At 38.0% G+C, this 135,762-nt stretch overlaps 4 protein-coding genes and 1 long non-coding RNA gene across 5 annotated transcripts in view; 2 read left to right on the top strand and 3 right to left on the bottom strand.

Moving 5' to 3' along the window:
- The first annotated feature begins 11,123 nt into the window (after nucleotides 1-11,123).
- Nucleotides 11,124-11,949, top strand: LOC129757429 (complex III assembly factor LYRM7). Its single transcript, XM_055754654.1, has 4 exons — nucleotides 11,124-11,288; nucleotides 11,358-11,501; nucleotides 11,625-11,706; nucleotides 11,768-11,949. Exons 1-4 carry the CDS (start codon nucleotides 11,268-11,270, stop codon nucleotides 11,872-11,874), a joined length of 354 nt encoding a protein of 117 aa, XP_055610629.1. The 5' UTR covers nucleotides 11,124-11,267; the 3' UTR covers nucleotides 11,875-11,949.
- A 6,970-nt stretch (nucleotides 11,950-18,919) lies between these two features.
- On the bottom strand, nucleotides 18,920-20,255 carry LOC129752432 (gustatory receptor for sugar taste 43a-like). The gene is made up of 4 exons (XM_055748212.1): nucleotides 19,731-20,255; nucleotides 19,210-19,275; nucleotides 19,056-19,145; nucleotides 18,920-18,997 (listed from the first exon to the last, which is right to left on the bottom strand). Exons 1-4 carry the CDS (start codon nucleotides 20,253-20,255, stop codon nucleotides 18,920-18,922), a joined length of 759 nt encoding a protein of 252 aa, XP_055604187.1.
- A 2,984-nt stretch (nucleotides 20,256-23,239) lies between these two features.
- LOC129755446 (gustatory receptor for sugar taste 43a-like) lies at nucleotides 23,240-82,616 on the bottom strand. The gene is made up of 4 exons (XM_055751946.1): nucleotides 82,538-82,616; nucleotides 23,585-23,650; nucleotides 23,431-23,520; nucleotides 23,240-23,372 (listed from the first exon to the last, which is right to left on the bottom strand). The coding sequence occupies exons 1-4, from the start codon at nucleotides 82,613-82,615 to the stop codon at nucleotides 23,295-23,297; spliced, it is 312 nt and encodes a 103-aa protein (XP_055607921.1). The 5' UTR covers nucleotide 82,616; the 3' UTR covers nucleotides 23,240-23,294.
- An 8,503-nt stretch (nucleotides 82,617-91,119) lies between these two features.
- LOC129755447 (uncharacterized) lies at nucleotides 91,120-93,191 on the bottom strand. Its single transcript, XR_008739261.1, has 3 exons — nucleotides 92,274-93,191; nucleotides 91,928-92,210; nucleotides 91,120-91,799 (listed from the first exon to the last, which is right to left on the bottom strand). It is a non-coding gene; the product is annotated as an uncharacterized LOC129755447 (long non-coding RNA).
- Nucleotides 93,192-107,593: 14,402 nt separating this feature from the next.
- LOC129752431 (uncharacterized) overlaps nucleotides 107,594-135,762 on the top strand; it is a 33,655-nt gene continuing 5,486 nt past the window's right edge. The window contains exon 1 of the mRNA XM_055748211.1: nucleotides 107,594-107,938. Coding sequence (XP_055604186.1) covers nucleotides 107,594-107,938 — 345 coding nt within the window. The remainder of the gene's footprint in view (nucleotides 107,939-135,762) is intronic.

Genomic DNA, 135,762 nt, shown 5'->3' with positions numbered 1-135,762 from the left:
AGGTCGGAGATATCACTGTTTTACAGTGGAATTGTCGTAGTCTCATTCCTAAAATGGATCCGTTCAAATTTCTTCTTCATGAAACTAGTTGCGACATTTTTGCCCTTTCTGAAACATGGCTTTCTTCTCAATCAAACATCTCATTCCACGATTTTAACATTATCCGTCTGGATCGCAACGATTCTTATGGAGGGGTGCTTTTGGGGATCAATAAGCGCCACTCCTTTTATAGAATCCACCTCCCTTTATCAGGAGGAATTGAAGCTGTTGCATGTCATATAACTATAAGAGGTAAGGACTTATGCGTTGTCAGTTTGTACTGGCCTCATAGAGTTGCAGTGGATCGAAATCACCTAGAGGACCTGTGCTCAGTGCTTCCTGAGCCAAGGTTGATCCTGGGTGACTTCAATTCACATGGAACTGTCTGGGGAGAACAAACAGACGATTGTCGTTCTACTCTTATTTATGACATTTGTGACAGTTTCAATTTAACAATTTTGAACACGGGTGAAAAAACACGGGTACCTAAACCTCCTGCAAGACAAAGCGCAATTGACCTCTCACTCTGCTCAAATTCACTATCATTGGATTGCCAGTGGAAGGTAATCCCTGATCCCAATGGTAGTGATCATTTGCCTATCAAAATTACAATCACCAATGGGGTCAGCTCTTCGAATTCTACGAATATGACATATGACCTTACAAGACACATCGACTGGAAAAAGTACTCGGACGAAATAACAACAGCCATCGATTCTATGAATGTTTTGCCTCCTTTAGAGGAGTACCACTTTCTTTCACGTTTGATACATGAAAGTGCACTTTGCGCACAAACAAAACCCATCCCAGATTCATCAGTTCCTCGTAGGCCTCCAAACCCATGGTGGGACCAGCAGTGTTCCAAGCTTTATAAGGACAAATCAAAAGCATTCAAAGATTTTCGGAAATATGGAACTCTCGTCCTTTTTGATGCTTATGTTACCCTTGAAAATCAGTTCAAAAAATTAATCAAAGGGAAAAAGAAGGCGTATTGGCGGAATTTTGTGGGCGATTTATCACGGGAAACTTCCTTGAGTACCTTATGGAAAGTGGCACGAAGCATGCGCAATCGATCATCTACAAATGAAAGTGAAGAATATACACATAGATGGATATCCAACTTCGCACGGAAAGTCTGCCCAGATTCTACACCTGTACAAAAAATAATCCGGAATGTGCCTCCAGATAGGTGTGGTCTGGATTCCAGCTTTTCGATGGTCGAATTTTCACTTGCCCTCCTCTCTTGTAACAATTCAGCTCCGGGAATTGATGAAATCAAATTCAACTTGTTGAAAAACCTTCCGGACGCCGCCAAATTTCGCTTGTTGAATTTATTTAATCAATTTTTGGAAAACAACATTGTTCCCCAAGAATGGAGACAAGTGAGAGTTATCGCTATCCAAAAGCCTGGAAAACCAGCGTCCGATGCGAATTCGTACCGTCCAATAGCGATGTTGTCTTGTATACGCAAATTGATGGAGAAAATGATTTTGTTTCGTTTGGATAAATGGGTAGAAGCAAATGGTCTCCTTTCAGATACTCAATTTGGGTTTCGAAGGGGCAAAGGGACAAACGATTGTCTTGCTTTGCTGTCTTCAGAGATACAAATGGCGTACGCAAAACGTGAGCAAATGGCTTCAGTGTTTCTAGACATAAAGGGAGCTTTTGATGCAGTCTCAATAGAGGTGTTGTCAGACAAGTTGCATTCCAGAGGTCTGCCTCCTCTATTGAACAACATCTTATACAGCTTGCTTTGTGAGAAACATTTGAACTTTGCTCACGGAGATATTGCAGTTAGAAGAACCTCTTACATGGGCCTCCCACAAGGTTCATGTTTGAGCCCACTTTTGTATAACTTTTACGTAAGTGACATCGACAGTTGTATCTCTGAAGGCTGCACTCTAAGACAACTTGCAGATGACGGCGTGGTGTCTGTCACAGGATCTACTGAGTCTCATCTGCACAGACCTTTACAAGATACTTTAGACAGATTGTCTTCCTGGGCTTTGAGGCTTGGGATTGAGTTTTCCCCTCAGAAAACGGAGATGGTTGTTTTCTCTAAGAAACATAGACCAGCTCAACCTAAGCTTCAACTCCTGGGCAGAACGATCACTCAATCGAGGTGTTTTAAGTATCTTGGGGTTTGGTTTGATTCCAAGTGTACCTGGAGGGCCCATATTGAGTATCTGAAAGGAAAATGCCAACAAAGAATCAATTTTCTTCGATCAATCACTGGCACCTGGTGGGGAGCCCATCCAGAAGATCTTTTAAAATTGTATCGAACAACCATTCTCTCAGTGATGGAATATGGTAGCTTCTGTTTCCAGTCAGCTGCCAAATCTCACCTCATCAAACTCGAGCGTATCCAATACCGTTGTCTTCGCATCGCTTTGGGCAGTATGCCAACAACGCATAACATGAGTCTCGAAGTTTTGGCAGGAATACTCCCACTAAAAGATCGATTCAATTTATTATCACTCCGGTTCCTCATCAGGTGTGAGGTCATGAACCCATTGGTGATTGTAAATTTTGAAAAGCTTCTTGAGCAAAATTTTCATACCAGATTTATGTCTATATACCATGTCCTCATGTCAATGCAGGTAAACCCTTCTTCGTATTCTCCAGCTCGTGTTTGTAGCCTAGACTACGATGATTCTTCTGTCCAGTTTGATTTGTCTATGCAGCAGGAAATTCGTGGAATCCCGGATCCACATCGTCCACTTCTGATTCCAAGAATTTTCGAAGCTAAATATAGACACGTCGATCCTGATAAAATGTTCTTTACTGATGGATCACTTATAGAGGAATCAACAGGATTTGGAGTGTTCAACGAAATATCTAGCGCCTCTTACAGCCTTGAGTCACCATGCTCTGTATACATAGCAGAGTTAGCAGCAATTCATTGGGCTTTGGACAGTATCGCTTCAAGGCCAGTTGGGCACTACTTTATTGTAACGGATAGTCTGAGCTCTGTTGAAGCAATGCGCTCGATAAAACCGGGAAAGCACTCGCCGTACTTCCTCGAGAAGATACGGGATATATTGAGTGCTCTTACAAGATGTCGCTTTATCATCACCTTTGTTTGGGTTCCCTCTCATTGCTCGATACAGGGTAATGAGAAGGCAGACTCTCTGGCAAAGGTGGGAGCGATGGAAGGCGACACGTATCCACGTGAAATCGTCTTCAACGAATTTTACTTTTTGGTTCGAAGAAACTCTCTTGTCAACTGGCAGCGCAAATGGGACGAGGATGAGGATGGTCGGTGGCTCCACTCGATTATCCCAAAGGTAAGCCTTAAACCCTGGTTTAATAGATTGGACCTGAGTCGGGATTTTATTCGTATATTTTCCCGTCTCATGTCCAATCATTGTTCCTTAGATGCGGTACTCTATCGTTTTGACATTGCTAGCAGCAATTTGTGTGGTTGCGGCCAAGGTTACCATGACATCGAGCATATTGTTTGGTCGTGTGAGGTCCACCTTATCGCCAGAACGAATTTTATAGACTCCCTTCGGGCCCGAGGAATGCCACCCAACGTTCCGGTGAGAGATGTGCTGGCTATGCTTGACTTGGACTACATGTTCGAAATATATCTTTTCCTTAAAGCTATCGATCTTCGCCTATGAATCTTTTTATTTTCATGTTTCCCTTTCTATCTCTCTTTTCCTCAAAAATCAAAGTGTTAAGCTAAGAAATAAATTGTTAAAAAAAAAACGAGTTTGGCTCCTTAAAGCCTTAAGGTATGAGCCGTTTCAAATAAAGGATTTACAAAAAAAAAAAAAAAATGGACAATTCGCCTGATGTGAGACTGCACTGAACCAAATCTGGAAATAAAATCTACTGGGTCATTTCAATAATTTTTAAAGTTTATCGCTCAATTACAAAGTAATGATTTATCCTGTACAAGTTATTGGAAAATTCAATAAATTCTGCAAGTGTATTTTGTTGATGAAAAACATACTAAAAAGTATAGGAAAATCTAATGAATACCATGAGCCTAATAATCCTAATCAAATGTATTAGAAAATCCATTAATTTTCAAATGTTTATTTTAACATAGAATTTATATTTTGCATTCATGTGTATTCATGCATTTTCGTGTAGTGTCTTGAATGACTGAAAGAGTTCTGCGCATCAGCTTAAAAAAGAAAAACTAACGATTCCGGAAAACTCCGGGAATTGGACCGGAAAAACCTTGACAGCACTGAAAGATTTTCACACCGAGGCCGACAACAAAGAGAGCGATAAAGGTAAGTGAAAAAAAACTGTTTTCAGCAAATAATTTATTTATTTCTTAACCCCGTACAGCTCGACAAACTCCATCATCCGACCGGACAAAAATCGGAGCAGTTCCAGCGGAAACAAGGTGAACACTCCGCCGGAACAACCAGCACCACATCATCAAGAGTCACAGCAGTAAACATACTTGGCGGAAGAAAAACATCGTTCAAATTGTGTTTTGGTTTTGTTCAAGTGAGCAGAACACACGACTTCCTGGATCGCACCAAAAGGAACCTCCGATGGCCCCTAAATATTCTTCCGAAGTAATCTCTAGGCATTGAAACAGGTAAAGTTTCGCAATTTTCCTTACATATTTTGTTTTTTCTTCAAAAGGAGCACCACGGGCTACGAAATCAGGAGAATCGGACAGAAGAAAAAGCAATGCCTTTACGGAAAACCCGAACGTTAGGAATTCCGTGAAAAAGTGCGGATAAAATGGTTTTGTTCATTCTCCCGAAGTTACCATCTGTTGACGGTAAAGTTGTAAATTTGTATTATTCAATCATATTTGTATACTATAGTTTGTTTTTGTTTTTCAAGGTTGCATTTCGCCGGATCAGCAGAGTCGGGTAAAAAAGCTCTTACCATTCAAGGTGGTCAGTGGTTCAAGAGTCCCCGGAATAAGCTTCAATGGTTCCGAAGACTATCGCGTAGTCCACCTTCTGGTATTAAATTTGTAAATTTTAAAATCTTTTTTGCTATTTATGTTCAATTTTTTTCAAGGTAAGCTTCCGACGTTGCGTTGCTTGATCGACTTTGCCAGAAGCACCTTCATTGATACAAAAAGATGATGGCAGCAAAACTCTAAAACAATTTCGAACACTTGCTCTGGGATTAATGCTGCAGGGGTATGTAAAAATTTTTACTATATATAACCAAAACAGTTCTCTATCTTAATCCTAAATTTGAATTCTATTTCTAAATTTTATTCTTATATCTCTCTAATGTTTCGTATTTGATTTGAATCCAATATAGGAATTTCAGAGATCAGGGGCGGGATTATGGAACTCGAAACAATCGAGTTTCGTTCGATTCGAGCAACTTTGGCATTACAGATCTCGATTCGAATGGAAAGTTTCGAGATGATCTACTACCCGATTTACTCGAAATCTAGTACATTAAAATTTAGAACTCGAACGAGGTTCGTAATACTGATTCTAATTCGATTCGAGTTCAACTCGAAACGGGTAACTCGAATCGAATAGGATTCATAATTTCACCCCAGAATTAAATATGAACAATCATGATTTCAAAGTAGTCGATGATTCCTTTGAATTCAGTCACAGTATTTGAAAAACCCAAATACTAGTATTTCACTAGCTACTTGCTTGCATCCTCAGTGAGTTTCGTTATTCATTATTTGATTTATTTACTGATCAGAGACGAATTAACTGGAAAAGTCTCTCTAATTAAATTAAAAAAAAAAACATTAATATTAGTATTTGGGTTGTTAAAATACTGTGGCTGAATTCCAAGGAATCATCGACTACTTCGAAATCGGAGTTTCATTCAGCTTAGAGTTTCTTGAAATCAGCTCTTTGAATATAAATAAACAATCAGAAATCAGATGGAATCTAGTACCGTTTGTATACTTTTGAGTCCAAATTTAAAATTGACGGTTCTGAACTATGATAAATTTACTGTAATCTGTTATTATGATTAGAAAACTGAGAATGGTTCTGTAAACATATTGGAATTAAAGTTATGTCCCAGGAATTTATCATTCAATTTGTAAATTTATAATTTTTATGTCGTTATTTTTATTTCATTTTATTACTATCCAGGTTCACTATGATCGTTCTGCTATGTAGCTTTTCTCTGCTCTTCGAGTTTTTTTACACCAATCTGAAGCAACAAAATCAACGGCAGCTGCAGCTCCGCATCAACTACGCGTCAGGTTTTCCGCAGTCATCATATCTGATGGTAAAATGTGTCAACTTATCTTATTTTGTTGTAACATAGTTTTTCTTTTTTAGGTAAAATGGTTAAATCTAATAATGCTAGTCATGGCCACTCAACATCAAAAAGTGGTTGGAAAGCCCATTGTTCAGATTTAGAACGCGATTTAAAAGATTTCACATGAAGTCTGATGTATCTAAGAGAATCTGTAATCGTTTTCAGATGCTTCTGTTCAAATGTATCTGTAATCTGCATCACCCTACACACAAAATTTTCGAGGCCGAAAATTAGCAAAATTTTGCTCAAATTTGACCAGCTAAAATCTTAGCAATCATTTTAGCAATTTTTTTTTACTAAAATTTTAGCAAAATAGCAAAATGTGTCCTGACTGAATGTTTACTAATTTTCAAGCAAACAAAAACCTTTGTTTGATAACATTTTAGCAAAATTTATATTTCTAACGTTTGCTATAATTTGAGTAAAATCCAAAATTAAATTATTTTCAATGGAAAGGTTTTCAAATATTAAAAAATGAGGTTTGATTTTTTTTTTTCTTCTTTTTTATTTTTGTTCGCATCACTTCGCGAGTTTCGAAAAGTGTATTCCATCATCGTGTTCTTGAAGCATTTACTATACATCTTCACCAATTAAATCTGAAAAACAGAAATAATTTAATTTAGTGCATTTCATATTAGAATCTAGAATAGAAATAAAACTATAATAGGTAGACAGTCTATTTTTTTTTTGTTAGCTGATAGTTAGAAACACTGACCACCAAACAGGTAAACCACACCACCCGGTGGAACCACTACTGCTGCTTCCGGGTTCGGTTTTGCGCTTCACACTTTTCTTCTCCTTTCTCGTTATCGTGTACCGGTATGGCAGCGTTGGGATTCCGTAATTTTTCCACTGATTACCGAAGCGGTAACCGTTCCGCTGGAGGGAGAATGCGGCTACTTCTGCAGCATTCCTTAACACGAGCTGCTGTTGATACTGGAAAAGTTCGGAAACCTGGTTAGTCGATGCCGATTTGAGGATCGGCAAGCTAAATTTTCTCTGCCTTTTTTTCTCCTTTTAACTACTATGTTCTACTTACCAAATTCAAATTGAAATCAAACGACGAAAAACAGAGGAGCGAAACAAAAATCTTTTTACCCGCGCGCGGTGCAAAATAAAAACAAGAACAATCTGACAGGTTCCCGCCTGTGTCGCCTTTCTAAAATTTGAGCACATAAAGAACGCGGTTTGAGCACAGGCTAAAAGTTTGAGTCCATGCTACTTCAAATGCTAAAATTAGTAGTAAATTGGTTATTTTTACGAAAATTGAGCAAAAGTCATGACAATTTGGGAAAGTGCTAACTCAACAGTAAAAAAAAAAATTTGCTAACTGAAAGTAACTGCTCATTTTTGCTAAGTGGAGCCTCGAAAGTTTTGTGTGTAGGAGCTCTCTCTCATCAACATCATTTATCAAGCCTAGTGTAGTTTTTAGTGCCTAGTGAGTTTTTCATTCAAATATCGGGATTACATACAATTGGATATAAACAGAGATAGCTATAGGAATACATTGGTATTAATTTTATATAAGAGCGGATGCGCCAAAAAGGTTTTCAGTAAATCGCGTTTTAAGTATGACAGCTCTATTACCCAGCAAAAATATTATTTTATTTCCTCAATACTTACTCATTCAACCATCCGGCTCCGGCAACGTTAGGAGACCTACTTTTTAATTCAACACGCTTGTCAGTAGGTCTTTCACTTAGCTAACAACTCGATTTTTTTTTACATTTGGCGCATTACCAATTTTGAATGAAATTTAAATAGAAAAATGATTTTTAAAATGTTAATTGAGGCTGCTTTAAATTTGAAATTATTAAAAAACAATTCCATAATAATGTTCGGAATTATTTTTAGATATGGATTTATTATTTAAGTTTATGAATTGGAGCTAAATATAATTTGTTAAACTGAATCTTGACTGTGGAATAAAAACTGGAAGTCTCAGATCAGCCAGGTCGTTATAAAAATCATTCTCTTTGAGGTAGTGATAATTGTTGATAATTTGATTTGTTTTTAAATTTACTTTTTGGCAGTGTACTAATAAAAGTTTTTGTGATCAATAAAATATTATGATGCTTCAAGCCCAGATGTTTCATTTTTCATAACAAATCAATTTAAAATCGGTCCTTACACGCAGAAAAATATATTTTAAAAACAATAAGATTTCGGCCAAAAATAATAAAAATTTTGGTTGGGAAAAAGCACAAATGTATTTTTGATAACACTGACAAAAAACGTCGATTCGAATTAAAGTTATCGTTTGATCGAAACTAAAATACACCTTTTTTTAAAATGAATCAGAATATCTGTCAAAACAATAAAATAAAATTGGATTGAGAATTATAAAATATATTTTTTTGGAAACATAAATTATTGAGCGTTCCAAAATAACAAAACTTAGTGCTGAAAATATTTTTTTTTATTTAAATTCATTTTATGTTGATTTGAAGAATGTTTGGATCAAGAACACATCTATTCATTATTTTCTTTATTCAAAGTACCATAATGAAATTTCCCTTTTAAAACACAATTGGAACATAAATCAATTCCACTCCAGCTGGAATTTGGAACAGATTCCGTTGATCAGGTCGAAAAAGGCATGCTGTGCTTCCTGGAAGCTGGATAAAGGGCCCTACTCGCTTCCATAAACCCCTCCGCTTCCGAGTACTGCTGCAGTACACCATCATCTCCGACAGCTAGTTTTCCATTACAATGAGTAGGACGATGGTAAGCTTCGCCTTTGCCGGAATAATGTCCTCCCGCCCGCTGATGTTCTTTCCTAGGTTCCTGACGCCTTATCCGGATGGATGTCTAAATTTCCCAACAGGACAAGGGATTCAGGTTCCGGGTTTACGTCCATGACTATCTATTCAGGTTGTTCCGATTCCGGAGAGGGTAGATTTGGCCGTAGCATCTACAATAGAAAAAAAAAATGCTCAGCAAATTGTATTCTCCCAGCCAGTTTTGAGCATGCAGTTTTCCGCCTAGTTAAATTTTAAACCTACCTTAAAAGCTGTTGGACCGAAACTCTGATGAACATTTTCCCAGCTGAATTGTTGTTCGAATATGCTCAAATAGAAAAAAATTTATGATATTTGAGCCATTCCACCTGTTCTGATGATTGCAAGACCTCTGACACGTATTCCGTGACTGGTTGTTCGGATGCTGGAATTTTTTCATCACTTTTTTTTTTCTTTTTTTGGCTTATCGTTTTTCAATAACCCGCTTATCGAATAAACGCAATATTGGTTTCAAAATAAACTAAATTTTAATTGTATACAATAAAAAATGAGCGTGCAAAAATAACAAAATTTTTCTTTTATCTAAAATCAAAATTTTCGTGAAAATCATCCAATAATCTGCTTTTGAAATACAAAATAAAATAACAAAACGTTTTGTTGAAACCAACCCTCATTCTTTTTCTGCGTGTAGAAGGAAATTTCCAACACTTCTGACTAAACAATAAATGAATGAGAAATTTTCTAACGATATTACATTCTGTTAATTCTACGTCGAACTCGCAGTCGTGAATGATAGACAACCCCTTGAATTTTTTTTTTCTATGGTTTGTTACGGACCTTTCGTAGGGTCTCCCATTGATTTCATTCAGTCTTAAAAGTCTGTTTTAAAAAATAGCACCAATGAACAACTAGCGGCATCTAGCTGTGGTTTGTGGATCATGCGTGTGAGTTTACACGGAAAATAATAAAAAGGTAAAATTTACCGAGTTAGCAAAGGTGAACGCTCGTGAAAGCCAAAAAGGTAACTTCTACCTCTTCGAGGTGAAACTCACCTCACAGTGAGGTAAAATTTACCTGAATCGAGGTTTGAAAAAAGGTACAATTCACCGAGAAAAAAGGTGAATCCAAAAAAGGTTAATCTTACCTCGTAGCGAGGTGAATTGAGCTCGATAAAAAAGTATAATTCACCTAGAAAAAAAGGTAAATCCAAATAAGGTAAAACTTACCTCGTAGCGAGGTGTAATTGACCTGGATTGAGCCAAACAAAACGGTACAATTCTTCTAAAAAAAAGTAACTATTCGCCGAACCCGTTCATTGAGGTTAAGCTGTTTTGTCATTCTAGGAACAAGTTTTGCTTTGTGCCTAATATGTGAAAATCGGAATAGAATGGTAAGTGTTCTTAAATATCATTTAGTTCTGCTGGTTCTCGTCATAATACTATTGATTTTGTTTCAGATCGGCCCATAGAGCTTTGAGGTGTATTCCACGTCATCCTCCAGCCGGAAAAGCCGAACCTGACCGGATTAGTCGAACGGAGGAGGCCATGAATGTACGCAACGCAGGTGGATTCAGCGGCCATAGCGACTCAGAAGAACGCGAAGCCGAATTACCAGTCCCTATTTATCTCCAATAAATATAATTTTTAAAAGAATTTTGTATTTTTTTAATTCTTATTGAAGAAAACAATCAAACCAACCAGCATTTACCTTTTAAATGGGAAAAACGTATTATTTACTATTTTGCTAGGTGAATGCGAAAAAGGTAAAATTTACCTTTTTGCTAGGTAAATTGAAAAAAAGGTAAAATTTACCTTTTTGCTAGGTGAAGGTAAAATTTACCTCGAAAGAGGAGTGGAAAAAATTCACCTCGCAAAAAGGTAAATTTTACCTTTTTTTTATTTTCCGTGTATAAATCCCGCCCGATTGGGATTGGGCCTGCTAAAAAGAATAAGGCCTGCTCTTTACTCTTACACAGATTTCCATAAGAATGACAGTTAATCGGAGTGAAATTGGAGTGAAGGCTATTTCTCTCTCTGTTTAGCACACGAGAAATCGTATACCGGGACCGCGAGCGCGCCCATCGCCCATGAAACTTGGTGATCAAAACAGATCAAAACAAGCCGGGTGATGTAAAACTCAAACTAATTTTAAAATAACAAGTGAACGTACATAAGTTGATTCGGTATTTCAGCTAAATTTTCGTATATTTAAACTGGAAGTTGTATAGGTGTCCTATCCTAATAATTTAAGATGAATGCTTTAAGAAAAGAGGTATTTTATGGCCATGTGTGCGAATTAGAAATTTGTTTCTCAAATCTCGATTCTAATCTTCTAACACAGGCTCTCCATTGGTACAAAACACTTCTACGCACCCGGAACCATGTATTTGCAGGGGATTGTCGAGCTCTTGAAGCGGCCCGGCAGAAAATTCGAGAAGAATTCCTCAAATGCAAAGATATGACCGATGCAAAGGCAATCAAAGAGGTAATTCATTTGAATTTACACCGAATCAAAATTTGTAAACTTATTAGTTTGGATAATTTATAAGATTTCCAGAATAATTCGATACTTGTAGACATCAATTGACGACTATTTTTTTCATTTCAGAGACTTTTTCTTGCCGAACAAGTTGACATCGAGTTGCGAAGCTCGGTCGTACAGGCTGTAAGGGTCGAGGAGAACGTCTATCGTAAGCAAAACAGTTTGAAAGGTATTGTTTCAATATTGAACAAGATAATTTTAAATTTCAGATGCAAATTTCACCCCCGATACAGCCAAAATTGTAAATGTACCTTTCGACCCCAACGCTAAGCTGCCTCCGCCAAGAAGCAAGAAATGTGGAGATGGCGCGAAATAAACATGTCGTTTTGTTAGTCAACATTTAGCGTGTAAATACATTGAGAGGAGAATAAAGGACAGTTTAAAATAATCATTTAATACCGATTGAGTTGGAGAAATTGAATGTTGAGACTCAATAAGCTACTGCGTTGAATTCCGTGAACCTTCCCTTTTTTCAAGGGAAGTCAATCTTTGCTAAAATGAAATTTATCCTAAAATTTTCAACAGCATTTCTGCAACTTGGCTAACTTCCTCACAGTTTGACTCTATCCTCACTGCTGTTAAAGAATAAATAAGAGACAAGCACAACTAACCCCTCCGACCTTTAAATATTGGCTTCCCGGTTCGACGGCTCTCCTCTTCCACAGCATTTCAATAATTTTCCGGCTCGTTGATCTTCCAGTGAATTATGATCCGACGACCTACCAAGGGACTTCGACTTGACAAACTTCCCTTGCGCCAGTTCGACGACCTCATGTTTTACTGAAAAAATATCGTAGTGAAGTTTTTAATCAGCAATGTGGCTGGAAGAAGGCCATAAAAATTTACTAAGAACGTGCTTTCAGCACTTAATCATCTACCTGTAGAGAATATTGGTAGGATAATGAAAATAAAACATCTGAACCGTAATATGTATGTCAAGATTTATGGTCCACCCCATATCATTCGAATGCGTGATTCTCTCTCGTTATAGTATAGTGCTTGTATGTTCAATACTCACAATTAAATATTAATGTGTCCGTGTGTTTGGTTAGGAAGTCGAGAGATGTAATTATAACAGTTTTTGAAGAGCGAGAAAATAAACGTTGAAGAGAGAGATTGAGAGAGTTAGTAATGCCGATTGGAATCAGGCTTCAGTTCGTTAAGAGATGTTAATAAGTATAGTGGATTCGCGTTTCATTTTCTGAGAAGAAAAAACGATCAGTTACGACACTACCGATCTACCGAAAACGAAACTCTACGAAGTATAAAAAGTACAAAAATATCTCTATGAAGTATTAAAGTTTGTAAACTCTACGGAGTATAAATGGATACCGTTGGTCAAATTTTTTCGCTGAATTCCCAAACCGGAGTATTCGTCAACATCAGCGACGGCGATATCTCTGACGACATTGCATGATACATAGACGGAGTCCCGGGTCAAGACCCTATTGACGCCATGACCTGATGACTACCTAGATACAATAAAGGTCAGTTGTGTTAGCGATTGCTCACCATCGCTTACATATTTCTTGGCTCTCATATACTCTGTTTTAGCGTGTGAGCAGAGGCATATTCTAGGATGCCACACTATCAAACATCTTCCAAGTGTAGACGGACCATAATAGGAGCAGTTCCGAGTCGTGCTAAAAATAGCATCTGCGAGTAGAATGAGAAGTAGAAGAACTTGTCCCGAACTTTTATCCTCCGGCTTACTAATCGTCGCATACCGCATTACGCAGAACCAACCATGAAGACTGCGGCGTGTCCCTCTACAGAAAAGAAATATTATATGTAGGAATAAACTTTTTTTTTATCTTTTCGAACCAAACATGAAATCGTCCCATTAAACCATTCTACCTTTTACCTTAGGGGCTGTAAGGAATTATGGGAAATGGCTGTCTATAAGAAAAACAAAAATAATTTCAGGTCAAATAATCCGCCATTACTCTTCTACTTTTCCCGTTAGCAGTACTAAAACTTCAGTTTGCCTTTATTCAGCAAGCAAGCTGAAACAGCAATCAGGCTCTCTACCTCAGCATTTGTTCAGCGAGTTGGCGGTTTTAATCAGCCTTGAATGTTCTTGAAACTTCTTCAAGGCAGCTCTTGGCGGATTGTGAAACTTTCGACACGATTTCCGTGGCGTCGATGATATTTGGTCGGGATTCGACCAGACCGAACTGAACGCCATCAGCATTTTTTCGAGACACTTGAACTTTATGTGAAAATATTTTCATCTAGGAACAAAATCTCAGATGTTTATGAGCTAGAATGAATAGTTAATAATTCAAGGAATTCATTTTAGGCAAACAGATTCGTGGGAAGTCATCAGGCCTTATGGAGGGACGGTCTACGACGGACCAGATATTCACATTACGGCAAATCCTCCAAAAATGCCGTGAACACCAAGTCCCTACGCACCATCTATTCATCGACTTCAAAGCCGCATACGACACGATCGACCGTAACGAGCTATGGAAAATCATGGACGAGAACGGCTTTTCCGGGAAGCTGATCAGACTTATCAAGGCGACGATGGATGGAACGCAGTGCTGTGTGCGGATCTCGGGTGAATTCGAATCGCGCAGGGGGCTTCGACAAGGTGATGGTCTATCCTGCATGATGTTCAACGTGGCGCTAGAAGGTGTTATTCAACGAGCGGTGGGCGAAATGCGGGGCACGATTTTCAACAGATCCAGTCAACTTATCTGCTTTGCCGATGACATTGATATAGTCGGCAGATCATCTGCGGCGGTGGAGGAGATCTACCGCAAACTGAAACGCGAAGCAGGAAGGATTGGGTTGATGATTAATACGTCCAAGACGAAGTACATGCTGGCCTGCGGATCCGAGACCGACCGAACCCGCTTGTCCAGTAATAACAGGGTCACGATCGACGGCGACGAGCTGGAGATAGTCGAAGACTTTGTCTATCTCGGCTCACTGGTGACCGCAGACAATGACACCATCCGTGAGATCCGGAGGCGAATTATCAGCGGAAGTCGTGCCTACTATGGACTCCACAAGCAACTGCGATCGAGAAGACTTAGCCCTCGCACGAAGTGTAACCTGTATACGACGCTTATTAGACCGGTTGTTCTCTACGGGCACGAGACATGGATATTGCTCGAGGAGGACCTGCGTACACTCGGAGTATTCGAGCGACGAGTGTTAAGAACAACCCCCTGGCAACTTGACGTTTCCCATACAAATCGCGTGTGCCAGTTTTTTCTGGTTCTCTGGTTCTGTCAAATCGAAAATCGAGATACTTAACATGTCGGAAGGACGCATATTGAAATATGTTTTCTGCAACTGATTCAATAACTGAAAAAAAGTTTTGAATTTGGAACTTTTTGCTATGTTTTATGTCAAGTGAATCTGTTTTATAAAGTTTAGTCCAAGGCAACGAGTAGAGCGTTAATTTGTGTGTTCAACATAAGGTATTAAAGTTCTGGACTGCTTTAGCTATTTACTGATATCCGGCAGTTTTATGGGACAAGTTTACCTTCCACCGAAACTGTTGAAGACACTCAAGCACAATAAATGTAAAATACAACATTACCGCATCAATCATTAAGTGATTGCCATAAGCTGCGAGGCATATGAAAATTTAAAATGACAAAACAATCACATTATAGCAGAACTTTTGCCATTTTATAGAAAAACGGTTTCTACACAATACATAAATCGGTAGGATATTGAATAAGATTAACAATTTCGGTTAAAACTTTTTTTTATTCATTCGAAAGTTTTGAATTTGCCTGATTCGCACCACATTTATTTGTGTGCCCTTTCCATATGCATGACTCGAAAAGTATGTAAACAAGCGGCACACAAGCGACATCTGCGATTTTGAAACAGACACGCGAAACTCGACTAAACTGTCAAGTTGCCAGGGGGTTGGTTAAGAACCATCTTTGGCGGCGTACAGGAGAACGGAATGTGGAGGCGAAGGATGAACCACGAGCTCGCGCGACTCTACGGCGAACCCAGTGTCCAGAAGGTGGTGAAAGCTGGCCGGATACGCTGGGCGGGACATGTTGCGCGAATGCCGGACGACTGTCCTGCAAAACAAGTGTTCGCTACGAATCCGGTAGGAACAAGACGAGCAGGGGCGCAACGAGCGAGGTGGTTAGACCAAGTGGAGCGTGATCTGGCGAACGTGGGGTGCCCGAGAAATTGGAGAACGGTTGCCATGGACCGAGTGAATTTTAGGAATTATGTTCGTCAAGTTATGTCGTAAGACGGAATACTATGTAAATAAATAAAAATCATTTTAGTCAATTGTATTCAGTTTTGCGATCTACGATATGTATTACTCGAGATTTAGTTTCGAACAACGTTGTGTTGAAGGAATGAGTGTGCAAAACACTTAATGAAAAGGCTGTTCTTGCTCCGTACTTGGCGAGCTACCGATTGGAAAAGCTGGAGAAGCGCATACTCACCCTTATTCTTGTTTTCGATCGAATGGCATTCGTTCGAAAGTTAGGCAATTTCGTATTCTTGTTTTCGTTCGAACGAATGAGAACAGTTCGATCTTTCGAACATTGTTCGTTCGAACGAATGGTTGCATTCTCGTTTTCGATCGAACGTATTTTTGCTATGTTTTATGTCAAGTGAATCTGTTTTATAAAGTTTAGTCCAAGGCAACGAGTAGAGCGTTAATTTGTGTGTTCAACATAAGGTATTAAAGTTCTGGACTGCTTTAGCTATTTACTGATATCCGGCAGTTTTATGGGACAAGTTTACCTTCCACCGAAACTGTTGAAGACACTCAAGCACAATAAATGTAAAATACAACATTACCGCATCAATCATTAAGTGATTGCCATAAGCTGCGAGGCATATGAAAATTTAAAATGACAAAACAATCACATTATAGCAGAACTTTTGCCATTTTATAGAAAAACGGTTTCTACACAATACATAAATCGGTAGGATATTGAATAAGATTAACAATTTCGGTTAAAACTTTTTTTTATTCATTCGAAAGTTTTGAATTTGCCTGATTCGCACCACATTTATTTGTGTGCCCTTTCCATATGCATGACTCGAAAAGTATGTAAACAAGCGGTATGTTTACTACTGCCCAACAAACGCGAGTCAGATGCTGCGAACCGGGAGCGTTTTTAAAGTTGAAAATGGATGAAAACAAGTTTTGTGGGTAAGTCACTGAATTTCATGCTTCGAAAAAATTGGGTATTGAATTAAAAGAAATTTCTTTTAAAAAATGTTTTTTTATTCGAACGATGTACCAATTATTTTGTTAGCGGGAGTGTTTTTTTTAAATAACAGCAGTATGTACAAATAGCGACATTGCCACCATTTATACGCTGGCATTTAGGGTATATTTTTGTGATCGGAGACCATCTGAATGAACAACATTTATGTCGAATAGTGCTTGTTGATGCTGCTTGCGAGTTGCTAGTTGACGATTAAAATTTGTTGACGGTATCATACCCAGCCACTGCTAATGTATTGAATATTCTCCATAAATTAACCGACATGTTCTACCTGGAAGGAATCATCATCCAGTGCACCTAAAATTCGCCTTTTCGGTCGTGACATCTCAAATATTTCCATTCGCTGCCCGATAAACAAATTTCCACACGAGAAAACACTGTAATGTTTACGCCAAGAACTGTCATTTGCCGGCCAAGGGCTGCCTAGAAATTTCGAACTTCATCGGGTAACACCAACAGCGAACGTATCGCATTCGAACGAAAACAAGAATAGCTTTTTCGAACTCGATCGAAAGTATCCGTTCGAACGAAAGTCAGATACGCCGTAAACAAGAATAAGGGTGACTATTGCTGAAAACTTGATCAAACCTTGTATTCAAGAAGTAGTCCGTAACATGGTTGATAATAAAACAGTGGAATTGGTAAATTCGATTCCCATGTCTGACAACACGGTTTCTTGGCGAATTTGTGACATGGCTGAAAATTTTGAAAGCGATTGAGAACTTCAAAATTTGACATGCCGCTTGACGAATCCACAGATGTAGCTGGACTAGCAATTCTGATGATATTTGTTCGCTATCAAGGTTCTGAATGTTTCGAAGAAGATTTGTTCCTTTGCAAACCGTTGCCAACTTCCACCTCGGGGGCTGAAATTTTCTAGCTTCAGGGTTATTCAAGGCATAGTGCGAAGAGATGGTTAGCCAACCTTCCACGCTACTTCTTCATACCGAAGATCGCTGGTTATCTCATAGAAAAACGTTGTCTCGCCTGTTTGAATTAAGAATGACTATAGTCTTTCAATGCTAGGTAAAGGAATAATAATCTTCGAGTAAAACGGCAAAATCATCATGACTATCAAGAGAAAAATCAAATTTTGAGCAGAATCACTTAAAAAGCGCAACCTGGACAGTTTTCCGGATTTAAGAAGCATTCAATCAGAACCTTGAAGTTATCATCCGAAAATTTCCAGATTTCCGGATTTTTCCGGATTTAAGAAGCATTCAATCAGACCTTGAAGTTATCATCCGAAAATTTCCAAGAATTATGATAATCACAACACTTTTCGTTGATAAATTTATTTATGTATTTCTTGGTATAAACTTAAACTAACAGGCTCACGTGCCTAATAAAGTCATTTACAATTACAATGTTTTGCCGCAGGATCTGTTGAACAGCGTCCAGCAAAATTCCAAAAAAGATCGAAGACTTTAAATGAGTGGAACAGCCTATTTTTATGTTAATGAAACCAGAATCATTAACATCGCAAGAATATGAATCCCTGATAGATATGACATCGGATTCAAAGCTTCAGGAAAGATTCGTATCAAATAAGTCGTAGGAGGAGTATTGGTGTCAACTGATAAAATACATTTAAAATTTTGTACGATATAGCAAAACTTATTTTTCTGCCGTTTTCCACAACTAAGCGCGGAACCAAACGTCAGGCTACAACTGACACAAATTCAACGAAACTTGTTACAGCTTGAAAAATCGAAAAAAGCGTATTCGTTCTATTGAAATCATTAATTTTTGATGACACATATTTTGTTAATAAAAACAAGACTATTTAAAGAGTAGCCATTCATTACTGATTTTATTGACAACGATGACTAGACACATCTTATTTAAACGATAAATAATATCAAGTTTTCAAAACTTGGGTTTTTCATTCTTTTAAAAATGCAGGTGCTCCGCCAAAAATTTTGGTTTTAAAAAGTGCTCCGCCGAGCAAATGATCTGAAAACCCCTGGCATAGACTAATAATAATTCAAACCGTCATTCAAAAATAACTCCAGAAATGTTCATGTAAAAGCGTAAATTGCGATGTTCAATCTGTAAATATTTTCTATGAATACTGCGTGCGATATTCGAGGTTTGAATAGGAAAACACGGGAAAGACCGTTAAGGATTAATTTTTGATATTATTTCGTTATCGAACTGTATCAGTATAACCATGTAAGTACTTAGCGATGCGATCATCTGCAAAGGAAAAGCGATTATTTTTATTGAACTTTTTGCGAAACAGAATCAATCTTACCGATACCAACAATGCCATCCCAAGGTTCAACATTCCACAGAGGGAGAAGATATTTTTCGCCTCATTCAACTGCTGCAGGAATCGATCAATCTAGGAATGTGTAAGAAAAGGTTAGTTTTTCTAAACCAGTAACAAAAGGGGACAAGAAAATTACCGAGCTGTTCAATGTAGGGTCCTCCGTTTCATCAAATTTGCAAAGTATCAGAGCTGTTTTGTTGTTCTTAAAGTAAAAAAAAAGCATGCATAAATTCAGGCGTTTTCTTAAGAAAGAAATCTCAAGCAGAAATCAATGCATAACAAACCGATAATCTATTTGGAAAACTTAACAACTTAATTTGAAAATAATCTTAAGGACATTCTTTTCATTTTAACCTCTGAATTGACCAAACTATTCGGAACTACGATGGAGAGTATAGATATCCAACTCGTTAGAGCCAGAGAGGCAATCATTAGAAAACCTCTGGTATCCCAATAATGGCTGGTCAAGATTTTGAACATACATGTTCCGTCAAGTTCCGATAGCAGACAGGTGCTTTTCAGGTGCAACTGTCGATGTTCCCAAATGACATCTGGACGAAAAAAATGTCCCTGTTAAAATTTATCACATTTAATATAAACTAAAGCACTTTATTAAAAACCCCAAAACTTTGTTAAAGAAAAAAATATAAATCTTACCTCGGATCTGACCAACCCGGTGGGAATGACTGTGATCAGCAGACAGCAAAAACGTAGGACTACGTAGATAGCGATCGAAGTATGTGTTCCACTCCACACTGCCGAAGATCGATAAAGTACGAAACAATCGATATTCATGCCACAAAATGTTGAAGTTATGATTAAAATCAGTACTAGACCGAATGCTCCATTCAGTTGCGAAAGCAAAATGGTCATTTCCAAATGAACTTTTCGAAGTTGTTTGACACGTTCCGCAAAGTTTGGCAATTCCCAACCCAACGATCCTATCAAGGGTGGTTTTATGGATTTCTGATTTGAGATGTTAGTAAACTTAAGCAGGTTTCGATTGATTTCCCACAGCAAGATCAACCCGAGTGACACGTAGTATCCATAAAAAGTCACAAAAATAATGTTCAGGGTTTGTGGAATGTTTCTTAAAGTTAAAGTTGGAATAAGTAGTATGGTTTTGTATTTGTATATCGTCGAGCTCAACAAAGTTATTTGTACCACGATCTGGATTATCATTATCGCAGTAGCACAGATGCCCAGCTTAACGATTGTTATCTTCAACGAGTTAAACTGCTTTAACGTTTCACAAATTCGTTGAGTTATTGATTGAAACTGACTTCTTTTGAGCTGAGTTCCAATGGTGATCACGAACATGAAGAAAACATCGCTTATATTCCTCAAAACGTAGAATATTTTGATGAAAGGAGTATTCCGGTTCATGACAAGGTGGGGCGTGCAGAGATAGAGTGTTAAGCGGGCCATAGACTACACAAATTGGCCTGTACAAATTCGATGATTCCGCGTCGATTGTTTGATCTATGCTCGCCCACACACTATACAAACATATTTCACGCGAACACAAATGATTGCTGGCGAAAACAGCAACAGCAACAAAAAAACCATCTCCACCCCGGGTGGGAGAATGTTTTGTACAAAATATTTCGATCCCGACCGATTTTACTCCAACCGTTTGGGCGCTCATTCAAGCAGTGCCATACACTATGCAAATCGTGCTCACAGCGACAAAATTTCATCGAATTTCATCGCATTTGTACAAATGTTGTGTAGTCTGTGGCCCGCTTTATGAGCGCTGCTACGGTGGTCGAAGACAGTAGACAGCCTATCAAAATTTGTATTATTTTGAAAACTTGCAAAATAGAATTCTGCTCCACTTGAACATAATGAGGAAACGGTACAGCAGCGAGAACCTGCCCCAAACGATAAACTGGTTCAATCGTGCGGGACAAAACTTGCCGTAAACATTCGTTTGGGTTAGTAGAACGAATCATTTCGATAATAGTGTACTTTTTGCAATAGATTTATCTATTGTTTTTAGGCTTTGATTTTTCGAGACACTGATATATGTATGTTGCATGTGGATAATCACCTTGAGTTTAATATTATCGATATTATCTAGAGCATTCGTTCATTACATATAATGATTGTGGAAAGTGATATAACTGTGTTAGATTTTAATCACTACTGACTGAATTATAGTGATAAACAAGCCACTTAAGCAACAATTTAAACTCCAACTTGTTATGTACAAGAGCATTTCCACAGGAATAAAAAAAATCCCATTACATACCGCCTTCTGTTTTCATTTGAATGACTTGATGAAACATGACTATTCCACATGTGTCTGGCTCATATTTGACCGAGCGAAATTTTTGAAAACATAAAACAAAATCTTATATGTAAAAATGGAGACGATTTCTTTGTAACACAATCAAGTGTAAACGGACAGTCGGAATGAAGTGAAATTTGGTATTCGAGGGTTTTTCGCGTCAGAGATGGTTTGTATAATAGCCTCGAGAATCTCACTGTTTATGGAAAGGGGAGCTCCCATACAAAATCAACTTGAAATGGTACACAATTCGAACAACTTGAAGATGATTTTCATGAGAACTGATTCACGAGCACGAAGAAGTTAAAGATGTGTAGATGAATTAAAAATTTTCTAACGATTTACTAAGTAAAAGGTAAAACGACGTTCACCGGGTCAGCTAGTTTATAATAGAATGATGAAAATCAAATCTAAAGATTTTGTCTTGGAACATTTCCTACCTGAAATTTATCAAATTTTCCATCATCATCTGATGGAAACATGAGGATCAAAGAAAAGGAAGAACATAAGCCGTAAATATCATAAATTTCTCGAAAAAGATACAACGGTTCACCGACGCTACTCAACATTTTCAACAGCACTCCTGCGACTTGACTCACTTCCGCACGATGATCTTCCAAAGGTTCTTGGTCTGACAACTTTTGTTTTCTAAGTTTGACTCTATCCTCACAGCTCTTAAAGAATAAATAAGAGATAAGCTCTCAACATCAGCGATAGCTATTGTTAGCACAACTAACCCCTCCAACTCCGATCTTTAAATATTGGCTATTGGTTCGACGGATCTTCGGTTCTACAGCATTTCAATAACTTTCCGGCTAATTGATCTTCCAGTGAATTATAATCCAACCACCTACCAAAAGCCTTCTACTTGACGAACTTCCCTTGCGCCAGTTCGACGCAAACGAACGGCCTTTCAATAGCTTCCCATTCGGACCATCTTTCAGTGAATTTCGGTCCGACGTCTTCGTGAAGGCTCCACTTCCATCCCAAGAAACAATTTTAGTTCTTGAGGAACCTTCAAGAGCGCTATAAAACTTCTCAAAAATCAACACCAAGTTTCATGAACTCCTTCAAAACATTCCTAGAGCGCTCATAAAAGGTTAATATATATGTAGGTTTTGTAAAATATTTCAAATAACCTCAGGAGTATTTTATTTAAGAGTTCTTCCAGAGTTTTTATAGCAGTACAGAAGGGCCATTTTAAGAGGGTTCTGTTTAAAATACACTTTTCTATAACATAAGATTTCATAAATTTTGCATGAAACAGAACCATTCTTTCCCTTATAAAACATTCATATTTCAGTATTTATATCGCTCGAAATTAGAAGAATAATAAGAGCATCAATCATAAATCTTACTATAAATGTCATAATTTTGGTGAATCCGTGCACTCACTTTGATATCACAACCAACATTTTCCTTCATATATTTATTTGAAGAAACAAATATGTAGGTTATATTTGTAATTTCTGCTCATCTTTGTTGATCGATTTGTGAAAAGGTCAATATGGATCTTTAAGACATTAGTCTGGAGAGAACTGTCCCGGGTCAGTGAAATCACCAAACCTCAAACGCAGCTCTTTGTGGATTGTAAAACTTTCAAAAAGATTTCCGTGGCGTTGATGATCTTTGTAATTTTATAAGTCAGTCCAACAACGCTAAAAATAACCACGTGTAGCACATTCACGGACATTTCTGGATGCTGGATATCAACTCTCATCATTGGACTATTGAAATAAATGTTTCTTTATTGCATAAATTTCGAATTATTTATCAAGCAAGCATTCAAAAATTAATTCCAGAAATGTTCGTGTAAAAGTGTAAATTGAGGTGTTTAATCTGTTAAGAAACAGTAGTTTGCTTTTTTTTTTTCTATAAATACTGCGTGTGATAATCGAGGTTTGAATAGGACAACACGGGAAAGTCCATTAAGGATTCACTTTATTGGTTGTTTCGTTATCGAACTGGATCAGTATAACCATGTAAGTACTTAGCGATGCGATCATCTGCAAAGGAAATGCGATTATTTTTATTGAAGTTTTTGCGAAACAGAATATACCTTACCGATACCAACAATGCCATACCAAGGTTTAACATTCCACAGACGGAGAAGATATTTTTCGCCTCATTCAACTGCTGCAAGAATCGATCAATCTAGGAATGTTTAAGAAAAGGTTAATTTTTTTGAACCAATTACAAAAGGGGACTAGAAAATTACCGAGCTGTTCAATGCAGGGTCCTCCGTTTCATCAAATTTGCAAAGAATCAGAGCTGTTTTGTTGTTCTGAAAGTAAAAAAAAAAATAAATACAACACTTATTAAACCATTGAATTTTGCTCCAAATGTTGATATTGATTTTTTTTATCGTACGTTGTGTTCAATATTATCTAGTTATCTAGATGTAAGTTTTTGAGCATGCAATTCAGGCGTTTTCTTAAGAAAGAAACCTCAAGCAGGAATCAATGGATAACAAACAGATAAACTGTTTGGAAAACTTAACAACTTCATTTGAAAACAATCTTATGGGCATTCTTTTTATTTTACCTCTGAACTGACCAAACTATTCGGAACTACGATGGAGAGTAGATATCCAACTCGTAGAGCCAGGTAGGCAATCATTAGAAAACCCCTGGTATCCCAATATTGACTGGTCAAAATTTTGTACAGCAATAGACAATCGATGTTCATGTTGGAATAACTTGAAATCATAACCGATACCAAAACCGGACCACATGTCCCGTTAAGTTCCGATAGCAGACAGGTGCTTTTCAGGTGCAACTGTCGAAGTTCCGAAATGACATCCGGACATTTTTTCAACTGCTTTTTTGAAGGTTCTACCATCCGTATATGAGTTCTGGGTTTCGAGCTATTCAACTGGGTCAGTAACTTTCGATTGATTTCTTTATGCAAAATGAGTACAAGTGAAGCGTAATAGCCGTATAGGGCCACGAATGATCCTGTTAGAGTTTCAGGAATATGCATTATCGCTAGAATCGGAATAATTTCAATGTCTCTGCTGAGGTTGATTTTCATGAAAACGGAAACAGTTTGGATCATCAACTGAACGATCAACAGTGTTGTAACGTAGAATCCTAATTTGTCGATAGATTTCTCAAATGAACTACACTCCTTCAAAACACTGTAAAAACGCTGAGGTACGCACTGCATTTGGCCCCTAATAATTTGAGTTCCGATTGTAGCCAGAGTTACAAAAAAGATATCGAACGTGTTCGCTAACACGTGAAACATTTTAATGAAAAACGGTGCATTTTTGGTCATGTTCAGTTCAGAATTGGTGACTCTTAGTGCAACGACCGCAGCGATAAGGGTTGAGGTCAACGAAACTGCTACGAATCCTTGTAGAATGGTAAGACATTTCAATTTCAGACTCGGTTTATCCGGGACATCGTAAGGATACGGTGCCGAACTCAAAATCTGCGCCACGGTATAAACTGGTCTAATGGAACGGAACATAATCTGGCGGGAATGTGCGTCTTTGTCACAAGTCGGAATCATCTTTGAGAGCCAAACTACTAGAAACTTGTTTATCCCCTTTCACTTTCCTTCAAAGATAAAAACCCGGAACCAGAGCGGAGCAATTCGGGTGGTTTATCGATTTTCGATAACATAAGTAATGGATTAGTTATCGACTAAAGGCTTTTTCGGGGAAGCTTTTGATTGATTGGTTTTTGAGAAGTGCCTTAATGGCGGAATCAGCATTGATAAAAAAGTAATTTCCTAAATTTAGTTTAAGGGCATCGTCGCGTTGTTTATTTATTGACGAAATAAGATTTTTCACGTAAATATTCACTTGAAGTGTAAATGGGCCTTGACCAAACGGGTTTGATTGTTTCATTTGCTCCTAAATTTATGCAATGTTTTGCCATCCTGATAGGCAGCGAAAAGATTCTTTGTCAAACTTCGAAAAAAAGGACCAAATAGGCATATTCTCACTGAGTCCACAAATCGAAGATTTTTCAATATCAGCACCGGCGACATTCATTGTCCAAGTAACATAATTCAAACCATTTGACTTTATTTAAATTAATCATTGTTTTATGGAGTTTTTTTTTCTATGTATTACAGTTGTATCACAGCTTTGTAAGAACTCTATAGATTGCTCGACATATTTCATTTATCGTGTTTTTTTATACAGGTTTTTGAAGTTCAGTTAAAGCTTCGATAAATAAATCATTCTTAATGTATTTTAAAACACCAGAGCTCTGGTAACCTTTTCGCGCCGTTCGGGTCAATAGGGTGGGTGTTCCTAATTTGGCATGTGTACCCAATGTTAACATACCGTTCGATTTTGACAGATTTTAATGTTATTTTCACAACTTTTCACAATTATTAAAAAAAATGATAATGTAACGGATCATGAGAACTTTCATTTTACATACAAATTAGTTTTCTAACTCACAGGATATTTCGTAAAATCCAGATTGTTTTAAAGATTGTCTTAATTGAATGGAATTGTTAGCTTATTTCTTAAAAACACCTCTTTATAAATGGAAGATAAAAGCTGAGTTTGTCAACCAATTTTTTTGAAATTTTTTGTCGGATTGTATTTGTATCATGATTTTAGTAATAAGTATGTTAGAAACATGTTTTTTTCGTGTATAAACTAAAAAAACCTTAGGTCCACAATTAGGAACACTATTTTCAATGTTTTCCTAATAATGGACATTGTGTTAACAGTTTATCACCGCTGGTTTTTATGATTTTAATTTAATGATTAATGGCATTTTGGTGAATTATACATTCTAATAGGAAGAATTTCAAATGAAAGTAATGAAAATTATAGACGGATAGATTAGATTAGGAAGCATGAAAGGTGTTGAAAATGAGCCAAGAGCGTGATTTGAGAAAACTTCTTGCCGCACAAGACCATTTGTCCCACATCGTATTATTGTCTAGAAGTTGACGGTTACTCAAATGCGTGAAACAATAAAAAGTAGTAGCGCTGCCGTGCAAACAACGAACACCCGAAAACAGCTTACACATCGATCGAACCAGCTCTCGCAATAGAAAACTTCATTTGAGCCGGCCGTACATTTCCTTTTGTCCGATCGGGGTACGAAAAACACGTGCTTCGATCCATCCATGTATCATTGTATAGATCAATGCAAAGTCAGCCTATCGACTTTGCTTCTTCTAGACAATAATACGATGTGGGACAAATGGTCTTGTGCGGCAAGAAGTTTTCTCAAATCACGCTCTTGGCTCATTTTCAACACCTTTCATGCTTCCTAATCTAATCTATCCGTCTATAATTTTCATTACTTTCATTTGAAATTCTTCCTATTAGAATGTATAATTCACCAAAATGCCATTAATCATTAAATTAAAATAATAATGGACATTGTCAAAGTTTTCCAAACTATATCAAAGTCATTGAATGTATTTGAAATAACTTTTAACTTAATTTTCAACAATCTGTTAAAATAAATTGTTTTGAGTCAATAAAACATATTTGATTTTTATTTTTATTTTAGTGTTTTTCAATGCTAAAAATAAAGAGTGATACGGTCAAAATTTGGTCAAAATCAACTTGACGTATTTCTTTCAATTTTGCATTTAAAAAACCTGAACACCCCTCATTTTTAAGGTGTGTGTGTAGAATGTTGCTCATATTTTGATTTTGGAATTCACTCTTCAGTTGTCAAAATGCCGTCCAAGGAAGAAGAGCAGCATATCAAAATTTTGCTCGCGCATCGCGAAAATCCGAGCTACTCGCACGCAAAGCTGGCAAAATCGCTAAAAGTTGCCAAATCAACCGTTACAAATGTAATTAAAGTGTTTGGGGAACTTTTGTCGACAGCCAGGAAGTCTGGATCGGGGGGAAATCGAAAACCGGAAGCCGCTGAGACGACAACGAGAGTTGCCGGTAGTTTCAATCGAAACCCTAAACCTCTTTCTCCGATATGCCGCAAATAAGCTGGGTGTATCGTCTACAACCGTGCATCGAGCCAAAAACGAGCCGGACTATCGACTTGCAAGAAGTTAGTGACTCCAAATCGCGATGATAAACAAAATACGACGGCCAAAGCGCGATCCCGGAGGCTGTACACGACTATGCTGACGAAGTTTGACTGCGTGGTAATGGACGACGAAACCTACGTCAAAGCCGACAACATGCAACTTCCGGGACAGGAGTTTTATACGCCAAAAGGAAGGGGAAAGGTAGCAGATATTATCAAGCACATGAAACTGTCAAAGTTCGCGAAGAAATATCTGGTTTGTCAAGCCATCTGTACCTGTGGCTTGAAAAGCAGCATTTTCATAGCTTCCGAGACTGTCAACCAAGAAATTTACGTGAAAGAGTGTTTGAATAAACGTCTGCTGCCTTTCCTGAAGAAACACGGTTGTTCCGTACTGTTTTGGCCGGATTTGGCATCTTGCTATTACGGTAAAAAGGCCATGGAGTGGTACGCCGCCAACAACGTGCAGGTGGTTCCCAAGGACAAGAACCCTCCCAACACGCCAGAGCTCCACCCAATTGAGAAATACTGGGCTATTGTCAATCGGAACCTAAAGAAGACCAAAAAAAAACTGCTAAGGACGAGCAGCAGTTCAAGGCAAACTGGTTTCTGCGGCGAAGAAGGTGGACAAGGTGGCTGTACAAAATCTGATGGCAGGGGTTAAGCGTAAGGCCCGGCAATTCGGATTTGGAAAGCGGAAGCCTAACTGAATATTTTTCCTGAATTTTATACTAATTAAACTGGAAAAAGAAATTTAATTTGATTTTTTAAATAAACGATTTCACCGATTTACACGCGTTTTCCCTTGACCAAATTTTGACCATATCACCCTTTAATGAAAACATATTTTTGCCATGTTGTGAAGAACGAGCCCAACGCAACAGGAAAGGAAACTATCAAGTTACAGAGAGCTTATCAACAAGAACAGAATCGAAAGAAAAAAAATTAAAGAAAAACCAAATGAAATATGTTGTAAACCGTCACCTGACGCAAAATGCAACACTTTTCAACTTCAATGGCTTCTAAAAACCTAATGTCTACAGATAATCATACCGCTTGTACATCAATAGTTTTAAGGTTAATGGGACATTAAACTGACGTAGTCAGAAAAATAATTAGTTTCACCAGTTGTTTTTAAATTTACAAAACTATGCATTTTTCACCCTACTAAGAAAATGGGGTCAATTGCAAAAACCTTTGTTTTTAATGAAAAATCAAATGAAAAAGTTTGAAAAGTTATAGTTTTCGATATATGTGTGTTTTTGCTACGCATAAAGCAAGATCTGCAGTTATTTTTGATTTTGTTCGAATTCAATTTTTTTTTTTCTGTCAATGATTTTTTTTAGAGAAAGCATAAAGATAGTGTATACATTTAGGGGTAAAAATGCTACAAAAAAAAAATTAAAATCATATTCCAGCATATGGAAACAAGTTTTAAACTCTGAATCATTGATTTGCATGTTGATGCGTTTTAGGCAAACTGGTAACGGAATTTTAAAAATATTTATTTAAAATATTGAATGATTGTCAGTAAAATATTTATACACCTACTGTAGTGTTGATATAGGATAATAAAAACAGTATAAAGTTTGTAGGGGATATCATTAAGCCAATCCGTCATACTGTGTAATGTTTTTTACGGCATCGAAAAATGTAAAAAATTCTTTTTTTTTTATGAGGATCAAAAACTTCAAAAAACTATCTCAAGATTTGAGAAACTATGGCGTCATCATTAAAGAAAAATTTTATTACATTATATTAGAATAAAAATTGAATAAGTGTTGGGGTACACAAATGTTGCATCTAACCATGCTGTTGCAGGATGCTCTGTTTGACAGTACTTATTTGTATCCACTACAACAAATTTTCTAAGGAAAAGGTAAAGTTTGAATTTTCTAAAGCTCAACATCCACTACTTTCTTCAAAACTAGCGTTAAGGAATATTGTGTAGCATTTTAATAGGACCTTTTTACAAATTTTATAACGTTTTTGGAATATGAATAGAGAAATAAGGAATTATTTCTCTATTCATGTTCCAAAAAAGTTATAAAATTTGTAAAAAGGTGAGTTTCGAGATTTTTCTCAATAAAATATTTAAAAAAACTGACCCATATGCAAAATCAGGAACAAATAGTGTAATATTTGGTACGCGGATACATTTTTCCTCATATCTTAACATTAGGAACACCCATATGTTAACATTAGGAACAATTAGTGCCAAATTAGGAACATCGACACACTTTATAAAACATGATATTTTTTGTAAATTAAAGCTCGAAATGATTATCTCAAACCATAACAGAATTCAGAAAAAAATGGAACTTAGTTACCAAAAAATTTAAAATCTAAGAATTAAAGATTTGGCCTACTAATATCAAATCTAAAAACCTCTGACAAAATATAGCGAAATTAGGCTCACTTACCCTATTATTTTATTTATTTTATTCAAATGTGGAAAGCCTCAAAATACACAATCAGTAGTACCATATAACTTCCGGTGACCACCAAAAATAACCCTATGAAAATATTGACCCGAGCTCTAGCAATCGTTACCATGGCCACAAAAGTTGATTGATTTTGATGATATGGGGTAAATTTTGTAGGTAATTTAATCTTGTTTCTTCATAAAATTATTATAAAACAAAGTGTTTTAGGAATTCACCAGTTGCCTGTTTTATCAAAACACTCCAAGCTGTAAGATATAAGAATGAGACAAAGTATTACACAACACAACAATATTACAAATGTTAAAAATATTACACAACACAACAATATTACAAATGTTAAAAATAAATTGAGCGATCTCTGGTGGCTAGTTTTATGGAAGCTTGTAAATGATCTTTATACGTATGTACATTGTAGATAGGTATTAATAAACGCTGTACAAATAGTCCTACATATTGAGGCAGCTTTGCTTAAAGCATAGAGTGCGCTGGTGGCTTTTGAAATAGATTTAAGCGAGAGTTCTAAGGAAGTTGTGCAAGCTGGGATAAAGTTAAAATTGTTACGACATTTCATGTTGACCAGACATCTAGCAAACATCTGTCAAGTGTCGGTACCAGTACAATAGAAAGTTTTGCCGATTGCCGAGGTGTTTGCTGCATATATAGACTGTTCCAGAAATTATAAGGACACCTAATGTTAACGGTCATTTTGAATCGATTTTTTTTCGAATTCTACTGGCTGCGTCCTTTTGTTTACACATTTCTGTACGTGATAACATCAGAAAAACGTTTAGTTTGTGATTACATTTCAAAATACGTGGCCTTACTCTGGAGAAGAGAAAAAGTATCGTGCACAAGTGGTCTACTATAAGTGGAATCTCTTTGAGAAAATTTATTAAAGAAGAGGATGTGAGCGTCGGAGCGGACAGCTATCAGAAAAAGGTGAACATTGTAAATTTGAAGATAAACCGAGGAGTGGTCGAAAATCTGGTCTTGTAAGTCCTGCTATCGACAAAAAGATCAGGGATGCCTACAAACAAAAACCATCGGCTTCGGTTCGGGATGTGGCGAGAAAAGTTGGGACCTCGACGTTTAACGTGATGCGTGCTAAAGAGCGACTTGGGCTCAAGACGTACCGGAAACAGAAAAAACCTAAAAGGAACCCAAATCAAGCCGCTTCTGTCAAACCAAGAACCCGGAAACTGTATGATTCAATATTTTGCAAAAGTTCTGAGTGCATTATCATGGACGACCCTTCCTGCCCCACAATACTTCACTGTACGCAAGGACTAGGATATCCTTGAAACGGAGAAAACCATTTTCTTCGAAAAATTTGGCAAGAAGGTGATGGTGGGCAGGCAATTTGCGAGGGCGCGAAATATCTAGTCCGTATGTCACATTGGAAACAATTGGAAACACCCAGAACTATTTCAAGAAAAGCCTTCAGAAGCGTTTATTGTCGATGATCAAGCAGCATGATGGACCGGTTATATTTTTTCCCGATTGGGCATTATGTCATTACGCCAAAGACACACTAGGGTGGTACAAAAGCCAAAACGTCTGTTTTGTGCCAAAAAACATGAATCCGCCAGGCACGGCTAATCGAGACTTTTTGGGCTTTTACCAAAGCAAAGATACGAAAATACATAAAACCAGCTGATGACATCGGAAAAAACTGACCTGTACAAAATTTCAGCTCATACGGACTTAGGGGTACCTCAGAGCGCTCAAAGTTTCGACTCAAATAAATCGACTAGAATTTTTTCAGAAATTCTTTGGCTTCTACATGAAATGTTTCAGAGTTGCCTTAATAAATAATGCATAAAATGTTTCCAACAACATGTTAACCATTGGAATGTTTATACATAATCTTATACATATTTAATGTTTCACAAGGATGATTCAGTCATTTTTCAATAGTGGGATCGTGAAAATAAATTATAAAAAAAAAGAAAAAAAGATCGATAATGACAAATTAGGTCGAGCTGTGAGGAAAATAAAAAAAATTACAATAGTAACAAAAAAGTCCAAAATGATGAAATGATGCATGTTATCATGTTTATGTCTTAACCTCAAGAAAGCCAATCCGCAGTTATTGTCATTTGATTTGATCGGTTTATTACATTTCTTTTATGATTTTTTGCTCTCCCCCCGTTTCTCTTTTGGTTACAAAATAGGCCCGTGTCCCGAGCCCAAGAAGTATTCTGGAGAAAAAAATAGTTATTTTTCTTAAATAATTGTTTGTTTGAGCCCATCCACCGCTTTATGATAAATGGAGACGAAAAATTGTGTTCTGACCAGAAATTTACCGGCCTATTCGACGCTGTTCTTTCCCGGGTCGTTTTGGTTCCATATCAGGGAGAGTCAGGCTCGGGTTTAGATTTTTGGAAGGCGAATTTAAAGAGTCCAAAAATAAAAATAAAATAATTAAATGACCAACAGACTAAATTTTTAAAATTTATTTTACGATGAGGAATTTCCATGAACTACCGGTAAATTGAAACCTAAATAAAAACAAAGATATTTCGGTAAAGGCTACTGGTTGTTCGTTAAAAATTGCCGAAAAATTTACCGTTTTTTCGGTTAACATATCTTGCGTTTCAGTAAAAGAATAGTTATTTAAAAATAAATAAATAAATAATTATCAATTATCTGCCACACTGACACTGACAGAACCTTCACAGACCCATTCGGTTAAATCGAATGCTCTAGGAGTGGATGAAATACCAATCCGTCTAATTAAAATTACTTTACCATTCATTCTACCTGCACTTAGTCACATTTTTAATACCATTATAAAAACTTCCAAATTTCCATACCAATGGAAAAAATCTAAAGTAATTCCAATCCCAAAAAAAGCAAAAGCTCTTGAGTTGGCTAACTTGAGACCTATTAGTATACTGAGTGCAATTTCAAAATTTTTTGAAAAATTAATCAAACAACAAATGACACTCTACCTTAATCAAAATAATATGTTATATGAATTTCAATCTGGTTTTCGCTCATCTCACAGCACAGAAACTGCACTCATGAAAGTGCATAACGATATTGCGTATAGCTTAGACAAAAAAGGAATTGCTATACTTTTGATGATAGATTTTGCAAAAGCCTTTGATCGTGTTTCACATACTGTAGTTATCAATAAATTTATTTCCAAATATAATTTTTCCAGTTCAGCTGTAAAAATGGTGCAATCTTACTTAAAAGGCCGTTCTCAATCTGTTTTCTTGAATGGATGCAACTCTGAGTTTGTAACAATCGAATCGGGTGTTCCTCAAGGATCAATTCTAGGGCCTTTGTTCTTTTCGCTCTTCATTAACGATCTCCCTTCCGTTTTAGAACATTGCTCTATTCATCTTTTCGCAGATGATGTGCAAATTTATCTTTGTTCTAAACGCAATTCAAATATAAATGATTTCTTTGATAAAATAAATCACGATCTTGCAAAGCTGAATCAATGGTCTTATACAAACCTTCTCCCAATCAATCCATCAAAAACTAAAGCCTTGTTTTTTGGTAAACAATTATCTACTTCAGTTTACCCGCAACTTATCCTCAATAATAGTGTTATTCAGTTTGTAGATTACGCCGAAAACCTTGGTGTTGTTTTTAACAGAGATCTGGCATCGACATGTTAATGCTCAATGCGGCAAGATTTATGGTGCAATAAAAAGATTAAACCTAATAACTAAACATTTAGATTCAGCTACAAAATCAAAACTTTTCAAGACTTATGTTTATCTTTTATCTACAGTGATTTTGTTTATTTGAATGCATTTGATAGATCTGTGAATAAGTTGCGAGTAGCCCTCAACTCCTGTGTGCGATATATCTTCAACTTGTCACGTTATTCTCGAGTTTCCCATCTTAAAAAAAGTTCTCATTGGTTGTTCATTCGAAAATTTCTATAAATTCCGATCATCAGGGTGGCCACTCAAAATCAATTTTTGATTTCCCGCATTTTTCTTGTTTTTTTCCCGCATGGTCTCACGAAATTCCCGGTTTTATACAACAGGAAAACCAAACAAAATTACGAAAATTCATTTTTGAATCCATATAAACGAAAATCGATTAAGCTTTCTTTTAGTGGTAAATTTAAATGGTTTTTGTTTCAATTATTTTTACCAATTAACCTACAGATCATTAGATTGATAGGCAGGATTTTTTTTTAATTTTTAAAACTGTGTCACTCAAGTCGAAGATGTTAAACAAAAGAAAAAGGGTTTATTAATTAAAATATGTTTGATTAACATTTTTAAATTTTATTTGTACCTCATAGTCATATGTTTTTAAGTATTTTAAGTTTTTGTCCATCATGCTTGCCTCTCTCTAAGCGTCGGAAAGCACCTTCAATTTTTTCGCTTCCAGTTCCTCCTCCTTTTCTGCCTCTCGCTTCCGTTTCGCTATAGTTTTTCTTCATTTTTTTTGCTTTTAAGAACTCGACATATCTGGAGTGAGAATTGCGGACATACTGGATTAACGATTCCGTTACCGTTACAGTTGTAACTCCCCCTGACATGTTGATCCCGTCGTATACGATACGTTGGGCTGTCAGACTCTCCTCGGTTTGGATTTCAACTAGGCATTTCGCGTTAACGGAAAAGCCTCTTTCCATCGACGCGTTGCCATGAGACAAAATTAGAATTTTCTTCAATAATGTCGCCAAATTGAAGAACTCCTGTTTCGATTCGCCAATAAGTTCCATCCAAAAAATGTCCAATCGTTGGGTTGTTCTTCGATATCCCGAAATGATGTTTTTATAGAAGGTATTGCAGATAATTGTCCGAATTCGTCCTTAATTTTATCGGCACAAGCTCTACTTAAGTGTTGCTTGTCAACGAGTACTTCTAGACACAGGTCTAAACGTTTTTTGGCAATAATTGTATAGATCACATCGGGTTTAAGGAAGGTTAAATACCGAGTGATGGGATAAGACAAGGGGGATCGTATAGCAATTTTATTCAAAAATCCAAAATAAAACGAACGACAGGTATTTCTGAATACAAGGATATCCTTGTCAGAAACATGACCAGACTCTTTTGCTTTATTAATTGCCGATTTAGTTGAGAATCCAATTTCTATGCTTCCTGGAGGTAGAAAATTTATTTCTGAGAGTTAAATTCCAATAATTGTTTTTGATTTTACATTTAGTCGTTCAGGCATTTATGCTCTATCAATGCTCAGGCACAACTTCCTCCATCAATGCTCTTAAATACAAGCCCGGTTAAATCATCGAGGAGAAACGGAACTCAACAGTCGAAGTGGCCGTAACAAAAAAAAAACTCAATTTTGGTCCCAGCAAGTTATCATCTACAGCTTTAACAACAATGTCAAATACCTTCGACCGGGAAATTGATGGAAAACTTAAACGTTGGAAAAGGAACGCTTAAAATTTGGATGGTTTTCCTTAATTTTTTTCTCCTCTTTTTTTACCTCGTTGACAAACCGTTTGAGGTATGGAAGCATTTTGGCAGCACGTTCTACAACGCGTTCATTTTCCACCCAGCGAAAGTCACAAAATTTTAACGGAAATAAAGTTGAACCCGTTACTGCAGTATAATCTGCCCTTCTAAGAGGAATGTTTTTGAACAGGCTATACAACGCCTTCTAAAATTCATCGTTAATTCCATTCCCTTTTCTCAATTCCTCCTTGAACGAGTTATGTACAGTGTGGAGTCCACAGCTCCCAATGGTGAGAATCTTGACGCCGGATTCGAAACAAGTTCTTGAACATCGCTAGTTAGTTCCTTGAGCATTTTCCAATTTACAGCTGGGCCATCCATGGAACACTGGATCACTCGTTTCAGTAGATCAGGATTTTTCGAAAAACATAGTTTCACGCCATTCAGAAGGTCATTCGAGCGCGTCGACGATGTAGAACCAATAAACCTTGCCTCAACAAGGTTTGTGATTTGGCTCCGGAAGCGCACACCAATATCCATTTATTGCTTCTACACAATCTTATTTAACGTTTCGACAAATCCTAATACGAACTCGCTGCAATTCTGTAGTAAATTGAAATCTTCATTCAAAAAATAGGGAGCAATACCGTGTGAAATCAAATAGCTTATTTTTGTTCTTCCCATTTCTATTCGATTAGCAATCTGGCTGTCCGGGAATATCCTTTTGTTGTTCAATGAAGCAAGTTCAAACTAATCGAAACCGATCCAGTTCGGCAAGAGGATTCGTTTCGACCTGGTAGAAATCGGTCGAAGTCAATTGCAAAGAAACTGGTGATCAACTGTTAATCCTTTTTCACTTGTTTCGAACTATTTCGACTAAACTTCATTGAACAGACTTTCAGTGAGCCAAAAATTCCCGACTTTTCGAAAAAAATTCCCGGCTTTTTCTCGCTTTTTTCCCGTTGGATTTCAAATCCCGTCTTTTTCTCGAATGGGTTGCCACCCTGGATCATGCATGGTGATGCATCGAATTATCAGCACTGGAAAGCCAGATTATTTGAAAAATTTGCTCACTCCGCTAAGAAATTCTTGCACTGGAAACATACTCATCCTTCCGCACAGCTCCTCTTATTATAGCAGATACTTTTTTGTTAGAGGCATTGTAAATTGGAATAGTCTCCCAACTAATTTAAAACTAATCAACAAGAAATCAGAGTTTAAAAGAAGTCTGCTAGAAGAATATATGGAGTAAAACGACATGATTTAATTTAGAATTGCGAAAATGGAACGATTTGAATATTAGTTTAAAAAAAACAAGAAACATCCACCACATTGTAACAGTTTAAAAGATTGTAATCTTACGTTACATAAATAAAACAAAGTTATAATAATAATAATAATAATAATAATAATAATAATAATAATAATAATAATAATAATAATAATAAGGTGAAATATTTACCGAACTCGGCGATTCCCGTTTACTGTGAAGTTTATTTTGTTCTGAAATTTATTCCTAACGTAGAGCAAATTTTAAACTCCTTTAATTACCTCCGAGTTGATTAAACTGTTAGGAATCACTATGATGAGCAGGCAAAACACGCGCAGAGCGAAGTACACGGCCACTAAAATGGTGTGTCCATTCCACATGCTGTTTTGAAATATTTTATACATCACCAAACAATCGATGTTCAGATAGGTGAAAGTCGAAACGACGATCGAAACCAATACCGGCCCACAGGCATCGTTCAGCTCCGAGAGTAAGTTGGTCGTCTGCAAATGCACGCGTCGAAGTTCGGCAACAGATCGATGAAAAGTCTGCAATTTTCCAGGGTAAGGTTCGATGAATGACGGACTTATGGAATTCTGCTTAGAGTGACTAGCGTAAATCAGTAGAACTCGATTGATTTCTCTATGTAAGAACAGTATGAGTGTCGCGTAGTATCCATAGAGAACCACGAAAATCACGGTTATAGTTTGCGGGACGTTTATCGTAATCAAAATCGGAATAACTTCGATAGAAGGCAAGTGTCTGAAAGCGATGAAAATTCCAATGGCCACAATTGTAAATTGAAACATCACAAGAGAAGTGGAGTAAAATCCAATTTTTCCGATAGGTTTCTTCAATAACGGAAAGAGCTTCATCGTATTGAAAAATTTTTGATGCATCGATTGCATTCGACTTCTGATGAGTTGAGTTCCGTTGGTAGTCAGCAGAACGCACATGAACTCGAAAAACTGACCTAAAGCATAGAACATTTGAATGAAAAACGGCGATTGATTGGTCAAGTTATGCTGAGGTGTGAGGACTCGCAGAGCCACAATCGATGCTCCGGTGATGAATGTCAGGAAAATTCCGATCAGAGCTTGTATTATTTTTACAACTTTTAACGTCCAGGTCTGCTTGATGGGAACATCATGAGGATATGGGGCCGATGCCAGTATCTGGGCGACCCGAAACACTGACCTAATCGAACGGAACACAATTTGACTAAAGTATTTGTTCTTGCTGGAAGTCGAAACCGTTTCAGGAGAAGCACTATTCACCAATTTCTTGAAGTTTTGATCTGATTTGAGCGATGCAGAACTTGCTGTGTACATGATAGCTGAGTTAACTATAACTTGTAAGTCTTCATCGTCTTGATAGTCAACAACTTGAGGGGTATCCTAAAAGCTTCAATTGATTTTATTATTCAGTAAGTTGTAGCTAACAATGACATCATCGATAGAGACATGTCATGTCATATTTGAATTGAATTGCCAAAACGATGTTTTGTATCACCAAAATGATACGTCAAATTAGAGATTCTACTAATAAGTTCATTACTTCAAATCAAAAATTGTAGGGGAAATAGGGGCATAACAGCAGTGCTTATTTAATCATACAAATTACTTATAATCCGTGAGTTACATTACTGAATCGTGTTAGAGCACTCAAAGAGTTTATTTCCTATCCACTCGGAAATTTTAAAAGTTGATAGTAACGTTGAAAAATGCATTTTAAAATCTTGTGCCAATAGCTGAAAGTCAATCACTGTGTGACCTCGGTTGATAACCTACTGGGGCATTATAAGCACCAGAGATGTTAAAATCGCGAGTCTTCATACTCGCACTTTGCCCTTCTTTGCAGAACGATTTTATTTCGTTAAACTCAAACCGCAATGATATGCTATCGATAGTTCAATTCGGAAAGCATCAGGAAGGAAGCTTCGGGTAAACTCGGCAGGAGTAAACAGCAATCGGGGGAAACATCAGCGAAACGATTAAACGAACGTACAGTTATGAAAAAATCGTTTTCGTTCGGCAGCCGAACACATCAATCGGACAACGCATGGGGGCGTGGCTAAAAGTGATAGATACAAGGGAACGGGAAACGAGCGAGAGAAGGGTGCGAGGAATGTTAACTCGGTCCGTCGGGCAACGATCGCTCGTGTGCATTCGTGTACGGTCAGCTTCGTTCTGTTGTTTCGTTGTTGTGATTTTGGCCCTTATTCTGCGCCGCGCGTGACGTGAGGGTTGTCACTTCACCTCGGAGTCACCGTGAGTTTTGTCACCTTATTCCCGGAGTCGATCCGGGTAAAGTGACAGAAGTTCATTCTAGGTGAGCGACCGAATGAACTCATGTTTCAAATTTGCTCGGTTTGTTTTTATTTCGTTCGCGATTCCAAATGTTAAAATTAAATTTAAAATCAAAATGTACAAATTTCGGTACGCAATCGGTCACTAAAGGATTGCAAGGTTTAAGCAAGCAGCTGGAATAACTTTTTTAGCTTCGAATAAAGCGAATCGGACAGAATTTGGTCTTATATGTTTGGTTCCTGGAGCTGCTTGGAAAAAAACATCCAACAAAATAGCGGAAATCGACGGCTGCAATAAACTGGTCCTTTGCATACAGATCAACACATGGGATACGACTCCTCGACGTCGATAAACAATGGTTCAGTACAGGACTTCAAATCTGTAACATTAATTTGTTCGAAAACAACATTACCGGGTGAAAGTGAAAAATCCCCCCGCGACGGGAATTGGATAAGATGAAGTGAAGTGCAAAAAAAAATTTTTTTTTTCAAACTCGTTGCATGTAAATGAAGTTGTATAAAATGAAATTATAACCTTTTTCAATTTTATATGTTTGAATTTATTTCCAACGTCTACCTAGTAAACTTTTTTTTTTTGCTGTACAAATGATTGAAAAAATCAAAAATTGAAGTGATTTTTGTTTTGATTGATTCTTAAACTATCATACTTTAGTGTAATTAAACGTTTAGAGCCTAATTATTCCGTTTTGCATCAATTTTTCTTTAAATTTTTATCCCGTCACCACCTGAAAAGGTACCGACAATTGTCACCTAAAATTGTCACCCGAATCCGACGATTCTCACTCACGGTGACTACGAGAATAGGGTAAGAACTCACAAAGTTCATCCGAAGTGACAATCCTCACCTAAACCGACTACTGGAATAGAGTGACTTGGGTGACTCGACTATCATCACGTCACACGCGGCGCAGAATAAGGGCCTTTATTCCTGCGAGGCATGGAAAACATCAATGCAAAACTGTTTTCTTCGTTTTGTGCACATTGATGTGATGATTGAAACGAAGATGAAATCAATCTGCAAATAGCAAGTTAAACTCGGAAGAAATCAGCCGAATGATTCTTTCCGAGGCGAGTCTACGCATCTCTGATAAGCACCATTAACCTTCCTTTGTGGTTAAGGTCTATATCAAGGTTGCCGAAAAAAACTGTGTTTTTGACAAGGAAAATTCTCGACTTCTGTGATTTGAATCTAAAATTCGGTGACATTTTTCTGTGACGCTATTTCTATGAAGTTCAATGGGAAATCAAGAGAAACAACAACATATTGGAAACTACTTACACATTTAATAGGAAAAAATTAATTTATATTATTTACCTTGTTTACATATTTTCATGAATTAGGCCGGAACAAATTTCAAATCCTTCTTTTGTCACCCGCAGTTGGAACATCGCGAGGGGGGGGGGGGACAATAAAAAATAATGCGAAAAACAAATAAATTGAAATAAATTGCACGAAAGCTTGTGTGCAACCAAATTGCATACTATATAATTGCATAAAACCTATAAATCAAGTATTTTTTATATCGAAAAATTCAATAAAATTAAGAATACAAAATGTAATTAACTTTCATCTTCCAAAATTTGGATCTTGGTCTTGTAATCTTTCGGATATTTGAATTTTTATTTGAAATTTACTTAAAATACTTCAAACTTTATTTATTCCCCCCTTCGGGATTTTGGAAATTTCGAGGGGGGGGGGGGTGACAAAAGAAGAAATTGATATTTGTTCCAGCCTTAAAGTCAGAAATAAAACGTTGAAAGTGGCATAAAAATTTATAATTAAGGTAAACTGAAAATCCTGTTACCTGTGACACAGATTCTGTGAAAAAAATTTATCTTAAAATTCTGTGATTATACAGATTTTTCTGTGATTTCGGCAACCTTGGTCTATATGACCCGATCTGTCCCTTCTTGTTGCGATATTTCACACGCAAAATAATATGGAACGAAAATATACAGGATTTTTCTCGTAAACTGAGCTTTTGATGTATCTATATAACTGACACATGAATTGAAATCAGTTTGTTGCAGCATTGTCATGGGTGTAGTAGTAAATTTTTATTGGAAAAGGGAATTGTTAGTCAGCTAGCTTGGTTTTTTGTTGTGGACGGTGGTCGCAGGACGAGCAGTATCGACATTCGGACAGCATTGTACAATGGTTTATACAATGTTTCTGAACCCTTCTAAAAATATATCGCATATGAACTAAAGCACTTTATTATAAAACAACAAAACTTCGTTAAAATGAAAAAAAAAAATCATACCTTGGATCTAACCAACTCGGTGGGAATGACCGTGATGAGCAGACAGCAAAAACGTAGGATTACGTAAACAGCGATCTCAGTATGTTGTCCCCTCCACCTTGCCGAAGATCGATAAAGTATGAGACAATCGATGTTCAATCCACAAAATGTGAAAAGTATGATTAAAATCAGTGCCAGACCGAATGCTTCATTCAGTTGCGAAAGCAAAATGGTCATTTCCAAATGAACTCGTCGAAGTTGTTTGACACGTTCTGCAAAGTTTGGCAACTCCCAGCCCGAGGATCCTATCGAGGGTGGTTTAATGTACTTCTGATTCGAGATGTTTATAAACTTAAGCAGGTTTCAATTGATTTCCCTAAGCAAGATCAACCCAAGTGACACGTAATATCCATAAAGATTCACAAAAATAATTTGAAGAATTTGTGGAATGTTTCTTAAAATTAAAGTTGGAATAATTAGTATGATTCTGTATTAGTATATCGTTGAGCCCATCAATAATATTTGAACCACGATCTGGATGATCATTATCGCAGTAGCTTAGATGCCCAGCTTAGCGATTGTTATCTTCAACGAGTTAAACTGCTTCAACGTTTCACAGAATCGCTGAGTTATTGATTGGAACTGACTTCTTTTGAGCTGAGTTCCAATGGTGATCACGAACATGAAGAAAACATCGCTTGTATTTTCCAAAACGAAGAATATTTTGATGAAAGGAGTATTCCGATTCATGACAAGGTGCGACGTGAACAGATAGAGTGTTATGAGCGCCGCTGCGTTGGTCGAAAACAGTAGAAAGCTTGTCAAAATTTGTTTTATTTTAAAAACTTATGTAATAAAACTTTGCTCCACTGTAACATAATGAGGAAACGGTACGACAGCGAAAATCTGCCCCAAACGAAATAGTGGTTCAATCGTGCGGGACAAAACTTGCCGAAAATATTCGTTTGGGTTAGTAGAACGAAAAATTTAGCGTGGGAGAAAAATATGCTTTAAATTAAGGTGCATTTACAACTCTTGTGTACGTGAAAATGGAAATACTTATATTATTCAAAAACTCGATTATACTGCATTTTATGGTTGCGAAACTAGATGGAATAGATGCGGAATGGTTGAAAAAAAAAAAACACTGAGTGATTTACAACTCAAGTGTAATTTTTTAAAATATTTTCTCTTTGTTTTTCTCAGGAAAACACAGGTGAGACTTGTCAACGAAAAGTTTCTGGCTGAAAACCTGCCAGGTAACCGCTAAAGAGTTAGTTTTGCTGTCCATTACGAATATTTTAAAAATATCGCTCCACTAGCAGTCCAAATATGTTGCGCACGATTTGACCACCGTATTTTGTTCATTTTACCTGTGGGCAGCTTTTCTACCGTGAAGAAATGAAGTCAGGCCTGCTTATTATTCAGCTAGACGAACCAGTCAGAAAAATAATCTTTTTCATTACTTCTTCTATTGTTTTTTTTTTCGGATTGAGCTTTAAAAAACCTTTCACATTCCTTAACTTCATGGAATGAATCATATTCAATTTTATTCAATTTTTAGCTCATTGTTAGATCCTTAAGGACTCTTTATACGATTTACCATATGAAATTTGAACGAATACTTGATTTTCAGCTGTTTTAAGGTCTCCCACTGGGACTTTCCTGAATTTTTCTCGATACTGATTAAAAAAATTTGTTAATGAACTTCAGTATTGGGCTCTATCTCAAAACCCACTTGACAGATTGTCACAAAACTTTGTACACATAAGTACATATTACATTGCTAGGTAGCTCAACAAACAATTTCATCAATTTTCATCTATGCATTAACTTTTGTGTTAACAAAGTGTGCATTTTTTTCGAATACACTCCTTATGTATGTATTTTAAGTTTAATTTTTTAAACTCAGACTCGATTATCTGATTCACAACTATCGCATACTGGAGATTAAGCACGCACACAAAACTTTCGGGGCTCCACTTAGCAAAATTTCGCTGTTACTTTCCGTTAGCAAAAATATTTTTTTACTGTTGAGTTAGCAAAAAGTTAAATTTACTTGATTTTAGTAATACAAAAGGTCATTTTACTTGATTTTAGTAAAACAAAGGTTTTTCAGCCGCTTTGTTCACAGACACCAGCCGCCGCGCCAATTTGGAAGAAAATAAAAAGCTGTCGCGATTAAGAGCGGTTCCGGTTGTTCGTTGCTGGTGGTTCTTGTGGTGGCCAACTCCACGACTAAATGGTATCTGAATCGACACCGGATGCTTACAGGTAAGGTCCGATCTTAAAATGTTCAAATTGTTCAATTTTTAAATTTAAAATTTGTGTTTGTTTTTTTTCACCAGGTTAAAACTGCAACACGAAACCCGCAACGGCAATAAAGAAGGACCACAACTGGAAACAAGCTGCATCCGGCAAACACCCCGGTGCTGTACCTTTGATGAAGATGGCATGGGATTTCGCTAGCCAGTAGGTGCGTTCCCTGAATCGGAATTTCCGTTTTACAAAAAGTGTGATTTTTTTTTAAATGTTAAAAATAAATTATAAGTGAATGAAATTTGTGTATTCTACTCAATAATCAAAAATTCCCCTGATTCTCCATAGAAAAAATAACAAAACATTAAATTACGGATCCGGGCAATCTTTTTCTCCGGTTTTTACTAAAATTTGAGTAAAAACAGTGGCGGCTAACTTTTTTTCTCGTTTGCTAAAATTTTAGTTAAAAAATATTGCTAAATTGATTGCTAAGTTTCTAGCTGGTCAAATTTGAGCAAAATTTTGCTAAATTCCGGCCTCGAAAATTTTGTGTGCGCTGAATGTTGTGTACACACAAAACTTTCGAGGCCGGAAATTAGCAAAAATTTGCTCAAATTTGACCAGCTAGAAACTTAGCAATCAATTTAGCAAATTTTTCGAACTAAAATTTTAGCAAACGAGAGAAAAATTAAGCCGCCGCAACTTTTGCTCACTATTTAGCAAAACCGGTGGAAAAAAGCCCCGGATCTGAAATTTCAAAATTTATTGTTTTTTCTCTGCAAATTCCGAGGGAATGTTCGATTAATAAATAGAATATACGAATAACTCAACTTTCAATTTATTTTTCACGTTTTTCGGAACATCATTTACCACTTTTCTTTAAATTGCCAAAGGTCGACCCTCATCAATGAATGCACCTGAGTTGTGCCGGATGCAGCGCGTTGACATGCCAGTAGTGGTTCCTCTTTTTTTCGAACTGTTGCAAAAAAAACCGTCGTGTTTGCCGGCAGTTGCAACCTGGTAGGAAAAACAAACAATTTTGAATTTAAAAATCGGAAAATCTGTTCACTCCAAGTTCGGCCCTTACCTGCAGCATTCGGTGTCGATTTGGCCACCGTTTCGCCGTAGAATCAGCCACCAAACGAACCGAAGGCATCGAATTACCGGAACCGCACAGGATCACTTTGGTTTGTTGTTTTCCCCCAACTGGCGCGGCTGCTGTCTGCACACAAAGCGGCTAGAAAACTTTCATTTTACTAAAATCAAGCAAAATGAACTTTCTTTTTGCTAGAATCAAGTAAATTTAGCTTTTTGCTAACTCAACAGTAAAGAATTATTTTTGCTAACGGAAAGTAACAGCAAATTTTTGCTAAGTGGAGCCCCGAAAGTTTTGTGTGTATAGGATAGTTGAGGGCTCTGATCAGGATGCTGCTGTGAGATTTACTTAACGATTACTGTCAATGAACGAGCCTACAGTCCGATGGCATTGAACACACTTCGGTTTTGATGACAGTTCTCGCATCGAGATACTGCTAGGCGTGAGAAGGCGTGAAAAGTGAGAATTATCGAATAGGCGGGAGAATAGTAGAACGTAAACAAAATATCAATTGTTTTCAAAGCGGATTGCAGCTTAGGAAGTTCTCTGTACAATAGCGGATTGTTTTGATTGATGCTAAGAGTTTGTTCTGAATTTAGTAAGGTAGGCCAGTGTAATTTAATGAAGTATGTGCATATTTAACCGAAGATATTAAATCTTAGACAAATTGCGCAATCGGATAGTGGAGGCACAGTTCCCTTGGAAGTACACGAATGCTACATTGCTGTAGCTTATCAGAGGTGAGAAAGTAATGAGAAAGTTAAGAATTGTTAATTTATTAGAAAATGATTGAAGGTGAAGTGACTAGCGGAGGCTACAACAAGAATCTAGACAGGAGCTAGAAAGGAAAAGGCCACTAAACGTAAGCTAGAAAAGGTAATCCAGATAAGATTGGAATCTAATTAAATTTGTACCGTAGGAATTTAAAACTCGCCGAACTTCGAACGAATAAAGGTGTGTTAAAAATTCGGAAATTGAGCTTTATTGTTACCACAATCCGGAAGTAACAATTTTCACATTTTAAATTCGTTTACGGAGATGTCTGATTCAGCCAGTACCGCAGCCACCGCTGCCCAAAAAGGTAAGAGCTTAGCTAGTAGTACCCCTAAGGCGAAAAGTGATACCCCTTCTCAACTCAAGTCCGTTGCTCTTGGCCCTAATTCGGAGAACGGCAATCCGAAACCAGGTACGACCAAAAATAAAAAGAATCCCTCTTCAGAAAAACATTACCCTATAGCCAACAAAATAACTTCCAATGATATTAGCCATACTTCCTCCGCGAAAACGGTCGTGAATGTCGGTCACAGTTGTCGGACCTGTAAGTCGGTCGATAATAGCCGGATGGTTCAGTGCGACGATTGTGATGGATGGAACCACTTTAGCTGTGTGGGTGTGGACCAAAGTGTGGAGAATAAAAGGTGGAACTGTGAACAGTGCCAGGCGAAGAAAAAGAAGAAGACGGGTGCTACGAAGGCTGGCAGGAGAGAAGGAAGGAAGGTCGAAAAGTCGATACCGGAGAAAACCAGCGACGGAAAGAAGGCCAAGGCTTCATCTACGATGAAACAGATGGAAGATCTTCAGCCGAGGAAAACAGTTAGTACCACTAAACCATCGAAAGCAGCATCAGTGGCGTCAGCAGGATCGAGAAGGTCAGCGAAAGCACATCTGGAGCTGCAATTACAGAAACTTGAAGAAGAGCAGGAATTGCTAGAAGAGAAAAAGAAGTTGATGGAGAAACACTTTAGCATTCTCGAAGAGTTGGTTGATCTGGAGGACGAAGAAGAAGCTGATGAAGGAGAAGTGGACGCAGACACCAAGGTGCAAAACTGGTTAGGCGCCGCTGGCAGAAGGCTCCAAGAAGATGAAGAAGATTCTAGTGCGGATGAAGAAGAAGAGTGCTCCGATGACGAAAAAGAGGAAGTAGATGGAGAAGATTACAGCGATGGCTCCGAAAAGGAAACGGAAGTGGACAGCAGCGATGACTCTACTGAAGATGAAAAAGAAGGAAACAACGATTCCACGTTCAACCTCAAAGGGCGTTCTTCGCTAGCGAAGAAAGGTGAAAGCAAACGGAAGAATGCCACCAGCAACCGGTCTAACCGTAGCCTGACGCGCAATCAACTCGCCGCCCGCCACGTCGTCGCGAAGGACCTGCCCATGTTTTCAGGGAATCCCCAAGAATGGCCGATGTTTTTCTCCACGTACGAGAGCACGACTCGGATGTGCGGATACACAGAAGACGAGAATATGCTGCGACTTAGAAGCTGTTTGAAGGGAGCTGCGTTTGCCGCAGTACGAAGTTTCCTTTTACACCCAAGGACAGTGAATAGGGCTATCGAGGCGTTAAAGTTGAAATTTGGACAGCCGCGGTTCATAATTCAATCGCTGAAGGATCAGGTTCTTTCCATACCTGCTATCGACTCTGAATCGATGAACAAAATCGTCGACTTCGCTCTTGAGGTGCAGAATCCAACCGTAACCATCGACGCTTGTGGACAGAAAGAGCTGAAGCGAGATCCTTCGTTGCTGAACGATCTAGTTGGCAAACTTCCCGGACCAATGCAACTACAGTGGGCGAGACATACCAGAAGTCTTCGCAAGGTCAACTTGGTGACCTTCAGCGAATGGATCTACAGCATCGGAGAAGATGCTTGCTTGGTTTCGAGGCCGCGTCAAACCAAAGAACTGCATCCGACCCAGGAGCCGCGCAGGAGAGCTGCTTTCGTGAATGCTCACGCTGAATGTAGCAGAACATCGACAACTGGCGTGAGGAAACCTTATATCGCAGCGTGCATTGTCTGCATGGGAACTTGCGCAACTCTTGCAAAATGCAAGCGATTCCAGGAGCTGTCGTATGATGGACGGTGGGCGACGATACGTGAAGCTAACGTGTGTCAAAATTGCCTAAAGCATCATAGAGGAGGATGTCGATCCCAGAACTGCGGAGTCAACGGATGCACCTTCATACACCACCCGTTGTTACACAAAGAGCTGAACGCAGAGTCGACTGTGATCCAGATGCCTGTCCCCGCGCCACGGGAAGAGCGGTCATGCAACACTCATCGGTCGAGGTCCAGCACAAGTCTTTTCCGTTACGTTCCGGTCGTGGTATATGGGAACGGGATTGTGATCCAGTGCTATGCCTTCTTGGATGACGGGTCTTCGGTGACACTTATAGACCAAGATCTTGCGGATGAATTGAACCTGACAGCAGAATCACGTCCTTTGAGTCTCAAGTGGACTGGAGGCACACATCGTATCGAAGATAACAGCCAGAGTGTCAGTTTCGGAGTTTCCAGCCTAAAGGGAGAGCGAATCCATCTAGCGGACGTACGAACAGTGAGCGGACTTCAATTACCGTCTCAGACCCTCGACGCGAAACAACTCCAGGCAGAAAACTCCTATCTGCAAGGGATTCCCCTGGAGTCGTACAGCAATGTCCAGCCTCGTCTACTGATCGGTGTGCAACATGCAAACATGACGCTTGTGAGGGAAAGTCGAGAAGGCAAGCCTGGTCAGCCGATCGCCGTTAAGACTGATTTAGGATGGACGATCTACGGCGGGGCGTCGACGGCAGAATCGCTAAGTATGGTACACTACACGTATCACATTGCCTCCTGCGACCACAAAACAGTTAGGGACCCTGAAGAGGAGCTTGATCGTGTCGTGCAATTGCCGAATGGTGAATCGATGACAACCGCCTGTCCGCCTTCCGCTATAAATGTCGCACCGATCTATCAACCAGCCACATTGGCCCGACCGATCGCACATGCCGGTACCGATTATTTGAAAAAAATGGAAGTGGCTATAGGGGGTAGAGTTGAGAAGAGTAAGGGGGGTCCTCTGGTATGTCCTATCCGTGGGGTCTACAAAAAATTAGCTGGCTCTTTAACTTCAAACTTATACAGCTACAGCAATAGGGAAACCAACTTCGTTATCATCGATGACCACAAGATGGCTGAAGAATGTGTATCAGCGACCACCGCCTGGTGTTTCAGTCCTCCGGCAGCTCCCCATTGTAGCCTGCTCTGGTCGGTCCCCTTTAAGCGTATAGCTTTTGCGCCACTCCGTTTCCGGAGACTACACACCACGGTTTGTTTGCCCGGCTGAGACTCTCTTCTGGGCAGGTCCCGAAGATAGTCCGAAATGTTATAAGGACCGATTCAGATAGGCTGACAATGAATGTGGTGTAAAACTCAAGGAAAGATCTTGGACTCACTTCATTAGAATGCCTAAATCACCCCAAGATTCCTAAAAAATATACGGTGAGAAGTCACTCATACCTGAGTTACTCATCATTGGGCCCCAGAAAACTCTAAACCAACACGCTAACGGTCGTGGAACCAGAAAAGCCCAATTCAAATAGACGCACGTGGCGTCGGGCAAGGAATTCGTTACGCGAAAGTGACTGTGGTAGAGTAGAGTTGGAATGATTCAAATGAATATAAAAATTTAAAAATCAATAAGAAAGCACGTAACAAAAAAGAATCAAAATAAAATACCTTTCATTCTGTGTTCGAAGGTCAAAGTTGACAGAAAAGAAATCTCAGTTACAGTTCAGCTATAACACAACTTATTACTTAAATTTATTGTTCAGTTCCAATGAAATACAATAATGATGCGAAAGCGTAGCATAAGCATGAGAACATTGAAGTCAATATGAACACACACATTTCTAAATGAATAAATCAACTTGGTCTAAACTCTTAAAAAAAATAAAAAATAAACACACACATTGAAGCGGGCTTCGCATGCGCCAAGGAGAGGAGAAAGTACGTGATTCTCATAACGATTTCCGGCGAATAAAGTCACGCGTTTGGCCGGTGCATTGATTTGCTTGGAACCTTTTTGAATTCACCACAATGGCGTAGTGGGTAGAGGCATCAACAAGCAAATCATAAAATTTCTGGAGGGCAACATTCGAAATTCTTGAATTGAGCGAGTGCGCGGTGAGTCCAACTTAGTGTGGATTCGGTAAGTCTTAAGTGAAAGAACGCGGTTTGCCCTGGAACGAGAGAAATTGGAGGTGTAGCTGTCCTGGCAGTCGTGTTTCAGTATTAATGTTGAATACTACTTTTTTTTGTTGTAAGATTTACTACTCAACTGCCGATATTGGATAGTACTCAGGGCATATCATTTTTTAAATATTTATCCAACGTGTTCAACCATGTTAGTGAAAAAGAATTGAATTTGAAAAAACATCGCATCTCAAGAAAGTTACGACGACGAAATCCATTTCAAGTTAATCCGCGATTTCGAAGCTAATTTTTGACAGATCGTGTGTGTGCAAGAAAACGTAAACAAATGGGTGGAAATACTAGCCTGTAATAAATTATGATTTTCTCTGATTTGGTAAGGATCTTCAAAAAATTGTGAATACATGCTTAAAGTAAAAGGTTCAGAGATTATTGTGAGCTATAGGAGAAAATCTGTATGTGCCGTGATGCATCGTAAATCGACGACAAAAAATGTGGTTTTTTTACTATTCCAAAAACCTCTTGGAGTATTTCACATATTTTTGAATGAAAAATTAAGCCAAGTGCACATTTTCAATTGCAATTTGTTAAAAGATAAGTCAATTAACATTTCTTCAAAATTTGGAAAAGCCCCAACAATTGATAAGCTAGAAATTTCTATTCAAAAATCCATAGATTTTTGCTATTTTCTACTAAGTTTTCTTCTGCAGCTACATACAATCAGGCGTAATAATTTGAAAGCTGGAGGGTGGATTTTTATATTTGATGGTGGTTTAAGTGAATAAAAACAAGATTCTCGAGCTACTACACAATTTTAGATTACTTTTATGCTATTCAATTGACATCGTTCAATGGTATTATCATGTTCTGTCGTTTTATCGGACCTTATGGTCTGATTTTTTTTTTTGGCGAAACTTATTGAAAATTTAATTAATGCAACCAAAAGCCGTAAAGAATTTCAATTAAGAATTTAACATTTTATACTGTCTTAAGCTGAAACTTCATACATTTTTATATCTAACTTATTTATGAAATGTTATATTTAAACTTAATCCAACAGTTAGTTGATAGTAACAACGTTCATGCATACATACCAGCCAAAATGACATGAAGTTCAATATAAAGATATAATATAAAAATATAGATAACAAATTTGAAAAAAAAAGAAAATCTTGAAAATAGGCGCAAACAATTATTTTACATTGGTTTACATTTTTACATTTGGTTTTTTCTCACCGACTGACTAGTTTAAAATGGATCAATCACAGTAAAATTGACTCTTCAACCGGGCAAATTTATTACGATTTAAGTGGAAAAATAAACTTAAATCTTCAAAGGAGTGTTTTTTTTCATAATCATTTGGATTTATGAAAATTTTACTCAAAAGATTATAAAGTCTTTTATAGTTTATCGTTTACCCAGAATGTTGCTCACGCTTCATCGTACTACTCCAGATGGCAGCAGCGCAGCTTCGAAACAGCGAATTGTGCTGTAAGTGACGCGAAGCCTGACAGCATGGATAAAACGTCAAAATATTTTATGCTGTAAGCTGCCACTGTGTTTGTTTACATTTTTCTCCGGTGAGAAATGTTTTTTGTTAATGCTCGGCGATCGACTGCACTTTTTTGTGTGAATGATTTGCGGGAACTACATTTACCAGCCTTTTTTACAAGAATAATTATTCAAGGAATGTGGAAGCCATGTTTACCAACAGATATGTTCACCAAACTGAATCAGATCCAGGTAAGAGACAGAGAAACCTTTCGGAATTTGTATTCTGTTGTAAGTATTGTATGCTGTTTTGCTATTTACAGGTGAGTCGATCATTTTGTTTATTTTTGCTAAATCCCGGTCAACTTCGTTCAATTGATTCACTTTTCACTGTCTCTCACCATTTTGACTGGGTGACTGTTAGAACGCAAATAAGGGTTGAACACTTAGCATCAAAACTACCAAATCGAGTTGAAAAAAAGAAATCCATTGAGAAAAGGAAAGAAAAAGACTTGTTGATACAACCAGAATGATTCAGTCTTAATAGTTAATATGGTTTATGCAGTCAGGTCACAGTTATAAGTTGCTGCATAAAAAAAAAAAAACTAAATTATCGCTTAATTCATTCTTAAATTTCAAGGTTTTATTGATAAAACTCTTTCGCAATATCGGCTTCGAAAATATATCATCTTGATCATAAAACCGCTGACAGTGACCGTAAGTTAATGTTGATTTTTTTACTATGTGTACAGCTATTTTCAGTAAACGATGATGAACTTGAGTGACTTTTCTGTATGTTATAAATTATTGTAACTCACCTTAACATAAAACTGCCAGGTCGTGTTTTGCTAGCAAGGGAAATTATTTTAAGTAATTTATGGATTGATGAAAGTTGAATATGCTGTGGATTTTTGCATGGTTTTTGTTTTCGTTTTTCCCCTTTGCCTAGGAAAAGAGTCTTCACTTGTTCAAATTTCTGATAATATTTTCAAAAAAAGCGTTTTTCTCATAGAAATCTCGAATATATTTGAAGAAGGGTTTTCCGCAGCAAGTAGACTTATGTTGTTGACTGGTGATGATGAGATGGCGGTCAACACATAGGTACCACACATGACCCGTTCATTCACCAATTTGTAGCCCAATGCTGGATGGTCTGCCGGAACTGGATTTGGCCGAGTAATGGTTGCTGTTTCGCTCATGTAAAGTGTTTGTAATTGAGTTTTTCATTATTTTCTGTATTGGTTAGATTACTTGTATTCTAAATATTAGATTGTGTGAACTCTGAAAAGTGGGCAAAATTCCTTACCTTATCATAGCATTATCAGAATTAAACTTAAAAAAAAAAACTAAGAGGTTGGGTTGTTGGAATCTCTTGTGTGTAAGCATGCGGATCCTTGTGGAGAGAGTATAGTATTGATGCGCGTCATCAATATAGAAAACTCTATGAATTCGATATTTTGGTTGATATCTCAGAGTAATATAGGAAAATTCAGAAACGTAAACAAAACTTCGCCTAAATGAATTAAATTTTCAGAACAGCTTTTCAATATAAAAAAAAAAAACATGTCGATGGTACGGTGAAAATTGTAGAAGTTGAAACATTCGATATTTGTAAACGATGCAATTTTGAGAAAGTCATGTTTCCGCATGAAACTGGTTCAGATTGACAGGTTTAACAGAAAAAAAGTAGTTTGGAAACATAGAGCAGTGATCTTGATGAGATGTCTTTTAAATTTTTATTAATGGTGTTATTGAAGCATTTTTAATTTGTATTAAACCCATTGATAATCATAGTTAAAAAAAAAAGAAATATAAATAAATTAGTAAAGTAAATTAAAAAAAAAACAACTAGAAATATCTAGTCATCTTAAACAAAGCACTTTTGTTAAAATAAACTAAGGATTTAACAATAGTTGATTAGGCATGACTCTTCAGTAGGTCATATTGAAAGCCTAAATTGTCGCTATGATATAAAGGACGATAAACTAACCAAATCAGTGTGAGCATGAAATAAGAATGAGTTAATTGAATCTTATCTATCACATAAGAAAAATAAAAGATCAACTAAATAACTCAGTAAAAGGTGATGCATGAACCAGATGTAAAGATGGCAGGGAAAGCATGATTCAATAACAATTTATTTTAAGACGGCATGGAACAAGCACGATTTTAAATATTAGGATAGTGTACTATACTAGTAGTCGCGTATGAGTGTCGTTTGCGCGTAAGAAAAGTGATCGGGAAAGAACGCGAAAGAAAATGAATAGCGGTTACCACAATGGCAAACATTCGAGACCAAATATAACTTAGGCTGAAGGCAAATAAAATTACTTTTTTATTTAAAAGATTCTGACTGACTGACCGACTGAAGAATGACTCAAAAGTAAAGAATAAAAGATGGCATTGGAAAAACATGACCAAAGATTTTTTAAAAGACGGCATGGAAAGGCATGACCCCGTAGTAATTTTTGTAAAAGATAGCATGGAAAGGCATGCTCCTTTAAACAATTCTGGTTAAAAAAAAATGGTATAGAAAAGCAGACCCTATCACAAAAAGTGATTCAAAATATGAAGGGATTGGCATGGCCCTATATTAAAATTGAATAAAAGATGGCATGAGAAAAACGTGACCTAAGATTTTTTGTAAAAGACGGCATGGAAAGGCATGACCCTGTAGTAATTTTTGAAAAAGATGGCATGGAAAGGCATGACCCTGTAGTAAATTTTGTAAAAGATGGCATGGAAAAGCATGACCCTGTAGTAATTTTTAAAAAAGATGGCATGGAAAGGCATGTCCCTTTAAACAATTTTGGTAAAAAAAAAAAAAAAAAAAAATGGTATGGAAAAGCAGACCCTATCACAAAAAGTGATTAAAAATACCAAGGGATTGGCATGGACCTATAGTAAAATTGAATAAAAGATGGCATGGAAAAAACATGACCTAAGATTGTTTGTAAAAGACGGCATGGAAAGGCATGACCCTGTAGTAATTTTTGTAAAAGATGGCATGGAAAGGCATGACCCTGTAGTAAATATTGTAAAAGATGGCATGGAAAAGCATGACCCTGTAGTAATTTTTGAAAAAGACGCATGGAAAGGCATGACCTTGTAGTAATTTTTGTAAAAGATGGCATGGAAAGGCATGACCCTGTAGTAATTTTGAAATTTGAATTTGAGTTGAAAGTCTATAGTTGAGAGTCAATAGATGAAAGTAAGGGGTCATAGGTTGAAGAGCCATGTATCGAATGTCAAGTTTCCAGACTTATATATTGAACATAGAAGGTCAAGTATCAAATATGAAGAGTCTAGTGTCAAGGCCATGAGTTAAAATTCAAGAGTTTAGAATCAATAGATGAAAGTAACGAGTCATAGGTTGAAGAGTCATGCATCGAATGTCAAGTTTCTAGACTTGAAATTGAAAATCGAGATTCAAGTTCCAAATGTGAAAAGACTTGTGTCAAGATCACGAGTTAAAATTCAAGAGTTTAGAGTCAATAGATGAAAGTAAGGAGTCATAGGTTGAAGAGTCATGCATCGAATGTCAAGTTTCTAGACTTTGAAATTGAAAATCGAGAGTCAAGGTTCAAATGTGAAGATTCTAGTGTCAAGGTCACGAGTTGAAAGTCTAGAGTTGAGAGTCAATAGATGAAAGTAAGGAGTCATAGGTTGAAGAGTCATGCATCAAATGTCAAGTTTCTAGGCTTTGAAATTGAAAATCGAGAGTCAAGGTTCAAATGTGAAGAGTCTAGTGTCAAGGCCACGAGTTGAAAGTCTATAGTTGAGGGTCAATAGATGAAAGTAACGAGTCAATGGTTGAAGAGTCATGCATCGAATGTCAAGTTTCCAGATTCTGAAATTGAAAATCGGTTGTTAAAGTTCAAATGTGAAGAGTCTAGTGTCAAGGCCACGAGTTGAAAGTCTAGAGTTGAGAGTTAATAGATGAAAGTAAGGAGTCATAGGTTGAAGAGTCTAGTGTCAAGGCCATGAGTTAAAATTCAAGAGTTTAGAGTCAATAGATGAAAGTAAGGAGTCATAGGTTGAAGAGTCATGCATCGAATGTCAAGTTTCTAGACTTTGAAATTTAAAATCGAGAGTCAAGGTTCAAATGTGAAGAGTCTAGTGTCAAGGCTACGAGTTGAAAGTCTATAGTTGAAAGTCGATAGATGAAAGTAAGGAGTCAAAGGTTGAAGAGTCATGCATCGAATGTTAAGTTTCAAGATTCTGAAATTGAATGTCGAGTGTTAAAGTTCAAATGTGAAGAGTCCAGTGTCAAGGCCACGAGTTGAACGTCTAGAGTTGAGAGTTAATAGATGAAAGTAAGGAGTCATTGGTTAAAGAGTCTAGTGTCAAGGCCATGAGTTAAAATTCAAGAGTTTATAGTCAATAGATGAAAGAAAGGAGTCATTCGTTGAAGAGCCATGCATCGAATGTCAAGTTTCCAGATTCTGAAATTGAAAATCTAGTGTTAAAGTTCAAATGTGAAGAGCCTAGTGTCAAGGCCACGAGTTGAACGTCTAGAGTTGAGAGTTAATAGATGAAAGTAAGGAGTCATAGGTTGAAGAGTCTAGTGTCAAGGCCATGAGTTAAAATTCAAGAGTTTAGAGTCAATAGATGAAAGTAAGGAGTCATAGGTTGAAGAGTCATGCATCGAATGTCAAGTTTCTAGACTTTGAAATTGAAAATCGAGAGTCAAGGTTCAAATGTGAAGATTCTAGTGTCAAGGCCACGAGTTGAAAGTCTAGAGTTGAGAGTCAATAGATGAAAGTAAGGAGTCATAGGTTGAAGAGTCATGCATCGAATGTCAAGTTTCTAGACTTTGAAATTGAAAATCGAGAGTCAAGGTTCAAATGTGAAGAGTCTAGTGTCAAGGCCACGAGTTGAAAGTCTATAGTTGAGGGTCAATAGATGAAAGTAACGAGTCAATGGTTGAAGAGTCATGCATCGAATGTCAAGTTTCCAGATTCTGAAATTGAAAATCGAGTGTTAAAGTTCAAATGTGAAGAGTCTAGTGTCAAGGCCACGAGTTAAAAGTCTAGAGTTGAGAGTTAATAGATGAAAGTAAGGAGTCATAGGTTGAAGAGTCATGCATCGAATGTCAAGTTTCTAGACTTTGAAATTGAAAATCGAGAGTCAAGGTTCAAATGTGAAGAGTCTAGTGTCCAGGCTACGAGTTGAAGGTCTATAGTTGAGAGTCAATAGATGAAAGTAAGGAGTCAAAGGTTGAAGAGTCATGCATCGAATGTCAAGTTTCAAGATTCTGAAATTGAATGTCGAGTGTAAAAGTTCAAATGTGAAGAGTCTAGAGTTGAGAGTTAATAGATGAAAGTAAGGAGTCATAGGTTGAAGAGTCTAGTGTCAAGGCCATGAGTTAAAATTCAAGAGTTTAGAGTCAATAGATGAAAGTAAGGAGTCATAGGTTGAAGAGTCATGCATCGAATGTCAAGTTTCTAGACTTTGAAATTGAAAATCGAGAGTCAAGGTTCAAATGTGAAGAGTCTAGTGTCAAGGCTACGAGTTGAAAGTCTATAGTTGAGAGTCAATAGATGGAAATAAGGAATCATAGGTTGAAGAGTCATGCATCGAATGTCAAGTTTCTAGACTTTGAAATTGAAAATCGAGAGTCAAGGTTCAAATGTGAAGAGTCTAGTGTCAAGGCTACGAGTTGAAAGTCTATAGTTGAGAGTCAATAGATGAAAGTAAGGAGTCAAAGGTTGAAGAGTCATGCATCGAATGTCAAGTTTCAAGATTCTGAAATTGAATGTCGAGTGTTAAAGTTCAAATGTGAAGAGTCCAGTGTCAAGGCCACGAGTTGAACGTCTAGAGTTGAGAGTTAATAGATGAAAGTAAGGAGTCATTGGTTAAAGAGTCTAGTGTCAAGGCCATGAGTTAAAATTCAAGAGTTTATAGTCAATAGATGAAAGAAAGGAGTCATTCGTTGAAGAGCCATGCATCGAATGTCAAGTTTCCAGATTCTGAAATTGAAAATCTAGTGTTTAAGTTCAAATGTGAAGAGCCTAGTGTCAAGGCCACGAGTTGAACGTCTAGAGTTGAGAGTTAATAGATGAAAGTAAGGAGTCATAGGTTGAAGAGTCTAGTGTCAAGGCCATGAGTTAAAATTCAAGAGTTTAGAGTCAATAGATGAAAGTAAGGAGTCATAGGTTGAAGAGTCATGCATCGAATGTCAAGTTTCTAGACTTTGAAATTGAAAATCGAGAGTCAAGGTTCAAATGTGAAGATTCTAGTGTCAAGGCCACGAGTTGAAAGTCTAGAGTTGAGAGTCAATAGATGAAAGTAAGGAGTCGTAGGTTGAAGAGTCATGCATCGAATGTCAAGTTTCTAGACTTTGAAATTGAAAATCGAGAGTCAAGGTTCAAATGTGAAGAGTCTAGTGTCAAGGCCACGAGTTGAAAGTCTATAGTTGAGGGTCAATAGATGAAAGTAACGAGTCAATGGTTGAAGAGTCATGCATCGAATGTCAAGTTTCCAGATTCTGAAATTGAAAATCGAGTGTTAAAGTTCAAATGTGAAGAGTCTAGTGTCAAGGCCACGAGTTAAAAGTCTAGAGTTGAGAGTTAATAGATGAAAGTAAGGAGTCATAGGTTGAAGAGTCATGCATCGAATGTCAAGTTTCTAGACTTTGAAATTGAAAATCGAGAGTCAAGGTTCAAATGTGAAGAGTCTAGTGTCCAGGCTACGAGTTGAAAGTCTATAGTTGAGAGTCAATAGATGAAAGTAAGGAGTCAAAGGTTGAAGAGTCATGCATCGAATGTCAAGTTTCAAGATTCTGAAATTGAATGTCGAGTGTAAAAGTTCAAATGTGAAGAGTCTAGAGTTGAGAGTTAATAGATGAAAGTAAGGAGTCATAGGTTGAAGAGTCTAGTGTCAAGGCCATGAGTTAAAATTCAAGAGTTTAGAGTCAATAGATGAAAGTAAGGAGTCATAGGTTGAAGAGTCATGCATCGAATGTCAAGTTTCTAGACTTTGAAATTGAAAATCGAGAGTCAAGGTTCAAATGTGAAGAGTCTAGTGTCAAGGCTACGAGTTGAAAGTCTATAGTTGAGAGTCAATAGATGAAAGTAAGGAGTCAAAGGTTGAAGAGTCATGCATCGAATGTCAAGTTTCAAGATTCTGAAATTGAATGTCGAGTGTTAAAGTTCAAATGTGAAGAGTCCAGTGTCAAGGCCACGAGTTGAACGTCTAGAGTTGAGAGTTAATAGATGAAAGTAAGGAGTCTTTGGTTAAAGAGTCTAGTGTCAAGGCCATGAGTTAAAATTCAAGAGTTTATAGTCAATAGATGAAAGAAAGGAGTCATTCGTTGAAGAGCCATGCATCGAATGTCAAGTTTCCAGATTCTGAAATTGAAAATCTAGTGTTTAAGTTCAAATGTGAAGAGCCTAGTGTCAAGGCCACGAGTTGAACGTCTAGAGTTGAGAGTTAATAGATGAAAGTAAGGAGTCATAGGTTGAAGAGTCTAGTGCCAAGGCCATGAGTTAAAATTCAAGAGTTTAGAGTCAATAGATGAAAGTAAGGAGTCATAGGTTGAAGAGTCATGCATCGAATGTCAAGTTTCTAGACTTTGAAATTGAAAATCGAGAGTCAAGGTTCAAATGTGAAGAGTCTAGGGTCAAGGCCACGTGTTGAAAGTCTATAGTTGAGAGTCAATAGATGAAAGTAACGAGTCAATGGTTGAAGAGTCATGCATCGAATGTCGAGTTTCCAGATTCTGAAATTGAAAATCGAGTGTTAAAGTTCAAATGTGAAGAGTCTAGTGTCAAGGCCACGAGTTGAAAGTCTAGAGTTGAGAGTTAATAAATGAAAGTAAGGAGTCAAAGGTTGAAGAGTCTAGTGTCAAGGCCATGAGTTAAAATTCAAGAGTTTAGAGTCAATAGATGAAAGTAAGTAGTCATAGGTTGAAGAGTCATGCATCACATGTCAAGTTTCTAGACTTTGAAATTGAAAATCGAGAGTCAAGGTTCAAATGTGAAGAGTCTAGTGTCCAGGCTACGAGTTGAAAGTCTATAGTTGAGAGTCAATAGATGAAAGTAAGGAGTCAAAGGTTGAAGAGTCATGCATCGAATGTTAAGTTTCAAGATTCTGAAATTGAATGTCGAGTGTTAAAGTTCAAATGTGAAGAGTCCAGTGTCAAGGCCACGAGTTGAACGTCTAGAGTTGAGAGTTAATAGATGAAAGTAAGGAGTCATAGGTTGAAGAGTCTAGTGTCAAGGCCATGAGTTAAAATTCAAGAGTTTAGAGTCAATAGATGAAAGTAAGGAGTCATAGGTTGAAGAGTCATGCATCGAATGTCAAGTTTCTAGACTTTGAAATTGAAAATCGAGAATCAAGATATTAGATAGAGGTTTTCAATTTAAAAAAAAAATAGAAACTAACAGTTAAAGAGGCCGTGAAAAAAATTGAGAAAAAATGAATACAGTAATCAGTTATCATAACTGTGTAAAGAGATGAGATTGAAAAAGGATAAAAACAACTAGAGTAAAGTTTAAGAACAAAATGGTTAAACTAAACGGTCAAAGTGTCATGAGCCATGAGTTCGTCAATTTCATTCGAAGTAAAGATACAAGAGTTAAGAGTTATAAAGTAAATTAAAAAAAAAAGAAGAGTGGTGTAATGAGTAAAGATAAAGAAAAGAGTAGAATTTAGAGAAAATGAAGGTTAAGTAAGGATAGAAGAGAAAGTAACAAAAAGTATAGAAAAAGAGTGAAGAGTATAGTGTTCAAAAAAATGAATAGTTTATGTAGAGAGATAAGAGCAAAGAAGAATTGAATGAACACAGGAATATTAAGACTATAGAATGAAGAGAAAAGAGCAAAAGGTATAGAGTAAGAGAATACTGTAAAATTAAAAATAAAGACCAGGGAGTAATATAAAAATGTATGAAAAAAAACAAGCAATTTTGATATTAGAGATATCTTATAATTCCGTGTTTTTGATTTGTTTTGCTTTAGATATTTGAATTTTTTTTTATCATGAAAAGTAGCAGAATCAATGTATGGTTTAAAAAAATGTATTTAAACACAATATGCTCTGCTAGTTCCAAGGAAATTTGCATTTTTTTTAAGAGTAGAGAAGGAGGCGAATGTGGTAGAGTAGAGTTGGAATGATTCAAATGAATATAAAAATTTAAAAATCAATAAGAAAGCACGTAACAAAAAAGAATCAAAATAAAATACCTTTCATTCTGTGTTCGAAGGTCAAAGTTGACAGAAAAGAAATCTCAGTTACAGTTCAGCTATAACACAACTTATTACTTAAATTTATTGTTCAGTTCCAATGAAATACAATAATGATGCGAAAGCGTAGCATAAGCATGAGAACATTGAAGTCAATATGAACACACACATTTCTAAATGAATAAATCAACTTGGTCTAAACTCTTAAAAAAAATAAAAAATAAACACACACATTGAAGCGGGCTTCGCATGCGCCAAGGAGAGGAGAAAGTACGTGATTCTCATAACGATTTCCGGCGAATAAAGTCACGCGTTTGGCCGGTGCATTGATTTGCTTGGAACCTTTTTGAATTCACCACAGTGACGAGACATCAAAATTCTTCTACCAAAAACATTTATTAGGAGGCATTAAGAATTGTATTTAAACGTTTTCGTGTGATTACATCGATGTGTGGATTTTTATTCTTAATGGTAAGATAATTTCAAATTCGTGTCGCTCATAATGCATGTGTTATTATTCGTAGCGTGTAATGTACATTAATAATCTTATTAGAACTATCTTCTTCTTATTCTAGCATTTTCCTCCTATTCCAGTGCGTGCAAAAATATATTAACGAAAACTTGAACCGTTGGTGCTAACGGGCCATATCTTCTCCGGCAGAAAAGCGTAACGCTGCCGGCACTCGAGTAAATAGAGATGGGCTGTGTGGGCGTCTATAAATTCTGAAATGTATGCATACTTTTATGCTCCACACAGCCTGAAATTCGTTTTAAGTTCGGATTTTAACCTTTCCGAAAAATCATAATTTTAATTATGCGCAAATTCTAGATGGCGTCATTCATGGACGCTAAGAAAACCCCACGCTGCACCATATAGAGAGCACAGCGTGGTCGATGTCTCGCAGTACGCGCTGCAAAGCCCAAAGAGGGAAAAAGGAACAATGCAATGGTCATCGACTCACCAGAAGATGTCTTATTCTCGGCTCTACTTACAACTCCGGCTCTCGGCTGATCGAATGATGACGTAGCCGACCGGCGGCGATTCGCTCTCGATGATGATGATAAGCTGTGGTAGAGCGTGACGTAGACGGATGGCTAGCAGAACAAATGCTGCTTGCTGATGCTGCTACCCTGGTTGCAGGGCAGAATGTGATGTCGGTTGGATGGTGTGGACCGCGGCGTGGACGATAGCGTGGGTGGCGGCGATAGCTTTCGTCCCGTCGATTCTTCCGTTGATCATCGACAATATCGGTTGACGTATGGTGGAAGGCCTCGTTAGCTGTAGTTTAGGGCGAAAACTATGTTTGGCCATACGGCATAATGGTTAGCCCACGCACGGTTAATGTTCAAGCATATGCACGACTTTACCTGGATCAATTTTCGTGAAATCACGCACTGGTTAACTATGCCCTAATCTAACCAGCTTTATTGGCACTAGCTGGGAGAAAATAAACGAAATTAGCTTCGGAATTAAAATGTTCGCCACTTATGTTACCGTTCAAAAAACTCTAACTTTTTTAAAAGAATTCTAAACGCGTTCAACTGACCTCCACTCGCGATAACTGCCTAGATCAAAGTGAACTGCAGCGTGTATCCTCAGTTCAGGGCCAATGACCTCGGACCTACGACCTCAGCGGAAGTACGTCATTTCCCGAGCATTCTTTAGAAATCTTCGGGAAATTTACGAATCTAACGAGCGGCGCGTTTTACATACTTTCTTTGGTCCTATCCGTCTCTTTCCAAAACTTTTCGAACAATTGTCGAAATCGACTGTAAAGAGAGCCATCCTGAGCCACAAATCGACCGACCAGTTGATCGGATTGAAAAAGGGATCGAAAAGAGAGTACATTAAGGCGGATCCAATATAGTTTGGTCGATTTCGAGAATTGGATCTTATGTTCTAAAATTTTCAAACGAGCGACTGCTACATAACTCCAGACTTGATTTACGAAAATTTGGTTTTTGGAGAAAAACCAAATTTTCGTAACGGAAAACATTGAAAATTTTGGCTTATGCACTTTATAAAATGTACTTTGAATAAAATAAAACTAAATACTACTATTTACAATTTCTATAGGCTCATTACATATGACAACAAACGAATTCGGTTCTGACATTCCTCTCACTGTATGCTCACTTGGTCGCTTTATAACGTTTAGCCCAACAGATTAATCTGCCATAAATAAATCCCAATTATTTGGTTAACATTTTCAGCATTTAATCGCAATACTTGCGTATATCCCAATATTTTTGGTTAAATCGCAGCTTCATAAACATATTCCGTAACTTTCCCAAACCTAACTGCGAGAGTGCTTCTAATTCCATCAAATCTTTTGGACAGCGAAACCTCTTAATAGCTTTTCTCATCTTCTCTTGATATGCAATCATCTTGCATTGACCCGATAACAAATAATTATTTGTCCGCAACTAAATGTAAAAATCACTTTTACATTACTTATTCAACACCGAAAGCAAAAACTTTTCGGCCAAAAAAAACGTAACGCTTCAGCGACTACCGCCCAACCCTAACGAACCGCACGCATACAACGAACCAAAGCGAGCCATGAGTGAGAAAACAAACGTCAAAACAACCAAAACCGTCGCGCAAAGTTTTCGCAAGATGCGAATTTTCAACAACTCTGCCGATTTTACCGTGCTAATTGGAATGGAGCTGCTACAATTCTACTAGGAAAAGGCGATGCATACAACAGGTAATTGAACAAATGTACTTAATCTGCTTTAACTTTCTTTTTTAGGTGAACGAAACGGAAAACGAAAACTTCGAACACCGAAAAATTTGGCTGTACTCAGGCGACTGAGATTCCTAATCACCTGAAATTTTGGATGAGGTTGGTTTTTCGTTCTCTGGTAAGTTTTGACTACTTAACTAATTACTTCTTCAACTATTTTAGCAGCAATACAACAAAAGAGGTTCCTAATTGATGCCGAGTTCCCTGAGGAAGGCAATGAAGGAAGCTGACAGGATGAATACCGCAGATGCCAGATCGGTTTCCTCCCAAGTGAGGTCCTACTGGCAACTGAGTACCCGACCTATCAATTCCCTTCACTACGGATCCCCAGAGAAGTTAGGCATGTCCTTGAGGAAAAGAAATTTGGCTACAAGGACTCCAAGTATTGTTCCCGCTTAACTACGCCTACGCTTTTTGCTCTGTATGCTTCTAGCCTTAGCAAAAGTGTGCCCTAACTGGCCTCTGGCGAAGTATTTCCGCCGTAAAAAGGATGTTTTTTTTTATAATCGCTCAACCACTTAAAAAGAAAAAAAAAAAACTTAAATCCAAATTCTACAAGCAAAATTTAAAGGCTTGTTTAACCAAAAAAAACTAAAATTAAATTTAATATTTTACTTATAAGTACTCGATGTCTAATTTAAGGAAATTTTGTAAACCTAGTTTTAATCAGAATAGGGAAAAAATATTGTACAGAATAGCTAACCTAAGAAAAAAAAACAAATTGTTAGATTAAGGTAAATTGAGGAAAAAAAAATTACAACATTTTAAGTACTAACATAGTATGTAAGAACCATTGTGCACTTAAAAACTAACATAAATTGAATAGATTTTGAAAAGAAAATAATGGAAAGAGCTAAATGAATATGTACAGGTTAAGGTTAGGGAAAATATGGCTTCGGCCCGATTTGCGAGCTCTTCTCATTTCTATTTACAATATTTACATGGTTTTAGGTGCTGTCATCTTATGTTGTTTTGCGTAGGAGTGGTTTTAAGAATAGGGAACTGCGAGTCTTTCCGTCTTAGCTATTTTCCAGACATTGTTGCCCTGGCCCGATTAACTATGGTTGCTCAACATTGCTCTCGAGGGCTTCTGAGTCTTAGGCGATCAGCGTCCGGATTTCCCCACACTCGGACTCACGCTTTTCTTCCAATAAGTACTGCTCATCAACGCACTCAGGCTCCGAGTTTCTGGATAGGTAGGTCATCGTTCTCCGGATTACCGTCGAACTCGCTCTTGCTTCTGGTCGGGGGGAAGGCTTCTCGTCAACGATGAATGGAATTAGATAAGATTTCCAGATAATTAACTGATCGAATTCCAGCAACTTAAAAGGCTTTCCTCCAGTAGATAGAAATGTTTTGTGGTAGGATGCTAGGACCTATAAGTGTGGATCGATATTTTGAACAGTCCAGAGTTGTTTCACTGAACCTTCGTCATCCTAAAATTTAGGGATTCATAGCTGAAGTAAAATCTAATTAGTTGAGGCAAATTTCTTAAGGTATTTGCAATTGAAAATTCCCAATCTCTTGCCCTCAGGACTTTCCAAATCATAGCAGTGACTCCCAACCACTCTTCTCACAATTGCTTGGACAAATTTTGGGGCCAGTTTCCCACAGAAACCCTTCCCTTTGTCGGATTGCTCAGTATTTTTTTTAAGAACTGTTTCTCCCACGCTGTAGGTTGCGCAGTTAGAATTCGAACGCAAATTGTAGTCACCCTTATTCTTGTTTTCGATCGAATGACATTCTTTCGAAAGTTATGCAATTTTGTATTCTTATTTTCGTTCGAACGAATGAGAACAGTTCGATCTTTCGAACATCGTTCGTTCGAACAAAACTTTGCATTCCCGTTTTCGTTGGAACGTTTTTCCTCTATGGGCCGACAAACGCGAGTCTGATGCTGCGAATAGTGCGCGTTTGTGGAGTTGAGAACAGTTTGGATTCAAAATGAATTATATATTGTAAGTTAAAATACTTTATTTCAAGTATCAAAAAGCAAAATTGTGTGGTTTGAAAAAAAACTTATTATTTGATTCAAAATGCACAACTTTATTTATAAATTAAACTTGTCAGAACTATGCGCTTTCTCAATCCTTTCAACAGCACAAATAGCACCAGGGCCTTCATTATCACTGGCTGGCATAAAGGTACCTTTTTGTGTGGTTCAAAATTCTTAGATTTGATCGAACTGACCCGATTGTTGACATGTTTGCCAGTGTATGATGGATTCAAAAGAAGGATAAAAATTATTAATTTTTTACTGAGAAATTTTGCAAAACAGAAATGTAAGATTCGAAAAAAAACATTTTTATTAAACTAGGTATTTGTTTTTTTTTTATCAGAGTTCTGCAATTAGTTCTGAAACTTCTCTCCTTCGTCGAAGCAGCACCCTCACCACCGAGTGGTATCGGCTTCGCCTCTTTGAATAATCGAAACCATCGAAACAGTCCCAATCTCATCCGGCCGCGGCTGCTGCTGCTGTCCCTGTTGTGATGATTCTGGATGCTTTGTTGCTACGTGGTCACGTACGGCGCTTCCGACCAACTCCAGCAATTCACTCGCCAGGAAACCATTCCGACTCGTTCCACATATATGCCTTTTCTCAGGAGCCGATGAATTCGACTAGCCGGAACTTGAAGCGGTCCCGACGTTGCCTTTCCACCTGATCCGGTCCGGTCATGGTAATGAATTTCGGTCTTTTACGTGCGCCGATCCGACAAGTCAAAATTTCACTACATTACAAATCAACAGTTGTTTACATTGTTGGCCCGTGATTTTGACAGATCTCTGGACTTCGAAATCTAAAATTCATCTGGTAACACCAACATCGAACGTATCGCGTTCGAACGAAAACAAGAATACCTTTTTCGAATTCGATCGAAAGTATCCGTTCGAACGAACGACAGATACGCCGTAAACAAGAATAAGGGTGAGTAACTTGCATGTTTCTCGTACGCAGTTTTTAGGTTCTTCCGGACGTCGTCGAACAATTGGTCCCTTTCTTCTTTACCCAGTTGACCATCGTTGTTACCAGGAGCATCTCTTAGCTGGCGATATTCTTGTCCATTCGACACTTTATTTCTCCCAAACAGTAGGAAATAGGGGGTGTAGCGAGTGGCCTCGTGCACCGAATTTCGAACCGCGTTAGCAATGGCCTGAATGTTGTTTGCCCACTCTTTATGCTCCTTCTTTATTGAGGCTCTTATGGCTGTCGTTATGACTCGGTTGACTCGTTCCGAATCATTCACCTGCGGATGGTAATAGGGAGTCTTCCAATGAGTTACGCTATATTTAGATAAAAGGTTTTCAAAGGTGCTCGAAACAAATTGAGATCCATTGTCGGTTAGGATGACCTCAGGGACTCCGAATAAAAGGAATATGAATGTTTCTACGAATTGGCTTAAGGATTCTGCTGAAGCTTCCCTGAAAGGTTGAACTAGGATAAATTTACTGAACAGGTCGGTGATAACTAGGAGGCATGTATTTCTGTTCTTCCCAGAAACAGGTAGCGGTCCTACATAATCCATAGTTAGAAATTGCCAGGGGTATTCTGCTATTTTCTTCTGGCCTGCCATAGGAGGAGTAGCATTTTGATTAGAAGCTTTGCTAGTTTGGCAAATCAGACATGTTTGACAAAACTTCTTGATGTCTTTCCGCATTAAGGGCCAGAAGTATCGCTCTTTCACTGCTGCTAGCGTCTTCTCAGTCCCTAGGTGAGCTTGGTCGTGAATGGTTTGAATGATTTCTAGGTGCTCAGCTTTCTTCGGGTATCTCTTCCACTGGAATCTCGGGTCCTCAATTCGTCCTTCTACCTTCACATATTTTAAAATACTCCCGTCTACCACGTGAAAGTCAGGGTAGTCCCCAGGATTTTTGCAAATTTTCTCCAACAGTTCTTCATACTTTTCGTCCGTAGGTACAGACTGAATTGCTTCCACCGATCTGGACAAGCAATCCGCAAGGATGTTGTTACGTCCTTTCCGATATTCTAGCTCTATATCGTAGGACTGGATTTTAAGGGCCCATCGCAATAGTTTGGCATTGCCCGTTCCTACCCCCATTGTGAAGAGCCACGTTAAACTTCTCGCATCCGTGACTATCTTAAAACGTGTCCCTTCCACATAATGACGAAAGTGCTCTATAGCAAGTAGCACTCCGAGGCATTCTTTCTCAACAGCAGCATATTTGCGTTGCGTACTACTCAGTTTTTTGCTGAAGTAGGCAATGACGCGAGGTTCTCCTTCAATGTGCTGAATCAACGCCCCTCCGACAGCATTGTCGGAAGCGTCTGACTCGATGACAAACGGATGGTCGAAACTAGGATTCCCTAAAATCGGAGCTGAAACTAAAGCTGACTTAAGTTCGTTAAAGGCTCCTTCCGCGGCTTCGGTCCACACGAACTTCTGCTTACTTTTCTTAAGAAGATCGGAAATCGGTGTTACTATCCGGCTGTACTCTTTTATAAAACGCTGGTAAAAGCCTGCAAGACCCAATAGTCTGCGGATGTCTTTTACACTGCGTGGTCTAGCATAATCTAGAATAGGCGCAATCCTGGAATTGTCGATAGCAACCCCCTCTTCAGTTAACAAATATCCTAGGTACGAGACTTGCTTTCGACAAAATCTGCTCTTGTCTAGCGATATGGTTAGATTTCCCTTGTTGAGTCTCTCTGCTACTAATTTTAGTAACCTCAAGTGTTCAATGAATGTCCGTGTAGCGATGACAATGTCATCCAAGTACACGAACACCTGAGGCTCCAGGTCAAACCCTATGACCCGATCCATCAGCTTGTTCATGCTGAAAGGAGCATTACAGAGGCCGAAAGGACATACCTTAAAACGCCATAAACCCTTCGAAGTTCGGAACGCTGTGTAGTCACGCGATTCCTCTTTCAGTGGGATTTGAAAGTACGCGTCTTTCAAATCCACAACTGAAAAGAATCTCGCCTTTCCAAGTTTATGGAATATGTCTCCCATCGCTCTCATGGGGTAAGAGTCTTTTTTCGTCCACGCGTTAACTTTACGGAAGTCCAGACAAACTCTGAGCTTGCCATTAGATTTACGCACCGGAACTAGCGAACTTGCCCATTCGCTTGAGCATTCTTCTATCGCGTCTAACCGTTTATACCTCTCGATCTCGGCATCCATTTCCGCCTGTATCGCTGGAGAGCATTTGTAAGCAGGCTGACGGTGTGGTACTGCTTCTGGCTTCAAAATGATCTCGTGGTACAACACGGAAGTCCTCCCAAGGCGATTTTCAGTAGTCACAGGAAACTGATGAATAACCTTGGCTAGCTGCGCTCGTTCTTCTTCCGTTAGCTCGTGTTCGATCTCCAATGTTTCCGGGGTGGTCTTCGATGGTTCTGGTAACTCTAAGGCCGGAATATCTAAAGTTTCGTCGGGACTGGTCTGCTTCAGGGCTGGTAAAGTCTCAATCGGTAGGATAGTACGCTGAATTCTGTCGTCTGCTGGAATGTCCTCGGTCGTGGATACTGTAGCTACCTTCTCATACCCCCTATCCCCCGCCATCATCGGTTGTATTCCAAACGATCTCCAAAAGTCGTAACCAAGAATTAACTTTCGGCACACCTGAGGCACGACAAGAGTTGGAACAACCTTAGTTATTCCCCTGAACTCTATCGGCAGCTGTACATAACCAAGACACTCGTGCGTGGTCTTGTCTGCTGTAACGATCTTTAATGGGCTTGGATGAAGCTTAAGACCGTTTTTACTAGCAATGTCAGCAATGCTAGTCACGCTGACGCTTGCTCCCGAATCTAGCAGCGCATCGTATGATGTATCGAAGATTTTAACCGAAATATAAGGGCATGTTCCTGTGTGAATCCGAACTTCGCATACTTTAGAAAAAAGATCTTCGTGAATAACCTCGTTGGGAACTATTAGGTTCGCTGGAATGCTTTCGTTCCCCTCTGAGCATCCCAGTGTTAGTTTCCCGCTGTTGCTCTTGTGGAACGTGGGTGTTTATCGCAGAATGTAGATATTACCCCAGGATTCCCACAGACATAGCAAAAGACCTTCTTTTCCTCCCTACATTGCCTCCACAAGTGTCCCTGCTTCCTACAATTCCAACAAAAAGGACCTTCAGAAGCTCTTGGTGCGTGGTGTTCCTCACGTTTCGATGAAAATTCCTCTCGCCTTGTTGAAATTTCCCCTCGTTTTAATGGAGTCTTAGTCTGATCGTGCCTCGATCCATATTTCTCGTATGATCGACCAATCGCGTTAACTTCCTCCTCGACCTCCTCCTCCGAGTACAATGAATCCGGGTCCTCTTCCACCTCGATATTGTGGACATTAGGCCCCTTGGATCCGATCTCCCGAAAATTACGCAATGCTGGATCATTTGCATCGATTCGGCGTGCGTAATATTCCAATTTTTTCAGGTCCTTCACTACTCTGCACGCTAAGCGCGATCTGTAGTGAGGACGCATGTTTTCCCACACCACTTCAAAAAGTTGCTGTTGACCCATTGGTTCAGAGAGCATGTTGTTGAGCCTTTCCAACTCTATTTTGAACGAAAGAAACGATTCATTTCGTTGTTGCTTACAGCCATAGATCTTAAGCTTTTTCCCTCCATCCATGCCGGGGTTTCCGTACATGTAACGTATCTTTTCTTCAAACTCGTCCCAACTTCGAAATTCGTGGGAGTAGCACAAATACCAATCATAAGCATCCCTTCGCAAAATCGTATGAATTCTTTGCAAAAGGACATTTTCCGAGATCCGGTCCATTCGCGCTAGCAACTTAACCTTATGCAAAAAGTCCTCCAGAGATTGGTGGCGTGAAACCCCGTCGAAGGTTAAGTGCCACTTTTCCATGCGTCTGTCGGCGTTTTGAATTTCCGACTCGCTGACCCTTGAGTGAAATCTTTCCCGTCGACCACGCTGCCCTTCGAAAGTTTCCCCTGTTGACGATACTGGATACCCTGAAGCGTTGTTGCTCAACCTGGAATCCTCGAACCCTACGTCCCTCTGCGGATTAAAAGTTCTGTCGAACCCTGAACCTCGTCTCCGTTCCTGAGTAACCACCCTCTCTCGTCTTTCGTGCGCGCCCACGTGTCGAGTCTGTCTACGCCTCGGCCCCCATTCGTCGTCGTCTGAGTCCGATGTCTCCTCATAATCTACGTCTCTCGAAGATCGATGAATCGGTAGTTTCTCGTAGCGACTCGCCACCCCTCTGACGTGTTCTGTTGAAGCTCTTGGTATGCGGTTTCTCATCTCCCTCCCCTCCTCAATGTCACTCTCCTCATTTCCCTGCCTGTTCCTAGTTGACCTATGTTCCCTACGAATCGTAACATTCTCAAACCTATCTCTCTGCTCCAATTTGCCCCAGCCGTCATCGAACTCCTTCCGTCTGAACTGCTCACGTGGCTTTTCCCGCCTCGTACCCTCTGCGTTTTCTGGAGCCTCTGGGCCTCGTTCAGGATGCTGCTGACTAAGTTTCATCCTCGATAACTGCTCTTCCAGTTCTGCGATGCGCTTCAGCATAGCCGTGGACGATTCAGCCTGGTTTGAGTCCATCGTTTGGCTCGGTGCTTGGTTGAAAAATGGTTGCTGGACTAGACTGGTCATAGACCTTTTCCCTCTCGACGACAAAAACGGAGTTTGTGGTGGTGGTGCTGCCCAAAAATTCGACGCTGATGGTGGAGAAACAACGTGAACCCCTTGTGCTAACCCCACCGAATCCCCTGTTGCGAGTCCTGGAGAAATACATCTGTCCTGATCCTCCATCATCGACCTGTCCGCCTCAACCTCTAGCTTTGGGAGATTTTTCTTGACCGCTCCACTAGACTGAGACTTGTTCAGAACCTCTCGAATTTCGTTAGCCAATTCCTTTATCATGTCCCTAGATTGTTGTTCTGGAGCCGAGCATCTTAGCGTTCGCAATAAATAGTGCTTCAAACGCGAGATGCATTTCTCGTCTGGACCATGCTCCAATTTTTTCCGAAGTTCACCTACTACACCCGCAATTCGGTCGAACTCTTGATCAATAGTGTATGGGGGAGGATAATTTCTGTCAACATTACTATCTTCCAGAAACAGTTTCCCAAGTAATCTAATTTTCTTATCGCGATCCAACCTCGTCTCACCCGTTTTACCCCGCAAAATTAATTCATAATCCAACTCCTCGTTCGTTAGATGATCGACCCGAGGGAATTTCGACGTCATTCTAACGGAAAATTGAATGCTTATAAATCAAAAAATAAATTTAATCAGCCAAATGATATAAATTTAAATATCTAGTTCAAATACTTAAGTAATCAAATTATATTAAGCAGATAATAGAAAAATTGTAACTTGAACTTATTGAATACAAAAATAGATTATGCATCAATTACTAACAATACTTTTATTACCAAATCAATATTCGAAAATCGCCTAATGAACACAAATAAATATCGCTCAGAATTTCAGAACATCCTCAACTTGTGAACCAAAGAAATACCAAAAAAATAATTATTATACTGTATCATAAATAAGCCTTAAAGTACATAAATCGTGCATTTTTGATTTATGAAAAACATAATTCCAAAAGAAATATTCTCGAACGCCAAAAACTTAAACCAAATTCAATAAACCTACGATTGGGCGCCAAAATGTAGCCTGCTCTGGTCGGTCCCCTTTAAGCGTATAGCTTTTGCGCCACTCCGTTTCCGGAGACTACACACCACGGTTTGTTTGCCCGGCTGAGACTCTCTTCTGGGCAGGTCCCGAAGATAGTCCGAAATGTTATAAGGACCGATTCAGATAGGCTGACAATGAATGTGGTGTAAAACTCAAGAAAAGATCTTGGACTCACTTCATTAGAATGCCTAAATCACCCCAAGATTCCTAAAAAATATACGGTGAGAAGTCACTCATACCTGAGTTACTCATCATTGGGCCCCAGAAAACTCTAAACCAACACGCTAACGGTCGTGGAACCAGAAAAGCCCAATTCAAATAGACGCACGTGGCGTCGGGCAAGGAATTCGTTACGCGAAAGTGACGAGACATCAAAATTCTTCTACCAAAAACATTTATTAGGAGGCATTAAGAATTGTATTTAAACGTTTTCGTGTGATTACATCGATGTGTGGATTTTTATTCTTAATGGTAAGATAATTTCAAATTCGTGTCGCTCATAATGCATGTGTTATTATTCGTAGCGTGTAATGTACATTAATAATCTTATTAGAACTATCTTCTTCTTATTCTAGCATTTTCCTCCTATTCCAGTGCGTGCAAAAATATATTAACGAAAACTTGAACCGTTGGTGCTAACGGGCCATATCTTCTCCGGCAGAAAAGCGTAACGCTGCCGGCACTCGAGTAAATAGAGATGGGCTGTGTGGGCGTCTATAAATTCTGAAATGTATGCATACTTTTATGCTCCACACAGCCTGAAATTCGTTTTAAGTTCGGATTTTAACCTTTCCGAAAAATCATAATTTTAATTATGCGCAAATTCTAGATGGCGTCATTCATGGACGCTAAGAAAACCCCACGCTGCACCATATAGAGAGCACAGCGTGGTCGATGTCTCGCAGTACGCGCTGCAAAGCCCAAAGAGGGAAAAAGGAACAATGCAATGGTCATCGACTCACCAGAAGATGTCTTATTCTCGGCTCTACTTACAACTCCGGCTCTCGGCTGATCGAATGATGACGTAGCCGACCGGCGGCGATTCGCTCTCGATGATGATGATAAGCTGTGGTAGAGCGTGACGTAGACGGATGGCTAGCAGAACAAATGCTGCTTGCTGATGCTGCTACCCTGGTTGCAGGGCAGAATGTGATGTCGGTTGGATGGTGTGGACCGCGGCGTGGACGATAGCGTGGGTGGCGGCGATAGCTTTCGTCCCGTCGATTCTTCCGTTGATCATCGACAATATCGGTTGACGTATGGTGGAAGGCCTCGTTAGCTGTAGTTTAGGGCGAAAACTATGTTTGGCCATACGGCATAATGGTTAGCCCACGCACGGTTAATGTTCAAGCATATGCACGACTTTACCTGGATCAATTTTCGTGAAATCACGCACTGGTTAACTATGCCCTAATCTAACCAGCTTTATTGGCACTAGCTGGGAGAAAATAAACGAAATTAGCTTCGGAATTAAAATGTTCGCCACTTATGTTACCGTTCAAAAAACTCTAACTTTTTTAAAAGAATTCTAAACGCGATCAACTGACCTCCACTCGCGATAACTGCCGAGATCAAAGTGAACTGCAGCGTGTATCCTCAGTTCAGGGCCAATGACCTCGGACCTACGACCTCAGCGGAAGTACGTCATTTCCCGAGCATTCTTTAGAAATCTTCGGGAAATTTACGAATCTAACGAGCGGCGCGTTTTACATACTTTCTTTGGTCCTATCCGTCTCTTTCCAAAACTTTTCGAACAATTGTCGAAATCGACTGTAAAGAGAGCCATCCTGAGCCACAAATCGACCGACCAGTTGATCGGATTGAAAAAGGGATCGAAAAGAGAGTACATTAAGGCGGATCCAATATAGTTTGGTCGATTTCGAGAATTGGATCTTATGTTCTAAAATTTTCAAACGAGCGACTGCTACACCATATGGGGGGGAGCCGGAAACAATCTCTGCAATCCATCAAGCGCATCTTAGCGGAGTTACAGGTACCACATCGCCCGAAGATGGAAGAATTCAGGAATGTCTTGGTCGAGGTCGAAGTCAACACAAATTCATGGCCGCTCACCAATGTTCCGATCGAGAACGATGCCGTACCTACGCTCAAACCAAACCACTGGTTGTTGAGCAGTTCCGACGGGTTTAAGCTATTGACCGAACCCGATATGACGATCGTCAATTTCCAGCTTCCAAAGAACTGCTGGCCAAATGGACGTGCTATTCGAGAAGGGCAGGTGTGCACCGAAACAATCACGATGGGTGAAGGCGTGTACGCGAAATCAGTTGATAAGCTTGTGGCACTAGATGAGCAAATTAAGGAAGAGTTTGCAGGCTCAGAGACGGAGTCAACAAACTGGGGGGGAGTGTCAATGAACGAGCCTACAGTACCGATGGCATTGAACACACTTCGGTTTTGATGACAGTTCTCGCATCGAGATACTGCTAGGCGTGAGAAGGCGTGAAAAGTGAGAATTATCGAATAGGCGGGAGAATAGTAGAACGTAAACAAAATATCAATTGTTTTCAAAGCGGATTGCAGCTTAGGAAGTTCTCTGTACAATAGCGGATTGTTTTGATTGATGCTAAGAGTTTGTTCTGAATTTAGTAAGGTAGGCCAGTGTAATTTAATGAAGTATGTGCATATTTAACCGAAGATATTAAATCTTAGACAAATTGCGCAATCGGATAGTGGAGGCACAGTTCCCTTGGAAGTACACGAATGCTACATTGCTGTAGCTTATCAGAGGTGAGAAAGTAATGAGAAAGTTAAGAATTGTTAATTTATTAGAAAATGATTGAAGGTGAAGTGACTAGCGGAGGCTACAACAAGAATCTAGACAGGAGCTAGAAAGGAAAAGGCCACTAAACGTAAGCTAGAAAAGGTAATCCAGATAAGATTGGAATCTAATTAAATTTGTACCGTAGGAATTTAAAACTCGCCGAACTTCGAACGAATAAAGGTGTGTTAAAAATTCGGAAATTGAGCTTTATTGTTACCACAATCCGGAAGTAACAATTTTCACAATTACAAATAACTAAATATGATTGGAGATTGTTATTGCTAAAAATCCCAGTTTTGGTTTTAGAATTTGGTTTCTGAATCAACATGGCGATATCAGGACAGTCGCTGTTCTGGACCGCAAAATTACTTTTCCGTTCCAGCTCTGAGGAGTTCGGAGGCGCACACATTTCCAAAATTGCCCGTATGTCCGAGTAATCAAAGAAGTTTAATACATTTCCATCAGCAAGTTCTTTGATTGCTTTCCGGAATGAAACTACCAGTTTTGATCTAGAACTGGAGATATTTACTGATTTGAAAGCTGCTTGACTATCTGAACAGAAATAAATTATGATTTTCTATGTTGAGAAAACACATTGTCTTTATTTTTGATAGATGAGTGCTACTGCTAACCCTTATGATTTTTAATAAGATTATGTGTGTGACTTACAGTTTCTTGGTTTTCTACAACAAAGAACACAGGTTAGAAACTAGTTTGCTTAACCACTACAATACATTCCCAATTCCAAAAGCGACCCCGGCTTCTAGTGTCAACAAGAAGCTAAAATTATTTTTTTATACTCTTACCTGGTTTCTTATCAAACTGTAGGGAACAAGAATCATGATTAGACAGCAGACGCGTTGGACCATGTAAACAGCGATCAACGAAGTTGTTCTGTTCCATGGAAACGATGATTGAAAACAGCGCCAGACCAGAGACGCCATTCAGTTCCGAAAGCAAGATGGTCGTTTGCAAATGAAGCCGTCGAAGTTGATTGGCTGGCTCGGTAAAGTTCGGCAATTCCCAACCTAAGGCCGATGACATAGTGAGTGCGATGCGATGCGAATTGGCGGAAAATTTACGGACGCAGCCTATGCGAACTCGAGCGGCGGAACAAATTGACATCTCCTTCGCCGCGTTGAGTATGTCAGGTTTAAGCGATTCACATACATTTTCATCAAATGTGGTTCACCGCATTGAATCGCATTCACCGCATCGCATCGCATCGTATTCACTATGTCATCGGCCTAAGTGTCTAATCAAGGGTTGTTTTACGGATTTCTGCTTCGAGCTATCTGCCAACTGTTACAGGTTCGATTGATTTCTTTATGAATGATCGAAACAAGTGACACATAGAATCCATAGAGAGACACGAAGATCATGTTCAAGATTTGGGGAATGTTTCTGAGAACTAAAGTTTGAGCTATTAGAATGCTTCTGTATACGGATGATGCCCCAATGATCAAAATTGCTGCTATCGAAATCTGAATCAACACCGCTAAGGCGAGGATACCGAGCTTATCGATTGTTCTCTGCACCGAGTTGAATGTCTTGAGCTTGTCGCACAACCTCTGGGGAATTGATTGCAACTGGCTTCTTTTTAGCTGTATTCCAATGGTGCTTACAAGCACAAAAACAACATCGCTTAAATTCCTTAAACCATAAAACATTTTGATGAAAGGTGCACTTCGTCCAAAAATAAAAAAACGGAGTAAATATGTGAACCAACACGAGCGATACTACGGTAGTTACAGTTAGTACACAAGCCATCACTATTTGAATATATTTAGCGACATTCAGTTTGAAAGCAAGCTCCACTGGAACATCATCAGGATACGGTACTGCTGCGAAAAACTGCCCAAACCAATGAACAGGTTTGATTGTGGGGAACAGAATATGTGGAACAGATCCGTTTTTGTTGGTGAAACAAATCATCTCGATAGCCGGTACCTTTTTAAACAGATTTATCTTTCGTTATTAGGCTTTGTTTTTCCGTGATACTGAAATACGTTGCATTGCATGTGTATAATTACTTACAGTTTATAGTTATAAGGTATACATTTGTTTATTGTATAAGTTGCTTTAAAAATGTGGATGGCGGTATCACTGTGTTAGGTTCTAATCTCTTCTTACTTAATTACATATATACATGCGGATAACCAGACCACTCAATTAAAAATTCAACTTATCTTGTAACCGTATGAAGGTGTTTGTTTTTAAATCACCATTGTTGTAAGGCGCATTTAATTTATAAATATTTGTGAATGCTGTTTAAGTTGTGCACAACTATATCTCAAATCTCGCGTTCAATCTTGGATAGCTCTTCAACGTGTGTACCAATCCTGACCAAATTTCTACCACTATTTAAGTAACAAACCTCAACCGGCTTGCAAATTATGGATATTATCACAGTGGTCATATCACCTCTTATTCACAACTCCTATCTCAACCTCAACGTGGTGCCGGCTGGGATGGGAGTAACCTAAGCGTAAATCGGGTATCCAACCCCAGTGAACGCTTTGGTCGCATGCAATCTGAGAAGGGGGCCACACGCGTCTGTTCTCCAGGTCAGGGGCGGCTCAAACAGCGTCTGGCTCGCAGCGAGCGGCCGAATTTATGAAATGCGGCTCCCGCCAGCTAAGTCCAAGATGGCAGCCCCATCGCGGGATAGGGATCCTAGACTAACAACCTACTGTTTTATTAAATTGTTACGGAATCCGATAGAAACTTTGGCGACCTGGAACTTTGGCGACGACGAAAAAACGGACACGAATTGGAACACGGAACGTTTTAACACTTGCCCAACAAGGCAAGCTGGCTTAAATTACTAGAGAAGCTAGCCGCCTCAAGCTAGAAATTCTGGGACTGAGTGAAGTCCATTAGCCTAACACTGGAGACTACAAGGCACAGTCCGGGCAAGCACTGTGGTACTCTACTCTGGCATACGAGGAGATTACGCTTCTCGGGAACTAGTAGTTGGTTTCCTCCATCGGCCCTCATAAGATTGGAACCGATAAAAGAAAGAATAATCGTAGACAGAACCAGAACAGTGGTTAGAAACCTTATAATGGTACAGTGTTATGCGCCAACTGACGTTGCCGATTTGCAGGAGAAAGAACTTTTACAGTCAATTGAATAGCATGGTTGAGAAAAATCCAAAGGGAGACATTCAAATCCACTTAGGCGACTTCAACACAAGGTTGGCTCCGACAATCAGGACCTTGAGCGCATCATGGGGCTGCACGGTCTATGAACGGACATACATATGTACGAAAACGGAGAGCTGTTTGCATAATTTTGTGGCGACAACAACATGGTGATCAGTGGATCTCTCTTCTCCCATCGACCAGAACATAACTTGGGGTACACACACTTGGGTATCCTGAACACTTGGAATGGCCGAACAGAAAATCAAATTGATCACATCTGCATCACCCGTGAATGGAGAAGGAGCCTTCTTGATGTCCGCAACAAACGCAGACATTGAATCTGACCATCACCTCGTCCTTGGTGAGATACGACTGAGAGTTGCGCGTGTCCAACGGCGAGAGGAGAAAGTCGGATGTCGATAGGACGTCCGCCGGTTAAGGTGAAAAGGGCATACATTGAACAGCTTGAGTTCCGTGCCTCGGAACTGCCGACAGACGGAACAGTCGAAGAACAATGATGTGGAATGAAATTTCTCGCCGTCTTAGTGGTGCAATGACTAATGCAAGAATGCAGCGGAAAGATCGAGCAGGTCAGCTGTTGACATATCGATCAGATCAGCTCAAACGTTGGACTGAGCATTTTGAACAACTCTTCCGAGTCACAAATAGTGATGGCCAACACAACCCGCAGCTCGAAGCGCCAATAGTAAGTCGCATTAATAGCGTCAACTCGGAAAAGCCTTCGCTGGCTGAAATAGAAGCGGCAATCAAAGACGTGAAATCCAACAAAGCACCTGGGTATAGATTGTAGATTGTATCTCTCCTGAAATGCTGGAAGCTGACTATGCCTTGTCAGCACACATGTTGGACATGTCTTTTCGTTGACATTTGGGATACTGCAACATTCCCGGCCGACTGGAAGCAGGGTGTCCTTGTAAAGATCCCGAAGAAAAGAAGAGACCTGACCGAGTGCGGTAACTGGCGCGGCATAACTCTCAAAGTACTCTGCAAAGTGATCCTGAACAAGATACAGAAGAAAATCGACGCTACACTCCGCCGGCAACAAGCAGGATTTCGATACGGACGATCATGTGTGGACCACATCACAACGCTATGAATAATACTGGAACAAGCCAACAAATTCCAGGACTCTCTTCTGCTGATGTTCGTTGATTTCGAAAAAGCATTTGACCGACTGAACCACGAAAACATTTGGGCGGCTCTAAGGCGACGAGGACTCCCAGAGAAACTAGTCCATCTCATCGAAGAACAATACGAGGCACTTTCGTGCAAGGCCCTGCACGACCGTGACTTGTCTGATCCAATCCCGGTAATTGCTGGAGTGAGACAAGGATGTATCTTATCACCGCTACTCTTTCTCATCGTCATGGATGAGATCTTGACTGGATGGATTAACTGTAGACCGAACCCAGGGTTGCCGTGGAACCCTTCGACAACGGAATAACTGAACGACCTTGACCTGGCTGATGATATTGTTTTGCTCACCCAAAGACAACAAGACATGTAGAGCAAACTCGACGACCTCACCGAAAGCTCCAAGGCAGCAGGTCTCAAAGTCAATGTCGGAAAGATCAAGTCGATGGAGATCAACACAGGATATCACTCACTGCGGAATTTCATCCGCGCTTGGTGGCCTGGCAATTGGATCTCAAACGTGGAACTACATCGCCGGTGTCATCAAAGGGCTCTAAAATAGAGATTTGGGAGCGTAAGTGAAGATGGACTGGACATACGCTGTCAAAAGATGTGAACGAGATTTGCAGGAAGGAATCCAGAAGGACATCGAAAGAGAAGCAAACCCAGAAGCTCGCAGTGGCGAAGCCGTGTCGCGGAAATCCGATCTGTCGACGAGAATCTTGAAAGGGACCAAATAATGACGCTGGCTCCGGATCGTCAACAGTGGAGATTTTTTACTACGGCCCTATGCGCCGGAAAGTCGACTCCATGAAAAAAAAAATAAAATATTTCGTGATCACTTTTACAAATTTCGGGGAACATTTGATTTAAAAAAAATCAATATTTACGACGACTCACCTTCCTACGTTTCCGGAGGTCAAATTTTTTTCAAAATGGTTGTCACTTCTCTTCGGTTTGTGATGAACTGCCACCAAATAAGTTTTAACTTTCACACAAATTGAATGACGTTTTCATTCTGATTTAAATCACAGCAGTACAAGCTACACGCTAGGTGAAGAACAAGTTAAAAAAGGATTTTCACTCATCCACTTAGACTTTACGTTAAAATCACGAGTCTATTTTTTGAAAGTAAAGTAATTAGAGGAGGAGCGGGCTATATGCGACTATTAAGCAGAACACTGATTTAATCAAATATCACGTCGAATATGTGTACAAAAACTATATACACGTGTGCAGGCATCTGTTTTCTATACAATGGACTAATTTTTATGTTAAAATTTTCTTCTGTTTCCAAGAAAACGATTTTATTGTAAGTGTTGTCTAAAATACCGAACCTCAAACCGTGCGGGCTAAATGCGCCTATTTATGTTTTGAACAAAATTTCTGTTTTTTGGGCAATATTTCCGTATAATTTCATGGAAACTGCTAGAAAGTAATAATTTCCGTACGACAAAGCTGAAGTTTCATAAAAATCTATGTATATTATAATTTTGTGGAATAAAACAAAAGTTAGGGTTGCCATAGTATGGAGGCAGTTCATCCATGAGAAAAACTTTATCAAATCTGTCTTTAGATCTTCAATTCATTCTTAAGATGTCATTCAGAGCTTAGATTTGAAGGTTCAGTGATAAAAATCATTTATTTATTCTATTTAACCTGTTATTTTAGGATGGAGGCATTTTACAAACATGATGGGGGCATACAAAAACACTCTATTATTCCACTAAATAATCATTATTAATCGTCCATAAAAGCTGAAATATGTTTAATTTCTTAAGTTCATTTGAGTAAGAAACAAAAACCATCCTAGTTTTTGTTTTAAACTTCTTTACGTATAATTTTAAAAAGTCGAAATATTACATCAAAATGTATCAAAACATTGTATGATTCTTTTAATTTTTTTTTGAGTTTATAAATTCATAAAATTCTTTCTTGCCTTATGTTCTAAGTGTATCACCCTCAAAATGCATTGGTCAGATAAGCTGTCTAGTCAGCCATTTCATCAAACAGCCGTAGGGTCATTTAACCCGATAGGCTCATTCAGGAAACCTTTCCCCTACTATAAGGCACCTGGGGCATCGATGTGATGCAAACGCTTAGTTTACGTGAGAAATCCCGTATATTTAACTTAAAGCAGAACATAGGTTATTTTTATAATAATGTATCACTGATTGAAAAATATAATTTTTTTTCCCGGCCAAATACCAGTCAAACAAAAGGTTAAGTGTCTCATCCACATGAAATTTAGGAGTTGGAGAGCCGATTAGACTAGGGTTACCATATCCTACAACGCCAAAAAGAGTACATTGAGAAAAATTTCCAAAAATGTAAGGACATGCGCCATTTACTTAAAAACCATGATGTTTTAGGTTATTCAAATACCGCCAATTTGTTGCGAGATATAAGACTTACATGACAAATGCTCAGAACTTTAAGTTGGATTGTTCAAAGTTTCCGAATTTATGTTTTTTTTTAATAGATGCGTTTTTTCCAGGGATTTTCAGCCTATTGGATGATTCTTCCCATGCGCATTTTTTTTCGTTCTTTGGAAATATATTTGATATGAATATTGTCTACTGTTCGGGAGTTCATTGCATACTCAAAGGTGCTAATTTTGAACGAAAATTTGGTATCCATCCTTTGAAACATTCAACTAATGGAGCAAAACTGAAGTGTTGTACAACGAATGCATAAAAATTTGGATCTCTTGCATTTAGAAGTATACAATCTTCATGTATCGGAAGAAATAAGTTACTTTATATGAAAAAAATTTATTTGATTCCATTCATTTTTTGATCGAAAAAGAGTACATGTACTCTTAAAAGAGTACGTATGGTATCCCTAGATTAGACTCAATTCTTGATTGGTCAGGCCAATTTGACCTATGAGTAGAAACTGGAAACACTATGAAAATAAACGTTCACTTCTTCAACTGACTCTGGTAGAATTAAAGCATGGATCACTACAAATCTGGACGCATTAAAAAGGATCTATTTCGGAGCTCTGTAAACGAAATAAAAATGTTTTGTAATCAAAATGTAGGGTTTTTATTGCACTTCAAAGGAAAAATAAGAAAAAAAATATTCCGATGTTGTTTTGATGAATTTTCGAACTTTTCGTCGAGAACCACTCATCATAGTTTGGACACCCTATTCACTGCCCTCAGCGGCCATTTTTTTCCACAATCTCTTCATCTCTGTTGCATCCCGAGTCGTCCTACCATTCTTCTTCATCTTCTGCTTGACAGTTGCCCAACATTTTTCGATAGGCCGGAATTGAGAGTAGTTGGGTGGGTTGATGTCCTTTTCGACAAAATCCACCCATTGGCCCGATACCACTGTACATACCTCTTAGCTTTAGTGGCAGCTTGCCAAATCTGGCGAAAACTTTACTGGTCCTTTGTGAGATCTAATGTACGAAAAAGAAAACGTTTTTTGAGGCACTCCTCCATGTACATTTCGGAGTCCATGGTCTTGTTTTTCACATAAAAAGGGTTTTCCGTCCGCAGCTGCAAATACCTTGCTAGATCAAACACTTTCTTACCAACTTATCGCAAAAACGAAGTTGAACTTGGCGGGGACATCACCCCGACCAGTGGCTTTGTAAAATTTTTGGCCAGGAAGCCGCCTAAAATCAGATTTTACGATTTTTGAACCAGACCACGTCGGGTTTTTGACGTGGGTGTCCAAAATTAATTTTCGCCTCGCGGCTTCCATTACGTGTAACTTTATTGGAACAAAACGAATCGTTATATAATTTTCAGCACTGATAGATAAAACATTTCCAAACAAAGTACCTATACTGTCAAAACGGATCTGGAATAGATCCGACTACTAGGAGTGCTATGGTATAATAAACAGTGCGTCCAGATTTTGGATGATCCATGCTTTATGTATTGGTAAAGGGCTCAGCTGGTAAGGTGGGTTGATAAATAATTCAATTGCAATTCTTTGGGTGCACCTTTTATAATTTTCTGGTCAATGACAAATTGTATAAAAATAACAAAAAATACCTCTGCGTTGATCAAGCTGTTCGGCACCACAATGATGAATACGTATCCAACGCGCAGAATCATATGGACAGTCACCATGGTAGTTTGTCCACTCCACTTGTTGATGGATTGGTACAGTATCAGACAATCGATGTTCAAGCTGGCAAATATCGAAAGCATAACCGAAACCAGCACCAGACCGCACGTTCCGTTGAGTTCCGAAAGCAAATTGGTCGCTCCCGAATGAAGGCGCCGAAGCTGTGCCACCGGCCCTTGAAAGTTGTGCATTTTCCAACGGAACGGTCCGATGAAGGGTGGCGTTACGGAATTCTGCTCCCAGCGAACAACTAAAATTTCCAAAATGCGGTTGATTTCTTTGTGCAAGAGAAACACAAGTGACACGTAGTATCCGTAGAGAGCCACAAAAATAATGTTTAGGCACTGAGGAAGGTTTTTGATAACTATGGTCGGTAGTATAACTGAGCTTCTCGAGCTGTCTAATACGGTGATAATCACAACCAATTGAATCAAGAACTGAATCAACATCATTGCTGTGGCATAGATGCCCAGTTTATCGATCGTTTTCTCCAGTGAGGTGAACTCCTTCAAAGTTTCACCGAATCTCTGGGGCACTGATTGTAGCCGACCTCTGGAGAGTTGAGCCCCGATAGTGTTCATACCCACGAAAAGCACGTCGCACAAATTTCTCAGCGTGTGGAATATTTTGATGAAAAATGGTGAATTCCGGGCCATGTTGAACTGGGGAAAATAGACTTGCGTTGCTATGGTGGCCGAAGTCAGTAGAAAAGCAATCACTATTTGTATGATTTTGAGGACCTTCAGAGTAAAGGTTTGCTCCTCTGGAACATCGTGTGGATACGGTGCCGAAGCAAAAAATTGTCCCACGCGATAAACGGGTTTAATCGTGCGGAACAGAACCGAATGCATGTATTCCTTTTTACTGGGGGAGAGAAACATTTCGTAAGAGGTACTTTTCGAAACAGATTTGTAATTTCTGCCCTTACTTTGAGTTGCCGAGGCGCTGAGATACGTTACGTGTATATAATTGCCGGAAATGTAGATTAAACAAGCCAAACATTCATTGATTGCATAAGACCGTTCCACTGCCAGAGGTGTGTTCAATGATAGGCATTGGACAACGTACACTTATTAGTTTTTGTATTTCGTCTCTAAGTTTGAAATACGTCATAATTTATGTAAGAACCTATAATAGAACATTTGAAATACGTTCAAGCCAATTCGTTTTCTCGAATTCTTAAAACGGTTTTTCCAACGTACAAAATATTCGTAAAAAGAGAATCCTGTGTGAAATTGTTCAAAATTGTGTATTGAAAGTTCAGTTTCTGCGTGAGGCAAACTAAGCACCGACTTGAAGCATAATGGGTTTCCTCGTAGATATAGGTTGCAAGGTGTATGAAAGAACAATAAGTAGGTATACACTCGAAAAAATACTATTATGTATGCCATAAGTTTCTGGTATGAAGTGGCGCCATAAGAAAAATTATTGAAATTCATAAGATTGTCTAATGACGCGAATGAATTCTGAAGATGAACGCCTACTGCAATGAGAGGTTGTTGATTTTCAAAAGAGGTTCTTATGGAAACAGTAAATCACTTTCTAATAAGAATAATTTTAGAGTTTTTATGCTGAAAACATTCACTTTATTGTTTGAAAAATTTGTTTGTAATTAAATCTTTCTTGATCACCATCAGCAGTGCATCAACAGACGGTTCCATCAAAGTTTTTTTTTGCCGCATCCCAATCTTCGACCTTGCGTTTTTTGCCGATCAGCTTGCTGAAAAGTAAACAAAAAATGTATTTTAGTTTACTAATATTTCACATCAAAAACATTAAAGAAATTACCATTCCGGAGATGACAATAACATTTTTCTTTGAAGGAAAACTTATAATGACTTACTTACATCATTGTTTCGTGTTCGAACACTAAAAAAGTCTTTCTGCCAAAAGCTGAAAATCAGTCACTGTAGGGGCATTGTAGTGTCGGTCCTACACACTTTATTTAATATTTTTCACACCGTTGAAATGATACACCCTTCGACTGTCCGTGACGTTCTCGTCTCTCCCCCGTGCTGTCAGTCTCTCTCCTATTACTGTACGTCCAAGGTATGTCAAATACTCAGGTATGTTATTCCTACAAACAATGCACGCTTTATGAAAGATAGAACCCTACATCCCTACTTTTCATTAAATAAAAAAATAAAAAGCGGAATAAATATATCAGCAAGTCAATCGGTTTGACCCTACACATAAATTGTATAAATCAGTTTTTTTAACTTCATCGCTACTACGTTAACTGATTCTCTTCATATTCCTAAATTCGGAAAATCCCGAGCTCTATTCAAATTCTTAAAACCTTATGGTTACATTGATATACATCCTTGATGACTTGTTTCGAGTAGAGATTAGCGTGAGTCTTTCTAGACGTTTCACATGGCCTACTCAACATCCACCTTACTGCTTCATCTATCTATCCTTTAATGATCAACGTACTATCTCTTGCTACCTCTCCCCTTTTTCCTAATTCAAAAACCTACATTTATTGAGTAAAAATTTACGTTGAAAAAAAAAATTGCTCTGAAAACAGGATAACTTACAGCTTGATTGATCTACATATCGCACTGACTATTTGATGATTTCTTTGATGATTATCTGTTTGCACATCTTGCTCATTTGTTTCCGAAACTTGTCTTATTATTTTATCCTTAACTTTTCCTAATATGTTTGTCTTTAAATTTCCTTTCCCAACCGAAAAAAAAAGTGTTCATTGATTTGACATTTGATCTTTTGATTCTACAGTTCATTCCCTAACAGCTTTCTGATCATATTTTAATTAAACTACAAATCCACAGTCATTAACTTAACTCACCGGTCAGATATTCCATAGAATTTACTCATAAAAACCATCCATGGGGATTTATATATTAAATTTAATTCAATGAATGAAGTTTCTCTCCCGTTTCTTGAAATCCTGGTTGATGAAATATTGCTAGTATTTCACAATAATAGTTCTATTTATGACAAAATTAAACTTCATTTCGTTCAACCATAACCCCACATTCCATATTTGAAGTTTGGGAACTTGACATTTCTATTTTCTCAAATTTCTTTGAAATCTTCGTAGTTTATACCCTCTAGCAACTATCTATAATTTACAATTGGACAGGACGTTTCAAAGATTAAGAATTGTACACTGTTATTATATATTTTGATTAATTTTATCGCCTCTTTGTTCTGATCATTCGCCTAATTAACAATCTAACTTCCATCACAGCATCTTTCACTACTTTCTTTCTTTTCTTCTCCGGTCCAATGTGCACACAACGCTAGATAGCACTGTTCGTTACAGCGCTTTACTTATTTTGTTGTAATCATCAAATACTTCGTTTTTGAGTCTTCCTGTGCAAAATTTTACAAATCTTCTTTTATTTTATTTTCTACTTCACTTCGGGCCAATTCGACTATATAATAGTTCTCAAACCGAGGCTGTCCACATTTCACAAACTTTCCTGATTTTACTTATTTAAAACCCAGCTCTTTTCAGCTCCCTGCTAAGTTTTACATTCATCTCTTTGTTCCCACTCCTAGAGATAAAGCTGACCTGCTTCAAAACTGCTTAACTGAGCTCTCTGCTTAGTCTAACTCTCATCTCTGTGCTCCCTGCGCTAGAGCCAACCGTAACAGACTACAACTTTAAAAGTTATGTTTGTTATGCATTATATAAACCCTACTAATCTCACTATCAAGTTTATCTAATCTCTAGGCGCACTGCTCTAGAATTATCATACTTAGCTCCCTACTAAGTTTTAACATCCCACTCTAGGCTCCCTGCACTAGAGTTTAAACATAGCTGCTAGCCTATGTTCTAACACTCCAATCTAGGCTCCCAGCACTAGATCTGTACATAGCCTTCTGCTAATGTTTCAAAACTCCACTCTAGGCTCTCAGCACTAGAGTCGAACATAGCCTCCTGCTATTGTTCCATCACTCCATTCTAGGCTCCCAGCACTAGAATTGAACATAGCCTCCTGCTAATGTTCTATCACTCCACTCTAGGCTCCCAGCACTAGAGTTGAACATAGCCTCCTGCTAATGTTCTATCACTCCACTCTAGGCTCCCAGCACTAGAGTTGAACATAGCCTCCTGCTAATGTTCTATCACTCCACTCTAGGCTCCCAGCACTAGAGTTGAACATAGCCTCCTGCTAATGTTCTATCACTCCACTCTAGGCTCCCAGCACTAGAATTGAACATAGCCTCCTGCTAATATCAAATACCTCATTTTCTGTTTGCAGAACAGCCCCTTCACTTATAGGCTGCTTCTTCTAACACAAAAAGGCCTTAATCTTACCAAAATAAGCCGTATCCAACTTTTAGGCAAAATAACACGTTCCGGTGCCGCCGACGTACCAATATGTTAACTCTTGAAGTTAATCTTAATAGAATGACTGCCAGACAAGGAATGAACTTTATTACAATCTTTTTTCCTTATATATTGTTTGACATGAGTTTCTGAGTTGCTGCGATTGGGATTAATGCACTCTGTGTTGCTATAATCAGATTGCTAACACAATACCAAATACAAATCGATCATGCCAACCACTCTTAAATAAATCGATTTACTATCAGCAACGTGAAAATTCTTTCTTAAACCTTTTAAAATCATTTATTTGAGATTTCCCTCCTTTATAACTCACTCAACTGATTTTATGCTTTCATTCCAAAAATAACGATTATTGAATCATCGGGCCCTTTTGAAAAATTTTATTTATGCTTTTGCTTTTTTTTTTTACGATATCTCACAGCTTCGCAAGACCCGTCGCCCGTCACACAAACCAAGAATATTGTCTTTAGTTCCGTTTCACATAAAATCTCCAAAACTAAACGTTCCGTATCACTTAGCTCGAGTAATCACTCCATTTTGTTAAAAATTAAGAAAAAACTAAAAATACGTTAATTGACTCTCATTGCTGTTATATCAACCAAGTAAACATCAATAATACAAATTATGTTACATCTTGGGTTCAGGTTCCGAATTAATCAGATTTAAAACGCGCCCTCTGTAGTTCCAGTAAAAAAATTATAGGAAGAAAATCAAAATTTAGTCTCCTAAACAGCTTTTCAATTGGAGAAAATAACAAAACATCGACGATCTACCAGAAGGTTCAGGAGAAACCAGATGCGTTCTCTAGCGTAGACAAAAACCACAACAAACCAGCGAACAACCAAAAATTTTACTAGTGAACAAAACCTTTCCTAGTCCGAGTAATGCTTCACGGTTTGATGCTATATATTATGTAAATCATTGCAATACATTTCTCCGCCAATCCTGCATATCATTACACTCTTCCTACCAACCTGGAAAAATGTTACATGTTTTCGGCATATCCACCAACTGGGCAACCGCCTGCGATAGTAACCCTCTTGATACAGCCCGGCGATCTGAGGCATCGCCCCCCTCAGGCCAATTGAACACAAAACACAACAATATGATAAACAAAACATTGTCAACATGAACACAACCATCGCTTAATCTTCTACTAATTTCTCTTTCTCTTCATCATTTTACTCCCTTCTCTAGCTACAGAACATTCACATCATTTCGGCAGCCATTTTCGCTTTCGTTTTTCCGAGGACAAATTCTTTCAAGAACAACCAAATTCTTTGGACAACCAGCTCAAAATTATGAGGGAAACGTACCTTAACTACTCGTGTTTCGTTCTCCCGCTCGTCGCCAATTGTAGTGTCGGTCCTACACACTTTATTTAATATTTTTCACACCGTTGAAATGATACACCCTTCGACTGTCCGTGACGTTCTCGTCTCTCCCCCGTGCTGTCAGTCTCTCTCCTATTACTGTACGTCCAAGGTATGTCAAATACTCAGGTATGTTATTCCTACAAACAATGCACGCTTTATGAAAGATAGAACCCTACAGGCATAATGGGAATCCCCCCTGGGGCTGTATAATCAACATTAATCGGGGCACGATGAGCGTTTTCTGCCGTGGAATCTAGCAGCGAATTTCACTCTACGAAGCCAACTGATTAATTGAGCTACAGCTTCACCAGTTTACATCTGACGATTTAGCCTATTGGTTAGATATCGGAGAGGTAATCAGTAATCTCGAGTTCGATTCCTCTTTGAGGTGATTTTTTTTTTCATTGACCATTCATGATCGATGCATTTTACATTAAACGGTGAGGCTTAGATCCATCAAACAAAGTAATACTAAAATAATGTTGACTGTTTGTAGAATACAAACAATAAACACACACTCATACATTATGTTTTTGGTGCTTTGCATCATCCGCTAAGATGCTACTAGTCATATAATCCAATAATCAAAATAATCGACCATGAATGCTAAATGAAAAAAAAAAAAAATCTGCTCGAACAGGAATCGAACTCAAAACTTCTGATTACCTCTCCGACACCTTACCAATAGGCCAAATTGTCAGATGTAAACTGGTGAAGCTGTAGCTCTATACTTCAGTTGACTACATCGAGTTGAATTCGCTGCTAAATGCTACGGCAGAGAACGCTCATCGTGCCCCGAATATTTGTGCTCTGTTCGCCCCGAGTCAACAAATTAAAGTAAAAACGCGATTTAAAATTGATTTGAATGAAAAATCAAAAAATTAATGAAGGTGAAAATTGAGGAACAATGTGTATGTCATGTTGCAGGGCGTACTTTATAAATCCAGATGATTCAAAGATCATAAAAGATTATCTCCTTGTAACGAACTGTTTATCTAATAAAAAGGAAAAATATTATGAACCACCTTATTCAAGATAAGACGATAGAATCGATCTAGTCTAATCTTAACCGTTTGCAAACATGTAGTGCCATCTGGTGGCCGATAGCGTCTTAAGTCTAGACTCAACAAACACTTCAAACGGTCCCGCTCCAACCGTTTGAGCAAGATCGCTCTTGGGTTGCAACGTCGGAAAAGTTTGACCCTTGGACCCGGTAAAACCACCATACGTATGTGTGCAAGTGAGAAAGGAACTTGCGCCAAAAATGTGGCCTATTGTTTTAAGAATTCGATGCCGATTCCTGGTTGGCCTTGATCCACTTGCTACTCGCTTCGACACTTGCTTTGTAGAATCAAAACCGTTAGGAATGTGATATTTGAGATTCTGGAGATTAACATAAAAATTGTTAAAAAGATATTTGTTAGTCGATTTCATTTAGTGAAAAATAAAACGTTATCAGATAGTAAATTGAATTGATACTAGCATTGAGTAAGTGTAAAAATCGTTATAAATACAAATTGATAAAAATTACATGTGCTTACATAAGGTTTCATTAGTCTAGCAGGATAGCAGGCTCAAAGCTAGTTAAGTGAACACGCTACGTGAAATAAAAAGCGTATAAAAAAAAAGGTAACTAATCCTGTTGTTGCGATTTAGTCGGGATCAGGCTTGTAATTGGTCACCATCGTTTGAATTTTTCCGGAGACAACCACCACACATCGTTCGTGACAATCGTGGAGAGCGCAATCGTTTGATCGGAGAGCAAAAAAATGTAAAACGAAATTTTGATCTTTTTTGTGATTAGTCGTTTGACTGTCATCCCTCTTGCGTAGATAATCGAGATAATCATTCCACATTGTTCGACCAACACATCCAAACATCACCCGGCGCTGCAGGGTGACGAATTTTTTTTTCAACAGGAGGGAGTGAATAGAAAAGATTGCATTTGCTTATTGAGTCTGTAAGTTCTGCTGCGTGAAAGAGATAGGCGATGTCGTAAACTGTCGGGAATGATGGTCGTTTGACCATCAAATTATCCCTCTCGTGTACCAAGACACGAAATTTTGTTCGACAATCACACAAAGAAGAATGAATGTCGTTTCGTTTGATGGTAGTCGACTGTTCGGCAAGTTTTCGGTCGCATTCGTTTAATGGCACGAACAATGATACTGATAAAAGCAGGCTGTGCGACTGTCAGAGAAAATGTCGATGGTTTACAAGTCTGGTCGGGATAATCATGATAACCGTTGACAGGTAACCCGCGTCAACGTGGGTGTTAGTCTGGGGTTGGAAAACCCACGCCACAACTGCATCCATCGTCCTTAGTGGTAAGCGACCGGCAATCGGCTGGCTCAAACTCGGTTGCGGATTGAGAACCCCCGAGTCGTGAACCTAGCCGGCATCCACTAATTACCACGTGACATCGCTTCTCGGCTAGAAAGTCGGCTTCTATCGTCTGGCTCATACTCGGTTGCGGATTGAAAACCCCCGGGCTGTGCTCGCCGGACGGTGCTTGACCTTTCCGACGTGTCGTCCAGTCCCTCGGCCCAGTGTCAAGAAACGGAAACCGCCGGATCCATCCTCGTTGTGGATTGAGGAACCTCTGGTGTGCTCCATCTACCGGCGTATGTAAATTTCCACGTGTCGTCCAGTTTCTCAGTTCTAGGGTCAAGCAAGCGACTATTGCCGGAACCATCCTCGTTGTGGACTGAGAATCCCCGGGTTGTGGAAAGCGGTGCCTGCGCTTGTACGGAACCACGTGCCATCCATCCGTCGACATCCGGTTCTTCGTCGACACCTACACTGATCGAAATCGGGCTATAAGCTTTATCGGGTTTTTTAGTGATTTTGCACTAAAAGAAAATCCAATACTTTTTACGTATGTTCACACAAAATGAAATGTATAGATTTTTGTTCCGATTACCTTTATTAGAAATTTCAATGAATGTAATAGTTTGTGAATTTGATTTCAATTACAGCTCAATGCAGTAAATTAAACCTTTTCGTTTTCTTTTTCATTCAAATAATAAATAGTGATTTCAGTTTCAATTGTTTTTATTTACAATTTATTTAGCTTTGATAGTCGTCTGACTATTTAACTTGAAAACAGTCGCCGTTCCTCGTTGATATGCTGGAATCTGCTACTAACCCAGTAAAATTGCCACTTGGTGCACACTATCATTAATCCGGCAGACAATACAACGCCAATATACGTGCCGCCGCGGATGGGTGCAGAGTGCAGATATGTTACCTTAAACAAAAATGAGAAAAATATTTCTACTTTACAAAAATGTATGGTTTGAGATTTTTGAAGATGAATATTGTTTATTCTTACCTGAAGCTCCACGAGAATCTTGCGAATACAATTTAAAGCTCTAACATTGTTGATGTGGTATTATCAATTGAATTTTTATGGTTTGGGTGAAACGAGTTTGAAGCTCTCTAGGAAAGTCGGATCTTCTCCATTCAATAGATAGATTTTTCCTGTGGAGAAAACAAAAAGAATTATTTGTAATTGTAATTGTTTCTTTATTCAGTGACGATAACCTTTTTGTAAAATTACATTGTATAATTATTTTGAAAATTAGAAAAAAATAACATTTTTTGCTTACGTTACGCGGTTTTAAATCCAATAATCATGGATTTTTGCAACATTTGAGTATCACCATATGTTTCTTGTTATAGGTGAGGTATTTTTGCCGATATTTAAAATGACAAATAACATCCATTCTAGATGACTTTTTGAGTTTGCCATTTTCGTGTAAGGATATTTTATCTGATTTGAAAAGGTCGAGCCATTCCTTCGTCCGAATTCTGCCGGTCGTTTTAATTACTGCAATTTATCACCCTCAGTGTTTATGTTCCAAAACAGTAGCCACCAGCAAAATATTGCACCTGAAATAACAAAATAGTTACAAAATATTTAAGCCTCTTTTTAGTATACCAATTTAAATATACCTCTAAGATATGATCCTTCCAAAACAATTTACAGACTGTTTGGTAAATCTGGTCTGAATACTGGCGAATACTACAGGAACTGGAACCGGTCAAGCGATTCTGAAAATTTCGTTTTAGTTTTTTTTTTCATTGGCACATCCGTGGAGAAACTATTTTTCCGGTTCATTCACTAAACGGAACCCCAGAAAAAACGTATGCACGAATGTTTCTATTGGACACTATACAGTTCCATTTCTTCCAAAGTATCATTTCATCCTGCCTAGGCACTTTCTGCAATTGAACTAATCGGTTTTGGCCATATCGAAGAAATGACCGCACGGCCGGTGCAATGGGCTGGCTCATACTTCGGCTGCCGGAAGAGCAGAATTTTGAGGAACTTGGAAATCGGAACCCAAAAAGGTATTTTTCTGCTGCTGATGCCCTTCCGGCCGATTCCCTGCTGCTTCAATGGTGGAATGCTTCTGCTGACTGTTTACCGGATTCTTTCTACGGATCTGTGAGCGAGAATGAAGAAAACCGAATTTAAATTTCTCGCCATACAAACAGGTGTTTACCTACCTTTACCGCTAGCGTTGACATCATCCTTCGCAGCTTCCACTTCGACATCCAGTGAACTCGTCCATACATTTTTTTTCCTCGAACAGCAGCTGAGCGAGTAAAAAAACGTTTACCGACAACCAAATCAAAATTTCACAGCCCGACTCGAAAATTTCTTCAGAGAAAAACACACCTATAATATAAAAACTATACCAAATCATATTTAAGAAATTTATTAGATTTTCAGATATATTTCATTTGGTGTAGTATCGCAGAACAAACGTATAAAATTTATAGGAATTTGAAATAGTTGTTACTAGGTAAATAATAGCTAAGAAATCATTGTACAATCTATCGAATTTTATCATTCTGTTTATTGGATTTTCCAATACTTTGTATCAATCTTTTTTAGAATGAAAGCTACTAAATCAATTCAATAAATTTTATAGCCCGATTTGGTTCAGTGTAGGATCGAAAGCAAGAAGAGGGTTGTGGAAAGTGGTGCCTGCGCTTGTACGGAACTACGTGCCATCCATCCGTCGACATCCGGTTCTTCGTCGACACCTAGGCCCAAAAGCACTAAGAAGAAGCCGAGTCAGCAACGGTGTGAAACTCGGACCAAACTCGGTTGGCATTTAGGAATCTCGTGCCCTGGCAGCCCGATTCCTCCTTGGTCAAAAGTAACACCTACCTGTCAGCGCTGAAATCCCGCCTACAAAGGTCGTGGGTGAGTATTTGAAATCCCACACAAAAATCGCATACACACCAAAAGTAAAGATTGTAAATTAGTAAATGAGAGGTAGGGAACCAGATAGGAGTTAACCGAATTGGATAATAATATAAACTAGAAGTAACTATAAACAGTCCGTCTTTTGCCTTCAGTTCAAAAGCGCCCGAAAGGCAGGCAATTTCTTCTACTCAAGCTGTTGTCGTTGCGTGCAAGTTTTTGGATTAGACCGCGTCAATAACGAAAAATTTATTCAATTAAATGTACTTTGGCCTTCTGCGTAACGAGATTACATTTTCGCGGGATTCAAGATCGAGTGCGTTGACGTCTTGTTTTAAAACCCTATCCTAAACCGGGGAAACAATTGTTCGAGCCACTTATTCCGCACCCGCCTTGTGAAAGGGTCTTGGCCGGCATTTCAACTCGTGTCAGCAATCTTCCATTCTGGAAGTGGCGCCCTTAAATAAATTGCTGGCATTGATGGTGAGACAAAATTATCCGTTACATCCTGGTGCTTGAAAATTATAATATTTCCGTCACTTGAGAACCTAGATGTTTTTGTTTTAATATTTATGTAAAGATGATAAGAAGATTTCTTTTTTGGTGAAAAATTAATGCTATAGGAAGTACGAAACTATTCCTCATGAAAATTTATTTAAAAAAAATGCGTACTTTTGTAAAAAAAGAAGTGCTTACTATGCCCGAGTGCTCGTTATGCCCTTATCTCCCCTATTTCGGTAAAGATGATAAGGAGATTTATTTTTTTTAGTGAAAAATGATTACCATTGGAAGAACGAAACTACTCTTCATGAAAATTTATATAAGAAAATTTGTAACTTTGTAGAAAAGAGAAGTTCTCACTATGCCCTGGGTGCTCGTTATGCCCTTATCTTCCCTACATTTTTTTTTTTAAGATAACTGGTTTGTGGTTTGTTCTATTTGGAAAATTTGTCTAGAACATTTGATCTTTGTTAGACATTCTAGTGTTGAGATATAGCTGAGGAATCAATTATCCCAGGGATCAAATATCCTCATTCTCCCCTACACATGTAGACATAGGTATAAAGCAGGGATGAGCAATACGCGGCCCGCGGACCGCATGCGACCTTCGAGACCGTCTTGTGCGGCCCGTGAAGCTTTTCTCAAATTGAATTTATTTTTTTTTACTTTTTGAATCTTACTTTTTCTACGATAGATGTTAACTAACATGAAATAATAATACATATACCTAGGTACTACACTGAGAAAAATGGTGTGTCAGTGATTTCAACAAATATACATTTCAATTGTTTAGAGCTGCATTTGTCCCTCAATCATTCATATTTTTCAATTTTGAGCATTTATTGTGTTCTTTAAAAAATATAAATATAACATTACTTATGTTTGCGTAGTAAAACATTGAAACTACCACTTTTAAAATCTAAATCGAGGTAGAATAGCAAACGAAAAATCAAAAACTACAGAAGATCACAGGCATTTTTTAATCTGTTGGTAAAGTCAATATTTTTTCATTCCAAGCAATGAAAAAGTTGCACGAAAGAAATTTTCAGGCGATAATTTTTTTTTTGAAAATTTGAGTTTTTTTTGACAAATTTTGTAAAAAGGTTACTTCTGTATTAACAAGTAAGTTATTTTTGTTCTTAAATTATGACGGTAATGAGAATAGTTTAATAATAAAGCCTGTGTGAACAATTTTAAATTTTTTACCGGCATGACCCAGCATAAAAAATACTGGGTTCTTGACAAAACAAATCTGTAATCTGTAATTTTTTGGTTCTACTAAAATCATTTTTGTGATTCTGTTTTAAAAACAAATCATTGAACAATCTTGCCAAAATTCGATCAATTTTGTCATTTCCTTGAAATTTAGAGTTCCACATTACCAAAATCATAAGACTTTCATAAATCAGCTTTGTTAATCCTATCCCAAAGATTTTTAAATTTTATTGAAAATCCACAAACTCTGTAAAAAAAAATCTAGAATATAGAATGCTAACTGTAATTTTTACGAAATTTGCTTCAAAATCTTAGGAATTATGAATTTATCTATGATTTTGAAAACCTTACTAAACATCTCAATGCATGATCTTATACGAACATTTTAATTTTAAAACACAGTTTTTTCGCCGTTTGTATGTGAAACGATCGGGACGTTGATGGAAAAATTTATATTGTGGAAGAACTTCTCGAAAATATTGCTGATCCACTCTTTTTTTCTATTTCTGCGATAGCTGATTTGGGCTCCCGTAGGGTACCACTGTAAAAAAAATTACAGTATTCAAGAAAAAATTAGCATAGTTCTACATATGGATTATTTATCGACTCAAATTAAATCGGATGAACAAGCGGAAAACATTGAAAGATGTTTTAATAAAAAGTTGTCAAACAAACATGTATACCAAATATTATTATCGGATTATCTATTGTTTATAAAACAAAAAATTGTGTTTGCCTTGAGCTTGGTCACAGAAAACAGACGTACAAGCTCGAACAAAAAACCGTCAAAAAAGTGTGTAAAATTTCAAAACCAAAACCAAAAAAATATGTTAGAAACTGACTGCAAACAGTGCCATCTATTGCGCCATTCAAGAGTTACAAATCAATTTTAAAGTGCCCAGTTTTCGAAAAGGCGTAATTGTAGCCAAAAAACAAAAATTAGTTCAAAAAGGGTGTTGGGATTTTTACACAAGTTTCGTGGGCTAGCTTGTACGTCTGTTCTCTGTGGCTTGGTCAATCAGCGGTCAAAATCACGGAAAAATGAATAATAAAAAAAAACCTGTTTGCGATGGGGTCAATCAGCGGACAAATTCACGAAAAAAAAATGAAAACCTGTAGTTGTTTAAATAAGTTTAGAGTTCGACGACACGGTAGCGATCATTCATTGAATGTTGGATTTCGTGCTATGTTTTGCAGTCGGAGTTATCCGTATAAAGTTTAACTGAAAAGCGGTTAGCGTGTAGAAAACCGTCAAATTTTATACTGATTCGACAGATTGCACAAATTTTGCAGTTATGAGTGCATTTCCTATAATAGATCATTCACCGTACACAACTCCTTTTTTTAACTTCTCATATACGATTTGTTACATTTTACGACAACATAATTGAATTCGACCAGCATATAAAGCAAGGAATATTTAAATAAGGTAGTGCCGAGAGCCATATTGGATTTTTTTTGTGACGTCACAAAAACGATTGTATCGAAAATTTATATGAGAATGGTAGGGATTTCAAAGAAAACACATTTTAGAACGAAAATGAATTCCAATTTCATTTCGATTATGTTGAAAGGCCTCTATTTCACTATGTTATGAAGTTTTTTGGTTCGTTTAAGATTGCATTATGTTTTTTTTTCTTATTTTATTAATGAATGCAACGTCGCCTTTAAGATAAAACGTGCAAAAATGAAGAAAAAATCAGGTTTTAAAAGGTCAAGCTAGTAGATATTGGGTGTTCAACTGATTGTCATGATTTTAATTCAACTGGTTTACCATGTTCAATTCTTATATGGAACAATTAACATCAATAAACGATTGTTGAATCAGTTCACTGAAATGCCAATAACTGATTGTTGTTTTGTATAAAATTTGTGTTTTGGTCACTCTATTGCAATGAGGAGCTTAAACTGTACTGGTTTGAACATTTTCATATAAGACTTTGAAATAATTTTAAAGTTTTGCAAATTTCAATGGGGAAAATGCACCATTTTTTCTAACTTCGATGGTCTATTTTATAGAAAAATTATTCGAAAATGCAACTTTTTTTGAACCGATCTTGAAGAGCAAGAATCGTTCTACAATAACATGTTATCAAAGTGGAAAATTTTCAGCAGATTCTTCGAATTATCAACGAAAAAGATAAGTTTCCTATTAAATTAACAAATTTTGCGTGATTGTGACGTCTCAGCCTGTACCAATACTAAAGCAGGACTGCCTTTTCACTACCTTTTTCAATATTCCTTGCATATAAAGTATCAAAGACGCATTTATCGCATCAAAAATCTTCGTCATGCCAAATTCGTTAATTCTCAGGCTATGGAAAAATGTGTTTTCAATAATGTAGATTGTTTTTTGTTTTGTCTGGGATTTTAACGCTCGTAATTAATTCAATCTCCATGAATACTAAGAATAATAATATTTCATTCCGATGACTTCATGTTTTGTCCTCTCTTACAAAATAATGATTTGAAGATTGATTCAAGAATTTACTTCTTAACTTTTCAATGAAATTAGTGAGTAAGAGTGATTTTTTTAACTGTGTGTACTGCTCCGGCTAGCCTACCGCACGGAAGGCTACCGTCGCGCGATTAGAAATTTTCCCAGTAACCGCAATACTCACAGAAAAAAGGAATTAATGTTTAATAACGATTCAACGTCAAGGGGGCATCCATAAATTACGTAACGCTCCAAGGGGGGGTGAGGGAGTAAGCTCGAGCGTTACGAATTGTGACATAGGGGAGGGGGAGGGAACGTATGATCATCGTTACGTAACGATTTTCCTAAAAAATTTCAACTTAATTATCGCAACTATTTTGGTGTCATGCAATTGATTGAAACTGGTTTTTAATCTTTCCGCTTTAAAGATTCTGAGATAGACTCCTTAAGAATGTGTATTGAATATCCGTGAAATAACCGTTGGAAAACCGAATATTAGGTAAATTTACCCTCAAGAACTCAAATCAACCTCAAGGCGGAAATTTAACTTTTTTTCCTTAATTGATTTAAAAAATGCAATTTTGATTATTCCGACGAATATTACTAAGCGGAGTATATTTTATATGACAAGTTATGCTCCATTAACTAAATAAAGTAAACAAGATAGGTCATCAATTAACAAGCACTGAGCAACTCGTAATAATACAATCAGTTTATTTTATCTGAGAGTTTTCATCAACACTGAACCTAAATTCACTCTTAAAATACACATGATTTTTCACTTGAAAACAAGGATCCAGTGATTTTCTTCCATTCAAGTGCGACATATACATTTCACTTGGCAGTCACTTAAATTTCAAGTGAATTCATCCACATTCACTTCAGTCGTCACTTGAATTTGAAGTGAGAAACAATATTTACTTCCCCATCACTTGAATTTCAAGTGAATGTCGGGTTGTAATTGTGTTTATTTTCAGAGTTAAAAATGGCAAATTCTAAAGAGTAGCGTTTAAAGTTCATGCTGGATTTGGATTTTCCCAATTCTTTACTAGGCGATTTTGGCGGTAGTTTGTGTTAAACGTGATGTAAGAAAAAGTTATTATGTTTCAGTTTGTGGGTTGAACTGGACAGATTTTCTGGTTTGCAGCAGGGAAGATTTAGAAGGTCGCACTATCCGCAGTAACCGATCTGCCTTGGGATTACGATGGAATTTTCCAACCAATAAATTTATGGCGAAAGCGTAAGTATTTGAAATCGAAGTGGTGTTCTTAAATGTTCTTTTATTTAAAAACGCGAGAGATAATGAACTAGAAACTTACTTAGGAAATCAGATAAATATCACTCAAACGTCATAGTGTAATTCACTTGACCGGTCATTTAAGTGAATTCACTTGACCCATCACTTAAAATTCAAATGAAATTACGTATGGCGAAAATTTACTACAGGTGTCACTTATTTTTTAAGTGAAAATTATTTTGGGTGAATGAGTATTAAGAAGCGATTTGGATAGATGTTCCGTTAAAAAAAATATGTTTAAATCTATTTTTGATCTTCGAAAATCAGTATTTAAAAACATGAGAAGAAGGGGGGGGCTAAGTATCAGCGTTATGTAATTTTCATAGGGGGTTACGTCAAAGTGTTACGGGGGGAGGGGGTCAAAAAGTGCATTTTTGCGTTACGTAATTTATGGATGCCGCCTTAGAAGACAGTGAATTTTTTTATATTGTTCTCACTAGAAGCTATCACTGTGATATCGTCCCAGAAAACATTTTAATGGAAGTGAGGGTAAAAAGTAACAAAGGTAGGAGAAAACAAGATTTTTTTAATTCAAATTGGCTCGAGGGATTAAAAGGTTGTTCATCCCTGGTATAAAGTAATTCATTCTTATTCAGTGATTGAAATCCTCAACCATTTTCTCATCAGAGGCATTCAAAATACACACTTTGAGGCCTCGTATAGTAATACAGGAGACGATACATATACATTCATTCAAACCTCCCCCCATGAGGAGGATCTGCTCCGAGAGACACTATCCGTTCGCTGCTCAGAACGAACTCTCTCAACGTTCGGTCGCTACACAATGCATGAAGTAGACGAGGCACACATACTCATTTACGTTATTGAATTTGATGGACTCAAGCCGGTAGCTGTCGTTGAGGAGAACATCTTCAACCTCACCGCAAAGGTTGAGGCAACAACGACAACAACCATACTCATTGCATTGCATAGGCCCGCAACGTATGCTCTGCGACGTAGTTCCACCTCCCCGTGGTGCAGAGTGGAAACGTGTCTGCAAGTCCGGCGTATTGCAGATGTACGGCCAAGAGAACTACACCAAACCCACTAGAGGCCGTCGACGGGTCCCGCCAAACCCGCGCGGAAGAAGTGGTGCACCCGGGTACTTTGGTACCAGTACTTGGGTGTGAGCGTGATGGTCCAACACGCTTTCGGGGGGTCATGACCCTGATATGCGGATGCGACCGGAGGGAGAGCGATCGCCAACTTGTTTTGCGCTTCGGTGGGTATAGACCCGTCTCGCAAAATGAGTAGATGCGCAAAGTGGTGGCCAATGGTGGGCCGATCACTTAGGGACGTGTTTACACGTCAGTGTCCGAGAGGCACGTTCTGCCGGAGGTGTCAGGGTTCGACACGCGTTTCGGGAAATGTTGCACCCGAACCGCGAGTGTGACCTGATGAGGGCGTTCTATAGCTCGATCTGCGCTTCGGGTGGTCAAGCGCCCGACTTGAAGATCGGGTAGTTGCGCTGAGTGGTGACTTAAGTCAACACTATTTGTGAGTTCGGAGGAGTCTGAGTCCTACACGTGGCCTAGGGGGCTTACCCCCCCTACCCGCGTGTTTGAACAGAGAAAGTGCCGTCGACAACTCGCTTTGTGTTTCTGGATCTTGGACTGGATTCACAAAGTTAGTAGTTGCGCTACGTGGGGACCTCATTCACACGATGAGATGTCGGGTCCTAACTCGTCAGAGGAGGGGTCGCGCATCGAGTTGTGTTAGAATGAGGCTATGCTATCAGAGGGTTCGGAAACGAGTATTGCCTTGGAGCGCACTAGCGCGAAATGACCTCCCACTATTGAAGCAAAGTGTGTCAAACAGTTCGAGGTGGGAACAAAGGTCAGTGGCCCCAGGTGGACTTTATGGCGTAGGGGGTACAGTGTTCCTTAGCATTGTATCATGAGTCGTCCAATTGCACCCATGGACCCAGAGTAGCAAACTGGGGGGACGCGGTGGCTCGCCGTGCCTTGGAATGCAATCCGTAAAATGGATTTACCACCTGGGTTAACAACTAATAAAAAAAAAAGGCCCGCAACGTATGGAGCAAGGAGGGGGGAGGAAAAAGAAACGAAAAAACTAGCTGCCTGCGTGCGGTTGCTGTGCAATAATAGCAATAGCAGAAAAACCTCGGGTATTCGATCCAGGCACAAACGAGGAGACTCGGGTTTGCTCTGCCTTTTGAATTCGGTTCCCTCAAGAATGTAACAGGAGATGAGTGAGAGCCATTCGTTTGGTTTTTTGGATTCGCTGCCTCGAATGTATATTGCTTCTTGAAGGCGGGCCATGTGAGAGCGTATGCATCATCGGTTTTGTCGTTTTCGCTGCCTCAAAGCAACCTTCGCTTCCGAGTAAAGCGTTGAGCGAGAGATGGTTGATCAATTCATGCTCAGCAAAATTCAATCACTGTTCTTATTATATATATATAATACTTCGTTCATTTACACATGGGACAGTTATCTTAAAAACCATTCGTTTGATCGAAATATTTTCAAAAAAGGCAATGAAAGCAATTTTATTATAATTCATAACAAAAATATGAAAATAATATTTTTATCGTTTTTTATAAGAAATATTTCTACTTTTTCTATGACATCTCGCATCGGCTGGCGCACACTTTTTTCAGTGATGGTATTGATCAGTTTTTGCCACGTTTACTTTGTCCAATCGGTATTGTATTTAACTGCATCTTCCTTCTTCAACTTCAGCTGCATACTTGCCCAATACTTCTCGGAGGCATCCTGATGAACAATCGTGAGGTGATCAGAAGGTGGAAGCTTTGAACGGCTCACAGATGGACGAACTGGCAAGTAATTTGTTTTCTTTCTCGCCCAAAAAAGTTGCTGAAGACAACAAACAAATAAGTGTGTTACAAATAAAAATGAATTGGAAAACAATTTGAAGTTATCTCCTAAAACCCCACCTTTCATAAATTTTTGATTATTTAACAACTTTTCGATTTAATTTAATTTAAATCAGTTTTATAAAGCTGAAAATATAAAGTAAGTAGACCAAAGTAACAACAATGATACAGTAGTTTGAAAAATTGTCCAAAAATAAGGAAAAAGGTTTCATTTGACGGTCATCCATGTTGAATCTATATTGTACAACCCTGGGTACAATCTGGGTCAATGGCTGTACCATATTCTGGTTATTTTGGATCGAAAGAATAATATCGTGGTTGATAACACGATTTTTTGTCTAAGGTTAACGATTCGCGTAATCGTTACAATCCACGATGGTTTTGAATTATTTATCACTAGTTTGAATAATTGATGCTGCACTGCTGGAGCAATTACTGTTTTAGCCGGTACTTGATTACGTCCTTGTTGTTATGCGGCATGTTTTTAACAGGGTGCTTTTAAGGATGCAATAAAATTAAATATTGTTCAAACATGAGTTAAACTTTTGTGTATCAAATAATTTAATTTTCATTTAGATTTTGGGTTATTTGTGATTAAATGCAGTATGATAACTTTTTTTTTGCATCCGGCAATTGTTGGGCCAAGGGACATTTGGATTTGAAGAACTTTGTGCGTAATGATTTTTGAGCCTGAAGATCTTCTAGTTGGAACGAAATCAGAGTCAAGCTCTGACAAGCTTAGGGCATGAAGAACGTTGGGCTTGAAGACCGAGATGGTTTTAACGATTTTTGGGACAAGCGATCTTTGGTTTTTAAGATTATTTTTGATACTTACTAATCAATGTATGATGCTTTTCAGACCTCTGGGCTTGATGATCTGTATGGTTTTTGGTTTTTGAAGCTTACTTTTGGATTGAATATCTTCAAGTCTGGATACCTTGCTAAGCTTATTGTTTTGAAGCCTGGCTATTTCTGTGTCTTCTTGACATCTGTTGATTGTCCAGTTTAAAGGTCTAGATCTAGACTAAGATACCCTTTAAACCTCGTAATCATTGAATTGGACTGATTTTAAGTAACCTCCGACTTTCACAATGTTTGAGTTAAGTACTGAAATTCACAAAACAAAAACATTATTGATGAAAAGAGTACTTTTCTTCAGGGTATTTTCACAAAAAAGGTACGTTAAGGTCGTTGGATGACAATACGTATTACGGAGTGAAGGATTTTCGAGATTTGTGAACACTGTTTTGTATTGCTACGTTTGCCACCCGTGTTAATAAATAATAAATTGAAGCATTGATTACAGTGAAATAAAAACATAGTCACAAATAACACCTTTCAAAAGTATAAGCTTGAATCGACGAGGGTTTACAGATTATTATCAGTCAGCCCCAGATGAGACGCCAAGTAAAGTGCCTTCATTGATGAATTCAGCGCAACGGCTTCGCAAGAGATGATGACAATTAGCAGTCCAACATCAATTGGTGGGGAATTTTTCTCCTCAATAAGTCCTATCATTCGAGTTGGACAGTTGTTTTGTGCAATTCCATATCCAATTTGCAAAGCTAGCACTTCAGTTTGCACCAATTTTCTATCGTTGCTGCAGAAACTTGGTGCTGTTCTGATTTTGGTGATTGAACTCGGGTGTATCGTATGGCTCTATAAAAGTGGTTCACATTTTTTCGAGCACCATCGGGATCCATTTTTTATAAGGCTCCTTCATCGTGCGGAAATCTTTTTCGATGTGTTAATACCGGTTATGGCTTGCATCGAGTGTCTTTTTTGTCGAGATAAAGTATGTTTATTGTTAGTTAAATTTTCGACCGTTTTCAATGAGTTAAATTTTTGGAACTATCCAAGTTTGAAACCGCCAGGAAAACTTGTTTTACTTGCTTTTATAGCAGAGACTGCACTTATTGTTTCAGAAGGTGTATATAGAGCGATTGAAAGTTCAATGCCAATTCAGGCAGTTCATGTTAATCTATCGGTTGTCGTCGCTAATGGTTTTGCAATACAATATTTCATTCTTATCATAACCGTTTTTGAAATGCTCGGAGCGATCGAAAGCAATCTTCATATGTGTAAAAATCAAGCCATAGTCAAGGAAAGTATATATCACCAAGGCAATGATTTGGATTTGAGGGGCGTGAGAAAATTTCATCTGAAAATCAACGATCTTCTCGAAGAGCTAAACGTCCTTGCGGGGCCGTTTGTATTTGTCATTCTGGGTAAAACGTATTTCAATCTTAACATTGATTTTATCGCCTTGCTAGGCGATGAGGATGTGAGTGCGTTCGATAATGTTCAGATGTGGTCTTTCGTTGTGTTCCGTCTGGCGAAGGTGTTCGCGATCGTAGTGCCGAACAGTTTGGTCAAATCAAAGGTAATTTTTTAAATATGTTGAAACCAGCCCGCTTAGTTATGCTAACTTAAATGCAGTTTTGTCCCTGTGTTGTCTCAGATGGTTCAAAACGTGCCTATGATAAAATCGCAATCATTGTTGGGTCCAGATCTGAGAAAAAAGACATTATATCAAGATGAGATATATTGTTCTTCATTTTTTTCCTATCAAAATGAGACATAATTAAGGACTCGTGTCTCGTAGGATGTTAAAATATCTCATGCAAAAACAATTAAATTATATCACCCAACTTTGTAACAAGATTATAACTCAATCAAATAGGATATTGCCACCAAAAAGAGACAAAATTTAAGCTTTCGTCTCAAGCCTTGCAGCTTTCCATTCAAGTTTTGAGTGAAAGCACATCATCGCACTCAGCTTTTAAAATCAAACGTCACTTCACTCACACAATGATTGTGTTCATATAGTTCATGATAATGTAAATTGCACTGGTACATGAAAACTGCTTCAACTAGAGTTTGGACCCCAGCCCGTAATCTCTTAGTTGGCGCCAGTGTAACGTCGCCAAAAGTTCGTGGAAGCCGATAGGACCGCTTGTACCCAACCCGATCAGGAGAGCATATCAAAATTATTTCTCAAACCTATAGCAACGAGATATTAATATCTAATTCAGATATAGCTTCGATATCAAAATCTTCGTTCTTGTCGTTTCGAAAAAAAATATATCTTCTTGGAATCAAAAAGTTATAAAACAACAAAAAGAGACAAATATCTAAGTCTTGCATACAATCTTTTAATGAAAATGTTTGTTTGCTAAAGTACTGGTATGCAATTTTGAATTGCCACGCCTTGCACTTAAACACTTAGGCAATGTTTCAAGCTTGCACAATTCTAAAAAAGTTTGAGTATAGCCAGGACACTCGAGCCTCGAACACAGATGATTTACTAAAGAAGCTAACCAACAAATTTGGACAAATCAAAGGAAACAATGATCTATTTTATCCAGTTTTTAAAATTAACAGTTCCATGCAGCTACACCGAATGATATCTGTTTCTTCAGTGAAAAATTTACTACTTCATGCTTCAAACTAAGCACATTTCAAAACGCCTTTAAGCTAAAAATTTTTATTATGCAATATTACGAATGTTATACATACAAAACTCAAAATCGGTTTATTGGAAACTTGTCAAATAGTAATAATCTAGTAAAGGGTGATACGGTCAAAATTTGGTCAAGGGAAAACGCGTGTAAATCGGTGGAATCGTTTATTTAAAAAATCTAATTAAATTTATTTTTCAAGTTTAATTAGTATAAAATTCAGGAAAAATATTCAGTAAGCTTTCTGCTTTTCCAAATCCGAATTGCCGGGCCTTACGCTTAACCCCTGCCATCAGATTTTGTACAGCCACCTTCTTCGCCGCAGAAAGCCAGTTTGCCTTGAACTGCTGCTCGTCCTTAGTAGTTTTTTTGGTCTTCTTTAGGTTCCGCTTGACAATAGCCCAGTATTTCTCAATTGGGCGGAGCTCCAGCGTGTTGGGAGGGTTCTTGTCCTTGGGAACCACCTGCACGTTGTTGGCGGCTTACCACTCCATGGCCATTTTACCGTAATAGCAAGATGCCAAATCCGACCAAATTTTGACCGTATCACCCTTTACGTCAGCCTTTCAATCCTCTTTTCAAAATTTGGTGGGACAATTAGGGGCCGTCCATTAATGATGTCACGCGTTAGGGGGGGGGGGGGATTTCGATTTTTGTGACCATTTGTGACATGGGGGGAGGGGAGGGGGTCAGCTTATACGTGACATCATATATCTTTACAAAAAAAAAAAGAAAACAGCAAAACAATAACAAATAATTTTATCCTAAATTCAATAAAATTATACTTGCACCATTCATTTAATGAATAATAATACACATGTAATCACTTTTGGTAAATTTTTATGATCATTAAAAAGTTCACAAGAACACTTTCTATGCAACAACGAGGAAAGTCCGTCTAAAATTGTGGCAAAACGTGAACAGGAATGGTTGGTTATTCTCACCTGTGTAGAAGATTTGGATTGCGAATGGATCTAAGAAGAGGAACTAGATTTGGATTTATTCAATAACTTGAATAAAACTGATAATTTTTTTAAATCAAATTTCTAAAGGGTTGAAAATTTTACTACGGGGTGTAGGGGGGGGGGGGGGGTGGTTTATGAAAACGTGACGTAATACAAAAAGCGGAGTTACGGAAGTTGTGACAATATGTGACAAAGGGGAGAGAGGGGAGGGGGGTCAATTTTATCAAAATATGGCGTGACATCATTAATGGACGGCCCCTTATTACGATTCATTGATTGAAAAGTACGGTTTTACATCACTTTTTTAATATTTGCTGTGGCCATGATCTAATGGGTCTGTAACGGGTAAAAATTTCAAGGACGAATGAAGGTTAAGTGTTATTTTTATAGTCATTTTGTGATTAATTTCTGATACCTAAATAATAAATCATCAGGAATGAAAAAAGTACTTTTCTTCAACAAGTTGTCATCAGAAAGGTGCGTTAAGGTCGCATGATATCAATTAATATTACGGAAAGCATGATTTTCTAGTTCTCTGCTTTGTATTGCAACTTTCGCCACGCGTGCTAATAAATAATAAATTGAAGCATTGTTTCCAGTGAAATAGAAACATAGTCATAAATAATACCTTTTAAAATTATAAGCTAGAATCAGCGGGTGTTTATTCTCAATCACCACCAGAAAGGATGCAAAGTAAAGTGAACAGTCAGTGCAACGGCTTCGCAAGAGATGATGACAATTAACAGTCCAACATCAATTGGTGGTGATTTTTTCTCCTCAATCAGTCCTGTCATTCGAGTTGGACAGTTGTTTTGTGTAACTCCATATCCAATTTACAAAGTTAGCACTTCAGTTTGCACCAATTTTCTATCGTTGTTGCAAAAACTTGGGGCTCTTCTGATTTTGGCGATTGAACTCGGGTGTATCGCTTGGATCTACAAAAGTGGTTCGAATTTTTTTGAGAACCCTTGGGATCCTTTTTTCGTAAGGCTTCTCCATCGTACGGAAAACTTTTTCGATGCGTTAATACCGGTTATGATGTGCGTCGAGTGTCTTTTTTGTAGAGATAAGATAAGTTTATTGTTAGATAAATTTTCAAACGTATTCAATGAGTTTAATTTATGGAACTATCAAAGTTTGAATCCACCAGGAAAACTTGTTTTACTCGCTTTCATAGCAGAGACTGCACTTATTTTTTCAGAAGGTCTGTATAGAGGTATTGCAAGTGAAATGCCAGTTGAAACAGTTCATCTCAATCTACCAATTGTGATAGGCAATGTATTTGCAATACAATATTTCATTCTTATCATAACCGTGTTTGAAATGCTCGGAGTGATCGAAAGCGATCTACATGATCAACTTAGTAAAAGTCTAACGAAAGTAAAAAAAAGTGTCTATCATCAAGGCAATGGTTTTGATTTGAAGGGCATGAGAAAATTTCACCTGAAACTTTACAATCTTCTCGAAGAGTTGAACATCCTTGCGGGGCCGTTTGTGTTTGTCATCCTGGGTGAAGCGTATTTCAATCTTAACATCGATTTCATCGCCTTGCTAGGTGACCTCGAGGATAATGACACGTTTCAAATGATTGAGATGTGGTCTTTCGTTCTGTTCCGTTTGGCGAAGGTGTTAGCGATCGTAGTGCCGAATAGTTTAGTCAAATCAAAGGTAATTTTTAAAGCATGGTTAATTCAGCCAGCATAATAATGTATGCCAATTAAATGTTATTTGTTGGAAATCTACTTGAAACCTTCCTTGGTATACAGTTAGTCTCAAAATGGACCTTACACTCAGGCGCTTTGAGCGTGCGTCTTCAAATTTGCAGTTTCGTAAATTTTTACTGCAATGTACTGCATATTTAATATCTAAGTTGGAGCAATTGTCTTACTAGGTACTATCTGAAACGATTTGCGTTTCTTGACTTTTGGAGTCTTGAGATACAGCACTTCTACGAAAATTTGACAGTTTTGGACTTCTTTTATTCAAACTGTAATAGGTACCTTACATACTAATCAGGGCCGGATTAAGCAATAGTGGGGTCCGGGGCAATTTTACTCGGGGGGCCCTATGATTAGATATTTTTTTAAAATGGTATCCCAGAGAAAACAAAACATTATAAAAGTGTTAAAGAACTGGAGATGAGTTCTTCAAATAGCCATGTTGTCTGCGTAAAAATAGTTTTTGGTATATGTAAATGAAAATTGCTAATTAATCACGTGCAAGCATTATGGAAGAGTTTAGAAATTTCTCAAAAATCAAAGTTCTGGTTTCAGCAGCAAAATGCAAAATTTAATTCTCATTTTTATACCCTTATCACCAACTTAAATTTACTAATTTAGAAAACTGACCGCATAGATATTTTAAATGATTTCATTTCATAATTGATCGTCTGGTTTGTGCATCATCGAGAAATATTTAAATGAAGATTTGAAACGTACAATACAAAATCAAGAAAAAAAATCAAATTCTAATTCAATAGATACAGATATAAGAGTTTAAGAACTCTAAATTTGAAATCAGTTTATTTTCAGAACCAATAATGTGTCTCAAATCTTAATCAAGTTTTGAGAAATTAAATTTGAATGAAATTGAATAAAATAAGAAATTAAAAGTTACAATCAGAACCAAAGCAGGAATTTTATATCTTTGGAACACAAAAACAAAATTTTCATGAGGTGTTTATGAATGTTATTCTCATCAGATAAAAAAATTGTTATCAAACTGTTATTCTAAATGTGTCAAAAGTTTCATTCGAAGCCCTCAAAGCCAAAGAGGTATACGTGCAAAAATTATCGATTGACAGAAAAATTCAGAATAGAAATTAAATGTTCAAAACACAGAATCAGTTATCATTGAAAAAAGTCAGACGAGGAATCCAAATGAGTTTAGCACCTAAAATAAAGATCCTGAGTTCTCAAAGTTCAGAAAACCCATAAAACAGTAATTGAAGAAACAAAACAAGACTTGAAAATCTCAATGAATTGAATCTGTAAAAAGATAAAATTTAAAACATAAAAATATCCATGTTGAGAAAATCACTCAATGATATTAGCAACTCAATTATGAGATCGTTTTTATTATAATTTGAGAATGATCATTTAGAAAATGATTTGCTGAATTCAGGATATTTAAATCAGTAGATGATAAAATTTTGTAAAATCAGTTGAAAATGTTTCAATACGAATTCCAAGTCTAATACAGAAATTGGGATGGAAATTCAATTAAAAAAACTGTGTATTGTCGATTGGTCCAATTTGAACAACTACTGTTTTTTTTTTTAGATTTTATTTTCTAAAATAGGCAGGGAAAAGGTTTTACAATTCATAAACCAACGGAAACATCAATAACAATTGTTGAAAAGTGAAAAGTTATAATAATAGCTGGTCTTAACCCGGATACTGCCCGGGTAAAATTATAAAATATTTATGATAAAACTTATCTGTTCTCACCTAGCACTGTGAGAAAGTTTTGGCGAAATAATTATTATTATTGTGCAAGACGTTTGTATGTAATGAAAATGTGGAGATGTTTTTATTTATTTTACCTGTTTTGTACAAAATGACAAAATAAGAGGTGTTTTGCCTCATATTCTTCATAATTTTTTGTCGAGTTTTTTTTTCGAATTCGGTTTACTCCAGATTTTGGGTTGCAAATTTTGAAATTGAATACCGAGATTTTGACATTCTCAGCCTGCAAAATGCCCTTCACTGCTTACTCTAAGGGGCCTCCTTAACATGAAATAAACTTTTCTAGATATTATTTGACGGGGGGGGGGGGGGGGGGGGGGGGGGCGTTGTTGTTATATTTCAAGTTTTCATTCCGATTTCTTGATTTCTTTTCATAGATTTGTAAAATTGAAAAAGCATGATTAAGGTAATGTTAAAACTTTTGAGCCGGGGGGCCCGGGGCAATTGCCCCTTTTGCCCCCCATTTAATCCGGCCTTGATACTAGTCAACGCATTTAGCAAAAATTTCATTGAGGGTTTATTGAAGAATGATGAAAACATTAGTAGATTTGTCAAAAAAGGAAGATGCTGACTTTCAACATACTCATGCCAAACTTTTGGAAGAACGCATAGCTCTTTTTACGACTTTTCAAAAACTTTTTGGCATCTCTCCAAATCAACTCACAGCATGTAAACACTAAAGTCTGCTTCATTTAATATTGGAACAAATTCTTTTGCTCATTGTGGCGCTCCTAGTGGACGGATTTGGAAACTTTTTTCACCCACGTGTCGGGAAATTCATTACCTTTCACCATGTATTTATGTCATAACACCAAACGATAGCATTTTGTAAACAACCGCCATGGAAGCCGAACGGAGAGATCAAATTGTGCACAGTTTTCTTACGAGTACGAGTACGAGAATTTCTTCGAAACAGCAATGAATAATTTTTTTAATTTTTTTTTATGAAAAAGTAAAGAAAATGCTACATTTGTATGAAAAACAAATTATGAATTCGTTAATAAATGACTGAACTACACGCAATTGTTTGTGTTCCAATATTAAATGAAGCAGACTTTACATCCGTCGAACTTGGTCAGCACTTGGTCGTACAGCTTTCGAGCACGGATTCTGGCCATATTGTTCTACTTCAGCGTCCGATTTGGCTGTTTGCTGGCTCGGAATGACCTTATTCCTTCCCGGAGACGAATTCGTCGCACCGTACTGTGAGCGGCCTGGAACTTATTGGCCAAATCGCGGTCTGAAAGATTGGGATTCCTCTTGACGGCCTTGATGACTTTCCCACGCAGTTTCCGGTCGACAGTTCCACTCCGACGCTTCGAATGCGGCTTCCGAGCCGTCGTCAATGTTTCCTTGTACTGCTTGATAACACGCCATACGGTATTTCTGGGCATTTTAAGCTGTTTAGCTAGCTTCGATGCCGACAACAATGGATTTTCAAGAAAACTGTGCACAATTTGATCTCTCCGTTCGGCTTCCGTGGCGGTTGTTCACAAAATGCTATCGTTTGGTGTTATGTCATAAATACATGGTGAAAGGTAATGAATTTCCCGACACGTGGGTGAAAAAAGTTTCCAAATCCGTCCACTAGGAGCGCCACAATGAGCAAAAGAATTTGTTCCAATATTAAATGAAGCAGACTTTACGTATCACACTTTTTGTACGCCAAATTTCATTTAATTTCACTCAATTTATCAAAAGTTAGAGCAATATTTGTGAGATTTTGTTGAACAGAAGGGAACACTTTTGGAGTGTAAAGGAAAGACAACCAAATCGTTCAGTGGTTGAAACTGGAATGACTTTCATGGATAATTGATTTATGAAAGAAATACCGGATTCTTAAAAAACTCACCTAGTCCTTGAAAAACTCACCGGCACTCTGTCTTCGATATTTACTCTGCGGCTCGAACTAATTAAAATTGTTTCAGCCCGCAAGCGTTCTGCCAACTGGGCTTATAACACTTGTGAACTTACACTAAGCTTGCCGGAAAAAAATTCTACAGTTTTCCAAATTATTTCAGCCAATTATATCAATCGTCAGAGTGTAGTAGATTTTTTCGCATTCAATCTTCTTCTAATATTTAAAGATGAGTTGGACTATATATGTTTGTATGCACCTTATACAAATCCACACCGCTTAACCGATCAGCCTGAAATTTGGTACAGTTATGTGTTTGGACCATGGGAAGGTTTTAGTAATAGTTTCGAGCCCCTCCCACCTGAGAAAAGGGGCCCTCCCATAGAACTTTCGTTTTTTTCCCACAAACCAAAAGTCATGGCACCCATTTTTCAGAACCATTTTTTTCCCTTTGGCGGGGTTGTTTTCACCATCACCATGGGCTGGGCATTAGAAACGACCATCAAGAGTTCACGTGGACTGGAAAGCAAATCAAAGCCTGCTAGCGATTTAAAAATTCATAGCGAAGTTTTTGGCGGGTTTTTTTCCTTCTGCTGTTCTTAGCACGTGGTACTGGTACGAGGTATTTGATTGCAATAATGAGCCTTAATTAAGGATTGAAAAATACAATCCCTGTTAGGAATATATTGACTAGAATTTCAGTGGTTTTCAAAGTGCTCCCTACCACCGCCCGGGGGCTTTGAGAGTCTACAAGGATACACAGTGAACTGAAAAGTGAACCGTGAATAACTATTTGGACTGGAGGCTAAAAAACTTATGAACAGCGTTTTCATAGACTCCAGCTTTTAAGAACCAACCATTTTCATATTTTTAGGATTCCTTATCAAGAAAGAAAAATTAATAAGATTCAGAGTTATACATTGAAGGCTGCAATTTCAATGCTTTGATAGCCCCCGGGAAATTTAAACGGCGGAGTAGAAATTTTATTAGATAATTAAATCGGAGGTTTTAAGCTATATACAATTCTATTTCATTGACCAATTTATAACTTTTGATTTATTTTTGGCCATCAATGTGTTCAATTCTACCATCCAATTTGGAAAAAAATCGTTTGGTAATGCAAGTTCAAACAAATGATATCAAAGAATTTTAACATTGATCACTCTTCAAAATAATTAATAAAATGATTGTGTCCGAGGATAAAAAACTTAAATAGAACTCAAATAAGACCATTTCCTTAACATTTAAATAGTAGTTTCGGTTCAGAGATGAATTATTTTCGATAACTCCAAGAAACTTTTAGTAAAAGTTTTTACGTTTAAGAAAAACTAATCATAATACAGTGTTCAATTAAAAAGCGAAAAAAGCACACATACAATTAAAAACACGCAAAATGAGTCTTAAACATAGTTCAACAAGGTTCGGAAGTGTTTTCTGGAAATTTTTAAGTGAATAAAACTTAATTATGCCATTGTACAAGAAGATCATCCATCTTGAAAAGTGGGATAATCTCCAAAAGAGATTTTCAACGAATGGAGAATGGGAACGATAGAAAATCATGTTATCATTTGCATTTAAAAAATTAAAGGCCAAATCTATTCGAGATTCTTAGAAAAAAGGTGGGTTAAATGATGAATATAAAGCTTCCAACATTTCGAAAAATCAAACGACTCATTTTGATTTATATTTTTTATGAACCCGAGCAAGGCCGGGTAAAATAAGCTAGTTATAAATAAAATAGATTTAACTATATACTGCTGATTGAACTTATGTAATTAACTGTAAATATTATAGATTCTTCTGTAATGATATGATTGATTCAATTGTAAATATGATACATTCAACTACAATTGTATAACTGACTTCAGGCATACAACTATAAATATTATTGATTAAACTACAAACTGTTGATTGGCCTTCTGCAATCAATCATAAATATAATAGATTCAACTCTAATTATATAACTGATTCAACTATAAATGTGATTGATTCAACAACTAACTGCTGATCCTACAATCAACTGACGTCCTACAACCAACTATAAATTTTGTAGATTCAACTATAACAGTATAATTTATTCAACTGTAAATATGATAGATTGAACTTCAATTGTATGATTGATTCTACGCAACCAACTGTATGTGCTCACATGCATTCTTAGACCATACCAAAACCAGACTCACGCCAACCTATCCACTAGGCCACATCGGCACACCAATAAAACTTCTGAACTGTATTGGTAAGGTCATGGAACGCATGGTAGACCTAAGGCTTACCACTTATCTGCTCGTTTCTCGACAATACGCGTTTCTAAGTGGAAAAGGACTTGGAATGCATTCTACTAAATACCTGTTCTGAACGATGGCATCCACTGTCTGTGACATGGTTTTACTTGACATTAGTAAAGTTTATGATCAAGCTTGAATACTCTATTCTCTCTAAACTACAGCAAAATATGGAGTTAAAGGTAAGATGGGGAAGTATATTGAAAATTTCTTAATCGACCGTACTTTCGTTGTTTGTGTTGAAATAAACAATCAGTAATGAAGCAACAAGAAAACGGGGTTCCTCAGGGCTCAGTCATGTCCGTGATATACTATTTTTTACTCAGGGAAATTCTCAACAAGAGGTCCGAAATAATTACGATGTTAACGTTGTTCACAAATGGGCAAGTGAAATCGGATTTATTCTCTCGCCAACAAAATCTCTAGTAATCCTGAATCCAACCTTGTCGAAAATATAAACATGAACAAGTAGGGTACTTCTGTCCATAATGCCCTTGCGGGGTAAAACGCCAGCGACTATATTTTGATGAATTTAGAAGATTTGCAAAGTTTTTAGTGGATTCTTTTTACACAAATGTGTTCTTCAAATCAATACCTTGTAATTTTATTAGAAATGTTTACCAGATATTCATTCAAATACGAATAACAATCTAATTAAATTTTGTGGTTGCTATCCATCACTTAAGTTGTAAAAAGTGATCGAATGAAATAAGCTTTTACCCCAAGATGATCACTTAAAACATCCTCATTATTGATTTTATTGGTTGTTCGAAATATATATTCGAATTATCAATTGATGGAAAACTGTGGTAAATTGTTGTTTTAACGTAAACTGAAGATTTATCTAATTTAAAATACCCGATTAAAATGCCCCCATCATTTTTTGGACAAATCGCCCTCCTCTCAAGGTGCTGTTCGGTAAGATGTAAACAAAACCACGTGTTTTATTCTAAATTTTGGAGTGCAGTTTCCAGGAATACAGACCGAATTTCGAAATGATATACCGATCATTTTCTTTGCTTAGTCCTAAATTATCATCAGGATGCATAATAATTACAACTTTCGATCGGGTTTGAGTAAAAAACGTGCACCGAAAATCGAACCGGTTCACTAAATTTGTCGCCAAAAGCAGCAGAATAATTTGGTTGAAACTGACACAGTTCAAAATAAAGTCAAAAATTTCAAAGATTTTCATTTTTTCACTGGGAAATGTAAACAAAACACTTGTTTTTATGTGTAGATAAACTTGGGAAAAATATTTTTTTCAGATTTTTCCTAATTAAATAACAGAATTAATTCATTTTCACTGTGAATATTGTGATGTTTTTGAGTCGTTTTGATCCAATGTTTTGGAGCATCATCTGCCTACACTGGGGCGTTTAACATCCAATGATTTCGAAGGTTGCTTTTAAAGGCGTTTGTAAAAAATCGAATTTTTTCATAGTTTTTACAATAAAAAGTTATATTACTGTCAGAATATGAGTAAAAGATAGAAATAAGAAGCATATGTTGCAATGTATTCGGGTGTTCAGGCTATGTATTCCGCATACTCGATCATTTCCCTTAGCAGGTGCATATTCCCCCGAAATACCCTACCACAAGTTACAATTGATGACGAACCAGTTGAAGAAGTGAACGTCGCAAAATTACTTGGCATCACACTCGATAGGCGCGTACGTTTCAAAGCCCATGCAAAGGATTGCCGAAAATCATTAGATTCTACGGAAAAAATTTCTGAGATGATAGAAAATCGCCTTATTGGAGAAAATCGACATTCCATGATTAAATTACACACCAATCTAACAATACACAAAATATTATATGGTGTTGGATTTGATAATAGGCGGTCACCAGATTGTCAATATACTGGGACCTGTTTATAATTCGATCGTTTGAAGCACAATTACATTCACACCAAGTCCTGTTAAATCAATCTACGCAGAATCTGGAATTTTACCTTTTCGTTACATGAACACTTTACAACTTATTTAAAGCAATTCAGACTGGATGGAAAGATCGATCTTTTCGAGCACTCTGTCGTCTTAGAATCGGCCATACTGGGTCACCAAACTCAGGACTATTCTGCAGACAGCGGAGCAAATTGGATTGTGATGTTTGTGGCGTGATTGCTTTTGTCTAGCACATATTATCTGCTCGCCAGCTCTTGTTCCTGCTACGACGTCGTCGCGGAACGACCCCACTATCTCGAGTCAGATATTTGGACCAGATTATGTTGTTTTTCGTTGTGACCGTAGTCCCCATAAAAACAAGAAGAACACTGGAGGTGGAGTTTTAATTGCTGTGAAATCCATTTTCCATGCATTGCTCATTGACGATGACTCCTGGACGACTTAGAACTTGTGTGGATTCGCATCGGTCTTGGCAACCGAAAACTCTCCGTATGCGTGCTGTACCTGCTCCCTGATCGATCGGACGCGAGATGTCGCCCTGGCAGAGTCTTTTTCTAGCTGCACATCCAAAGTGAGTTCTCTCTGCGCCCCCGAAGACGATATTCTCGTCAATGGTGACTTCAATATGCCCGGTTTGAAGTGGTGCTCCAACCATGGTAGCTTTTTGTACTCGGATCCTGTGCACTCTACATTCTCGGCGCCTTCAAACATCATACTAGACTCCCTGAGTACGGCAACCTTGCGTCAAATTAACTGGGTTACTAACGAAAACGGCCGTATGTTGGATCTCTGCTTTGCTAGCGATGGGTCTCGTGTTCCGACCATTGATTCGGCTCCTGCTCCGTTCATAAGGCAGTTCAGAATCATCCAGCTCCACTGGAATTGTTCGAGGTCACAGGATTGCATGTTTCTGTCGAAAAATCAGCACCTTTCTATCTCGACTTCAAGAAAGCGGATTTCGATGATATCTCCCATATCCTGATCACCATCGACTGGGAATCTGAACTCGATCTATTGCGTTATCGACCGCTACGTGCCAAAGCAAACGACTGCCGGGAATTTGCGGACTCCCTGGTTTGCGAAAGAACTGCGCCGACTGAAGACGGCGAAGAGATGTGCTCTTAGAAATCACCATAAGCTCAAATCCTCTCAAGCTAAGGATGTATATCGAAGACTGGACACCGCTTATAACAAAGCCAGTAAGCGTTGTACTTCAACATCCCCTGAACATGTGGAGAGTGCTGTTAGGAATGTTTTTCCACTCGGTTTCAGCATGAGAACTAAAGCGGCGACAAAGCTCAAAAACTCCCCAAGCAACCAAAAGTCCCATAAAACAGGTACAAAAACGCTTACTCAGCCCCATGTTTGATATGAAGTACGTTCTATGCAGCTCAAAATTTAAGTTCTTATTGATACTTTCAAGTTCCAAAACAAGTCTTAATGATCTTCTATTCAGCTTCCAGTGGCCTTTTAATTCAGCTTCCAAAAAATCGCTAAATGAGCAAAAAATCTCTCTCTATCTCAACTGAACCGTTGACTTCGGTTCATATCACCTTCTCTTGATTATTTTCTATGTTCTGTACCGGTGCCGCCATGATGCCACGCGTCGGATTCCAAACTGGATAAATTGCTCAATTGCTTCTTTCCTACATTTCCTACATATATCGTATCAGAATGGAACTTGCCCGGCTTGTGGATCGAACCCCGACCTTCGTGGTGAGAATCGAACACGCTACCATAAGACCGCGCCTAGATGTTGTTCAAACTGAAACTAAAACTCGAAGTGGTGATTTGATTTTGAATGCACATGAATGCTGTTTTTGTGACTTAGTAAATCCCGTTTTGAGCACTTTTGTGCCCTTTATGTGATTTAAATCCCGTTTAACGTACGTCTAGATCACTTTTGCAACTTTCAAGTTCGTTAATGAGCACATATAGTTCACTCATGGGAATTGGGCAAAACATGGCACATACAACGTACATATTAATCACTTTTGCAACTTTCAAGTTCATTTATGAGTACATAAAGTTCACTAAAGGGAATTGGACAGTTGATTCTCTTTGTCAGCCAATATGTAACTTTCAATGCCTTCATTCAAGTAAATATGTGACTTTTGGTTGCTTGGGTCCCTCTCGACTGGCCCGGACGGTATACCATCTACCTTTATAAAACGATTAATGCCTGTTTTACTGACTCCTGTGAGACTCATCTTTCAAGCTTCTCTTGACAGAGCCGCCTACCCTTCACTGTGGAAGGAAGCTTACATGTTTCCAGTTAAAAAGGGGAAACGGAGAGATATCAACAAGGAGGAATTTCTGCTTTATGTGCAATCTCCAAACTATACGAATTAATCGTCATGGATCCGATTTTCTCGTACTGTAAGCAAAATTTTTCAAATCGATCAGTACGGTTTTATGCCCAAACGCTCCACGACAACTAACCTGTTGACCTTCACCTCCTCTGTACACGAAAGTTTTGCTGCTAAGTCTCAAACTGACACCATTTATACCGATACCGCCAGTGATAAGCTTTACTTACGCAGTTACTTAACTGGACGTAAATTGACAGATCCCACTGGAGACACTCTCTCCAGCCAGTTCTCTGCTTCCTTCGGTGTGCCCCAAGGCAGTCACTTAGGACCGATTATCTTTTTAATCAATTCCGTCGATGTGCTCACACTCCTCGACGGCCCGAAATTTTGTTATGCTGATGATCTTAAACTGTTCTACGCCATACACGGTCAGGACGACATTGATTTTCTGCGAAATCAGTACAATCTTTTCGCACAGTGCACAGGGGTCCGAAAGGGCTAAAAGTGGTACGTTTTTCGTAGCGCCTCTGTCTTTCATTTTTTCTCTTAAGTGTCCTCAGAACATTTATTGTTTCAAACATGCTTCATAACTTGAAAGCATCAAAAGTTATTCAAAGTCCACTACAAAAAATTGAAAATTCTAACTTTTTTATTTCAATAGATAGAGCTTTGCTTTATACTATGAACAAAGTTGTTCGAGAGTTTTCTCAATAATCAGAACAGTCTTTCGAAAATCAGGACTGCTGTATGTATGAGACTGCGTGTATGGGATAAATAAACCCAAGAGGCTTCAATCCTGAATATATCTACAAAACAAACAGGAAATCAGGACAAATCCTAAATAATCAAGATACCTGGCACCTCTAACAAAACTCCAAAAGAAATCCACAGTGTTATACTTTCATTTCTGTCGCCAGATAGCGCTATTCGTGTCTCCCGTTTTCTCGTTAAGTGGTGTAAATATGTATATCGGTTAGAGTATATCTCCTTAAATTGTACACATTCAAGCACAAAGATTGCACGGATTGACACTGAAGCTATTCTTTTTTTCAAAACTATTATAATAACTATCAAGAAGACGAAATATTATCGAAAATGTCATTACGCAAAAGTACCTCAAACATTAATAGCCTCTGTTTCCATTCATTAATTCTATCAAGATGAGCACGTGTCAAGATGAGCCGAGTGATGATTGATTTGCCATCAAAATTATCGTTGGTGCTGGCATGCTCGGTGGTTCAAAACGTTTAGTTAATTTTTAATAACTTTCTGGTGCTTTTGTATGGCCCACAGATACTGAATAAAGATATGAGTTGGAACAATGTAATAGGAGTTCGGCTACAATTCAGTCCAAAATCCTCGAAAACGATGGTTACAAAATCTAGTGACACGATTTACGAAAATGTTTTCCACTCCATTAAACCAGTCATTCGAGTTGGGCAATGGTTTTGTTCCACGCCCTACCCAATACGGTCCGGCAAGTCTTCAATTTTGAATATTTCCCTTGCATTGGTGCAGAAATTCGGTGCGGTAATAATTTTGGTTCTAGAAGTTGGAACAACCGTTTGGATTCGATTAAGTGGCTCTTTATATTTCGGGTATCCGAATGATCCGTTGTATATAAAGCTCATTCATTGGCTGGAAAATGTCTTCGACATATTGGTGATACTTTTCTTGAGCGTAGAGTGCCTATTGATGAAAGATAAAATTTATAGTTTGCTAGTAAAATACTCACAAGCTATCTACAGTTTTAATATTTGGAACAGTCGTGTTTTGCAGACACAAAAACTAAATGTGTTTCTTATGTTCATAACACTATGCGGAATTCAATTAGCGTTAGCAGTCTTTAGACTTATTCGAGGTTCTACGGCAAGTGAAACGACACATCTCCATCTGCCAATTCTATTGACAAATGTGTTCGTTCTACAATATTATTTTTTTGCACACATTATAAACGAAATGCTCGGAGCAATCCAAAATGTTCTGCACAATCAACTCAAAAAACCACCAATCAGCATTCCAAAAGAGGCCTACACGCATATGATCAGTTTGAACAAGCTCAAAAAATTCCACATCACAATCATCGATCTGCTAGGTGAGCTGAATACTCTTGCCGGACCGTTTCTGCTGGCGCTACTGGGGGCAACGTTTTTCAATTTAAATATCGATTTTCTCGACCTCATCAGTTCGAGTTCGCCGGATCTGTTTCTGAGCATCGAAATGTGTACTTTTGTTGCCCTCAGGACAGCGAAAGTTTTCGTCGTCATTCTGCCGAACGGGGTGATCAAGGCAAAGGTAATTAAAATTGTACCTGTTTCGTTTGAATTTTGATTATCGTCGTTAATATTCTAAAGGTCAGTGTAGATAATTTAAACTTTGAATTTTATCATATACACCCATAGAAGAGGTTGCAAAAATCCAATGCCTATTTAGCACATCTCTGTGCCGATAATGCGCCGAAATGTGCACTGTGCCGAAGATGATATGTTTGAAAAACCGTAACTGGCATAAGGACTCGCCTCCCAACTAAAATGATGCATGACCACTACATTCAAGCAAAACAAGAAAAACATTTTATGGGATTTCGTTCCTATTGGATAATTCATCCCAGAAACAAGAAAATAAAATTATAAACCACAGCGCCCGTAGGGAGAATCGAACTCAAATTACTAACCAAATGGTCTTGCCAGAATGTCATCTTAACCAGTGTACTATTTGAGCTTCATGCAGGAAGAGGGATATTTGTCATAGGCATTCTGCCACCGATCAATCACAAAAGAAACGCACGACAGTGGCTTCCCGGCGTTTGGCCTCCTTTCAAGGTATTCATTTGTCTTGCGATGGAAACGGGAAAGGGAACGGGAGTGGAGGAAACGGGAAACCCATTGAATGAGAACTGTGCTTTGCTTACTGCCTGCTATTACATACACACGCTACATATACACAGCTGCTAAAGCCGGGCAGCTTTGCCGGTAAATTGAAGGAATGTTTTTGTTGTTGCTTTTGCTACATACAAACGCACAGCTTAGCCGTGGTTGTTTGCCGGTTGATTGAATTGAAGGAATGTTTTTTTTGTTGTTGCTTTTACTGCATACACACGCACAGCTCGGCCGTGGTTGTTTGCCAGTGGATTGAAGGGATTGAATTAGAAGGATGTTTTTGTTGTTGCTTTTGCTACATTCACACGCACAGCGCTCGGTTCGCTGGCTGCCTGGTGTTGGCCGGTATTTATTTCCATCCTTCTTCGTCTTGTGATGCGATAGAGAGGGACGTGAAATCGTTTTTATTTTGTTTCTTTCAGACATACGCAATTCGGTTGACTTGGGAGGTTAATGCCGGTGGGAGCAAATCGAATCAGCACCAATCGCGTTATCTTCTTGTACCAATGATGCTATGTAATTGACTACACGCCATTGGCACAGAGGCTGAATTTTGGGTGTAGGTATTTAAAACCCAGCATAATTTAGTTTAAGTTATCTGTGGTTTTAGTTGTTCTCCCATTAAAGTAGAATTTCACTTTCAAAGAAAGTGGGCTTGTGTGTGATCATGCTTGGCATCGCTCCTCAGATAAGCCCGTTCAGAGTAAGAGTGTGTAATTTTTTCGCTCTGCTCTTCCCAAACGGAGAAGTTTTAGAAAACGCACAGTTAGCTCCAGAGCGACCAAGCGCCCACCCAAGTGTGGGCAAGTGAAGCAAGCAAACTGATGAAGTGCGTTCTCGGTTCAGATAAATTCGTTCGTAATCAGGTGAAAGAGAAGCTTCGCAGAAAACTCGGTTGCGTCTGGATCGAAGTTTCGAAGTGCGTCAGAATTTACAATGCACAATGGTACAGAACATCAATCTAGCGGAATAACGCCAAAAATAGACTAGATAGACTGCTAGTGTCTTCGGCAACTTTGTTCTGTATAACAAAGCGCATATTTTGATATAAAACATAAAGTCAAGGGGTCCACCAATAGCGAGATAGAAATGATAACTTTCTTGTTTAGCATTTTAGAGCTTAAGTTTTTTCTACAAAGTTATTTATCTTAACCTTCCCGCGCCGTTCGGGTCAATATGACCCGAAGCGTACATTCAATTCATTATAACTCGTGACAAAAAAATCGGAAAAATCTGAAATTTGGAACAATTATGCAGAGCCGCAGAAGACACAATCTGTAGTATTAGATAACTTCCGGTGACCACCGGAAATGGCCCCATGAAAAAAACCGATAATATGCCGTTCGGGTCATATTGACCCGAGCTCTTGCGCTCGTTCCCCTGGCCACAAATAATAACCGATTTCGATGATATTATATTCGTTGTTTAGGTAATTTAATCTAGTTTCTCAACATTATGAAATAAAGTCAATATGTTCTAGAAAATTACCGGTAATCGATTCCGAATGAAAAAAGTCCAAAAAAAGAGCTCTTTTTGAAATGCTTATAACTTCTGAGTGATCTATTGTTTTGATCTAACTTAACGATTTTCGAAATTGTTAAGAATTTACCTTTTTATAGATGTACAAATATATAAAGGTCCAGTGGAAGGTTTGGCCGCTATCCCGGAACTTCCGGTAGAAAAAATTCTTACTTCAAAAAAGTCACCCAATTTTGGCTTTGCATTGCTGTATCTCGCTTACCAATGGACCGATTCTCTAAATTCAAATTTTAGTTTTTTTTCGATAACTTTATTTTTATTTTCCTAGAACATAGTTGGTTCCTCAAAAATCTCAGTTGTTCAGTATATGGTAATCAAACTCACATCTTTTTTGTCATTTTTCAAACTCCCCCTCGTGTCGGTGGGTTTACGGGATTTTGATAGCGTGATTTCTCTAAAGTTTGAACTCAAAGTGGTCACTTTTTATATACCCAGAGATTCATTAGAATCTCCTCATTCGATGGACATACTTTTTGTGTGGTGTTTTGAAAATTTGTAGCAACGTTTTTCGAATTTACTGAAAGCTGTCAGATTTCAACCACTTTGGCCCACGTTTTCAGCAGGTTGGTGTACAAATCTCGCACCCCTCACGTAGCCGGGGGAGAAACAAATCCTTTAGCTCTCTTTTTGTCACTCACCAAATCTACCACTTCAACCCAGCAGCAGGAGGAACAGCCGTCTCGCCGCGTGGTTTGTTGATTGATTGTGCTGATGCTGATAACGAAATGAATGCTTTATTGTTGTAGGTATTGTTTGAATCTTTTTTGATATTTTATATTATATATGTACCTATATGTTTATGGATGGAATTATACATTATTCCATTATATTCAAGCACAATTTTCTGCAACTGTGAAATCTTTTATTTTTATTAAAAAAAATGGTTTCCATTATAGTCGTTTTAACATCTTTATGTGATTCGCGACTTTTATAAACGATGCAGTTTGCAGACAGTCATGGAAAAACTTATCAGGTACAACTGTGCTCGATGTTTACTCTTGGGCTCAAACTCATGGATTTCAGATTTCAGATTTCAGATTTCAGATTTCAGATTCAGATTTCAGATTCAGATTTCAGATTTCAGATTCAGAATTCAGATTCAGATTCCAGATTCAGATTTCAGATTCAAATTTCAGATTTCAGATTCCAGATTCAAATTTCAGATTCAGATTTCAGATTCAGATTTCAGATTTCAGATTCATATTTCAGATTCAGATTCGAGATTCAGGTTTCAGATTCAAACTTCCTATTTAGATTTCAGATTCAGATTTCAGTTTAAAATTTCAGATTCAGATTTCAGATTTTTGATTTCAGATTCAGATTTTAGATTCAGATTTCAGATTCAGATTTTTTATTATGGTTTCTGATTAAGGTTTAATTTAGAATTCGTATTTAGAACTTTGAGTTAAAAATTTAGAATACAGAAATGAGATTTTGAAATGTCAAATTAAGAATTTTAAACTTAGAATTCAGAAATTTTTAAATGAAAATACAGAACTTTTACAAAAATTGTCAAAAATCGAAGAAATTTAATTTTTTCCTCATAATGTTTTGTTCTAAACGCTTAATTCCTCAATTAAATTCTTTATTATAAACTAAAAACTTTCAATTATTAATTCCACATTTTGAGTTTTAAAATTTGAGTTCTAAATTCTAAATTCAAGATTCTGAATTATTAATCTCAATTCATTTTGATTGAGATTTCAGATTCAGAATTTTTGAATTCGGAATGCTGAATTCTGCATTTTGATTTCTGATACAGAATTCAGAAACATATGAATGTATAATATAATACGAAATTTTCAGTTCTGAATACTGAATTGTGAACCAAGGATTATGTATTCTGGACTTTGAATTATGGATTCAGAGTTCTAAATTCTAAAAAAAAATATATATATTAGATATAATCTTCCCTAATTTTCAAGTTTCACTTGTTTTTTAGATTTTAGAAGAATTGAGTGAAATAAATAAAACTTTTCAAAAATATTCGAATAAGATAAGTAGATGATAAAACTGAAAGAAATATTAAAGCACTTCATTAGTTATGATAAATATTTATTAGCAAATCATTGACCTTCCAACAATAAAACATTCATTACGTAAGTATCAGCATGAGCAAAATCAAACAAAATTCAATCTACAAACCACGCGGCACGGCGATTCCTCCTGTTTGCTGCTGGGAGGTAGGTTTGGTCTGGTTTGGTGAGCGACAGGACAGCTAAAGCATTTTGTTTCTCTTGAGACTACACGGAGGGGTGCTAATATAGTACGCCAACCATCTGAAAATGTGTGCTGGACTGGTTGAAATCTGACTGCTTTCAGTATATTGGAAAAACGTTGTTACAAATTTTTGAAAAACTTCACAAAAAGTATACCAATCGAAAGGGCAGATTCCAATGAATCTCTGGGTATATAAAAAGTGGACAGTTTTAGTGAAAATATCCGAAAAATCACGATGACAAAACCCCGAGAACCCATCAACCCAAGGGAGAGTTGAAAAATGTCAAAAATTTGTTAGTTTCATTCAGAGATACTGAAAAACTAAATTGTTTACGAAACAAAGTTTGTTCTATGAATAAAATAAAAAATTATCGAAAAAAAACTAAAATTTGAATTTAGAGAATCGGTCCATTGGTAAGCGAGATACAGCAATGCAAAGCCAAAATTGGGTGACTTTTTTGAAGTAAGAATTTTTTCTACCGGAAGTTCCGGGATAGCGGCCAAACCTTCCACTAGACCCCTATCTATTTGTACATCTATAGAAAAGTAAATTCTTAACAATTTCGAAAATCGTTAAGTTAGATCAAAACAATAGATCACTCAGAAGTTATAAGCATTTCAAAAAGAGCCCTTTTTTGGACTTTTTTCATTCCGAACCGACCACTGGTAATTTCCTAGAACATATTGACTTTATTTCATAATGTTGAGAAACTAGATTAAATTACCTAAACAACGAATATAATATCATCAAAATCGGTTATTATTTGTGGCCAGGGGAACGATAACAAACTGCAGGTTAAATAGACCCGAAAAATTTTTAACAGATATTTTGCGAACGGTAAAATACACAACTTTGCTTAAAATGTCCAAGTTCTACAATTTTAACCCAAGGAGATACGATAAAATTAAAAAAAAAAGTTGAAAAATGCTTAGCAAAAAAGTTATTGTAATTATCGCGCTAATTTTGAACCTCTTGACTTTAGATTGTATATATAGAAAAGGGGAATGAACAGCTTTGCCCAAAACACCTATCTTTTCATTCCTGGGCGATATTGATTTAGTTCCCCTAGATTGAGGTTCTGCACAAGGACCAATGCTTTCTGCGGTCGAAAAATATCAAAATTGTAACGGTGAAGGAAGATTAATCCTGAATTTTACGATTTGTGGAGGTTTTGCAGTTTTATTTATAAAGTTTTTCCCAGATCCCTGCGTAATTTCCACGGTTTGTTTAATAGACAAAGATTTTCGGATAATTTAAGTAAATGTTACCTTGCGAAGCGGTGCTTATGTAAATTAATGCTACCCACGTACGAAATTAAAAGTACATAAACTTAAGTTTACAGATTCATCCGGGCTAGCCCGGTTTTTCAATGCAATTTTCGGGAAAAGTTTGGACCGGCCCGGATGCCCGAATATTGAAAAAATATTACTTAGATTTTACCCAGTTTTATCCACATTATTTGGAAAATGCTACAAGAATATCAAATTCATTTTTAAATTGTTTGTCGAAAATCGGATTTGTGAAAGTTTGCTTAATCAAAAATCAAACCAGAAGAAGGGCCGGGCCCGGCTACGTACAAAATAGTTGTGGAATGCTAATCCATAAACCTACACTGGAATCTTCTTCAACTGATGCACCGTTCTGCACTGCATGACGGCTTTTTTGAAGAAAACATCCCTGCATTGAAATCCCTCTGGCTTGATACACTGAGCTACACAGCAGCGACGCTAGAGCTCAATTTTCTAGCCAGCTCCTTCTCTTTTCTTTAGAGCGAGCGACGTCCACCCGACCCACAGTGCGGTGATCCCATAGAGCCGATGGACAAAAGTCGTAAAAAGTTTTTATTCGATAAAATATTTGTTTAAATGTTCAATTATTGAAAGTACGTCTGAAAAACTGTGTTTTGAAGATTTTGTCTCAATTTTGATTTTTTAAGCCTCAAAATCCATGTCTAAAAACCCCATATTTTGAAGATTTTCACTCTTTCTTATAAAAGATCCTATGGATCTGTCAAATATTTGCTTTCATGAATGATTAAGTTTGGTACTGATAATGTTACACATAGAAAATAACTAAAAAAACAACAATTTCCTTTTCAAGCGAATATGGAATTTACGGTAACTTGGCTGATGTATGCTTTATCTTAGGTCAAAATATTCCAAAATTCAAACCACAAAGCTTCTTATAATTTTTCAATGAGATTTCAAAGCCACAACCATATTAAAATCCAGTTTTATTCAAAATCTTTTTCAAAATATAATACTGATAAGTTAAAGAAGAAAAATTCACTTGATTACGGTTTTCGTTTTACCACAGCGGTTCTTTTTCGAAAAAAATTCATTCCTGTGGCGTAAAAATGACCCTCCGTCAATTGCTCATATCTCTGTTAGCGCAAAAAAACGCAATTCAGGAAGCATAGTGGGTGTTCAGGATGAAATTCCCTAGCATTTGAGTGTAAAATGGTAGTGACGTCTTGTGACGCGAATTTGTTCTGACTAGCTGAAGTTGAGCAATTTTTGTTGATGAAATTTACAAAAATAATGGTAGATTCAGAAGTAGCTGTAAGGACAAAAAACGAATTTTCTCACTCAAAAAACACAATACGACATGCGTTGAGTTTAAATCTTCAACTTGTAGAACAAAGAATTTGAATTTGCTGCGAAACTTGTCAATGGTAAACAAAAGTAACAAAAAAAGTGAATGTTTTCGAAAAAAAAAAATTGTTTCTTGCCTTCTTAATGCATCAACTTTGAACCAATGCTGCGCATGTAGGAAGCAAAATTATGTCAAAAGCATGTTCGTTCATGAAACTCCAACCTCTTGCCAATCGATTGTTAAAGTTGAATTTAATGTTTGATAAACTAAAATTTTTGACTTTTGTCCACTGGTCACCGCACTGTGCGACCGTCAGAGCAACCGCAATCGGGCGCACTCGGCAAAAAGATTTGTGAACGTTGATCGGCAGAGCAGTGCACTCGGAAACCGAAATGATAAAAGTGTAAGTCGTTCTCTGCTCTGTTTTGTTTGCGAGGTGTTGGACAAGCATGTGTGTGATATAGCTCAGTTGGCAAGTCAGTTGTCTCCTGAGCTGATGTCCGAGTTCGAGCCCGAGAGTAAACATCGAACACAGTAGTACCGAATAAGTTTTTCAATAATCTGTCCACCAACTGCATAGTCTTATGAACAATACTCCTCCAATACACTCGGTCCATGGCAACCGTTCTCCAACTTCTCGGGCATCCCGCACGCACAAGCAAGCTGAATGTGTTTTCCCTAAGATGACATACGTGTTATCGGTTATTTCAACATGCCTGGCTTCAATTTGGAGCTTTTGGAGCTTTTGGAGCACCGCGACACCTAGGTTAGACTTTTGCTTCATAGACTTAGGCTTCAGAAATCCGACTATTGATTGAGCTCCTGCTCCTCTCGTTAAAATTGTTTCTCATCACCCAGCCTTAGTGGTCTCACTCGATGTCACTAGAATTAACGCTTTCATAAAGGAAACCGCTCCCTTCTACCAGGACTTCAAACACGTCGACTATGAAGCTATCTCCCTCGTCCTAGATTCTATCGAATGGAAAAACGAGCTCGATCTCTAATCCCGATGCAGCCACTGCGACTTTTTCAAACATACTGAACTTCATACCAATGTTCGGAAAATCGCTCAAGAAAAGCAATCAGGATTCGTTTCAAGCTAGAATACTTTCACCTTCGAGAGCTGTGATACACACGTGGTAAAAGTACCCATTGAATATATGTAGAAAATCGATACTAACTTGATACAAGGTGATCGACATACTCCCTCAATCATTCCCGAACGTCTATCATCGCATCATTGTTGATAATGTTCGTTATTGATAGACGATCATGAATGTCTCAGAAGGAAAATCTAAAGAAATACCTGGACCACATGTTGAAAAAAGCCGTAGCACATGCTGGACAGTTCATTGCAGTTACTTAGTAATGATTTTGTTCTTCTAGGCAAAGCGAAAAAGTGAAAATCATATTGTAAACTTTACGCATCGCTCAGAACTGATACATATCAGTTGTGAACCTAGAAGGTTGGAAACCATCAAGGAAGGTAATCACCATCGAAACGTTCGTTGCTGATAGTCTGCGTCCTTCTTGACCACATCATGTTTTGCGGGAATGTTTCAAATCAGCAGCGTCGTTGTCATGTATGATTGTTTAAATGATTTGATTGAAGAAGGAAAAATTTACTGCTTCGATTGTTTGGCTCTGAATGCAGTAAAGCATGGCTAATCAAAAATGATTGATTTTCGGAACATTGCTCATACCGCCATGTTCCGAAATGTAGCTTACCCTCAAACTCACGAGATCCCTGGGTCACTAATCAACTGCGACAACTGAAGACGGCTAAAACCGTGCTCTTCGAAACGTCAGCAAGCACAAACCCTTCTGCACAAAGCAAGAATGACGCAAGCTGAACTATGCATACAAAAAAAAAGCAGTAGGCGTTGCTACCAAAACTATCTCCACCAGCTACTGCGCAATTTCTAGACCAACCCGAGATCTTTCTGGAAGTACGTCACAAACGGGTTTCCGTCTCAAATATTTTTTAACGGCTACACCGCTAACACCGATCCCGAAATATGATCTTTTGCTGAGAAATTTTCTAGCGTTTTCACAACTAGGTTCAATCCCTCAGTGTAACTGGATATGGCTGTAGGAAATATCTCCCATCTAGATTCTTCCTTAATCCTCTAATTCCTTATTCCTCTTCGCAACTTTTCCCTCGCTTTGGAAAAAAGCTTACATGTTCTTTGTTCACTAAAAAGGAGATAATGAACAACTTCCGAGGAATATCAGCTCTGTGTTTGATAGCCAAACGGTTCGAATTGGTTGTTTTGGATCCGATTTTCTCGTACTCAAAGCAATACTTTTCCAACGCTCTGCACGGATTTTTGCTGAAACGATCCACGACAACATTTGCTGACTTTAGCATAGTTCGTGCAAGATAGCTTCACCATGAAGTCCCAAACTGACGCCATCTTCACTGATCTGCTTTCGATAAAGTAAATCGCGAAATTGCTATCGTTAAACTCCAACGCTTAGGATTCTGTGGATCCCTACTAGACTGGTTTCGAAGCTATTTAACGAGACGAAAGTTATCAGTGCAAACTGGAAATCACTTTTCAAAACAATTCCCCGCTTTTCAGGTGTGCCCCAGGTACGCCACTTGGGAACGATAATTTTGGTCATCAATTTTAACGATGTACTCACTCTCTTGGGCGGCCTAAAACTTGCGTATGCCGACGACCTCAAACTTTTTTACACCATCAATGGCCAAGACGATATCGGTCTCTTGCAAAGGGAGTTCAACGCCTTCTCTCACTGCTGTGACACCGACCGCCTGCCTCTGAACCATTACATTTTCTCGCAAGCCGAACCCTTTTCACGCAGGGTACGCTCTCGGGGACGAAACCATAGCCCGGGTGGACCACATCAACGATCCGGGCATTATCCCAGATCATCGGCTGGAGTTTAAGACTCATACGAAATACATCGTTGGTAAAGCTTCTAGAAGTCTTGGCTTTTTTCTTTCGCCTAACAAAGGAGTTTGAAGATATGTTCTGCCTAAAAAGCCTGTATTGCAACATAGTTCGCTCAACTCTAGAATATGCATCTGCAGTTTGGTGTCCGTTTTACCAGAACGGAGCTGAACGAATAGAGGCTATCCAGCGGCGCTTCATGCGGTATTCTCTGCGACACTTGAACTGGTTAGATCCCATTCGTTCACCCATTTACGAAAGCCATTGCCGCCTCATTGATATAGACAAGCTTCAATTTCGTCGAAACGCTGCTCGTGCTTTAGTCGTAGCGGATCTCTTTGCCTCGAGGATTGAGTCTCCCATGCTGCTGGGGGCTATTCCCCTCAGTATGTGACCCCGAGGATTAAGGAACCATAATCTACAGCTCTATGTTCCCATCCTGTTGAATCACTACGGAGCCAACAGGGCTCTAATAGAAATTTTGAGAACTTTGAACCACTTCGCCGAGTACTTTGACTTCGACGTTTTAAGGGCTACTTTGCGAAGAAAAATTTCAATGGTTTCGAGGACTTTGTAGATTTAAGTACACCCTAGGACAGGACAAATATCCCGCATCCTCCATCTGCAGAGATAGTACACTAGTTAAGATGTCGGAATGGCAAGACGATATTAAAATGGTGTTATGTGTTCGATTCTCACTTCCCTACGACACTGAGGTTTTTTTTATTTTCTCGTTTCCGGGATGAATTCTCCAATAGGGAGAAAATCCCAATAAATGTTTTTCTTGTTTCGCTTGAATGTAATGGTCATGATTCATTTTAGTGGGGAGCTCGAGTCCTTATGCCAGTAGTGCTTTTACAAACATATCATATTTAGCACAATGCACATTTCTAGCGCCCTTTGCTGACACCGACGATGTAGTTCCACGTTTGAGATCCAATTGCCAGGTCACCAAGCGCTGATGATATTCCGGAGGCAGCGATTCAGAAATACTTGCAGTTTTCGCGTCGTTACCACATATGTGCACCAAGTTTCGCACCCGTACAGCAATACAGATTTGACGTGTGAGTTAAAGATTCGAATTTTCGTTCATAGAGATATCTGACGTGAGCGCTGTCGTAAACCTAGGATATTCCGTCGCTTTAAGTTGCCGTCTTCTTTTGATGTCTTGATTCCCACTATGAAATCCGAATTAAGAATGACCTTTCCGCACGAGCGCTGTTCTTTTCAAAGGAAATTTGTCTGCGCATTTCGCTGCAAATTTGCTACAATTTAAGCAGTCCGTGCTTTCCGATTAGGTATTTCATTTTATCTGTCCGTCAGATGGTCCTAGAACAAAATAAGAATCCATGAACTTTTGGCCCTGCTCTTTTCACTTTCATTTATAACAGTGATTTTTACTGAAATAATTGAGATGACTACACTTTTTTTTTACAAAAAACTTATCGGGAGTTATCGAAAGCTTTCGAATTCGCTCGAATTTAATACCTATGAGTATTAAGAACTGCAAAAGCGATAAGCCCTCAAAGTCTGTTTGTGATCTAGAGAAAAGGGTCAAGCAAGTTTCAAGATTTATTTGAAATTCTTAATAAAATACCTGACCAAAAATTACATTTTTGCCTTTCTAACAGAAAGGTTTGGTTATCGGTCGATTGGGGAGATCATTAATTATGGGTCTTAGACATACCTTTACAGGTACCATATAGTTCTGTTGATGTCCGTGGATTTGTGTGTGGAATTTTAAAAAAGTCTAGAACGTTTTTGCAAAACTGGGCTGCACAATTAAAATGATTTTAGTCTCAAAAGAATGCATTTTTTTCCTACACAACCGTTTCAAAAACGGGAAAAAACAAAATAGTTGAAACCGTTTTCTTTACCAAATACCTACATATCATACTTATTATGGCATAAAAAAAAAGTTGCTAGTGGCGCCTCGAAGCAGCAGCACCAGCAATCATTTATAAATTGGAGATAATCAAAATAAAAAATTAAAATTATTGACTCTGGAATCGAACCAAAAACCTTCAGATCCCTAGTCGCAAGCGCTATCCAATAAACCATCGGCACGCTTGACTGAAAGCGGCTCAAACTCATATATCTAAAAGGCATTACTAAGACGCACCGTGGTCTGGGCAGTTTCTCAGTCTGCTGGGGCAAATACGGCAACAGTGTTTATATCTTAAGGTGCATTTACAGTTCTTTGGAACGTGAAAATGAAAATACTTATATTCTTCAAAAACTCGACTATGCTGCATTTCATGGCTGCGAAACTAGGTGAAATAGATGCGGAACGGCTGAATGATTATTTTTGAACTGATTTCCTTGTTCAAAACCCTTTAACATTGGTTTTATTTCAATTCCCCCGATTTTCACTGCGGAATATTTTTTCCGCGTTCACTCACATTCCGCTCGAAGTGTAAACGCACTGAGCGAACGTGAAAACGGAAAACGAACAAGAGTGGTGAATATAAATTCCGCGTTCATTTTCACGTCCGAATGGCAATGTGCATTCTGAAAAAAATTTCACCGATTTGCTCCATAAAAATTAGTTTTTAAATTGCAGGCATATTAGAAGGCAATGAAAGACTTAAAAATACTACGAGTTTGAAATGAGTCGCATTAGATTTTTTTTCTCATGTTAAAAACTCACTTGGGCACCATTTAATTGTACCTGATGGGAGAGTTTCTCAACGAATAAATATAAACAAGAACACTGCATGCGAATGGCCAGAGTCCATAAAAAAAAGTAGAATAAGCTCTGTTCAAATGTGTGTTTCAGAAAAGGTATGGAAATAATTTGAAAACTCTTCAAAATTTTGAAAAATAATGTTTTAAAAAGAACTGAAAAGCAGCAAAAGTAAACCGATGCATTTGAATTTCATTAAAAACTTTTCGATACTTTCATTTTATGTAAAAAGTAATTTTGATAACCTTTTTTAAGCAAATTTTTAATCAAGAACAAAAAGAATAGGCTATTTTGCATAAGTTATTCATCACGTTTTTTCAATAAGTTTTTCAAAAGAAACAAATCTCTTAAGCTAGTTACTCTTTGATAGATAAATACTTTTTGAGAGTCCTCAAAATTCATAATTCAAATTGAAATTCATTGTATTCACGGATAAAGACTTTTGGATTATTTTTTTATATCAATCGTTTTCAAAGATGAATATGGCTTGAAGAAGGAGGGAGATTTGACCGATTTGACATTTCACTGCGGAATATTTTTTCACTGTGGTGAGTTCACGTTCACGTTCGAGTTCGAGTTCACAAGAACTGTAAACCGGGCTTTACTCTTCTTGCTTTTCAATGCAGCAAATGGCGGATGGGCGTTTCTTTCAGAGTCCGCCATGCCTATAGACACTATAATTTCATATATGAAATTATAGTGTCTATAGCCATGCCGGGTGTCAACAAAATGCAGAGCCGTACAGAAAACTGCGTTGGGGGGGAATTTATATGAAGATTTTTTGACCCTCGTTTTTTTAGCCGTGTTGAAGAATGAATTTTTCTTCTTCTTCTTCTTCTTCTTCTTCTTCTTCTTCTTCTTCTTCTTACATCAACATGGCCAAAACGTGTAGGCATCCTGGAAAATGGGAGACTTGCGTCTATCATTTTTCTTTTCAGTGTTTACCTGTTACATATTCCTATGCATTGCAGATATTACTACGGCCAGGCCAACCATGTGATGAAAACCGCAAAAGATACAGGATACAGGGGCGGAATGAAGCGTGGAGATCCCTACCAAACGCTTCATATGATATTTTGAATATGGAAAGTCCTAAATATGAATTTATGTCATTTGGGAAATTGTATATGGAATAACCTAAAATTAACTAAGTAAATTGAAAATATAAACATGAAATCTACTTGTAAGTACTTAAAGTATAGAATGAGCTCACCAATTTCGTTGATAGGTACAGGAATTACATAAATTCTGAAAATATGGTATGTTTCACGCTATGGAACTCCATGTTGCGGGTACTCAGCATCAAGTTGTTTGATTATCAGGCACTTTTTTTACGATCAAAGCAACCCAGAAAAATCGATTCAAGCACATTCGCTAACTATTTTCTGCTTTTATCATCACAAAAAAAAAGTTTCTGATAATTAGTTTGAAGTTTAAAAAGTTAATTTTCACTACAATTTACAATTTCTAATATGTATGCAGTTACATACTTTTGACACATCAGTTTATCTAACGAAATTTATCTTTTTCCGGCGAATAAGCGTTGCTATTTCACGAACAAAAGGCACTTCCGGCTACTCACTTTCAACTCCTAGGGCATTGGTGCCTATTCAATTATCTTGTAGTGTAATTATTTAAGTTTAAATTTATTAACCACTTGAAAATTAAAATTTTTGCGGACTCCGGGTTAGCCCAGATATTTGAAACAAAATTTAAGAACAATCAGACCAACAAACACTTTGCACTAAATGTGCAAAAACTTAGTCCCAGCCCATTTCTTACACCAAAAGTTTTTGATCAGGCGAACCATTATTGGTACACTAACCACCGTTATCGAGTCGAAATTTGTGAGATCTATAAGTGGTTACATCTCAGCGACATTATGAGACAACTTGTTCGTAGACTTCGTTTAGTTTTAGGGAAGAAACAATTTAAAATTCAGGATAGCCATGAACCGAACTTCAATTGCACAGGAAAAACACTATTCTTGCTTGTGGTGTGCACTAGCAATCAACCCACAGGCCCGTTCCAAACACTTCCGGTGATCAGTGTTTCAGTAGACATTCGGTCACTCTTACAATGGAATAAATTTTCGAACAATTAATCAAACGTTTTCCATTAAAAACAATGAAATCAGAGAAAATTTTCACGGACCCGAAAAAAAACCATGTGCGTTGCCATCCAGACAACGCCTCTTACCCGTGTTGAAGAATGAATTCATGATTTTTTTTTCATTTCAACATACTCATACATAATTTAGATTCAATTTCAGATGCAGGATTCAGAATAAGTTTTCAAATTCAGGATACAGGTTTAGAAATCAGAATTCAGGATTCAGAATTCAGGATTCAGAATTCAGAATTCAGAATTCAAAATTCAGATTCAGAATTCATATTCAGATTCAGAATTCAGATTCAGAATTCAGATTCAGAATTCAGATTCAGAATTCAGATTCAGAATTCAGATTCAGAATTCAGATTCAGAATTCAGATTCAGAATTCAGATTCAGAATTCAGATTCAGAATTCAGATTCAGAATTCAGATTCAGCATTCAGATTCAGAATTCAGATTCAGAATTCAGATTCAGAATTCAGATTCAGAATTCAGATTCAGAATTCAGATTCAGAATTCAGATTCAGAATTCAGATTCAGAATTCAGATTCAGAATTCAGATTCAGAATTCAGATTCAGAATTCAGATTCAGAATTCAGATTCAGAATTCAGATACAGAATTCAGATTCAGAATTCAGATTCAGAATTCAGATTCAGAATTCAGATTCAGAATTCAGATTCAGAATTCAGATTCAGAATTCAGATTCAGA

The sequence above is a fragment of the Uranotaenia lowii genome, chromosome 3 (genome assembly GCF_029784155.1).
Source record: "Uranotaenia lowii strain MFRU-FL chromosome 3, ASM2978415v1, whole genome shotgun sequence".
Classification (NCBI taxonomy): domain Eukaryota; kingdom Metazoa; phylum Arthropoda; class Insecta; order Diptera; family Culicidae; genus Uranotaenia; species Uranotaenia lowii.
The sequence above is the reverse complement of the archived record's forward strand: the minus strand, read 5'-3'. Positions and strand labels throughout refer to the sequence as shown.

Bases quoted from the DNA above. Each gene is read 5' to 3' on its own strand.
- LOC129757429 (XM_055754654.1), top strand. From the start codon at position 11,268: ATGAATGCTTTAAGAAAAGAG. The intron at 11,289-11,357 runs GTATTTTATGGC...CTTCTAACACAG, and splicing joins TGAATGCTTTAAGAAAAGAG to GCTCTCCATTGGTACAAAAC. The intron at 11,707-11,767 runs GTAAGCAAAACA...TTTAAATTTCAG, and splicing joins GGTCGAGGAGAACGTCTATC to ATGCAAATTTCACCCCCGAT.
- LOC129752432 (XM_055748212.1), bottom strand. From the start codon at position 20,255: ATGATAATCCAGATCGTGGTACAAATAACTTTGTTGAGCTCGACGATA. The intron at 19,146-19,209 runs GTAATTTTCTTG...ACACATTCCTAG, and splicing joins ACCCTACATTGAACAGCTCG to ATTGATCGATTCCTGCAGCA. The intron at 18,998-19,055 runs GTAAGATTGATT...TTTCCTTTGCAG, and splicing joins GGATGGCATTGTTGGTATCG to ATGATCGCATCGCTAAGTAC.
- LOC129755446 (XM_055751946.1), bottom strand. From the start codon at position 82,615: ATGGTGACTGTCCATATGATTCTGCGCGTTGGATACGTATTCATCATT. The intron at 23,651-82,537 runs GTATTTTTTGTT...TTTTACTTTCAG, and splicing joins ACAGCTTGATCAACGCAGAG to AACAACAAAACAGCTCTGAT. The intron at 23,373-23,430 runs GTAAGGTATATT...TTTCCTTTGCAG, and splicing joins GTATGGCATTGTTGGTATCG to ATGATCGCATCGCTAAGTAC.